At 39.0% G+C, this 144,179-nt stretch overlaps 1 protein-coding gene across 1 annotated transcript; it reads right to left on the minus strand.

Moving 5' to 3' along the window:
• Window positions 1-43,426: 43,426 nt before the first annotated feature.
• RAB38 (RAB38, member RAS oncogene family) lies at window positions 43,427-106,677 on the minus strand. Its single transcript, XM_081238874.1, has 3 exons — window positions 106,323-106,677; window positions 82,846-83,126; window positions 43,427-44,303 (listed from the first exon to the last, which is right to left on the minus strand). The coding sequence occupies exons 1-3, from the start codon at window positions 106,522-106,524 to the stop codon at window positions 44,151-44,153; spliced, it is 636 nt and encodes a 211-aa protein (XP_081095000.1). The 5' UTR covers window positions 106,525-106,677; the 3' UTR covers window positions 43,427-44,150.
• Window positions 106,678-144,179: the final 37,502 nt, after the last annotated feature.

A 144,179-nucleotide genomic window follows, 5' to 3' on the forward strand; every position in this document is an offset into this window, starting at 1 on the left:
GGAAAAAAAAGAAAAAACAAGCAGGACAATGAAAAAGTCTAATATTTGTGTCATCAGAGTCCCAGAGAGTGATGAGAAAAGTTTGGTGCTGAAAAAAATATTTGATGAAATAATAGCTAAAAACTTGCAAGTTTTTGCTACACAGTTTGATAAATTTTAATAGATTTTAATGAATCATATAAATTGATAAATTTATATGATTTAAAAATCATAAAATCATATATTTAAAATATATTTAAAATCATATAAAATCACAAATTTTAATAGATTTTAATGAATCATATAACCACTGCTGCAAACTGGATTTCAAACCTAGGTCTTCTTTACTCAAAAGCTTATTCGGATCCATTCCTGCGCTTCGTGAGGTCTGCATTTGGACTTTCCAAACAGATATGCTCTTTTTAAAAATATCCAGGGAAGGGTATTAGTATTTGGCCCTCACAATTTCCTCCATTCTCAGAAGTTCCTGACACTGATCTATCAATACTGCATTAACAACTATGCTCAGACAATTTCCCTCAAAGCCAGTTTTTTTGATAGATGAAAATATCCAGTGGCCTAAAAGAAATTGAGGCCACCCCTCTGAAAATCAGCATGGCATGCCTTCAGTGTGTGGGGTCTCTTTACTTGCTGGTCCTTTAGCTGACAAAAGAAAAAGGGAGGGGGAGGTTAATGTAAATATTATATGCTTCCCACCACTACCTCTGAGAAATCCATCACACAAACAAACATGAAAGTCACCAGACAGTGGTGTCCAGTGAGAAAAGTGGAGTTTCACTCACAATGGTAAAGAAAAGAAAAGTTAAAACCAAATGAGATCAAGAGGTTGGGGCCATGAGACCAAGCCTGAGAATTTAAATGAGTTTTGTCAAAAGCTTTAATTACACAGAGGTTTGCCAAGGACAAATAGCCAATTTAGTTTTCAACCAGGTGCACTGTTAGAGAATGCTTGACAAAGCCACTGCTTAGGAGAAACAAATCTGAATGAATGACTAAATGAGAAAAGCATTCTTATTTATGTCATTGCTTCTCATAGAGCAAGTATCCTATACCATGTGGTATAGTATAAAGTGCACCCATTTTGAAATCAGAACTCTTCATAAATCTCATATCTCCCATTGTATGTGGGCAGGTCATTATACCTCTTTCTTGACCTCGCTTTCATAAACTGTGGAGAATGAAGATATAATAGGGCCTCACATGACTGTTGAAAGAATTACTGCATGTAAAGTATCTTGCACATACCAGGCCGCATCTCTGAGAGCTTGGGTATTTGGAAGGAAGCACTTTCCTTGCATTTGGAGTGGCAGTAACATTCATTTGAAAGGCCTTCCAACTTCATCATGTTCTGTAAGGCTTGAAGAACCAGGCCAGGATAAAACCAGATCTCTTTGAGTTAACTATATCACTGGATAATTTTCTGCATTCCAACAGCCTCAAGCTTTATATATTAGATGGAGAAATAAAATACATAATACTTCAACTTCCTGGCTTTGAAACACCTCAGTGAAGCAAGTAGGTCACCTAGAATATCAGTATGAATTTTAGAAAAAAGCAAAAGTGTAATAAATATCATCTGAGAATGCCTCAAACACAGTTTGAAAGCTAAAAACCCTATTGATAGTTCAGCTCAAATAGGATTCACTGAGCACCTACTGGATATGACATGTTCTCTGCCCTCTAGCTGCTAAAGCATATCTGGGTGGACACAAATTTCACTGGACATTCTCGTGGGATAAATCTGGTAATGGAAAGATATACAAGGAACAGAATGAACATGAAGGAGGCCACTAACTTTGTTCAGGAAGACAGGTATGCTTCACAGAGAATGTGGTACCTGAACGCAAAGATAGATAGGGCTTTTTTTAATTGAAGTATAGTGAATTTATAATGTTGTGCTAGTTTCAAGTGTACAGCAAAGTGATTCAGTTATACATACATACATATATACATATATGTATGTATATATATATATATATATATTCTTTTTCAGATTGTTTCCATTATAGATTATTGCAAGATACTGAGTATAGTTGAGTATAGTTCCCTGTGCTATACAGTATGACCTTTCGTATACCTATTTTATATATAGTAGTGTGTATATATTAACCCCAAACTCCTAATTTATCTCCCCGCCCCGCCCCCATCACTAGACCCTTTGGTAACCATAAGTTTGTTTTCTATGTCTGTGAGTCTATTTCTGTTTTGCAAATAAGTTCATTTCTATCATTTTTTTTAGATTCCACATATAAGTGATATCATATGATATTTGTCTGTGTCTGACTTACTTCACTTAGTATGATAATCTCTAGGTCCGTCCACGTTACTGCAAAAGGCATTATTTCACTCTTTTTTTATGGCTGGGTAATATTCCACTGTATATATGTACCACACCTTCTATATTCATTCATCTGTTGATGAACATTTAGGTTACTTCCATGTCCTGGCTATTGTAAACAGTACTGCTATGAACATTGGGGTACAGGTATCTCTTCAAATTAGAGTGGGATTTCAGGATCATATGGCAACTTTATTTTTAGTTTTTTAAGGAACCTCCATACTGTTCTCTGTAGCGGCTGTATCAATTTACATTCCCACCAACAGTGCAAGAGGGTTCCCTTTTCTCCACACCCTCTCCAGGATTTATTGTTTGTAGACTTTTTAATAATGGCCCTTCTGACTGGTGTGATGCGATACCTCATTGTAGTTTTGATTTGCATTTCTCTAATAATTAGCAATATTGAGCATCTTTTCATGTGCCTGTTGGCTATCTTTATGTCTTCTTTGGAGAAATGTCTATTTAGGTCTTCTGCCCACTTTTTGATTGGGTTGCTTGTTTTTTTTATATTAAGTTATATGAGTTGTTTAATTAATCCCTAGTCAGTAGCATTGTTTGCAAATATTTTCTCCCAGTCTGTAGGATTTTTAGGTTGGACCTGGGAACAGACTTTCCAGGCAGGAGGAAGAGCTTGTACAAAGGCACAGAACCAAGTGATTTCAGGGAGTTATCAGGTTTATCATGCTCTTGGAACAAAACAGTTGGAATGAGAAACTTTTTCCCTGAATCAGGATTGTCTGATTCTAAATTTCACCCAAGTGATATAATGCAGGGAATAATATGTAGCAAAAGACTTAGGCTGGCCATTTGATCTTGGACAAACGACTCTGAGCACTGGTTTCTTCATCTATGAAATGGGTTAAAGATCACTGCTACTTCATATGACTGTGATGATTTGCTAATATGAAAGCATTCTTTAAACTGTAAATCTCTATAGATGTTTATTACTATGGATATTACTTTAGATGTGATCATTTATAAATCACCCATATTATAATAATTTTAAATAGCTATATTTATAAAGCAACAGATACACAGTGCTCCAAATAATATTAATATATAGGATATGATTACCACTAAAATGTTCTAGGAATTGAGATAGGTATGAAAAGACATTTTTGAATCACTTTCAAAATGATTAGTGACTAGGATGAGAAATATCTTAGTATACAGAATATATGTAGAATTTCTATATAGAAATTCTCTATAGAATTTCTATAACTTGAATGCAATTTTATAAAAATTAAATTTGCATATTTTCCTCTTAAGCTACGAACTGCTTGAGGGTAGGGAATATGTCTTCTGCATAGCCCCCATCCTAGTTCGGTGCTTGGAACCCTTTAACTACTCTCTGCCTTCACCATCTGCATGACGTTTACCATGACTCTTCTCATTAACAGGAGATGGAAACAATAGGAGGTCAGGGAATACCTTGGAGCATCCTCTCAAATGGAAAATATTACTTGGCAAATCTCTGCTCAGCCAGATGTTTTTACCTGCAGTGCAAGGTCCTATGAATTTCCAGGTGAGTGGCCATATATTTTTGCAGCCAAAACAAAGAAGGAAATGTGAATATTTACATGATTCAATGTGCAAAAGAGGAAGGCAAACTGAAGGTATAAGGAAGGCAAACTGAAGGCATTAGGAAAAGCACAATCATCTCTGATATTAAAACCAGAGACTCATTTCTCTGCGGCCTCAGAGGACACTGTGTAATTAACAATGCTCACAAGAGCATCCTTGCTGTAAATACAGCATGCTACAAAAAGGCCATAACCATGAAATCTAGGGACATTCCAGTTGGTCATTTGCAATCTAGAAATAGATTTTACAGTACCTAGAGGAACAAATGGACAGTATAATCTTTAGATAGTCCTGCATAAACATTGTTTTCTCAGAGCCAATTTGATAAGCACAGAGCATCTGTGACTTTGAGAACGAGCTCACTGAACAGTACAGCTGCAGCACTGCCATTGCATGGCGGTTAAGAGTCCAGGTTCTAGACTCATACTTACCCAACTGCTTACTATTAATTCTGCGACCTTGGGCAAATCACTTACCTTCCCTGAACCTCGATTTTCTCATCTATAGAGTGGGGATAACAATAACATCCATATCATAGGGTTGTTGTGAGCACAAAATAAAATGCGGGAGAAGCACTTAGCTCAATGTGTGGGACATGGTAGGCATTTAATAAATATTAGTTATTAACACATGCTATGAAGGGAAAAATCATTAACTCTCCTAACTTGTCACTTCCTTCAGTTGAGTCTGGCTACATTTCACTCTGGCTTATAATTTCTATTCATTTCTAATAGAGGTTTCCTTGCAGTGCCTCTGCTAACGTGAGGAAAGGAATCCACTTGATTTTGCAGTTACCTCTTTTATGTGAAAACTTAAGCCTCACTTCTTTGAAAGAGGTATTATCTTTCAGGAATGTTCCTAAAATGGTTATGAATCATGCAGCTCAAAGGCCTCCACACAGGCCACATACCCTCAAGGGAAGAGGCTGCCTCCATCTCTGCCCAGTGTTCCCCTCAGAGTTCAGAGTCAAATGTTACTAGACTCACTCAAGAGTGTTCTGTTTCAGGGCTTCTGTGGAGCCATTCAGTAATGGTTTATTAAGCACCTACTATGTGCCATGTTTGCTCCAGAGTTTATTATAGTGAACAGATGGCATCTGTGCTCACACAGCCCCTGGATAGGCTCCTTGGCTCCTATTCCCCACATACTTCAAAGTTTTCTAAAATACAATCTATTTTAAAAGAGCTTTTTTATCTTACCTTAAAAATGGAAACCCTCCTTCCTCTTTGAAACCTCAAACGAATGGTAAGTGGTCCGGTGGTCCCTCCAACATCTCATATGCCTGGGTTGGTCTCATTCCACTGAAGACTCCTCATCAGGGCCCTTCTGTGTAGAAAACGTGTTCCACCCACAGAACTGCCCCACGGCTTGCCCAGGTGCCACGGGTGTCAATGCATCCCTGAAGTCATGTCGTTTTTGTCAGCAAGTCTGGACACAGCTGGACACAAACTGGACACACAGACCGGACACATGGTTGATGTATCTCCAAGAGCCTGGCCTGGCTCACTGCCAGCCAGCATTGGGCCTGAGCTTGAAAACTGGCCAGTGAATTACAGTGGGTGCACATGTGCTACTCGCCCCTCCCCCCAAGGCTGTGCCCTGATTCTCTGGATGCTCAAGGTCTCCTTGGAGGCTCTAGCCTAACTATGATAATCTTTGTAAAAGTAAGCCTTTGTGATTCTATGCAGTCAATTAGGCAAACATTGAATTGTGTGGTTACTCACTGAGCTCAGCAAATGAACAGAATCGACATCCTCTCTGTTAGTGCTTTGGCATGCTTCAGCTTCTGTTGAAGTGGTCTGCCTTTGGAAGGCAAAATTGCAAAGGTTATTCAGAGGGGTTACAAAAGGGAGAAAGCAGAATATTCATTTTCCTTCTCTTTCTGTAAACACACTTTGATCAGGACCGCCCTACTTTCTGTCTCCAAAGAATAGCCAGATCCCTGAGTCTTATTAAGATCCAAAGATCTCTGGGTCTGACAGAGAAAGACAGATATCATATGATATCATTTATATGTGGAATCTAAAAAAAGGGTACAAATGAACTTACCTACAAAATAGAAATAGAGTTACAGATGTAGAAAACACACTTATGGTTAACAGGGGATAAAGAGGGAGGGATAAATTGGGAGATTGGGATTGACACATACACACTACTAGATATAAAATAGATAACTAATAAGGACCTACTGTAGAGCACAGGGAACTCTACTCATACACTGTAATGACTTATATGGGAAAAGCATCTAAAAACGAGTGGATATATGTATATGTACAACTGATTCACTTTGTGTACACCTGAAACTAACACAACATTGTAAATCAAATATACTCTAATAAAAATTTTTTAAAAACACAAAGATCTCTGGGTCTTACTAAAATAAGAATTTCTCTCCCATCTAACTTTCTGGATCTAGATTCTTACAACACTTTACATTAGACAGAACTTTGGGAGTGCAAAGAAGTCAAGCAAATTGTCCAAGTCCACAAAGCAAGAGAACAACTGAGTTGGGACTGGAACTTAACTCTGACTCCAAAGCCATATTTTCTGTTATATCAGGGTTTTTCAACCTTGGCACTATCAACACTTGGGGGCCAGATAGTTCTTTGTCGTTTGCATGTCTTACATATTTTAGGATGTTTAGCAGCATCCTGGACCTATACCAACCAGCTGCTGGTAGCACTCCCCATTTGTGGCAGCCAAAAATTTCTCTAGACATTGCCAAATGTCCCTGCATTAAAAGCCACTGCCTTGCAATAGACTAAGGGAAACCATTTATCCAACCTAAGTGGTCCTTCCTCCTGACAAATTATTGAAAGATCAAATTACATAAGGCACTATGTTAGGGACTATGGCACTGCAAAGAAGCATGAAGCATTTACGTTTTAGGAGCTTAATAAAAAGCCTGTAGAATCAAGGAAAAGAAGTTGGGATTGCTTGTGGGGACAATAATTTGCTTTATCAGGGGAGGGAGCTATTAAAGAATGGTTGTTTATTCACTGATCTGTCCAACATTATCAATACCCTATAATGAGTTGATGATAACATGGATAGTAATAATCACAGTTATAACAACAAACTTGTGATATTGATATTGCGAACAAGGAAACTGAAACAGAGAAATAAAGTAGCCTACCTCAGATCAGCCAGCTGTGAAGAGGAAATGCCAGGATGGGCATTCATTTCTGTCTGGTTCAGACCGGCATTCATGCGATCACCAAGGGCGGACAGTCACAGATGCTGTGAAAGACCCAAGTGCAAGCAGTTGGCAGAAGCTTCAGAAGTAAAGTGAAAATAGCAAATTAAGCATGAGTTGCAGTGCTGAGTAAAATGAGAACAGTAATCATACACATTTGGAAAAGACATCCCAGATGTCTAGAGACATTAGCCTGTTTGTGTATCATAAATGAAGTCATTGCTTTGTTTAATAATAATTTAAGAATCAAATTGCAATATGTGTTTGCCTTAAAAAGAGAGCTGCTTCTAACTGGTAACATATTTAACTACGGCAAATTAGGAACATTGGGACAATGGAAAGACACTCTTTTTTTTTTTTTTAAACATAACCCTAGGGGCTTCCCTGGTGGCGCAGTGGTTGGGAGTTCACCTGCCGATGCAGGGGACACGGGTTCGTGCCCCAGTCCGGGAAGATTTCACATGCTGCGGAGCGGCTGGGCCCGTGAGCCATGGCTGCTGGGCCTGCACGTCCGGAGCCTGTGCTCCGCAGCAGGAGAGGCCACAACGGTGAGAGGCCCGCGTACCACAAAAAAACAAACAAACAAACAAAAAACCATAACCCTAATTGCCCACAGGAGAAGAAACTCAAATGATATAATATTTTATCCTAGCTTATTCATAGACTGAACCCACTCTGGAGATTTTTCTGCCCTTTGTGCCTATGAGACATTTCTGCAGGCTCTAGAGAACTCCTCTGAATGGTTCAGCACAGGTGTGAGGCCTGATTTCCTCTCCTGTGATTATAACAGCACATGAGGAAGACCTGCCAAGTCACTCCACTGGGAGCCCATCTGGCGTCATGCAGAGCTGTCACAGTGAGAGCGAACGATCAGGCTCACTCTGTTGCCATCTTCATATGGCTGCAAGTCTTCATTTCAGTGACTGCAGGATGACTTGATTCAGTCCACTCTGCAACAGTCTTTTTTTTCTTTTTGGAAAATTCTTATAGTTCCAGTGAGGGGAAGATCTTTTTTTATCATTTAAATAGATGTCATAAAAAGTGTTTAATGTACTGGGGAAAATGACATGAAAGTATATAAAATATTTGAGAAATATTTCTAATACTTATGACAGAAAAGGACCTAAGGTTTTTCAAATATAAAGAACTTTCATGAGTCAAGAAGACAAAGATGATTAACTCAATAGAAACTAGACAAAATATACAAGAAGGCATTTCACGTAAAGAAATGCAATTGGCCAATAAATATAAGGAAAACATGTTCACCATCACAAATTTTAAAAATTAAAATGAGATACATTTTCTACTTATTATCTTGCTATAATTATATATATTTACATACTTACATGCATATATACATGCATATACGTGCATATATATATATATATGCAACAAAACAGGGTCTTTGTTCTGTTTAAATGCCCTCTTCAATCTTGCTGTTCTAGAATTTTTTTTCATTTCAAATTCCCACCTCCTTGCAATTGTCAGATAAATATATCCTCATATATTTCCATTACTAAATATAATTTTAAAGAGGGAAAAAGTTCAATAACCAAAGAAAAGTATAGTAAAAATATTTAAATAAATAGATTTTGCAATTAAATACTAACTTTGCAGTGCTTCAATCGAATCTATTTTGTAATTATTTCTGTTCTGTAAATCTCATCTCTCGAGAAGCATCTTTAAGCTCCTTACGGAAGGTAAGGATGTTTTCCCTAAAAAGTAGCTGTTTAATTTAATTGCTCTTAATTAACCCGAGTGAGATAAAAGTGCTGTGCAGAAAAAGAACTGGACTAAGAATTCAGAAACTTTGGCTTCTAGGGCCAAGTTTCACACTAAATATGTTGGTGATCTTCAGCAAGTTACTGAGCTCCTCTGGATTGCATTTGCCTCACCTGTTAAATGACTGTTAGACAAATTAAAGTTAAAATTCTACAATTCCACACATAATCGATTTCCCCTAAGTCAACAGTAACAGAAGGACTATGGAGTCACAGAAGTTGGTCAAATCTTAGACTTTATTTAAACTTGTTTAACTTCAATTCCCTCAGCAGTTACATGCTGAGAATAATAGTACTTAACTCAAAGGGTTGCCATGTGACTTAAAGACTGTCACATACAACATGCTCAATAAATGTCAGCTAGTAGCATCAGTAATAGTGATAGTGCTATTAAAAAGATTTTAATATAAGTGGCAACCTTGACCTCTATCACTTTTTAACATTTTCCCTCCTCCCTAATTATGGGATCATATGAGGAAAGATGATTTCAGTGCAAAAGTAAGGAGGAATTACCATTTCCATGTATATGATTCCTGACAAATGTGTGGAAAAGTGCCAATACTGGCACTCCAGCAGCATCTTTGTATCAGATAACTTTCTTATGAAGAGGACTCCAAATACTTTTTTGCTTTCAGATATTTGGGTCCAGCAAGAAAATAATTAAGTATACATTTATGAAACACCTACTATATATTTACCACTGTTCTAGGAACTAAGACATGATGATGAAAACAGAGAGATGTGGTTTCTGACCTATGTTGCAAATATTGAGGAGATAGAGAACAAAAATAAATAATGGAATTATAATTGTTTTGCCATGAAGAGAAAAAAGGTCTGAAATATAGAGCCTCAAGGAGAACCCACTGAAATGATAAGTCCATTTGGTGATAATCCAATATGTTCAAAATACTATGCATTTTAAACGTTTAGAACAGATGTCTATGGAATTTTGACAGGTGTTGCCTGAAAAAGAAAAGTTTGTATTCAAGCAAGTTAGAGAAACTGTGGTTAAGCATTAAACAGATCCTTTTACTGCAGTACTTACCAGAGCTATTATTTACTGATGTACTATGTTAGTTTTCATAGGAAAACTATAGGGTGCACTGACTTCTAATCTTACTTAACTACAGAATCATGTTTTCATAAATCATCTTTAGTAGAACAAGTGACTTGTGCACATGTTTTGTGAATTGTAGCTTTAGAAAGATCACATAAAGTTGAAGAAAATTAAGAAGTTATATTAAATGATGTTCTAAAATGTTTTTGAAAAATTTTATACTATAATATATACACTTGCGGCTAAGAATATTTCAATCTAGTATTTTTATCTAGTTAATCTTGAATATCACATACTTTATGCCTCTAGAGAATCTGAACACATTTATTTTCTCAGTCTTATTGGATAGTTTGCAAACTAGTTGACCTGGGTCAATGCAGCCTCAGAAACAGGTATAGACAATAGATAAACAAGTTTTTCTAATTTAAGTGAGGACAGGATAGAATATTTGGTAGTGGGAGAAAATGAGTAGCTAAAAAGGCCTGAATGGGGAGGTGGGGATAAATTAGGAGTTTTGGATTAGCAGATACAAACTACTATATGTAAAGTAGATAAACAACATGGTCCTACTGTATAACACAGGGAACGATATTTAATATCTTTTAATAAAGGAAAAGAATGTGAAAAATAATATATATGTATGTATAACTGAATCACATGTCCCTTTGATTTGATCAATTGTCCTTTTGAAAATTTACATTTCAGATTCAGTTTTCTGTATCTTTTTATAGGCATTTTAATGGAAAGTCGGTAGGAGAAGTATCAAGCAAGGTGATTGTAAATTTAGAAGTTGCTGCCTCATTTAAGGAAGAAAATAACCCTGAAGTGACTTAAGCCCTGCACAGTCATGGAGACTGCTTTGTTTTGTAATCACCGAAGCAGCCAGGGACCTTTGCTGACATTTCTGACTTGGAAATTTAAACATATGCTTTCTAACAGACGGTGAGATAACACGTTTACTTGATTGCTAAAGCTCGGTCTCTGAGATACTCCTGACTCCTTGCTGGCTCACTGCACAGCAGACCTGGGCAGAATATGCTGCCTGAGGTTATCGCAACCAAATTAGTACTCTCAAAATGCTTGGAAATGCATGCTGATGAGGGAGAGAAACTGATTCCACTGGATGTATCCTGGGTCTCACCACCCTACATAAACATTTGGAACAGGTATGTTTTCTTTCTAGAGTTTTGTGTAACACATATCCCTATAAGAAGTCAGGATATTTTTAAGAATCTTGCTCTGTCTTAGTCTGTGTCATACGGTTACTAAGAATAAAATAATACAGTTTGAATTGCAAAACATGGCAGGTTGTGCCAGTCTCCCTGGAGGAAGTGGAGGCTGTTGGTTAAGTTTCTGGGCTGTGCACTTAAACATACCTGGATTTGACTTCAGTACAGCCACCGGTAAATGTGAACTTAAAGAAATTACCTGAACATTCAGGTCCTCGGTTTTTTCATCTGAAAAAGTAGATATAAAATTTTCTATTCCTTAGGATGTTTTTAAGAAGATTACTTTTTCCTCTCAATTTTTCATTGCAGTGTAATTTGTCTTCTATGAAATAGCCATATTTAATGTGTACAGTTGATGAGTTTTTCAAATGCATATAATCTTCCATCAAGATACAGCACATTTTTATTACCTCAGAAAGTTCCTTTAAAAAAAAAGAAGAAAGTTCCTTTGGGTTCCTTTTCAGTTAATTCCTGCCTTCCTCACCCCAGAGGCAAACACCATACTGATTTCTTTTATTATAAGTTAAGTTTTCCTTTAGGAGGGCTAAATTTGAAATAAAATAATGTATATAAAGTGCTTAAAATATTTTTGGGTATCTAATAAGTATTCAAAAAGTTGAACCAATTATTATTATTAATATTTCTACACAAAGTTATGGTTGGGCTGACATCACAGAAGATGCTAGAAGAGAAAGGTCCAAATTGACAGGGGATGAATTGTATCTAAAAATTAAGAAAAGGGAAGGAGAAAATTTGGAATAAATATCTAAAAGCAGGGCATTCTTTAACATTCATTGAATGCTTTCTATATACTGTGCCAAGACTTTGTCATTTAATCTTCACAGTACTCTGAGATAGACAGTATTCCTCCTTACGCCCCCTTAATAAATGGGGAAATAGAGGCTCAGGGAAGTTAGGTAGCTTCCTAATATCACAAAGCACTACTAAGTAACAGGGCTGGAATTCGAGCCTCTGTCCAACTCTAGAGCTATACTTGTTCTCACCACTGTGATCCCTATACTAAAGACAGGTAAATGGAAAGGAAAATAACATCAAGTCTTAAAATGGCCACATATTAACCTCCATGCTTTTCACATGTTATCTCATCTAATCCTCAGAGAGGTTATTTCCACCCCCTTCCCAACTTTACTTTTGAGGAAGCAGAGTTAAAATTTTAGTCTAACTTCAAATGGCAGTATCTTCCCACTGTTTATCAAAAGAAAGAAGACTTGGGCTAAAACAGGTCCCAAAACACTCAACAAAAGGGCCAACTGAAATCTCAGTATTTAGATTGGAGGTTAAAGAATGTGACCCAAGACTAAAGTTGAAAAATATGGTATGATGCCAGATCTAGACAGATATACCGTTACTTATTGTATACACATTTTAAGCCATGCGTGGGTGTGCATAAAATATCTAGGTGTTGCTAACTGAGTCATATTTACTTTGGATAATATATCATCTATACTCTGAGTGTTTTGTAACTGTTTTTAAAATTCTGTTATTTCTTTAATATATAAAGGCATTGTCTGATATTGTGACCTAGAAATAAAGCAATCAATAACTTAACAACATATAACCTTAAGGAACCTCATCTTAAAACAGTAAATTTTAAGGCTAGGATGCAAACTAGGATTGAAACAGAATATTAGGGATTTCCAGACCCGATGAGATGTCATTATATTTAAGCTTTAAGTTTATTCCTTTTCATTCAACTAATATATGAACAAAACCAAATAGAGTGACACTTTTTATATTAAAAATCAAAAAATTTGTAAAGCTATTACAGAAGTACATTGACCCAAATCAGCACTTTATATTACTATAAGCTTCCCCTAAAATGGCAAGTCAACCTTTTTAATCAGGCTGGCTAAACAAAATATTGCTGTTTATATCAAGGAATTATAAAATCAATAAATTGGGGGGACCAATTGAAATCAAACACCTTTAACTCTGGCACAAATTCATTTTAAATTTGATGAAAATAAATATATTGAGACAATTCAGTTCAGTTCATATAAGGATCTCTTGAGTAGGGCACTAAGAAGCAACATGAACCTGACCCATTTAAAAAACTTCTCCAGAAATTAAAAGTATGAATGCCCTCTATATGACAGGCAATGTTTTCCTAATTTTTAATATCACCTGAGAAAAAGAGATAGAAAGAGGGAGAGAATTTTAAAAAAACACTGAAGATTAAGATAAAAAATGACATAGTAGTCATCTCTGGTTACCAGACATCAGGATATCAAGATGAGTACAATGGACAAAAATTCCTCTTTCACTCTGGGTGGAGAAAGCTGAAAAAGAATGTTCCCCCCACCCAAACAACCAGAAAAAAACAAGCAATATACAAAATTATAACTTTTCTCAAGCCCATCAGATAGCTGAGGTTCCGAGACCGTAAGACCTGGATTGAATTTCGAAGAGTGAGAAGCTCCTTCAAGGAGAGACAGGACACAGGAACTATGTCCTGTTTATAGAATACGGGAGGAAGAAGTGGCTGCCATAAAACGGGTAAGAAACTTCAGCTAAATTTTAAATGAATTTTTCAAGGCCAAACGTGGGCTAGCATGAAAGTTTAAAATACCTCGGAGCCCAAAAGACTCAAGAAGAATTCACAAGTACACACTTAAAAGCTCTTTCTCATGGGCCTTGACTAGATGCTCAAAAGAAAGAAGGAAGTAGGGCAAGAGAGTGGAAACAGTCCTGCTAGGTGGTGCAGGCATGCAAGTCACGATCGCTGCCCCTGAAAGATAAGCACAAAATCTTTCGTCTTCCAGGACACGTCCCCCATAGAAGGCAAAAGCTTTAAGTCATTGAGAGAGGAGTAGAAAAAATATTTTCATAAATATGCACATACATATACACACAGCCCACCTGGGCTCAGGCAGAGATATACTACTCCGTAGAGAGGGATATAATCAAAATCATCTGCCCGTGGTGGAGGGATGGAAAACCCTCAGGTGCACAAGGCCTGGCAAGACTTGCTGCTTCTGGAATGTGGCAGAAGAAAAAAACATCTAACCTTGGGAAAGGGGCAGGGGATTCTCTAGGGTTTAGGATCCTGCACCAATACAAAGCAGATTTCTGCTACCCTTGCAGGAACAGCAGGAAACCCTTTGCATCTAAGACAAACCACAAATTAATGAGTCTTAGGAAGTTTACGATGTCATTAGGAAAGTAATTGTGAATCACACAACACGCAGTTCATTGTCAAAATGGTTCACATGTGAGGTAGTTTGACTTAGTGGTTGGGAGAAGATTCAGTCTCAAATCTCTGCTTTTTCTCTCAATAGCTGTGTGACCTTTCCATGTCTCAATAACAGTATTTGTAAAATGGGAATAGTTATCCCACAACATGGTATTGATAGAGGATTAAAGAGATTATGTATATAAAGTTCTTGGAATGCTTCCAGGTGTGCAATAAATGTCAGCAAAAATGGTAAATATTATTGCTAATACAGATGTAAACAAAATGTTGATTTGTAAAAAAAAAAAGAAAAGTCACTGTATTAATCTTCTAAATCCTTAATCCCAGAGTCAGTTTTCTGCAAATTTCTTTAAAGTGCTTTAATTATAGACATTTTACCTGTTGAATTTTACTTCAATGCGTTAGACTTGCATTTTGAGGTGCAGTGAACTAGCTAATGGTGGGGCAGGGCTCTGGACAAGAGAAACTAAAAAAAATAAAACACACAGTAAAATATAGCAAATGTCTGTTAGAAAGCTTCTGATGCAACTAGAACTAAAGGGATGGAAATTCTGGAATGAAAAAGCCTCATTCACATGGACTCACCCTCTTTTACTTCCTTTACCCTGGGGGACATTTGTTGATTCTGGGCACAGACAGGAGGCTCACAATTCAGCCTTTGAAACTGTGGAGGGCGCAGAAAAACTGGCAAAGTATTTGGAGGAGACTTGAAGGGCTTCAAACTCACTTCCAACTTTCTCCCTGAGACTTGTGCTGAATACCAGGCTACGTGGGGCAGGGGCTAAGACCCACGTGGAAAGTGTCTGAAAAGCTGAGCAGGGGATTTCGGTAGTCTCAAAAACAGAAATGAGATTTCTGTACTCACAAGAAGGAGGAGTAAAAAATATGTCTGGTGCCCAGTTGAAGATCCTAGGGGAATAGGGAGAACCGGGATAAATTATTAACCCCTAATAGCGCTGCAACCTAGCCTTTCCTTAGAACTGCTCGTGATTGGATTAAGAACCCCCCCCAACTGCCTAGAAAGAAAAAGGTGAAAGATAACACCATCTGGAGTCCCTGTATTTTTTAATAGGCAATCAGAATTCTTTAAAAATTAATAAGACCAACAAAGTACAGTCTGCATGACTAAAAACAATAGAATAATTAAATCAGAGAGCAGAACCAGACCCACAAGTTATTCAGCTGCTGGAGTGAGGTAATGGGAACTTCACTCTGATTAACACAACTAAGGAAGAGAAAAGGAATGACAAAAAGATTTTTAAAATTAGCTAAAATTTGATCTTATAAAAGGCAATCAAATGACAATTCTAGAATTGACCCATATAATATCTGAAATTAAATTGATTGGATTAAATCAAAATTTAAAAAATAGAACTGATAAGACACCTTCCTTGGCATTTGTATGCAGTGAAATTGTGATATTGGATGTATAATGAATGATGATGAACTAACCTTTCCCCCTTTTAGTGTCCTTCCTCTCAGCCTTGTCTCAGGCTTTGATATTAATTCAAAAGTAAATACAACACTCTGTGCCATATACAAAAGGCCCAGGCTGGGTGACTGCAGGTGGAAAGAGAGTTCAAGAGAAAAGATTGATAAGGTGTAGTTTGTATCCTCAGAGGAGACCACTATATAATGAAAAACCCCAGAATACACATTAGAAATTCAGGAGAGTGGTTTCTAGTCCAAGCTTCTTATTAACTAGCTGTGAGACCTTAAGAAAGACTTTTTTCTCTAGATTTCAATTTCATTTTGTGTAAAACAAGAGAGTGACCCAAATATCTATGTCTAAGATCCCTTCCAATTCTGAGATTTAAAGCAAACTAAGCCAATAAGACAACATTCAGAAATCTCCAATTTAATTGTAGGAGAATCTACTCATGGTTTTCTGAAAGATGTTATAAAATCAGGTTTCTTGAGGGATAACTTACATAAAACACATTTCATCCATTTTAAGTGTACAGTTTCATACGTCTTGACAAATATACATATAGTTATGTAACTGCTACTGCAATCAACATATAGAACATCTGCAACAGCCCCAGAAGTCCCCATGTCTCTTTGTAGTCAATCTCAGCCTCTAGTAACCACTGATCTGATTCATGTCAATATGGTTTTGCATTTTCTAAAATGCTGTATAAATAGAATAATTACAGTATGAGGTCTTTTGCATCTGGCTCTCTTCATTTAACATAATGATTTTCTAATCTATTCATGTTGATGCATTTATCAACAGTTCATTCATTTTGTATATTGCTGAGTAGTATTTCATCCTATAGATAAGCTATGCTTTGTCTATCAATTCATCAGTAGGTGGATAATTGGGTTCCCAATTCCCAATGGGGCTATCATGCATAAAGCTGCTATGAACATCAGCATACATTTTTTTGCCTAGATATGTTTTATTCAGTTGGGGTAAATACTCTGATATGAGATACTGGTTCATGTAACAGCTGTATGTTTAACTTTATGAAAAACCTAGCAAACTGTCTTCCAAAGTGGCTGTACCATTTTGCATCTCAAACAGCAATACATGAGAATTCCTGTTGCTCCATATCCTCTCCAACACATTCATGTGGTTTTAATTAGCATGTTCTTAATAACTAGTGATGTTACTATCTTTTCATGTACTTATATGTCATATGTATATCTTTGGTGAGATAATGGTTGTTAAAATCCCTAGCTCAATTTTCTCATTTTTAATTGAAATTTGTACTGAGATAATTATATAGTGATCTCTTGTAAAATTTGCTCAGTTTCTGATAACAGTAGCAGCTTGCAAAGTTATAGTTAATATCACAACCAGCATATTGACATTGATATATCCACCAATCTTATTCAGATTTCCCCTGTTTGTGTGTGTGTGAAATTCTGTACAGTTATATCACTGGTGTAGGTTCGTGTATCCATCACTCCTTTGCCCTTTTATAATCACTCCTGCCTCTCCCACCTCCACCTTTCCCATGTCTGACCCTAACCCTTGGCAACCACTAATTTGTCCTTCATTTCTAAAATAACTTTCTAAAAGTTATGTAATTGGGGAATTCCCTGGCAGTCCACTGGTTAGGACTCTGCACTTTAACTGCCAAGGGCCCGGGTTCAATCCCTGGTCAGGACACAAAGATCCCACAGCCAAAAATAAAATAAATAAAATAAAAGATATAAAAGTTATATAATTGTAATCATACCCTATGTAACCTTTGTGATTGACTTTTTCACTCAGCATGTTCCCTGAAAATTCATCCAAGTTGTTCTATGTTTCAGTTGTTTCCTTTTTATTGCTGAATAGTATTCCATGGTATGGCTAAACCACAGATTGGTTAAACACTTACCTAAAGGACATCCGGGTTGATTCCAGATTTTTGCTATTGCATATAAGGCTGCTATGAACATCTGTGTATATTAGGGGCACTGGTAGAGGAACTCCACTGCATTACTTTCCCACAAGAGACACCAGCTGACCTGGCCTGATGAAACCCCTTTCAGCTCCTCAGGCAAAAACAGCAGGGTTTCTATCATCTATGTACAGGACTACATCTTATAGAATGTTTTCTTTTGATTGTCTATTGTAGCAAAGACTTTTTGTCACAAACTTGCTTTTCTTCCTCTCCACTCTTGCCTCACACCCTTGGCAAAAATTATCTTGAAATAGATCATGGCCTAAAAATATAAGCTAAAACTCATAGTAAACATAGAAAAACAAATTTTTATGAAATTGGGCTATGCAAACATTTCTTTGGTTATAAAACATAGAAGAAAAAAATATAAATTGATCTTCAAGTAAATTGGAAACTTTTACTCTTCCAAAAACACTAAAAATAATATGAAAAAGCAAGCCACATATTAGGAGAAAATATTTGCAATTCATAAAATTGATAAAGGACTTGTGTTCAGAGTATTTCAAGCACTCTTACAACTCCGAAGTCAGAATTCAAACAATTAAAAATTGGGACAAATAAGGGCCGGCAAGAGGAACAAGAAAAAGAAACAGTAATAACAAGGACCCAGTCCAGGAGGTCTCTTTTACCCCATTGGTTCAAGACTATCCTCTCCTACTTAGAGAAAACTTCTCCATCTCAGAAGGGATAGGAGATCATTGGAGCTTGAATTTGCTCCACTAGCTCCACTGATGTGTCCAAGTGTTATATGGTCACCTTGGTGTCCATTTTCTCCCATATTCATCTATCTCCTGGGCTAGTGCTCTCTGCAACCCCCTAACCCAGAGGGAGGGGGGAAATATGGAGAGGGTTACTTCTGAAGTGCTTCCTTTTCTGTTCCATTAACCCAGTGGTCTCCAACCTTTCTGGCACCAGGGACCAGTTTCATGTAAGACAATTTTTCCACAGACTGGCAGAGGGATGGTTTTGGGACGATTCAAGCACACTACATTTATTGTGCACTTTATTTCTGTTATTATTACCTTGTAATATGTAATGAAGTAATTATACAACTTACCATAATGCTGACAGGAGGCAGAGCTCAGGTGGTAACATGAGCAATAGGGAGCGGCTGTAAATACAGATGAAGTTTTGCTCACTCGCCCACCACTCACCTCCTGCTGTGCAGCCCAGTTCCTAACAGGCCACAGACCGGTACCGGTCCATGGCCCAGGGGTCACGACCCCTGTATTAACCCCTTTCTTCTTTCTTCCAACATTTCCTTGCAACAGCATCCCCTTAAGCCACCAGAGGCGGGTGGCCTCTGAGGGCATGGAGGCTGGTTATGCAATGAGTCCCAGCTCTAGGGGTCACCCTCCGTGGAGGCTTAGTCTCTCAGGCAAAATCAAGTGCTGGCATAGTCTTTTCAACAATAGATGCTTGGACAACTGGACATCCACATGCAAAAGAATGAAGCTGGATGCCTTCCTCATATCATACTCAAAAATTAACTAAAAATATATGATAGATCTAGACATAAGAACTAAAAGTATAAATACTCTTAGGAAAAAAAGAATAGGAATAACTCTTCAGGACCCTGAGTTAGGCAAGATCTTCTTAGATATGAGATCAACCACACAAGAGAGAAAAGAAACAATAAACAAATCAGATGTCATCAAAATAAAAAAACTTTTATGCTTCAGAGGATGCCATCAAGAAAATAAATGGAGAACCCATAGAATAAGAGAAAATGTTTACAAATCATATATCCAATAAGGGATTTTTATATAGAATTATATAAAGAACTCTTTTACAATTAAATAATAAAGAGAAAAGGGGCCCAATTTATTTTTTTTTCATTTTTTTTTAAATTTTTTGCTTTATAACAAATTTAATCAGTTATACATATACATATGTTCCCATATCCCCTCCCTTTTGCGTCTCCCTCCCACCCTCCCTGTCCCACCCCTCCAGGCGGTCACAAAGCACCGAGCTGATCTCCCTGTGCTATGCGGCTGCTTCCCACTAGCTATCTACCTTACGGTTGGTAGTGTATATATGTCCATGCCCCTCTTTCACTTTGTCACAGCTTACCCTTCCCCCTCCCCATATCCTCAAGTCCATTCTCTAGTAGGTCTGTGTCTTTATTCCTGTCTTACCCTATGTTCTTCATGACATTTTTTTTTCTTAAATTCCATATATATGTGTCAGCATACAGTATTTGTCTTTCTCTTTATGACTTACTTCACTCTGTATGACAGACTCTAGGTCCATCCACCTCATTACAAATAGCTCAATTTCATTTCTTTTTATGGCTGAGTAATATTCCATTGTATATATGTGCCACATCTTCTTTACCCATTCATCTGATGATGGACACTTAGGTTGTTTCCATCTCCGGGCTATTGTAAATAGGGCTGCTATGAACATTTTGGTACATGTCTCTTTTTGAATTATGTTTTTCTCAGGGTATATGCCCAGTAGTGGGATTGCTGGGTCATATGGTAGCTCTATTTGTAGTTTTTTAAGGAACCTCCATACCGTTCTCCATAGTGGCTGTGCCAATTCACATTCCCACCAGCAGTGCAAGAGTGTTCCTTTTTTTCCACACCCTCTCCAGCATTTATTGTTTCTAGATTTTTTGATGATGGCCATTCTGACTGGTGTGAGATGATATCTCATTGTAGTTTTGATTTGCATTTCTCTAATGAGCAAAGATGTTGAGCATCCTTTCATGTGTTTGTTGGCAGTCTGTATATCTTCTGTGGAGAAATGTCTATTTAGGTCTTCTGCCCATTTTTGGATTGGGTTGTTTGTTTTTTTGTTATTGAGCTGCATGAGCTGCTTATAAATTTTGGAGATTAATCCTTTGTCAGTTGCTTCATTTACAAATATTTTCTCCCATTCTGAGGGTTGTCTTTTGGTCTTGTTTATGGTTTCCTTTGCTGTGCAAAAGCTTTGAAGTTTCATTAGATCCCATGTGTTTATTTTTGTCTTTATTTCCATTTCTCTAGGAGGTGGGTCAAAAAGGATCTTGCTGTGATTTATGTCATAGAGTGTTCTGCCTATGTTTTCCTCTAAGAGTTTGATAGTGTCTGGCCTTACATTTAGGTCTTTAATCCATTTTGAGCTTATTTTTGTGTATGGTGTTAGGGAGTGATCTAATCTCATACTTTTACATGTCCCTGTCCAGTTTTCCCAGCACCACTTATTGAAGAGACTGTCTTTTCTCCACTGTACATTCCTGCCTCCTTTATCAAAGATAAGGTGGCCATATGTCCGTGGGTTTATCTCTGGGCTTTCTATCCTGTTCCATTGATCTATCTTTCTGTTTTTGTGCCAGTACCATACTGTCCTGATTACTGTAGCTTTGTAGTATAGTCTGAAGTCAGGGAGCCTGATTCCTCCAGCTCCGTTTTTCGTTCTCAAGATTGCTTTGGCTATTCGGGGTCTTTTGTGTTTCCATACAAATTTTAAAGATTTTTGTTCTAATTCTGTGAAAAATGCCAGTGGTAGTTTGATAGGGATTGCATTGGATCTGTAGATTGCTTTGGGTAGTAGAGTCAATTTCACAATGTTGATTCTTCCAATCCAAGAACATGGTACATCTCTCCATCTATTTGTATCATCTTTAATTTCTTTCATCAGTGTCTTATAATTTTCTGCATACAGGTCTTTTGTCTCCTTAGGTAGGTTTATTCCTAGATATTTTATTCTTTTTGTTGCAATGGTAAATGGGAGTGTTTTCTTAATTTCACTTTCAGATTTTTCATCATTAGTATATAGGAATGCCAGAGATTTCTGTGCATTAATTTTGTATCCTGCTACTTTACCAAATTCATTGATTCGCTCTAGTAGTTTTCTGGTAGCATCTTTAGGATTCTCTAGGTATAGTATCATGTCATCTGCAAACAGTGACAGCTTTACTTCTTCTTTTCCAATTTGGATTCCTTTTATTTCCTTTTCTTCTCTGATTGCTGTGGCTAAAACTTCCAAAACTATGTTGAATAAGAGTGGTGAGAGTGGGCAACCTTGTCTTGTTCCTGATCTTAGTGGAAATGGTTTCAGTTTTTCACCATTGAGGACGATGCTGGCTGTGGGTTTGTCATATATGGCCTTTATTATGTTGAGGAAAGTTCCCTCTATGCCTACTTTCTGCAGGGTTTTTATCATAAATGGGTGTTGAATTTTGTCGAAAGCTTTCTCTGCATCTATTGAGATGATCATATGGTTTTCCTCCTTCAATTTGTTAATATGGTGTATCACGTTGATTGATTTGCATATATTGAAGAATCCTTGCATTCCTGGAATAAACCCCACTTGATCATGGTGTATGATCCTTTTAATGTGCTGTTGGATTCTGTTTGCTAGTATTTTGTTGAGGATTTTTGCATCTATGTTCATCAGTGATATTGGCCTGTAGTTTTCTTTCTTTGTGACATCCTTGTCTGGTTTTGGTATCAAGGTGATGGTGGCCTCGTAGAATGAGTTTGGGAGTGTTCCTCCCTCTGCTATATTTTGGAAGAGTTTGAGAAGGATAGGTGTTAGCTCTTCTCTAAATGCTTGATAGAATTCACCTGTGAAGCCATCTGGTCCTGGGCTTTTGTTTGTTGGAAGATTTTTTATCACAGTTTCAATTTCAGTGCTTGTGATTGGTCTGTTCATATTTTCTGTTTCTTCCTGATTCAGTCTTGGCAGGTTGTGCATTTCTAAGAATTTGTCCATTTCTTCCAGGTTGTCCATTTTATTGGCATAGAGTTGCTTGTAGTAATCTCTCATGATCTTTTGTATTTCTGCAGTGTCAGTTGTTACTTCTCCTTTTTCATTTCTAATTCTATTGATTTGAGTCTTCTCCCTTTTTTTCTTGATGAGTCTGGCTAATGGTTTATCAATTTTGTTTATCTTCTCAAAGAACCAGCTTTTAGTTTTATTGATCTTTGCTATCGTTTCCTTCATTTCTTTTTCATTAATTTCTGATCTGATTTTTATGATTTCTTTCCTTCTGCTAACTTTGGGATGTTTTTGTTCTTCTTTCTCTAATTGCTTTAGGTTCAAGGTTAGGTTGTTTATTCGAGATGTTTCCTGTTTCTTAAGGTAGGATTGTATTGCTATAATCTCCCCTCTTAGAAATGCTTTTGCTGCATCCCATAGGTTTTGGGTCGTCGTGTCTCCATTGTCATTTGTTTCTAGGTATTTTTTAATTTCCCCTTTGATTTCTTCAGTGATCACTTTGTTATTAAGTAGTGTATTGTTTAGCCTCCATGTGTTTGTATTTTTTACAGCTCTTTTCCTGTAATTGATATCTAGTCTCAAAGCATTGTGGTTGGAAAAGATACTTGATACAATTTCAATTTTCTTAAATTTACCAAGGCTTGATTTGTGACCCAAGATATGATCTATCCTGGAGAATGTTCCATGAGCACTTGAGAAAAATGTGTATTCTGCTGTTTTTGGATGGGATGTCCTATAAATATCAATTAAGTCCATCTTGTTTAATGTATCATTTAAAGCTTGTGTTTCCTTATTTATTTTCATTTTGGATGATCTGTCCATTGGTGAAAGTGGGGTGTTAAAGTCCCCTACTATGAGTGTGTTACTGTCGATTTCTCCTTTTATGGCTGTTAGTATTTGCCTTATGTATTGAGGTGCTCCTATGTTTGGTGCATAAATATTTACAATTGTTATATCTTCTTCTTGGATCGATCCCGTGATCATTATGTAGTGTCCTTCTTTGTCTCTTCTAGTAGTCTTTATTTTAAAGTCTATTTTGTCTGATATGAGAATTGCTACTCCAGCTTTCTTTTGGTTTCCATTTGCATGGAATATCTTTTTCCATCCCCTTACTTTCAGTCTGTATGTGTCTCTAGGTCTGAAGTGGGTCTCTTGTAGACAGCATATATATGGGTCTTGTTTTTGTATCCATTCAGCCAATCTGTGTCTTTTGGTGGGAGCATTTAGTCCATTTACATTTAAGGTAATTATCGATATGTATGTTCCTATTCCCATTTTCTTAATTGTTTTGTGTTTGTTATTGTAGGTCTTTCCCTTCTGTTGTGTTTCTTGCCTAGAGAAGTTCCTTTAGCATTTGTTGTAAAGCTGGTTTGTTGGTGCTGAACTCTCTCAGCTTTTGCTTGTCTGTAAACGTTTTAATTTCTCCATCAAATCTGAATGAGATCCTTGCTGGGTAAAGTAATCTTGGTTGCAGGTTTTTCTCCTTCATCACTTTAATTATGTCCTGCCACTCCCTTCTGGCTTGTAGAGTTTCTGCTGAGAGATCAGCTGTTATCCTGATGGGGATTCCCTTGTGTGTTATTTGTTGTTTTTGCCTTGCTGCTTTTAATATGATTTCTTTGTGTTTACTTTTTGACAGTTTGATTAATATGTGTCTTGGCGTATTTCTCCTTGGATTTATTCTGTATGGGACTCTCTGTGCCTCCTGGACTTGATTAACTAGTTCCTTTCCCATATTAGGGAAGTTTTCAACTATAATCTCTTCAAATATTTTCTCAGTCCCTTTCTTTTTCTCTTCTTCTTCTGGAACCCCTATAATTCGAATGTTGGTGCGTTTAATGTTGTCCCAGAGGTCTCTGAGACTGTCTTCTGTTCTTTTCATTCTTTTTTCTTTATTTTGCTCTGCAACAGTTATTTCCACTATTTTATCTTCCACCTCACTTATCCGTTCTTCTGCCTCAGTTATTCTGCTATTGATCCCATCTAGAGCATTTTTTATTTCATTTATTGTGTTTTTAATCGATGCTTGATTCATCTTTAGTTCTTCTAGGTCCTTGTTAACTGTTTCTTGCATTTTGTCTATTCTATTTCCAAGATTTTGGATCTGGGAAATAGAATCTTGGATCATCTTTACCATCATTATTCTGAATTCTTTTTCAGGTAGACTGCCTATTACCTCTTCATTTGTTAGGTCTGGTGGGTTTTTATCTTGCTCCTTCTCCTGCTGTGTGTTTTTCTGTCTTCTCATTTTGATTATGTTACTGTGTTTGGGGTCTCCTTTTTGCAGGCTGCAGGTTTGTAGTTCCCATTGTTTTTGGTGTCTGTCCCCAGTGGCTAAGGTTGCTTTAGTGGGTTGTGTAGGCTTCCTGGTGGAGGGGACTAGTGCCTGTGTTGTGGTGGGTGAGGCTGGATCTTGTCCTTCTGGTGGGCAGGTCCACGTCTGGTGGTGTGTTTTGGGGTGTCTGCGGACTTTTTATGATTTTAGGCCACCTCTCTGCTAATGGGTGGCGTTGTGTTCCTGTGTTGCTAGTTGTTTGGCATAGGGTGTCCAGCACTGTAGCTTGCTGGTCGTTGAGTGAAACTGGGTGCTGATGTTGAGATGGAGATCTCTGGAAGATTTTCGCCGTTTGATATTATGTGGAGCTGGGAGGTCTCTTGTGGACCAGTGTCCTGAAGTTGGCTCTCCCACCTCAGAGGCACAGCACTGACTCCGGGCTCCTCAATTTGGGATGATTTGTTGTCCATTCATGTATTCCACAGATGCAGGGTACATCAAGTTGATTGTGGAGCTTTAATCCGCTGCTTCTGAGGCTGCTGGGAGAGGTTTCCCTTTCTCTTCTTTGTTCTCACAGCTCCCGGGTCTCAGCTTTGGATTTGGCCCCGCCTCTGTTTGTAAGTCGCCGGAGGGCATCTGTTCTTCGCTCAGACAGGACAGGGTTAAAGGAGCAGCCTCTTCGGGGACTCTGGTTCACTCAGGCCGGGCGGAGGGAGGGGCACGGAGTGCGGGGCGAGCCTGCAGCGGCAGAGGTCGGCGTGACGTTGCACCAGCCCGAGGCGCGCCGTGCATTCTCCCAGGGAAGCCGCCCCTGGATCCCGGGACCCCGGCAGTGGCGGGCTGCACAGGCTCCCGGAAGGGCGGTGTGGACAGTGACCTGCGCTCGCACACAGGCTTCTTGGCGGCGGCAGCAGCAGCCCCAGCGTCCCACACCCGTCACTGGGCTCCGCGCTTTCAGTCGTCGGGGCCCAATTTAAAATGGTGAAATGATCTGAATAGATATTTCTTCAAGGAAGATATACAAATGGCCAATAAACACATGAAAAGATACTTAATATCCTTAGAAATCAGTTAAATGCAAACCAAAACCACAATGAGTTACCACTTCACATCCACTAGGGGAGCTATAGTCAAAAAGAGAGACTAAGAATTGTTGATGAGGATGTTGAGAAATTGGAAGCCTCATACATTGCTGGTGGGAATGTGAAATGGTACAGCCATGTTGGAAAAGAATTTGGCAGTACCTCAAAAAGTTAAACATAAAGTTACTGTACAAGCCAAAAATTCCACTCCTAGGGTACATATCCAAGAGAATTGAAAACATATGTGCAGAAAAAAACTTGCACATGAATGCTAAGTGAAGAAGGCAGTCACAAAAGACCACATATTGTATGTTTCCATTTATAAAAAATGTGCAAAATAGACAAATCTACAGAGATAGAAAGTAGATTAGTGATTGCTAGGGAATGGGGAGGGGGGTAGCAATTGGGGGTGACTGCTAATGGTTATGGGGTTTCTCTCAGGGGTAATGACAGAGTTCTAAAGCTGATTGTAGTCATCGTCAGACAACTTTGTGGATATACTGAAAAACATTTAATGATACACTTCAAAAAAATATCTGCTGCAACTTTATACACTCACAGCCATTATTCTTGCTGACTGAGACCCTTACCAATTCTTACTTGGATTATTATAATAACATCCTAATTTGTCTTCCATCTCCAGTGTTGCTTTCAATCCATCTTCCATACGACAGGCAGAGCTTTCTAAAATCTAGACCTGGTGGTCACTCCTTTGTTTAAAACCGATGGTGACTCCAACTGCTTATAACATAAGACATCCTTACCATGGTTTGGACTCGTTTCAGACCCAGCTTGACAGCTTCTATACTACTTACACAGTAAGTAACCTGCCAATTAACTCTCCCCTCACATTTCACTTCATTTTCATACACTTTCTGTCTCTGCCAGATGTCCTAACCTCTTTATCTGTCTTGAAGGATACACTTATCCTTCAAAGGGCTCCTTGCTACCTCACCTGAGAAGGTTTTTCCAACTCCAACTCCGCCAACTCTTTCGTTATTGTTTTCATGACTAGTGATTACATGTTCATGATCACATAGAACACAGCTGGCCATCATTCTATATCTTAGCTAGTTGCGTGACCTCACATATGTCACTGAACCTCCTTGAACTTCAATTTCATCTGTAAAATGAGTGGCTTGGGTAAAAACCTAAAGACATTTTCACTCAAAGTTTTTAAAGCAGCCTCGTTTTGGGGGACGACGTATAAAGAAGGTTGGAGTTTCTATTTTTACTAATGTCTTACAAAAGCACCTCTGGGCTGCAACAAGAAAATCAAACCCAAGGCCAGGGCCATTAGTGTACTTTTTTTTTTTTTTTCCATTAGTGTACTTTTTAGCTGACCTCAGTAGGCTGTTCCTGCTAAAATTCTGACTTAGCAGTTAATGACTCAGGGCATCATATGCATTGTATTTATTCCTAGCATCTCCATCATGTCCTAGAGAACAGAACAGACCCCTACATTCTTTAAAAATAGTCCATCTTCAATTTGTGTCTTCTTAACAGGCATGATACTAAAAAAAAAAAAATTTTTTTTTTTGTAAGAAAATAGATTCTTTGGAGAAGCTAAGTCTCTCCTACATCTTTTTGTGGTGGTTGTTTTTAATTGAGCATAGATTGGAACAATAGAAATGAAAATGCTTCCCTAAGTGTTTGTTTTGTTTCAAATAAAGCTCTTTAATAATTTCTATTTGTTTTAATGATTATTAAAAACCAAATAGATCTAAAAAAATCAAATGCAATCTCAATAGAATAAGAAATTTGTCTATGCAATTTTCTCTTATGCAAACTGACAATGTGTAATATATAAAAGTGCAATAACATGATGAAAAACAGACTCTGGGATTAAAATGAAGGCTGGTTTATTATTAAATATTCAGTGACTTTTATGCTCTAGAGTTCAAGGAAATCCTTTTCCTTGTTATATTATTTTGTTTTTCAATTTTCACAGAATTCATTACCTCTTCTTGAGTCTCTCAAGTTTTCTGTGTGTGTGACATCCCAGAAATCACATGAAGGGAGGGAGAAAGAGACCTTCAAATGGACACAGGTGGAAATTCTGCTTAAATCACATTAACATTCCATTGCTATCAATTAGAATCTCCTAAGGCGAGCAAACTAATCCAAAGTGTAAGCATAGCTGAATTAAAACACAATACAGTGGCACACGTGCAGGTACACATACCCATACACACACATACACCTCACAAACACAGAGCTCCCATCTAGGGCGCTTAATGAATGGAGTCATACATTAAGATATGCCAGATGAGCCTCCTCCATACTTGTAGTGCTTGACATTCTCTTAGAACAAGAGTGATGGGGTCTGATCTCTCTAAATCTAAATATATGGTTGCCACAGAACAGACCCTTGACACATAGGGTCAAGGTATGACTTTTGCCTTGTGATAATTTCAATTTTAATTCATATCAGAATATAATAGTTAACATTCCCTTAGTTCAAGATTTCAGGGACTCTACTTCAAATAGATTCTCTCATTCAATCCATTCAGCAACTCCATGATTAGGAATTTTATTCTTACTGTTTTATTAGAAAGTATTTAAGGTAAAAAACCCACCCCATCCTCTAACCCAAATCCCCAAGAATGAGGATAGCACAGTATTGACAAATGTCCTAAACTCTGATTCAAGGTCAAAGTAAATTAAAAAGCAGTTATAGAATGCCTCTTTTATGGGAGTCTAGTGTTCTTCAGAGGGAACAAAAGAAATGAAAGGGGGGAATGAGGTGGCATGTAACCTTAAAAAATAAGAAAATAGTATAAGAAAGTACTTTAAAATGGCATGTTAAAATTATAATCCATAGCACAATAGTCCTTGATATTTCATATTTTATGTTCAACGAATACAATATATCAAAGAACCTGGCTCCCTTTTTAATTAAAATAGAAGACTGAGCATTTCGGGGGAGGAAACTGTCATGTCTGTATTTATTCTGTTATTAGAATTCTAGTTTTTGCAAAGTTAAGTTATGAACAACCTCAGTAGTTTTTGGAAGTACCTTTTATGGCCATGGATTTAAAACAAACTAAGATAATTCAGTAGTCAAAATTGTAATGGCACTTCTGGTAGCATAGATGTACTATAACACTAACTATAAATCACAAAGACGACTTATTTATTTTAGTAATACTGATATTATGGGCAAGCAGGTTTTGCAAGAGTCCCCAGGTTTTATCTTTCAAGTAGACAAAACAGTTCTTAGGAAACCCTGTTTTCTCTTAAATTTATTTTTATTTGCTGCCATAACACTTTTCTTCGACTATTATAGAGCAAACTGATCTTTCTCAAGCGTATTGCAGAAGAGGGGGAGAGAAGAGACTCACATTTGAATTTAATCTGATCTCCTCCAATTGAAAGTGACATTGCTGTAATCTGACATCATGTGTTTTGTGTCTGCAAAGCTTTCTCTTCTTTTCATATATTTACCACCCTTCCCCCAAATATGTTGGAAGACCTTCTGCAGGGGATCTGCGATGCTTGTGAGTTTAAATAGGAGATATGATCATATCTTATTGTGCCCTTTGGGTATTTCAAAACATCACTGATGAGAGTAGAAATTGGTACATGCTTTCCAAAAGTAATTTTAAGATCACCTTAAAATTTTACTTAACTTTTGATTCAGCAATTTCACTCCTAGGAATTTATTCTAAGGAACTGATCATGGGTGTGCATAAAAATTTATCTTTGTAGCACTATTTAAAGGCAAAGCTACTGAAATAACTTAAATGTCCATCATTAATGGTTTGGTTAAAAAAACACATGATATATAGTAATACAACAGAATATTTATTCATCCTCAAAATTTATGCTGTATAGAATATTTAATGAACTTAAAAGTATTTACTACCAATTATTAAGAGATGAAATTTGGGACAAAAAACATCATATTCAAAACAATTCCATGTAGGCAGAGAAAAAGCCTAGTTACTGTGGGTAATGGAATCATTCATGACATTTATATTAGTTTTACTTATTTTCTATAATACATATGTTTAATTTCATTATGACAGACAATATGTTATAAAGAGATTGCTATCTTTCATACAGCAAAAAATGTTTTGACTCCCATGGACACAAGCTTGTTAATGTTTTATCAGCTGGTTATCAGGTAACCAATAAGGAAATTTAAGAATATATATAATTCTGTTCTTTAAATTATATGATTTATAGTCATATATATATATATATATATATATATATATATATATATATATATTTTTTTTTTTTCAGTACGTGGGCCTCTCACTGTTGTGGCCTCTCCCGTTGCAGAGCACAGACTCTGGACGTGCAGGCTCAGCGGCCATGGCTCACGGGCCCAGCTGCTCCGTGGCATGTGGGATCTTCCCGGACCGGGGCACAAACCCGTGTCCCCTCCATCGGCAGGCAGACTCTCAACCACTGCACCACGAGGGAAGCCCTATAGTCATATTTTTAATTAAGTTATTTATTTATATAACTATTTCTATTTCTGCCCATATAGAAATAATTGGACACTGACAATTATAATTCCCCATGAGATTCAGAGAAAATAGAATGAAATATAAATTGCAGTGGTTAACCTGGGGATCACAGAGAAAGTAAGAAAACAACAATAGCAAACATCTGCACTTACTATGTGCCAGACGTTTTTCTACAAGTAGAGCACTCAGAACTGTACCTGGCACAGAGTGTCATGTAAACATCTGACATAGCTATTGTTGCTGTCGTTGAATCTTTACAAGAAAGAACAGTCAAGTATGGTACTATTATCATCATCTCAATTTTAAAGATTAGAAAAAGCAGAGGATTATAAGAATATATGGTAGAGTTTACCAGACACCTTGAATAGTCTCAACAGAATAGAATTTTTCCCTTTGTTCTAACAATACTCAGGTAGGTGGTTCACGATTCTTAGGGCAAGTCAACATTACCTGGGACCCAGAATCCTTCTATCTTTTTACTCTTCTCTTCTCCATATGAGGCTTCCATTTTGGAGCTCAAGGTGACTGCTCTAGCTCCCCACTTCATGTCTACATTCCAGAGATGAAGGGAAAAACACATTCTTTTCTTTGAAAGACAACACTCAGAAGTTACCTACATAATTTCTGTTGATTTTATATGGGCCAAATTTTTATCACATGGCCATGCCCACCTACAAGGATGGCTGGAAAATGTATTTATCTGAGTGTCCAAATGCCCAGCAAAAATATATATTCTCATGGAAGAAGGAGAGAGAGTTATTAGGCAGTGTCTTAGTCTATTTGCACTGCTATAACAAAAATATCGTAAAATGGGTGGCTTGTAAACAATAAACATTTATTTCTCACAGTTTTGGAGATTAGGAAGTCCAAGATCATGGCGTCATCCAAAACGGCATCTGGTGAGAGCCCACTTCCTCACTGATGGTCCACTTCTAACTGCAACCTCACAAGGCAGAAAGGGCAAGGGCAGGAAGTGGGGAGGCTCTGACAAATGTTTTCTTTCTTCAGATGCTCTTCCTCAGCCACAGAAGTGGTGGCTTTAACCTGCACCTGCTACTCCTGTATTCTTTAAGGTTATTTTTAACTTTAATTAATCCCTTTTTGCTAGCTAATAATTCTTTGTATTAAATGTTACTTGTTTACTGTATGATGACTATCTCTCTACTGAACCTTAACTGATACATACACAAAATAAATATACAATCTTAAAAATTGGTGCCATCTAAACTATGGTCACATAGAATCATGGTGAAACAAAGTCTTTTAAGTCAGCCCGTCTTGAGTTTGAGTGCTGGCTCTGTCATTTGCCAGCTGTGTGACCTGGGAAGAGTCTCTAAATATCTCTGACCTCTAAAATTGGGTTGACTCTCTACACCATGTTAACAAAATGAAGAATAAAAACTATATGATCATCTCAATAGAGGCAGAAAAAGCTTCTGACTAAATTCAAAACCCATTTATGATAAAAACTCTCCAGAAAGCAGGAATAGAGGGAACCTACCTCAACATAATAAAGGTCATATATGACAAATCCACAGCAAACATCATTTTCAATGGCGAAAAACTGAAAGCATTTCCTCAAGAGCAGGAACAAGACAAGGATGTCCACTCTTACCACTATTATTCAACATAGTTTTGGAAGTCCTAGCCACAACAGAGAAGAAAAATAAATAAAAGGAATCCAAATTGGAAAACAAGAGGTAAAACTGTCACTGTTTGCAGATGACATGATACTATACCTAGAAAATCCTAAGGATGCTACTAGAAAACTCCTAGAGCTCATCAATGAATTTGGTAAAGTTGCAGGATACACAATTAATACACAGAAATCTCTTGCATTCCTATGTACTAACAATGAAAAATCAGAAAGAGAAATTAAGGAAACAATCCCATTTACCATCACAACAAAAAGAATAAAACACTTAGGAATAAACCTACCTAAGGTGGCAAAAGACCTGTACTCAGAAAACTATAAGACATTGATGAAAGAAATCAAAGGTTAAAGAAACAGATGGTGGGCTTCCCTGGTGGCGCAGTGGTTGGGAGTCTGCCTGCCAATGCAGGGGACACGGGTTCGAGCCCTGGTCTGGGAGGATCCCACATGCCGCGGAGCGACTGGGCCCGTGAGCCGCAACTGCTGAGCCTGCGCGTCTGGAGCCTGTGCTCCACAACAAGAAACGCCGAGATGGTGAGAGGCCCGCGCATCGCGATGAGGAGTGGCCCCCGCTCGCCGCAACTGGAGAGAGCCCTCGCACAGAGACGAAGACCCAACACAGCCAAAAATAAATAAATAAATAAATTAAAAAAAAAAAAAAAAAGAAACAGATGGAGAGATGTACCATGTTCTTGGATTAGAAAAATTAATATTGTGAAAATGACTATACTACCCAAAGCAATCTACAGATTCAATGCAATCCCTATCAAATTACCAATGGCATTTTTTTCACAGAATTAGAACAAAAATTTTACAATTTGTATGGAAACATGAAAGACCCTGAATAGCCAAAATAATCTTAAGAAAGAAAAACGGAGCTGGAGGAATCAGGCTCCCTAACTTCAGATACTACAAAGCTACAGTAATCAAAACAGTATGGAACTGGCACAAAAACAGAAATATAGATCAGCTGAACAGGATAGAAAGCCCAGAGATAAACCCACCCAACTATGATCACCTAATCTATGACAAAGGAGGCAAGAATATACAATGGAGAAAAGACGGTCTCTTCAATAAGTGGTTCTGGGAAAACTGGAGAGCTATTTGTAAAAGAATGAAATTAGAACACTTCCTAACACCATACACAAAAATAAACTCAAAATGGGTTAAAGACCTAAATATAAAACCAGACACTCTAAAACTCCTAGAGGAAAACATGGGCAGAACACTCTTTGACATAAACCACAGCAAGATCTTTTTTGATCAACCTCCTAGAGTAATGAAAGTAAAAACAAAAATAAACAAATGGGATCTAATTAAACTTAAAAGCATTTGCACATCAAAGGAAACCATAAATAAAACAAAAAAACCCACAGAATGGGAGAAAATATTTGCAAATGAAGTGACAAACAAGGGATTAATCTCCAAAGTATACAAACCACTCATGCAGCTGAATAAAAAAAATAAAATAAAAATTTAAAAAACCAATCAAAAAATGGATGGAAGACCTAAATAAACATTTCTCCAAAGAAGATACACAGATGGCCAAAAATCACATAAAAAGATGCTCAACATCTGTATTAGAGAGATGCAAATCAAAACTACAATGAGGTATCACCTCACGTCGGTCAGAATGGCCATCATCAAAAAATCTAGAAACAATAAATGCTGGAGAGGGTGTGGAAAAAAGGGGACCCTTCTGCAGTGTTGGTGGGAATGTAAATTGGTACAGCCACTATGGAGAACAGTATGGAGGTTCCTTAAAAAACTAAAAATGACCCAGTGATCCCACTGCAGGGCATATAATTGGAGAAAACCATAATTTGAAAAGACACATGTACCCCAGTGTTCATTGCAGCACTATTTTCAATAGCCAGGACAGGGAAACAACCTAAATGTCCATCAACAAATGAATGGATAGAGGAGATGTGGTACATGTATACAATGGAATATTACTCAGCCATAAAAAAGAACAAAATAAAGCCATTTGCAGCAACATGGATGGACCTAGAGATTGTCATACTGAATGAAGTAAGTCAGACCAAGAAAGGCAAATATCTTATGATATCACTTATATGGGGAATCAAAAAAAAGAGTACAAATGAACTTATTTACAAAACAGAAGTAGAGTCACAGATGTAGAAAACAAATTTATAGTTACCAGGGGATAAGGGGGGGAGGGATAAATTGGGAGATTGGGATTGTCATATACACACTACCAAATATAAAATAGATAATTAATAAGAACCTGCTGTATAGCACAGGGAACTCTACTCAGTACTCTGTAATGGCCTATATAGGAAAACAAAACAAAACAAAAAAGAGTGGATATATGCATATGTATAACAGATTCACTTTGCTGCATACCTGAAACTAACACAACATTGTAAATCAACTATACTCCAATAAAAATTTTAAAAATAAAATTGGGTTGACTCTCATCTGTAAAATTGGGTTAACGATGATGATCTTATGGTGTTGCTATGAAGATTAAGTAGCATATGTACAGCAGTTGGTACAAAGTAAGTAGTAAATAAATAATATTTTAAATCACTATTTTTTCAGTACCTATGATTTAGCATTATTTCATTTACTTGTTTTATTCAAGTGATTGTGTTCCCCCATATCCTCTCTGTGGTTCATTGTGCACTATGTTCAAACAAAGCATTTCTGAATGTAGCTTAACCTTGGTCCTCTAATTTTGTTTCCTTTGCCAAAGGGATTGCTGAATACCACTTTTCTTAAAATTAACCGGGATTTAAGTCATTTATCAAATTCCTTCTGATGCTTCTTTTGGGAGATTCCATGATCCCACACTGTTTTGCACTTTCACAAAATTTTTATTTTCCATCTTTTTTGGATCCTTATCAGTATTTTCTCTCTCTCTCTCTCTCTCTCTCTCTCACTAAAGTAGAGAGTCCCACAACTTTATGGAATTTTAGGAATAACTATCTCCTGATTCTTGATTGAAAACACCATCTGGTTAAAGCACTTTTTAAATTTTAATTTTTTATTGAAGTATAGTTGATTTACAATGTTTCAGGTATAGAGCAAAGTGATTCAGTTTTATATATGCATGTGTATATATATATATGTATATATATATTCTTTTTTAGATGCTTTTCCATTATAGGTTATTATAAGGTATTGAATAGAGTTCCCTGTGCTATACAGTAGGTCCTTGTTGTTTATCTATTTTACATATAGTAGTGTGTATCTGTTAATCCCAAATCCCTAATTTAAATTAGAAACTTAAAAAAGAGCATTTTAGTATTAATTTTTAAACATTAATTAAATACTACGTGTGGTATGATATGCCTATTAGAACTTCCTCTACAGTAACTTCACAATGTCATCGATTACCAAAAAGCATTTGTAAGCTTTATTTTTATTCTCTAAGCCTCTTGTCACTATTTACCTATTTATTTTGGAGTTACTGACTGTTTAGTTACTATTAGCATAAAACATCATTCTTCTATCAGTCATGTCTTTACAAATTTCCCTACTAATAGAATATTTGAGAATATTTGAAGTAAAGCCTCCAATGCTTATAAAAATCTCCTATTTAAGTGGGAGTTATTATTGTAAATACACTTTACAGACCTGGAGGAGCTCTCATATACTCTCGGTGGGAATGTAAATTGGTGCAGTTACTATGAAAACACTATGGATTTGCCTCAAAAAATTAAGAATAGGGACTTCCCTGGTGGTCCAGTGGTTAAGAATTCACCTTCCAATGCAGGGAACGCAGGTTCAATCACTGGTCAGGGAATTAAGATCCCACATGCTGCAGGTCAACTAGGTCTGCACACCACAATTACTGAGTCTGCATGCTCTAGAACCCACATGCCACAACTAGAGAAGCCCTCACGCCACAACAAAGAGCCCACGTGCTGCAATGAAAGATCCCACGTGCCATAACTAAGACCCGATGCAGCCAAATAAATAAATAAATAAATATTTAAATTAAGAATAAGACTACCATATGATTCAACTATTCCACTTCTGGGTATTTATCCAAAGAATATGAGAACACTAATTTGAAAAGATATCTGTACCCCTATGTTCATCATAGCAGTATTTACTACTAGATACTACAAGATATAGAAACAACCTAAGTGCCCATCAATGGATGAATCAATAAAGATGTGTCAGACACAGTATAATACTATGTACACAATGTAATACTAATCAGCCATTTAAAAAAGATGAAATCTTGCCATTTGCAACAGCATGGATGGACCTTGAGGGTATTATGCTAAGTGAAATAAACCAGGAGATGGGGAAGTACAAATACAGCATGATTTCACTCATAGGTGAAATCTAAAAATAATTATAAATAAATGGACAAAACAAACACATATATATAGAGAACAGAACAGTAGTTATCAGAGAAGGGGGTGGGGGGAGGGCATGGGTAATGAGGGTCAACTGTATGATAATAAATGGAAACTAAACTTTTGGTGATGAGCACACTGTAGTGTATACAGAAATAAAAATATAATACTGTATACATAAAACTTATATGTTATAACCCAATAAAAAATGGTTAAAAAAAACGTGGACCTTGAGGATCATGTACAGAGATACATGGGTACAAATCTAAGTCCACTTTTAATTGTGTGGCTGTATTAGTCAGTAGAGTCTGAATTTCAAGTGGCAGAAAAGCAACTCAATATGCCTTAAACAGATGAACAAAGAAACCAAAGAGGAATTTATTGCTTCATGTAAACTAGCAAGTTAAAGTTAAATCAGGAATCACATAGAGCTGGACCAAGTCCCATCTAAGTCACATGGGTTGTTTTTTTTTTCACTTCTCCCTGCCCTTCTCTCTCTCAAGTTTGCCTCTTCATCTCTCTATGTATTGATGTGTGTCCATCTAACTGTCACATGTCACATGGGGTAAGAAAATAATGGCCATTTCCTATGACCCCTTTCCTAAAGTGTTGGTGGGGAAAGGGGGAAGGCACAGGAGAGGACTCTGCATGGTTCAGTTGGATCACAAGCTCATGTCTAGATCTGTCACTTTAGCCGGGAAGAATGAGGGTCTTTGATTAGGAGACCAAAAAGGCAGATACACTGACTAGGAATCCTGCCAGAATCACATAATACATGTGGATATTGTTTTTTATCACTCTGTTTTCTTATCCATAAAATGGGAAATCACTCTCCCTTCAATAGGGTGGTAGTGATGATGAAATGACATTATGTTTGGAAAAGATATAATATAGAACTGAGCAATAAATGATAACTATTAACATTTATTATAATAGTAAAATAAAAATGAAAACTGCTATGTAGTAGAAACAGAAACAACCTTCTTTTCTTGATCTAGACAGGTATCTTTTGCTTGTCTTGTTAACCCACCTCCCTCTCCCCAAGGAAAGAGCAAATTTAAAGAGCAGAGACTCATGACTTTTAGTCCTCATGTTTCCATGACAACAACTAACACAGAGAAAGGAAAGAAACTAACATATATTAAGCATTATGCATTTTAGTAGAGACCTTGACAAGTGATCTACTTAAATGCGCCAAACACAGCAACTTGCTCAGAGCAGTCATTTGATAGCTATTTGTTCAATAAGTGCAAATTGATTGATGTTATACATCTGGCATAAGGTAACTTCTTAAAAGTTCAAGACGAAGCAGAACACGTATTGTATTACAAGTAGTAGCAACTCTTTGATATTTCACATTAAAAAAAGAACTTTCATCAGGTTTCTCTAAATTCTTTTGAAAGGAAATTTTGTCCTAATAGAAAGCATAATCTGGGCCACCTGGAAATTTGAATTCCAGAGTCTTATGTCTACCATTACAGTTTCAGTGAGGACACTGCACTTAGGACTATACTAAGGCTTGTGCCTGGGGATTAATATTCTGAAAAAGCAATCAAATCGAACAATCAAATTCAATAATGATTTGTTGAAATGGGAAATTTCAGACTCATCAATGCAGTGAAATAATGTACATATGCTTCTCAGAGTTATTTGCCCTCATCTTTGAGAGTTGCTTTGGCTTAGTCCATCAGCACTTCTGACCTGTTTATTGGGATTTCTCATGCTTTTTTCTCTTATAATATTGGGGAGTTTGTGGTGCTTGGAGATCCCAGAAAGGCAAGAATATTTTCGGACAGAAAAAGCTGAGATGCAGCTGAATTTAAACACATGTATAATGCTAGTTCCAACATCTGAGTGCAAGTCATGAATGGAGAAGTGATGACTAAATAGGTAGATGAAAGTAGTGATATAAATGTACCTCCTAGGATTCCTCCTCTGGAATAAAACCAGGACTGTACTCCATAGTGGGGTTAACATATTGCAATGGAGGAAACAAGAACCTCATACTGCTTTCTCCTATGGCCCTACTTTTTCCTTGTCATAGCTTTATTCCTATTTATTTGCACACTAGACATGTCACCCATTTAAAGAATTAAGCTGCTGGGTTGGAATCCTTGCTTTGCCGGTTGGTTTCTGCATGAGCTTTGCCAAGTTGCTCAATATCTCTGTACTTCAGTTTCTTCATATATAAATTGAGGAGATGAGTATTTTCGTGGAGGGTCGTTGAAGGAATTGAATGACATACAAAAGGTAAAGTTATAGATCAGTGATTGTCCCATAGTATGTGTTCTATAAATAACAGTTGATATATCACTATAATGCAGCGTGTGTTTGACGATTGAATCAATCAAGAGCTGTGCAAATTGGAAAAAATTGGTATTACCTACAAAGATCAACAAGGCTGTGCCATGGTGCTGATCCTTAAAGAATGGGTGGGTTTCCAGGCAAAGAAAAGAAAAGAATATCACAAATAGTAGGAAGAGGTAGCTGAACAAAGTAGTCCAAAATGGCTAGATCCCAGTGTTCCAGGAAGAAGATGGTAGGAACATATATTCTATTTCCTTAAATACAATTGGAGCTGCAGTCCCCACATTTAGAAACAAATCACGTTTTCAGAAGAGATATCTTGGTTTGAACATTCGACTTCTCTCTTGACACATGGTAAATTGTTTACGTGTTTGAGTCTCCTACCTGATTATAACACCTTAAGCTCTGAGACCATGACTTAGTCATTTGTATCTCCACAACAGTGCCTAGCCAAGTGCTGGGAATACAGTCATTGTTCAATAAATATTTGTTGAGGGAGTTAAGGAATCACTGACTCAATGAGTATTCATTTTGAAGACTGTATACATAACAGTTTTCTGTGATAGGTGAGGGTTAGAAGATACTTAGTTCTGATCTTATCATACATATCTTAGACATCACATTTCAGTATATGTTTAGAAAGAAAAGCCAATATCATTGACTAGAGATTCCATGGTAATGAGAGCTATTGTCCGGATGCTCAGATGTTTTAAAAGCGACCAGTAATTGTAACTCAATCAAAAATGAAAATCTCGTGCTTCCCTGGTGGCGCAGTGGTTGAGAGTCCGCCTGCCAATGCAGGGGACACGGGTTCGTGCCCCGGTCTGGGAAGATCCCACATGCCGTGGAGCGGCTGGGCCCGTGAGCCATGGCTGCTGAGCCTGCGCGTCCAGAGCCTGTGCTCCGCAACGGGAGAGGCCACAACAGTGAGAGGCCCGCGTAACGCAAAAAAGAAAAAAAAAAGAAAAAAAAAGAAAATCTGTGAATTGGGAGGTGATCTTTGGAAGCACTGGTCGAGGAGTAGAGAAGTGAGACAGGGAAGGAAAGGAAACCAAAAAGGGTGTGATAATGAGCAGGTTACCACTGTGTGAAACTTGGCCTTAATCCCACCCGCTGGGGATCTCTGAGTGAATAGAGCAAGGCTCAGATTCACCCTACCTGAGGGGTGAGGAACGTGGAGTATTTATCTACCAGTTTATGTCAGTCTCAGATGAGGCTGCTCCTGGAGGTGTCAACTCTGTAGCACTCCCGCCTGTCCAGCATACAAGACAAATATGCTTCATGCACGCAGAGGACATTTTAAGGCAAAGCTGCGGGGATTTCAGGGGATTGCAATGGAGGCCATACGCTGAGGGTGTATGGACACTTCCTTTGCTATGACCTATCATAGCCCATACTTTGCACTACCCAGATTCACTCATGCTGCAGGTTAAGTTCATTCTGTCCTTTCACTGATTATTTTAGGAGGTCACTTGTCACAATTCCACAAGAGAGAGAAAGAAAGAAAGAGAGAACTTACAAGAGGAGGCCTATAGTCTCAGCTGTTGTAGTTAATCTTGAAACCATAATCGATATTTGTCGTTTCCCTCCTTTATTACCTCCATGCGCTCAACCAAACTGCTTCTCGTCTAGGTTCATCTTGTGGTGCAATAACTCAGCCTTTTATCCCTGAGAGAATGAGTCCCTGGTTACTTGTCCTCATTAAGATATTGTTGCTGCCATTGCCCTTTTGTTTCTCACCAGGGACGCATCAACAGACAGGCCAGAGAGTTGCATGATTTCCAGACATATTCCTCCTTGCTCCATTATTTAGCAGCAACCCTTATGTCCTCCTCATAATCAGGATGAATTACCCCTGTCTGTATAGTAACTGCCTTCTCTGACTGCTGGCCTGTGGGCATAAGAGTCAAGAAGAATCAGGCAGCAGCTGAAGCTGTAGATTTACTGTGTGCCCTGGTAGACATATCAAGGCTTCTAACTCTACAGAACTGGAAGTTGTAAAAAGGGGAAGGCCACTTTCTTTTTCTTTTTAATTTATTTTATTGAAGTATAGTTGATTTATAATGTTGTGTTGATTTCTGCTGTATAGCAAAGTGATTCCATTATATATATATATAATACATACACATTCTTTTTCATATTCTTTTCCATTATGGTTTATCATAGGATATTGAATATAGTTCCCTGGGCTATACAGTAGGACAGGAAGCCCATTTGCTTAAGTGGATTATTTAAAGAGCTAGTGGGAGGCTTCATTCCTACTTCCACTTTTTGATTCTAGCTATTCAGGACTCAGCACTACATATACTAACATCATTTAATAGTACAACCACATCTTGAACCTTAACCATGTAGGGTGTCATTCCCAGCAAAACACAACAACATATTTACAATCTCAAACCTGGTCTACAGAGAACAGTCACCACTGAGCTTCTCACTGAAGCTGCCATACCTCTCTGGGGACATTCCTTATTGCTTTAGTGAAAGGAGTGTCTTCTGGACCCTCCTGGGAAACATAATCAACCTGTAGTTTCTCTGACATTACAGAATAAATGCGTTATAACATGCCCACCTCTCTGAGATGTTGGTATTCCTCTCCAGTGCTTTGCCAAGGTAGTTCTGGCAACTTCACATCATTTATTTTAGGCCAACATCCTTTCCAAGCTTCAAGGAGCTATTCCAGTAGCACATTGGGATCAGCTCCAGGTATACTTGCCAGAATGTTAAAAATTAACTCATGAAAGAGTGCTCTCACAGAAATAACGATCTGGTCTCACATTCTGTCCTCCTTGATCTAGCATCTCAAGACCAATTCTTCTGAATGTTTTCCAGACTCCTACTAGCATTTATTGGCCAGGTTCTGTAGTTCACTTGATTAATCATCCATTTCATCCTACAACAGAGATCGTACTTTTCCACTCAAGTCATAGTAGTTGTTCAAGTGAGACTTGATCCTAATTATTTGTCCAGCAGCAATGAGGGGAGGTGGGAGCAGAGCTTGAGAAGGGAAATATCACTATATAAAACATCCTACTGAGGTGAGGCTTTAACAGGGTAATTGACTGTTCTCCAACTGGAAAGGGTAAGGGGCTCTTTTTCTGGAGCAGAGTTTCAGAAGATTCTCTGGGTTCAAGACTCTTAAGAACATCTACCCAAATATCTCCTCCGATGTATCAGTGTCTGACTCTTTCCTTATAAAGATCCTGATTATAGTGGAGAAGACTTGCTAGCTCTATGATTTCGGCCTCCTTTATAACTCTACTTTTCCTAAAATTAAATCTTAGGCCCGATTTTCAGCATGGTCTATCCTGTAGCTGAAGGAAATGAAGGTCATTTTGATTGTTGCTTGGAGGTCTTTAAACTTTCACACCAAATCTTGAGTTGAGTGTTGGCTGACCCAAGTCTGTAATTTTTTTCCCTATGGAGTTTTATGGAAGTTAACTCTGCGATCTCATGTCTTTCAAATACAAGAGCAATAGGATTTTACTTCTGTCTGTATTCTATCCCAATCCACCTCATGAGAGTCTTAGTAATTATGGTGCTATAGCCTGCCAGGGATTAGCTCCCCTACATTATAAACCAGCAAGGGGGTCCCTGCTACCACCTGGTAGTGAATCATTCAGTTCACACGCTGGTATTGAGGATCTGCTTCCTAAACCACCTCTGTCCCAACTAACTTAGGTGAGGTTTGGCTTCCCATATAAGACCCTGAAACAGAATTTGAGTGAAAGTAGTTTATTTGGAAAGTGACCTAGGAAGCACCAGTAGAGGAGTGGGGAAGTGAGGAAAGAAGGAAATGAAGCCAATAAAGGATGCAGCAGGTGGGAAGGTTTCCCCTGTGGGAACCAAGGACTATTAGTACCACTGGGGTTGTCTAAGAGGCTGCAAAGAGCATGCCTCAGAACTGGTCTTCCCAAGAGACAAAGAACCTAAGGTATTCATCCCCCAGTCCCTGATATCATTGGTTTTGGGCTGCTCTGGAGACATTAACTCACTGGCCTGCCTGCCTCATGTGCTCCAGAGGCCAGAGAATGCCCTTAGGGAAAGGGTAACAAAGACAAATAATGGGAAGTTGTGTGGTTGGTACTTATGGAAACAATGACTGCCAAGATAATATGGAGAGGACACCCAAAAACATCAGTTACAAAGCTCCTGTGAGTGCATTATGAATATTAATGAAAAATAGTGCCTTTAAACAGTAGTAGCTACCTGCAGCATACCTGCACCACAGCCATTGTGCAAAGCAAGATATCACCATGCATAGTTTAGTTGTTTCTCTATATGTTGATTAGCTTGGCACTTTTCCTGACCAGACTATATGAGGATATATTCCTCTGCTTAACCAAAAATGTGTATATGTACTGCTTGCTTTCCTGACCTAAATGCCAATGTGAACTTTAGATATAGATGCTTTGGATTCATCTCTGTTTTTTTTTTTTTTTTCGGTACGCGGCCCTCTCACTGTTGTGGCCTCTCCCGTTGCGGAGCACAGGCTCCGGACGCGCATGTTCAGTGGCCATGGCTCACGGGCCCAGCTGCTCCGTGGCATGTGGGATCTTCCCAGACCGGGGCACGAACCAGTGTCCCCTGCATCGGCAGGTGGACTCTCAACCACTGCGCCACCAGGGAAGCCCTCATCTCTGTTTTAATAGTACCATTCCTTTGAGTGCATATTTCACATCACTTTTTTGAAATTAAATTTTAGAAATAGGTCTTGAGAACTATGGACACACAGTCAACAAAAAAGTTTAGAATACTAAGAAACTTAAAGCACTGGCAGAAATAAGGAAACAGCATCTTTTAATGTTTTATTTTCACTTGTGAAAATATATATAATATGTATTACACGCACAGAAGAGTCCCACAGCTTGAGTCAGAGAAAGCTAAAAGAAAGGCACATACCAGGGGCAGCCTTTTCATAAAGTTTTCAGTTAAACCAACATGCAGGGCATGGCAAGGGACAATAAAAGCAACAAAAGCACAGGAGGCCTGTGTACATGACTCTGAAGAGCTAAATCAGAGACAACTTTAGGTCTGTTGAGAATGGAGGTCATCTCTGGAGAAAATACTGTTTCTACTTAGTAGGCCTGTCAGACCAGCAGAGGATGTACTGAAATCTGAATAAAGACACCAGGGGGCAAAGTGAAAGCCAATGCTTAACTTGACAGCTAGCCTGTTCTTCTCCCCCTTCTCTTTCAGACCTGAGGCCTTGGTTGACTCAAAGAAGCAAATAACCGGGCCGACTCTGGCCCTGCACAATTATGGTCAGCTACAAGACAGAATTTTGTAACACACTAAATATTTTAGAAGCTTGTAAACACTGTGCTGATGCTGAGAAAAACATGAAAAGAACATTTGCTATTTCTCTTAGAGGAAAGATACAGGCATAGATCTTTGGCTTGCCCCAGGTGTATCCCTATCCTGATATTTGCCCAAAATGGTAGGAACTGAGACACAATTCATGAGATGATTGGATCACTTTCATCATATGCCAGCACAGGAGCCGACTAAGATTTAGCACAGCTGGAGCAGCTGACAACCCTGGGAGATGTGAGATGGGGCTTCACGATGTCAGGCTGAATGGATTCCATCAGGTCACACTCGTTCGCAAGTATATGTTTCACCAGGCATCTGGAAGCTTCATCAATGTTGATATTTTCCTAAGGGGAGAAAACAGCTCTTATTCAATATTCTACAATGATGCTATGGCAGAGATGTATATGAGACAAAAGGGCAGTATTTAAATATCTCTTCCTAAACCCTTTCCATGCATCCTCTTTCTATTCCCTTCACTCTCATTTATTACCTCTAAGAACTTTACTCTTTAGTCCTTCACAAAAGTAAAATATGTATTTGTTTTGTCACTTAGGAGGAATAGTGTTTGGTGGGTTCACTTAATAGACTGAATTTAAATTAGAGGGCAATTTTCTTATTTTTATGTACTCTTACATTATAGCATAATATTGTAGAAGACACAGTAAGTCTTCAATCTAAATTAGGTTCATAATTGCACTCTGCCACATACTACCTTTGTGACCTTGATATGAAATAGGAATAATAAGACACCTCTTGAAGCAGTCATTAGTGGTTTCACAAGTACTTCTGGCTCTCTGCCTTCCAGTCAAATGGTAGGAGTGCCCTGCTCTGACCTCTTTGAAGTTAGGCATGGACACGTGACTTTCATGGGACAATGAAACGGGAGGATAAATGATGTGTCTCACTTTCACTTTCGTGTAGAAGCAATAAGAGACAATGCTCAGTTCACCATGTTCTTTTCTCTCTGCTTCTGCAATCATGGAAAGCACAGAGATGGAAATTCTCTTGGCCTAAGTCTATGAATGAGGTTCAAAAAGAACCAAGTATCCTATGGTGATTCATGAAGGATGAATGAGAATTATGACTTTAAGCCACTGAGATTTGGGGTTGTTCATTACGGTGACATTACTTAGACAATCCAGGTGGACATAACTCTTCAAAGAAAAATATGAAATCAGACATATCAATCTAGTTTCAAGAATGAAATAAACTTCAACTTGGAGAAAATATGGAGCAAACCTTTGAATCTAAAATATATTGTTTCATTCTTGGGAATCCATTCCATGGCAATAAAAGCATTTGTGCCTCAGGAAAGATGTACAAGAATGTTTATTGTAGAAATTTTCATAACCAATAAAAAAGAAAAAAGAAGAGAAAGAAAAGAGAAAAACTGGAAAACCTGAGGACACTTATGAACAGGAATGGAATACACACAACATGGAATATTATGCAATAGCAGAACATGGATGAACCTTGAAAACATCATGCTAAGTGAAAGAAGCCAGTCACGAAGGACCACATATTGTACGATTCATTTACATGAAATGTCCAAAATAGGCAAATCCAAGGAGACAGAAAACAGATTGTTGGTGGTTGGCTAGGGCCGGGTGGGGAGAGTGATTGTAGAGAATTGGAATGATTGCTAGTGGATGCAGGGTGGGTGGCGTTTCTTTTTGGAGTGATGAAAATGTTCTAAAATTGGTTGTGGTGATGCTTGCACAACTCTGGATATACTAAAAACCACTGGAATTTACACCTTAAAGGGGTGAATTATACGGCATGTGAATTACATCTCAATAGCGTTATAGGAAAAGAATGAGATTACTGGGTCAAATATATATATATATATACCTATATATATATTATATATATATATATATATAATATATATAGTTTATTCAGTAACTATAGGTTAAGTTGCCTTTTCTCTGCTAGTCAGAAAACAGAAATACAGAATATTTGCTACTAATATACTAAACAAAAAACCTTGATCTCTTGTAAATTCAGATTTGACTGTCTTTATCACAATTTGTAGAATTTCTCTGATGTGTCTCCTTATATTCAATGGAAAGAGAGAAGGACATTTTTGTCAAATTGTTTTGCTCCAAGGCCTTGTTGTCCAATCTGAAGTATAACTACTTATACCTAATTTTTGTATGTATGTCAGCGTTGCTGATATATTTTGAGATCATTGCATGAAGTCATATTACATGGAAAATGTATTGCATGAAATCATATTACATGGAAAATGTAAGAGGTAGTGATGTTTTCCAAATGGTATCTATGGCTAATGCAATTAGGTGTAAATATTCATTAGCACATTTCAGATCATTCAAGCCCAACCCTGAGCTCACTTGCTACGAAAGCTTAAGGTAACTTTTCAAGTTCCAGAAACAACAAACCTCTCCCATTTACAGAGCCTTAATAAAGATTCCTCTGAGGGTTTCTAAATCTAAAACAAGGTGAAGTTCTGGTTGCTTTTTTGTTTGTTTGTGATGTTGTTGTTACTCGTTTTTATACCAGACCAGAATTCACATCTCTGAGCTTCCCTTTCCTGATCTATATGACGTTCTCGATGAGAATAGTTATCTAATAAAAAATTGCTTTTCTTTATGGGATGCAGGGGTTATTGGTGCTTTCACAGTGCTGGGCACTTCATATACATAATCTTATTTAAACCCATTTAAAGCCCTATAAGACAAGGATTAGTTTTTTGTTCTTATTTATTCTGTTGTTATTGTTGGGGTAGAGGTGAGCGTGACCTCTCTCCCTTCAGCTGAAGTATCTGCCTTATGCCATGGAAACCAGTCCATAGAGAGCAGCCATCCTTCTGCCCTCTTCCCATTGCTCATGCTCACCATGCCTTCTGTCACTCTTCTTCTTCCTAGTATCAGGCCCAGGGGTCACATTTAAACTACCTGCTCCCAGGAAGTAATCTGACGTAGGCAGAGTCTGGATCTTTGGGACAGACCCAGGTCAATGCTTGGCTCTCGGGTCCAGCCACTTGTTTACGTGATCCGTTAGAAGCCTGGCCCATGGTCCTCCACTGCCTCTTATTCAAGGAAAGTGGGGAAGTGTAGCCTCACTTAGCCTCCCAGGCCTTGGCCTCTAGGGCCAGCACATCTCACTAAAGAAGCTCTACATTTGGGTGGTCTGAAGGTGCTTTCCTAGCCATTAATAAACATATACTTTGATTCTCTTTTGGCTATTGCTTGTGTGTTGGGGAACGAGCAACAATATCCCACCCCAAATACCAAACACAGGATATCATCGTAGCTGTTTACAGGTAAGAAAACTTAAGTTTAGAGAGATTAAGAGACTTCCGCCACAAAAGCATGCAGCAGATGGGTTTGAGGGCCAGAACTCACACCCAGGTGTTTCTGACATCAAAGCCTGGCTCTTACCAAGCTATATTCCTTTTCAAGACTGTTTTGAAAATCAAGTGCAATAACAAATAAAAGTTCTTACTACAGGGTTAGGCCCAGTGGGTGCAAAATCAATCTTAGTCCCCTTTTCTTTCATAAAGCAAGTTTTAAGCATCAAAAAGGGCCTTCCTTCACATACCAGTTAGATTTGACAGTAGTATATTTAATACCTCCACTCAAATATTAACATCATAGTTAAATAGGGTTTTCTTTCATTAATGTACAAATTGGCAAAATCTACTAACAAAGAGGGTGAAGTGTGGACAAATGAATGAAAATCCATTATCATTATGAGAAAAACAACGAAAACCTAAGCCCAATTAGTGGCAGCCTAGCAGGAACATTTTAGTAAAAGATAAGATGATGCTGGTGAAATTGTGACCTTAAACCCACTGCGTAAAGGCTGGCTGGTGTTAGGACTAAGGCAGGAGATTATGCAGGATGCGGTTCTGGACCAAGGAAACCATCAGAACCAAAGAGTGGCTGTACCTGCTTTTAGATTTTATATAGGAACAGGGTAGCAGTCCATGATGACTGAGTCACAGTCATTCAATTAATATTATTTAGAGTCCCACTAAGTATGAGGCATACAAAGATAAAGAGGTTAAAATAAGCTCTGTCCTTGACTGAGCTTATACTAGCAAGGTAAACAGCAGAGGTATAAGGTTGGAAAGGGCACCTGGAGCCAGGTTACTGTAGAGCCTTCAATGCTAAGTTGGCCAGATAGAGTCACTGAGGCTTTTTTGCAACTGAAGTGTCAATAAACACAATCTGATACTAGACAAAACTATATGGACCCTTAGCACTCTTTTTAATTACTTAATCTTTCAGTGAGCACTTAGGAAATACCTATCATGTGCACCGTGGTGCTGGTTGCCATGGTATACCTATTTCAGATTGGAACCTTCAAGAGGAAGGCAGGAAGAGGAGCAAGTACTTATACTGATCACATGCTTTCCACAAAAGGGTACAATGTATAGTGTCTAGAGGACAGGTCTGAAGCCAAACTCTAATCTCAGCTCCCACTTTCTGCTTGTGTGACCTTGGGAAAACTGTTTCAACCACTCCACTCCACACCTTAATTTCCTCCTCTGTAAAAAGGGAATCAAGAGATCTACTTTATAGGCCATTTAAAGTTAATACATGTTAATATTTAGAACATGTGAGACACTTAGAACAGTGAAGGGGATAGGGCATACATTCAATAAATGTTATCCACATATTCTCCTCATTTAATTGTCAGGAGAGCATGATAATGTGTGTATTCTATTCCTTCACTTTGCAGCTGAAGAAACATATTGAGTAGGCATAAGTGGCTGGTCCCAAGACACACACTGGTAAGTGGCAGGGCGAGGTGTGAGGCCAGGGAGAACAGTAAACACTAATATTTGCTGTGACCTTTACTATATACTCACTACAAAAAGGCAAGATGTATAGTGTTTAGGGCACATGCTTGGAGCCCCTTATCTCAAGTCCCCCTAAATATTTCCCCCAAATAAATAAAGGAACACAGCATGGGCAGGGTGTGTGTGTTTCCAGAATTAAAAGGGTAAGAAAGGGCTTCCCTGGTGGCGCAGTGGTTGAGAGTCCGCCTGCAATGCGGGGGACACGGGTTCGTGCCCCGGTCCGGGAAGATCCCACATACTGCGGAGCGGCTGGGCCCGTGAGCCATGGCCGCTGAGCCTGCACGTCCGGAGCCTGTGCTCCGCAACAGGAGAGGCCACAACAGTGAGAGGCCCACGTACCGCAAAAAAAAAAAAAAAAAAAAAAAAGGGTAAGAAGTTGCAGTCAGGGCCTCAGGCAAGGCTACTGTGCATTGCTGGCCCTTCTGTCTTTCCGTACACCGCTGAAGTCACAGCCAAGACTTAGGCTAGGAGAAGGAATAGCAATAACTATTAATAACAGAACTAACGTCCCTCTCCCCTTCTGTGCAAAGTGAGCATGAATAATCAAACCCTGCCTGATAAAACTATAGGTTTGGACCTTTTGGGCAATTAGATTCCAATATAATTGATTGTCCTACTTGGCAGCCAAGCAGACACAGCCAAGCCCATATTTTCTAGGTGACTGTTAAGAAGCAGAGCTGCTGGTACAAGTGCAAAATACGACCTGGGTATTTTTATTGATGTTTATTCTAGAGAGCTATAACAACACCTCCAGGAGCATCTTTTGCTGTAAAGGTAAATCATACATCCTATGGCTTTCAAGACACGTACACTTAGACTGATCTGACTGTGATTTATTTACATATTTGCAATATGACAAGATGGTCTATTGTGCTGACTACTTTAGGTTGATGTGTGCTCATCTTTATGTCTCTGCTCTGAATCTTTTAATTTATATCAGTAAGCATGCCTGAGAAATAAGCTTAAAATGCCTAACAAAGCATTTTAGTAAAAACAAATGGTAGTAACTACCAGAGTATTATTGTGCCTACTCCCAGCTGGGCATATAGCAGGTGCTTTACTTATGAGATATTGTTCACATCCAATCCTCACGAAAATCTATTTAAGAACTAACAGCTATATTTTAAAGGTAAGGAAACTTTAACCTTTAACAAGGTTGAGTAACTTAACCAGAGCGGAACAAGATCTTGGTCAATCTGTCATTCCAACCAAGAGCGCCCTAACTGCACTTTCTATTCTGCTCCCATACCTTACATGACCATACCTCCAAGGATCAAAACAGATATTAAAATAGTTTTATTTCTAAATCAGTAGTTCTCAGTCCTGGCTGCATATTCAAGTCACTTGGAGAGTTCAAAAAAATCTACTACCAGGACCCTCATCCCAGACATTGGTCTTGGATGAGGCCCAGCATAAGCATTTTTTAAAAGATCTTCCACTTCTTTAAAACGTACATCCAATAAAAAGAATGAAATAATGCCATTTGCAGCAACATGGATGGACCTAGAGATTGTCATACTGAGTGAAGCAAGTCAGACAGAGAAAGACAAATATCATATGATATCACCTATATGTGGAATCTAAAAAAATGGTACAAATGAACTTATTTACAAAACAGGAATAGAGTCACAGATGTAGAAAACAATCTTATGGTTACCAGGGGGGAAAGGGGTGCCGAGGGATAAATTGGGAGATTGGGATTGACATATACACACTACTGTATATAACATAGATAGCTATTAAGGACCTACTGTATAGCACAGGGAACTCTACTCAATACTATGACCTATATGGAAAATGTCTAAAGAAGAGTGAGTATGTGTATATGTATAACTGATTCACCGTGCTGTACAGCAGAAACTAACAGAACATTTTAAATCAACTATACTCCAATAAAATTTTTTTAAAATGTGCATCCAGATTTGAGACACACTCATATAATTAAGAATGCCTTGAAAGATGCTCCTTTTTGTTTCAATTGTGAACTCTCCGGAAATAACATTTAATACAGTGATTTTAAGCTGTGGTGATTCTGATCTTCCCAGAGAAGAAGGCATATAAATCTATCTGAGGTCTTGTGTACGTGTCAGTTTTTTAATTAGCTCTTCAGGACATCTGTCTGGTGGCAAATTATTTAATCTCTGACCCCTGGTGCCAGACAGCAAAAACATCCTAGCAGAAAACCTTCACATCTGCCTAGTTAGAAGCTGGCAGAGCATTCATCCTCCTGTAATCTTTCCAAAGACATCAACCTCCAACATAACACCAAGTGTACCAGAAGCTCTGAGGTTAGGGCACTAAATTCTTCAGCGCTGTGAAATTTTAATTAGAGAAGGTGGCCCACTAGATAATAACACCGGTGTAAGAAGTCTCACACAGAACAGGTGTTTTGAAAATACTTTCTCTAAGAAGATTCAGCACTCGTTTATGGAGCACATAAGTGCCAAACCTTTTGCTAGCTCTCATTTACTGTAGTTCAAGTCTAATGTGGGGCAAGCACAGTGAACACCTTTATTTTTGTCTGTATGGTACTTTTTTTCCTCCCGTATCCCCCATATCACTCCTCCTTTCCTTTGGGTAACTGCTTCCTCCCATTGGCAATCATGAGCTTCTACTGGGGCTCCTCCAAACTGAGTCCTATATCTCAGACATTGTTCTCAGAAGTTGGCACTTCATTTAATCTTCAAAATAAAGCCAAGGTGGGAGGTACTGCCCTTATTTGACAGAACAGGAAAGTGAGGTTCAGAGAAGCTAATGACAGACTCAAGGTCTCAGCGAGAGTCAGGGGAAAAATAGGGCTCCCAATCCAATCCTCAAAGGTTCTATATTTTCTCTTCTTCTTCTCCTTGCTGATGTCTTAGAGTCTCTGGCCAACAGTTGGTAAGTGCCCAAGCGAAGGTCTACCTAAATCCAGAGCCCATGGCTTTGCACTTTGTCACACTTCTCCATGAAAGGAAGACAGACATGGAGAGTGTGATTCAGACAAACCAGGTCCTAATCCTGTCCTATTATCTGAAAGCTACCAGACTTCAGTCTATCTAATGGGCACTAGGAAGGACAGATGGAGCCATATTGTCTCTGATTTCAATGCAGGATAGAGTCCCATTGTCAGCATGGAGATATGGGAAGGAAGAGGAAAGTTCACAAAATCAACTCCAAAGACTGTGTCGCTCTGACAATGCCTCCCCCATCCCCACCATCGCCCTAGCTCAGCCCCTGTCCTTTACACACTAGATGTCAAAGTCCATCTCACACCCTCTTTTCCCCCTCTTCTCTACAGTCCCAGGGCCACCTACCTTAAACCTCTCTTCCCTTATCTCCTCCTCACCACTCTAGCAGCATCTGGAACCCCACTTCAGCCGTAGAGCTTCTCCAAACTTAGAGAGAACCACCCAATATTAAAGAGCGAGGGAAATTAGACATTACTAATTCAACCTGCTATCTTTGATGCATCAGGAAATTAAGGCAACAGAGAAGGAAAGTGACTTGCCTAGCATCACATAGGCTACCTCTTAGTTCTTGCTGCTTGCACGATGCTTTGCTTCTAGAAACATTATCTCTTCTGAGTAGCCATCTCTCAGCACTTGGAAATGTATCTTCAGTGCTCCCTGGCACTTTGTACCCACCTGGCACTTACCATTGACTCATAACTGCCTGTTGTCATTATGTTGGTGTTCCTGGTTCCCAGTACAGAGCCTAGTGTAATAAGAGAACTCTAAACAATGTTACCAAAATTAGCTGATACCTGTTGATAACTTTTTATAGGCCAGGTACCTTTTAAGTACTTTAACTGTATTAACTAAGTCAATCCTCATGAAAACTCAGGTGAAGAAACTGAGGTATAGAAAGGTTAAAATTTTTTCCCAGGGCTACACAGCCAGCAAGTCAAACTTTTGGAACCTGATTCTCTAGCCCATGCTCAGCCACTACTATGACCCCGGAAAGTTCCAGAACTCTTAAATGACAAAGCAAGACTCAAGCCCAGAGCCCCTGGTCTTATCCTACTGTGTCATACTCCTCTCTATAAATGTTTGCTGAAGAAATGAAGACTGAAGTCTCATCTCAAAAAGAGAGTTAAGAATAAACATAAGCATAAAAACTATCATTTAGCCTGATTTAATAAACCCTATTAATAAAGACAAAAGCCTTCAGTCAAAATACTTTCTCACTCATCAGTTTGAGAAGATAAATGGCCCACTAGACACAAAATGTTAATAGTAATAATTGCTGACATTTACTGTACACTTACCATGGAAATTTCACTCAGGTCCTATGCATGTACACTTCATATATAAATAATCTCATTAACCTTAGTACACCATGGGAGGTGGGTATACTATTAACCTATTTTACAGATGAGAAAACTGAAACACATATAGGATAAGTTACTTAGCCACAGTAATGGCTGGACTTAATTCAAAGTCATATTTATAGAATGCTAACTATGAGAAGAAGTATGCTTTACAATTCATTTCTACTGTGATAAATGTTTTCATTCTGACACCTCTACGTGCCAAATCCAAGAACTGAGACTAGAACATTGCTGTCCCAGGAAGTAATGGAAAGAGAATGAGCTTTGGAGTCAAGCTTTGAAACTCGGTTGCCACTTACTGCAGGACCAAGGGCAAGTCCAAATCCTGAGACTTAACCTGCTTAATCTGTAAAATGAGGTTAATGACAACTACACTTCACAGGGTATGTGTTAGAATTAAATGTTACACACAGATGAAGCACCTAGACATTACATATACATCCTCAGATGAATACATGCTCCCTTCTTGTGTCTGCTTCTCTTCACCTTCTCCCTTTATGTCATTCTTCAGTGATCACCTCCATAAGAAGTTGCCTCTAACTCCCCCAGACTGCGACAAAAGCACCACTCTATTCGGGAATCTATCACTGGTCAATATGTAACAGCTTGTTTGTCTGTATCTTCACAGCACAGGGGGCTACTGGGGGTCTTACTGCTGTGGCCTAGTGTCTAGCGCAGTGCCTGCATGCAGTAGGCACCTGGAATATACTGGGTAAATGAATGAACAAATGAACAAATGAATGAATGAATGGATGGATGAACCAATCAATGAGGCCCTCAGAAGAGTAACAAGTTCAGGTTTCAACCTAAAAATAATTTCAGGGCTTCCCTGGTGGTGCAGTGGCTGGGAGTCCGCCTGCCGATGCAGGGGACACGGGTTTGTGCCCCGGTCCGGGAGGATCCCACATGCCGCGGAGCAGCTGGGCCCGTGAGCCATGGCCGCTGGGCTTGCACGTCTGGAGCCTGTGCTCCACAACGGGAGAGGCCACAACAGTGAGAGGCCTGCGTACTGCAAAAAAAAAAAAAAATAATAATAATAATAATAATGATAATAATAATAATTTCAGATGTGGGTGATTTCTGTAGGGAGTGAAATGGAAAACATATTCACAACAGAATTTACTTCACAAGTCAAACTGCCTGTTCTTATCTTGTTTTCTAGCTATGATTTGACACCATTCTTTTTAGGTAAAACGAAGGAAGACTGACTGAACCAGTTTATAAAAATTGAGCTGAACTGCTAAAGGCTTTGCAATTGAGTGGACCTATGTTGGAGTATTGATTTCACTCTTTTAAAAATAATTCTTCATATCTTGTTGCTTCAAAAATGATTTTAGGTGACCTGTGCTTTTTAATAATTAGATGAACTTAGACAAATGCTTAATTTTTCTGGGCCTCACCTACAATTTAGGGAGAATAACACCCACTTGACAGAATTACCAAGATTAGAAATATCTCATTTGGGGCAAAAGTAGAAGCTGAGTAACATTATGTATTTTTATGATTATATTATACATAATTATTTTAATATCATCTTTTCCTCTTAAGAACTTTATGAAACTGAATGAAAGGTCAATTCTAGCTTAACGACTTCGTTGGTTTTTTTTCTTTATATATGATCCTTTTTCCAAGCCCTCAACTAACTTTTTAGTAGAGAGTTTGAAATCATTGCTTTTCCAGATAGTACTGTTGACCAAAAAGTTGAGAATTATGTTGTATTTGTGGACAAAACTTAAGCCTGGGACACAGCCTCTTGGATAGCTCAGAGGCACTGTTCTGAAGAGGTAAAGGAGGAGCCTGGATACATGGGAATTTTTGCAACAAAGATCAAGTAGTCAGACCATCAAAAGATTACTGTTAGTTAAAGAAAACCAGATATCTCAAGGTAAGGAGTTCAGCATTTTTCTATGTATGGGAAGATGCAAGGGTCTGGGCTCACTGAAATCATTCCTTTGATATGCATCTCAGCTATCTGGGGCCAGTATCCTGTGCTTTCTCATCCTGAGTCTCCTCAGGGTGGACAGTCAGGGGCGGCTGCAGTGTCTGACTGCTAGATGGGGGGTGTCCTTTTTCTATCCTGAAGTCCCTCAGGGCTCACCGTCCGGGCAGCTGTAATGTGATGGTTTGATGGCTGCAACATCCTTTGTTTACTGATATGGTAGGCAACATTCTGCCACCATTATAATGATATCTTGGGTGCAAACATACAGAAACAAGAACTATGAGTAAAATTGAATGTGTTGATAAAACTAAACAAATTCATCTTTTAATCACCTTTTTGTATTTAGAATGTCATGATGCTAGCTAGCTACCAGAACTCTGGCCCCAACCCTAGAATCTATGTCTTCTCCTCCCTACTAACACCTGTTGTCTAACTCTTAAATTCCACAGTCACATATCAAGTCATTCTTAGCCTGGGCAACCTCCCTGAAGCAGTAGTTAGCACGTGGTAAATAATTTTCTTCTCCCTGATATGGAATAACACTATACTTTTCTTCATTCTACAAACTTGTAATAGGAAAAAAAAGAGGAGATACATCAATCTGAAGTTCCTATCATGTAATATTGAAATATCATGTAACTAAATGAAATAATTCATTATTCAGCAAATAATCATTGAGCACTTTCCCTGGACCAGGCACTTTTCATCAAAGTCTTTACACTCTGTGTTTTCATACACTGTGGAGTCAGCCATGCTGTGATTATCTTATTAGCTCAGACCTTTTCCACCTCTGCTTCAAGATGATGATGGTGATATCCTCCTTTCTCACAATCACTCTGACATTTCACCTTGAGTCAGGCCCTGTGTGATCTCTTCTCTGATCACATGCTTCCATTTTCTTCCCATGGCAATAGTCCTCCATATTCCTGCCAAACTGTCTCTTGACTACTCTCATTAAAGTGTAGTGATGGCCATACCTCATCCCCACTCCCAGCTCAAAAAACTTTGCTGCCTCACCTTGCCTACTCAGAATCAATGCAGACCACTACACTGAGGGCCAACCAGCACGGCCACAACTTAACTCTCCTCCCTCATCTCCATTGGCTGTCCTTACTTGGCTAGGTTCCAGCCGAACTAAGCCTCAGGCCATCCCCTCAATGTGCGTTGCTTGGGGTATTCTTACTCCATCTCTATCTCAGGCCTTCTGCCCATCCAGAGCAAACACATCTCACTTGGAGGTATTCAGCTGCTGACATCTACCTGATTCACTGGGATTTCATTTGAATCCTGCTTTGAATTTTTGGATGAAACTCAGGTTCATTCCCCAGTTTTAGAATCTGTTAGTCAATATGAAATTTTACTGTTTGTATATTTCTTTATTGAAGAGGAAAGGTGCAATAGAAAGACTCAGAACTATCCTAGCTCTGCCAGTCCTAACTGGGTAACCTCAGGGAAGTCACCATAACCTCTCTCTGAGCCTCAGTTTCTTTACCTATAATCTGTGATAAAAATAATGCCAACTTCACAAGGTTGTTGTGAATGTGTATAAAATGAGATGAGATATTTAAAAGCACTCAGCAATAGTGTAGGCATACGATAGGCCCTGAAAAGAAAATACAACACTCAGGAAATAAAACAACATTGCATATTATTAAAATTTTATATGGGAATGTTTGGAGGGACAAACATCCTTCTTTGTTAGAGTACGATATCTCATAGCAGGTTCTGAAGTTTCATAAGGTAGTACAGGAAAAAAAGAAAAGCTTCTATGGTTAAATAATTTTAGGAATGTTAAGTTAAAAATAATTCAAAATGTTTCTTTATCACAGTTAAAAATAATTCAAAATGTTTCTTGAATTAAAAATAATTCAAGATGTTTCTTTATCAAAACGTTTCTTTATCTCAGAATCCTAGACAGTCGCAGAATGCGGTACGTGATGGAACTTCTTGCATTAAATGGAGAGGAACTTTAGCATCATGGGGGTTGGACATGAGGGAAACCAAAGCAACAGGGCAGAACTGGGAGCAGAAGAGAAAGACCTGCAACAGTAACACGTGAGTCAAGAAAAGGCAGGTTCATGTTGGGTGGGGAGGCTTGGCGAGAAGCAAGCTCTTCCCCTTTCCCCCTCCCATCTCCAAGCAGAGAATGAGTGTGCAGTGTTTCATAAACTTATCTGATCACAGAACACTGATCTCATGCTCTTTCTCACAGGGCTGGTGTTCCTCTTTGCACAGTTTGGCAACTTTTGATCGGAGCAGTGGTAGGATAAATGGGAGTGGTGTGGATGGCAGTTGTGGGGGTGGGTGGAGAGAGACACTTATTAACTGATTTAGTCTCATACTTGTGGATTTCTTTACTCCTTACCTAGGTACTGCTACCTCCATTTTTGCCTTTTTCCATTTTTCTGAGCCTCGCCTGAAATGAAGTACATGTGTTTTTTTTGTTTTGTTTTCTTTTGTTTTTTAACATGACTTTAACAGAGCAGAGTGAGATCATGCTCATAACCAAGTTGTAACCAAAGAGCCTGGTTGGTAATGACAAGGTCCTGAGATTATCCCCTCAGGCGAGTCTTCTCCGACCAATGCTCCACCCCAACCTGAGCTGGGTAGGGTTGGGAAGCTCTCTTAGGTGCTTCCATAGCCATTTCCTATAGTAACTTTAATCATGCATGATGGCAATGATTTCTAGAAATTTACCTTCTCACCAGACAGTAAAATTCTTGAAATCAGCAGTGGCACTTTTATGCACTTGGAATATTACCAGCTGTTGATACAGGGCCTGTTGGCATGTACGTGCTCAACAAGTAACTTATGAATGAACTGGCTGGTAAAAGGGAAAGAAAAATGGACTAATACCAATTAAAAATCACAAAACACACATTGTAAGCTGCTCTATTATAGGGAAATCTATTATAGGGCAGTTCCCTTAAACTCAGGACAGCTTTACACAGAGAATTAAGGGACCTGAGTCCTAGCCTTGATGTTGCTACAAATTAGCTCAGTCATTATAAACAGATCAAGTCTTCTCTCTGACTCAGTTTCATCAGGAGCAGAAGGATAGAATTTATACTCTGCCTTTTTCCAAACAGGACTGAAGGTGACTCTTGAGACTATCTCCAGCTCTTGACTAATGTAGTTAAACTCATGAGAGTCCTGAGAATAATGCTCTTTTAATAAGAAAGGTTTCTCACATTGAAAGTTTAAATATGAGGCATTTATTTAACTAGTCATTTACTAGAACGAGTATGCTCCATCTACATGATTAGCCATAAGTTTTTGATTGCAAAAATCAGAAACTCATTGAATTGCCTAGGTCCTCTGAAGGGTAGCTCCCAGTAGTAACAGAATTGCTAAAAGATTAAGGCCACACCAAGAACCTAGGAAATGAAATTAGACTCTGAAGCACCATCAGGTCAGGTTCATTTTCTCTATCTGCCCAGCAGCTTTCTGTATATAAAAAGGGAGATAGCTGCCAGCAGCCTCTGGGCTTACATCCTCACAGCTTTGCCACCCAAGAGAAATGGCCTCCTACCGTCAAACTCAGTTGGAGGAATCCTGGGGAAGAACGCTAATAAGTTTGGCTTCAGTCACGTGTTCAAGCTTGAGACTAAAGCAACTCTTGAGTCCAGGAGAGAAGCAATACTAGAAGGGACCCCATTTAGGTCATGTAGACACTATTGGCCAATTTCTGTGATTTCAGAGACAGAATACGTAGGAGATGGAAACTTACATTCGGACAACCTTTAGGGAGAGCTGAAGGGGAATGGTGGGAGTAAGAGCAGAAAACTGGCCAGGGCGGAATCATTGCAAAAATCAGGAAACCCTCAGTGGTATTTACTATTATCGTTTTATGGACATTTGCAATCATCTACAACAATGCAGATATATGCATTAACATTTTAGACAGGTACAAGCAATGATTTATAAAAGGAATAGAAAAATATTTTTCCACAAAGTTGTGCATTATCAAACAGATATATATCTAGTGGCATCTGATAACTTCAACATATGCAGAATAAGTGGACAATTGAGGCTCTTATATTGGACATACAAAAAGAGAAATGCAAAGTTGAACCATAAATGACCTAACAAGAAGTACCTCTTCAGAAAGGCATAAAGTAGTTGCTTAATAATTTTTTCTGGAAATAAAAGGGAACAAAAGAGGCTTCTCAGAGCTTAAAACTTAACCTCAGTTCTGATTTTCTATTTTTTTAATAGAATTCTACTGAATTAAATAGATTCAAAAGGACAATAACTTTTCCAGATATAGGATGTTTCTGGTTCAAATGTAAACTTTAAAAATATTGACTTTGTTCCTGAGAACTACTTAAGATGTATTACATGCTTTCTTGCATCATAAAATATTATTCTGAAGACAATTTAGCTCTTTTTGCTGACCTGAGTACCTTTTATTTTTTTTTCTTCCTCCTCCCACTGGCATTATGTATATGTAGCTATAGGTCTGTAGCTAATAAGCCAATTCTATGGGTTGACACTTTAAGGATAAATATGGCTTAAAAGGAATAGGATGGAATTCTTTTTAATATGTACACATTTCTGATTAGAAAGGAAACAGACAAAATGCTAAAAAGTGAAATCAATTGGTGGTTTGATTACAGATCATTTTAATCTTCTATTTTATAATTCTGGTTAAAGTTCTTCATAAGGAGTATGTATTTTTTTAATATTCACATTCAAAGGTGCAGAACAAAGAAAATGAGAGTGATTAATTTTGAACCATGAATAGTGTAGGAAGTCCTAATATCTTTATTTTACCCATACAACAGGAAGGAAAGAGAACATCTATAAATACTTCATGAACTGTAAAATAGAAATATATAAGAAGGAATGGAAAGTTATGTAGGTTTTCCTCACAGATGAAAAACTATCCATAAGATTGAATCTAGAAAAAAAGGACAGGAAGCTCAAAAACAGAAATTCTAACTATACAATCATGAGTAACCCAATGAAAAAGAAATAGGAAAGAGAGCTTAAGAAAACAGTTTGACTACAGGAATATCTCAGGTAAGATCAGGTTTAAAAATAACATGTCTAAAAGCTAGAAGGAGAAGGGAAGTGAACTCAGAACAGATTCAAGGGTGGTCTGAACTCACCCAAATTGGGTCAGGAAGCTCAAACCAAGTCTAAGGGCATGCCTGCAGAACGTGCTAAAGGCAGAAGAAGACAGTATTGGGGTTTATTCAGAGCAAAGTATTATCACAAAGGGAAAGACTAATGCTTGAATGATGTGGTGTGAGGCAAACAGATGACCTAGAGAAGGCAGAGCTAACACAGCAAACTAACTTCGTTTTTTCCTGTAAGAAAGATTTCAGATTGAATGATCAGAACACTGCCTTTCGCATCTTAGGTTTAGTATAATGCCCCCATAATGTCCTGTGGACAAGGTGGCTATATGTTGGCTCCAAAGTAAAATGGGTAAATTTAATTGTCTCACATGGTGCCTGAGGACTACTAATTATTTAATTACATTAAACAAGAATAGTTTCTAAGGTACTGGCACATAGCTCAAACCTCTGACCTCATGAAGAAGTAACCTCATTTTTTTATCAGAAGTTTGGAGGAAGTCAAAAAAGGCATACTTAGCAAAATTTTCTTTGATATAAAGATAAGAAACAGACTGACACGATGATGAAATTGGGATTTTAGAGTGTTTTCATAGAAACACTTCTATTCATTGTTGGCAAGTATAAGTTAGCTCATCGTTTTGGAAAGAAGATAGGAAGTTATGTATGTAGTAAGAACCATAAAAATGTCCATTCCCTTTGATCCAGTAATTCTACTAAGAATAAAGCCTAATAAAATAATCTTAAATGTATAAACTATTTTATGTAAAAGTATGTATCATGACATTATTTATAATAGTGAAAGTTTAAAGCTACCCAAAGATAGGGTTAATTACTGGGGATTAATTATAAGAGTTATTATGGTATATTCTTAAGATGGAATATTATTCAGTTATTAAATTATATTTACAAAGAATTTACCATGAAAAAGTTCTCATGATAAATTTAAAAGTTGCATATAATATGATGTGGTTAAGAAATATGATAATGTTAACAGTGATTAATCCTGTGTGGGAGGTTTTTTGTGATTTTTTTCATTAACTTCCATTTCTCCTAATCTAGACAAGATTTGTTTTCTCCATTTGGCATTTCCATTCCTGCCCTGGCTATTCTATTTACATAATATGCAACATTTCCTCTTCCTTTCTAACAGAATCCTGATTGTCTGTAGGTAACCAAAATTTGATTTTCCTGGCTTCCTTGTGCTAAGGGTAGTTGTGGCTAATGAAATATAAGCGGAAGTCAACTGGGTGGGGCTTCTAGTAAAACTTATTTTCTGAACTTCAAAAAACAGGGGGAGGGCAGACACAGTTGTTACGTGCCTTTTGCTCTCAGTCTTTCCAGAAAACTTATTACTGCCTAGGAACCATTAGAACAGGCAGAAGTCTAAGCTGTCCCCGAGATTTCTACCTCCTGGGGTACATGACCACTGAGTGTAGATGGGACCTGAAACATGTTAGAATCATCACTCCCTTGATTACGTTACCTTATATAAGGCTCCACCGTAGCCAACTGTAGAGAGATTCTCCTGCCATGCTGTGAAAAGGCCACGTGGCTAGGAACTGAGGTCAGCCTCTAGAACCTAAAAGCAACCCCCAGCCAACAGCCAGCTGTCATTGTTCTTAGAGTCCCTTTCAAATTTAGATGGACATAACCCTTCCTGAAATTCATACTTTACTTTGATAAGCAAAATAATAGATTAAAAGTGAAACTGGAATCATAGATTGAAGCCTCAGAATAAAATTTAATAGACATTCATATAAAATCCTACACTTGGGTTCAAATTATCAATAGCTTAAATGCTTAAGACCCTATCTGACAGTCTATTATTTGCAAGAAAAGGGGGGACTTTTAGATGTCCATGAGTGCATCATGTGTCAACAGTTTGATCCAGCTGTTCAAAGAAATTAGTACAGTACAATACTATCTAAAATAGAAATGTGACTTAGGCAAGGTAAGTTAAAGCCTTATTATACCATGCTTCTATGTCTGGTATGTTGTCAACAGATCTGGACACTACATTAAAAAAATGCATATGGACAGATTACAGAATATCCAGGTAGAAGAACCAGATGGTAAGTATTCTTAAAGCCATTTCACATGAACACCAGGCAGGAGCTCTTAACAAAGAGAAGGCTTACAAAAGAGTGAAAAATCATTCTGTGCTGGGCATTTGCAAAAGCCAAATAAGTAGATGCTGGAAACATTCTAAATTTGAAAGTGCTCTACAAATGTTAAATATTATCATTTTGAACATTCTTGGCAAATAACAACAGCAGAGTTTCCATCTACATGATGAATTTAATTTACAAGGTTGCTAAATATTCTGGCCCTTTCATAGACCTGAAACTTAAATTTAGATTTAGTTAGATTTGAATAACTCCAACCAGTCTAAAACCTAGTGAAATCCATGCTCCAATCATATCTTAGATACCTGAAAGGAAGTGTACTGTTGACAGCATAGAGGGAGACAATCACTTAGTCATCTTACTTGCCTACTTTGAGTTTCAGACCAACTAACTAGCAGAAACACAGTGAATAAATCTAATTTTTGATGATATATGTACAGAGAGCGCACCATTGCTGTGCAATCTGTTTTTTGGTTGTTGTTTTTTTTCCTTGTCCAACATCTTCCCACTGTACTAACTCAGAAGAGTAGCACAGGAAAAGAAGATGAAAACTCAGGCTAATTAAATGTAATCTTATTAGGATTGTACTACACTGAGAAGACTCCACTCTCTTTTTTGAAGTATGTATTCTCTCTACACCTTCCTCTCTCTGTGGCTTTATTTTCTTGTCTAAATGTTGGGAGTGCCCAGAGATCAGTCGTTTGTCCTCTTACCTGCAGCCTGGACTTTTCTATTAAACTCCAGAATCATATACAACTATCTACTTGACATCTGCTTTTAGATGTCTTCCAGATTTTAACATACACAAAACTGAGTCTTGATCTCTCTCCCCATGGACCCATCCACATCTCAGGACCCCTAGCTCAGAAAGTGGCAACTCAACTTATCCAGTTGCTCAGGACAAAAACTGTGGAGCCATCCCCAAATCTTCTCTTTCTCTCATAACCTTCATCCAAATTGTCAGTTAACCCTGTCTGCTGTATGTTCAAAAATACATGTAGGGTTAGACTACTTCCCACGATTTTTCTTCTCTAGATATGCAATAGAGTCCTAGCTAATCTCCTGCTTCCAACCTTTCCCACCATAATCCAAGCTCAATATAGGCACCAGAATGACTGTTTAAATCACATCATATCTCTGATCACACCCAACATCTTCCCTTCTCATTCAGAGCAAAACCCAAAGTTGTTACAATGTTCTAAAGACTGAACAGGACCCCATCACCTCTTACCTCATCTCTGTCATCCTAGTAAAGCACAGCCACAGTGCCTCTACCTGTGCTATACCCTCTTCCTGGACCACTCCCTTCCCAGGAATCTATATGACTCAATACTGTCCCTCTTTCTAATCTTTAATTTTAAAAATACCTGAGTGAAACCTTCCCTGGTCACCTGTCTAAAATTGCTCTCCTCTCTGTGAATTCCTCCCTACAATCTGATGCATTTATGCCACTTAAGCTCTAGACTCCTTCCCTGCATTAATGATCTCCCTAGCACTGAGCTCCACCAGACAAACTATACATTGCACTTACTTATCTTTCTATTACTTGTGTCCACCACTACAACGCAGGCTCCAAGAAGGCAGGGATTTTATCTTTTTTGTCTAGGTAGAGCCCTTCTGCCTAACACAGTGTCTGTCACATGGAGGAGAGTTACTCAGTGATTCTTTAAAGAATGAATAAATGAAACAATAAAATACGGAGTTACACAAGATGATTTGGAAGTACTCTCCAAATCTAATTTTCCTGTGTTTCCATGCAATGTAGAAGACATAATGACACGATAATTGGGGAATTGAGTATGGGTTTCTATGACAGTGGTAACACAAGACCTCTTCAGAGTTTGCTAATTTGAATTTACTGCTTGTGTATGTCCTTCTTTACAAAAATCTGAAACATAAGAACTACACTTATAACCAGATAAAACAGATAGTGATAATTCTCTTTCCAAAGGAACTCTTCCTCTTCAAAGGGACTCACCCAGGGAGAGCTGCCATAATGAGCCCCTTGAGGTTGCATTTCAAAACAGGATTTACACACAATATTTCAGAAACACACTGTATAGGTAATGCTAGGCATCCACTGCTGACACCCACCTTCTCTTTCATTTTGGAAACCCTAAAGAACATGAAAGCTAAATGACTTGCCTTATGATTCACAAAGATTGTGCCTACACTAGAAAATTCAAAGTGACCCAAGAATTAGAAAAGTTCTCAACAGAACTTCCTTCCCCTGAAGCAACCTGTGACAGGCAAATTTATTCTCAAAAATGATTCCACTTCATTTAGTTCAAGGACATGGATTTAAAGCTCTTGATTTTTCTGTCAGTGGCTTTGCTACATTGTTCCTAGAACAATCTAATCACTTCAGAATACCCCTGGACACGTCAAGCTAACCTTATCTTTGACCAGCACCCCAGTACGTTAGGTCAGTGAGCAGAGTGCTGAGGAGCGGCTGCTGTTACTTTCCACTTATGTCTAATGGGCTATTGATTCCCACCCGCCAATCCCATCAAGTTCTCCCAAGAAATCAATACCTCACTAGTCAGTGAAGCAGACAAAGGTGAAACAAGGCCTTGGAAAGGCAGGGCTGCTGCCCACAAATCTAAGGGTGCTTCAGAGATGGCACACAAGAGACATCAAAGTAGGTGAAGGACCACAAAACAAGGACAAACAAAATCAACACTGAAGAAAATGAAGAAGCACAAGAAGGGAGAAAGCAAACATGTCTCATTAACAAAACCCCTCCTGAAACAAGGAAGCAACCCCTTCCAGAAGGTTCTGACAATGGTTTTGAGAGAGGAGACAGAGCCTTTGCCATGGTTTTTCTTTTAGAAGGAGAAAGCTGGGATAGAAAGCACCAGCTAGATCCAGAATCAATCAGACCTGAGTTTAAATCCTAGCTCTGGTACTCCTTTGGGTAAGTGACTTAAATCCTGATGTACTTCAGTTTCCACATTTAAAATTAAGATAAAATAACCTTAATTTTAAAAGAAACTGTCATGAATTAAATTATATAATGACTGAGATTGAGTCAGAAATAAACAATTAGCAAAAGGTCAAAGACCATGGGCACCTTCCAGTTAAAGACAGCAGACTGAGGGAATATATTTATTTACTTTCTTTACAAAAATTCTGAAACAATGAGTTCAAAGAAGCAAAATATTTCAAATAGAATCCCAGGAATTAAAAGAATGAGGAAATGTGCACCAGCATTCAAGAGATTTCAACACATTTTTAGAAATCTGAAAGTAATGGAGAGTAATAGATTTACTAGGATGTACATAGCATGGTCTATAAGGTATGTAGAGGGAGATATGAACAATCAGAGAGTTCAATAATTCCCACAGAATCCAAAAGAGTCCCAAGACTCAAATATTGGGAGTGGTTGAAATCAGGAGGACTAGTTGAAGGTCAGAATGGGAAATGTCAACCACATCCCTTCCCCATACTTCCATGTAGAATACCAGCAGCTAGTCATCGACACCCCAATTCAAATACTGGTTTAACTTCTGAATAAACCAAAGAGAAAAGACTTGAGACTAAAGACATACCAACTAATTTCCCCATGTGGGTGGTATGGGATTGAAAAAGGAATTAATTAAAAGTCTGTCAATATGGCAGCTGGGCTATTACTTTTCCCCTCACAGAACTCTTGCATCTTCACCCTTAGCAGAGAAAAGAGTTCTGTTGAGAAAAAACCTCTGAGAGCTGACATCTAGGAGTCCCCAGTGACTACTAACCTAAAGTGAAACCGACTAGTCAGTAATCAACGTAGCCTCTAATCAACAAGCCTACTTATACACACAGAGCTTGGTATCTGCTTTTGATGGTCTTGTTTCTAAACATGAATGCTCTTCCAAGAATCAGCAGATGTTTAAGGGGAACAATCAACATAAAAGAGAAGAACAAAATGGGCTGAAAAATAACTAATGAAATAGGTAATATGAGAAACAAACCAAAAAATAGTTAAGAAACTAATTGGTATCTTCACAAATACAGGAAGCTATTACATCCTTAACTAAGAATAGGATGCTACAAAAAAGAACAATCAGCAAATAGGAAATCTCTTCCAAATTAAAACTATGATTGCTGAAATAAAAAATTATAATAAAATAATATGAATTAAGTCAAAATATATAAAGAATAAAATAAAAACTGCTGAAAATATGAGAAAAAAAAGTGCAGTAGGTTCACAGACTCAATTCAAAAAGTTACACCAAACTAGGAGTTCCATAAAGAAAGAACAACAACAACAAACAAACAAACAAAAAATAGGAAGGGGGGAAAACTACCAAAGAAATAACCAGAGGTAAAGAGATAATCCCCAAAACTGCCATAAAAAATAAAATAGCATACATACAAAGCTTTAAGAACCAGAATGGTCTGAAGCGTCTAAAGCACAATGCTAAATGCTATACTACAATGGAGCAATGTCTTCAAGGCATAGGGGAAATCATTTTCAACCTAGAATTCTATACCCATATAAACCGTTAAAATTGTGTGAGGGTTAAATACACATTCTTGAAGATATCAAGGACTCAGAAATGCCCATTCAGCTCTTCCTAAGCAGCTGCAGGAAGTTATGTTCCAGTAAAACAAGAATATAAAACTGGGACCCAGGCAGCAAGCTATCCTACTCAGGAGAATGACAAAGAAAAGTCCCAGGATTACAGCTGGGTTGGGGCTCCAGGGCAGTCAAATTGGATGAAGAAAATAGAGGACTCTGGAATGGAGGCCACCAGGACAAAAGTAGTCTCGATAGAATAAATAATATGGTGGACATTTTTCCAAAAACCCTAAGGAAGAAAGATGGCAAATTATGGGAGTGAATAATGTTTTCCTATCTCATGATACATACTATGATTTTCGTTATGATTCAACTACAAGCAGTGATAGAAATCTACTGGTAAAATGGGATGAGAGTTAGCAGTCAAGTAAGAAAGGTAAATCCTCATTTAGTATAGTGGGTTATCAGTGGGTATATCTAAATGTACCACATCAAGGAATAGCAATATTAGACTATTATGTAGACATATGGAAGTGAAAAAATAACAGGAACTTCAAACAGAGGGACCTGGGTTCTAATTCTGGCTCTGCCACTTGCTAACCATATGATCTTGCATAAATCATTTAACTTCTCTAAGCCTCAGCTCCTTAATTTGTAAAATGGACATAATAACAGCACCTAGTTCACGATGGTTTGGGGGAAGTAAGTGAAATGCTTCAATAAAGCACTTAAAACAAGGCCTGGTAAGAAGAGTAAGAATGTATTTCATAAATATACATTTTTACTATTATTCTTAATAGTAAGTCTCTGTGGTCTTGTATTGACAATTTTCTGATGACTAATAAAGCTAGGTAACTGCAAGAGTGACATGTTCTTACTTAGATATCTTAGGATAAAGATGATATTTGTTTTTCTCTGTCTGGCTCACTTCACTTAGTATGATCATCTTTAGGTCCATCCATGTTGCTGCAAATGGCATTATTTCATTCTTTTTATGGCTGAGTGATATTCCATTGCATATATATACCACATCTTCTTTATCCATTCATCCCTTGATGGACACTTAGGTTGCTTCCATGCCTTGGCTATTGTAAATAGTACAACACTGTAAATCAACTATATTTCAATAAAAAAAGTAAAAGTAAAGAGTTCAGGCTTTGAAAGCCATCGGGCCTCTGTCGCAACTACTCAACTCTGAGTAGTTGCAACTACTCAGCTCATTGGGCTTCCCTGGTGGCGCAGTGGTTGAGAATCTGCCTGCCAATGCAGGGGACACGGGTTCGAGCACTGGTCTGGGAGGATCCCACATGCCGCGGAGCAACTGGGCCCATGAGCCACAACTACTGAGCCTGCGCGTTTGGAGTCTGCACAGAAACGAAGACCCAACACAGCAAAAATAAATAAATTAATTAATAAACTCTACCTTAAAAAAAAAGTTTTAAAAAGATGAAAAGCCTCGTCCTTGCATTTTAAGACACCCACAGATTCCTGAAGGTGGCTTCCATATGCACCTCTGCACAAACCTGTTAAAAAGGAGCTCCTCCCAGTGGTCCCCTTGGATCTTCCTCTGGGGATTCTCTTAGCCTGGGTGACTCAGATCAAATATCAAGGAAGTTGCCTCATTCTCAGGTAGAGGTAACACCTTCTCCTTCAAGTGCTCTCACAGCTCTTATAGAATCCACCAGTTTTGTTTTTTTTAACATCTTTATTGCAGTATAATTGCTTTACATTGCTGTGTTAGTTGCTGTTGTATAACAAAGTGAATCAGCTGTACATATACATACATCCCCATATCCCCTCCCTCTTGCACCTCCCTCCCACCCTCCCTAACCCACCCCTCTAGGGGGCCACAAAGCACCAAGCTGATCTCCCTGTGCTATGCGGGTGCTTCCCATTAGCTAGCTATTTTACATTTGGTAGTGTATATAAGTCCATGCCACTCTCTCACTTTCGTCTCAGCTTACCCTTCCCCCTCCCCGTGTCCTCAAGTCCATTGTCTGTGACTTTATTTCTGTCCTGCCCCTAGGTTCTTCAGTACCATTATTTTTCTTTTTTAGATTCCATATACATGTGTTAGCATACGGTATTTGTTTTTCTCTTTCTGACTTACTTCACTCTGTATGACAGACTCTAAGTCCATCCAACTCACTACAAATAACTCAGTTTTGTTTCTTTTTACGGCTGAATAATATTCCATTGTATATATGTGCCACATCTTCTTTATCCATTCATCTGTTGACGGACACTTAGGTTGCTTCCATGTCCTGGCTATTGTAAATAGTGCTGCAATGAACATTGTGGTACATGACTCTTTTTGAATTATGGTTTTCTCAGGGTATATGCCCAGTAGTGGGATTGCTGGGTCATATAGCGAATCCACCAGTTTTAATGGAACTTCCTACTGTATTGTAATTATTTGTTTTTATGGGTTTTATTCCAGGAGACTGAGAACTTCTTAATGAGAAGAAACTGTGCCCTTTATCACCAGTGCCTCAGTGCTTAGCAAAGTGCCTACCTGAATACACAGTAGGTATTCAAGGAATACACCAGGAATGAATAAATGAATGAATGAGTGAGTGAGTGAACAAAGTCTAACACAACGCATCTTAACCAGTGTGTACATCAAAATCACCAAAGGACTGTTTTGCAAAAACATACAATCTATGCCCCTCCAGACATCTCCAAGAGTAGGGCCGAGGCATCTGAAATGGATTTAACAAGCTCCTCAGGTGTTCCTGATGTACAGCTCTGTTGAAGAATCCCATCATTGTACAGAGTTCTAGACTAGATCTGAAGTCTAGGCCTCATTTCTGCAATGAAAATCATTGAAAAGCCTCTCTGGAACTCTGTTTATTAGTTTAAAAAAAGGACAAATATGATATTGTGTACAGCTCAAATGACAGTAGTTGAAACAAGAGGTACATGTAAAACAAGATTATGAGAATTTCAATGAGGAGGAAACCACTAAATTCTGGTCCTCGGGTGTGAAGGAGGAATAAGCTGGCTAATAAAATCTACAGGCTGATGGCAGATTCTTGCAGCATGCTATGTGGAATCACCACGCAAAGAATCCTGCAGTTCCCAGTTTGGGCCCAAGGCACTAAGGGGGACTGATTCCTTCATCTTCATTTTTCTTTTCTACTTCCCGCTTCACACTGTGGGGCACTGTAATCTCCCTGCTGTGCAAAGTGTCTAGAGAGCTTTCTGGATAAAAGAAGTTACATAATGTGGAGTCCTCCTGGGAAATACAGCAGTAAATTAATTTTTCTGCTTCTGCACAGTTCTCTAAGGACAGAAATAACTCACAAGGGGCAGGGAAAAGTATAATACGGTAAAGGAATCTTCTGAATAAGTGCTTGAAAAGCAGTGCTGCAAACCATTCTGTTCCATCCAATAAACACTGACCATGTGATCACCCACCATGTACAAGCCAACGTGCTGGTGGGTAACCAGGAGGATTTCACAGTGCAGCGCAGGGACCAGGTCCATAAAGAAAGAAGTTTAACATATGTGGCAAGAGATAGGAGAGACTACCTGAGAGCCAGTAACAGATGATGCTTGAGCCTAGTTCTGAAGGAAGAGTGAAAGACAGGGGAAGAGTGAAAGACAGGTGAATAAGTGTAGGAAGCATGTTCCAGGAAGGGGGAATTCTGAGATGTGAACTTGATGCAGTGTGGTATCACTAGGGCATGAACGGAAGGATGAAGTAGCCAGGGATAGACCTGGAGAGGCAGAGAAGAGCCTCACTATGGGGGTTTCTCTGCTCAGGAACTTGGGGTTTCTGAAGGATAAGTAACCTGTTTCTATGGGTATATGCCTTGGATGTCTGGGTGGATGTAAGTTCTCCTAACCAGATGATCTGATTTGCAGAAGAGCTAATAAATTCAGTTTCCAACATATTGGATTTGAAGAGCTGTCTAGGTGAGATCCAGAGGGACATGGAAGTCTGAAGTTTGGGAAAGAAGTCACGGCTGCAGGTAGAGATCCAGGAAGAAATCTGACTCCAGAAGCAGAGTCTGATTGTATTTAATCATTCCCTGAGTCTGGGAATGGGAACCGTGGTCTAGTAGTGAAGACCAGAGACCATATTCCATCATGATCTGCACTCCACTGCACCCAGGCAATATTTTCATTCCCAAAGGCACCAGGATTCTACTAGCTTTTTCCATCCTCCTTCACCTACACTTTTCCATACAGCTCACCTCTGCTGCAGATTAAGCTCAAGATAGGATAGAACCTCAGAAGCATCCTCCCGTCTTTGAAATTCTGAAAGATAGGCCTTTTTTACTTAAAAGATTTTTACAGAAATAATTATGATGGGGAGATAGAACAGGATTTTTTAAAAATGCAAACATGGGGGCTTCCCTGGTGGCGCAGTCATTGAGAATCTGCCTGCCAATGCAGGGGACACGGGTTCGAGCCCTGGTCTGGGAAGATCCCACATGCCGTGGAGCAACTAGGCCCGTGAGCCACAACTACTGAGCCTGCGCATCTGGAGCCTGTGCTCTGCAGCAAGAGAGGCCGCGATAGTGAGAGGCCTGCGCACTGCGATGAAGAGTGGCCCCCGCTCGCCGCAACTAGAGAAAGCCCTCGCACAGAAACGAAGCCCCAACACGGCCAAAAATAAAAAATAAAAAATAAAGTGCAAACATGGAAATCTTACAAAGATTTCAGACTCTCCTGCCTCTAATTTTGGCTCCCTTTCTTATAGGCACCAGGAAACTCATCAAGTCCTTCTGAACTCTTCTTCTGTCCTTTAGAATAGAGCTTATACCTCCCTCCCTTCAGTCTCCAATTTCCTCTAACTAAGCTCATCATTTTTCCTGCTTTTGGTTCCTGTTTCCAGACCATGCAGAAGAGCAACACATTCCCAGGGGCAACATCTCTCATCACACACAGTGATCCTCAAAGGGGATTGGTGGACAGCCAGTGTACCATTGACAGAGACATTTTGCAAAAATCTGAGGAGAAAAGGCTCCCTGGTCCCTTCATCCTGGTTCTGACACTCTACCCCAACAAAGAATTCCTGCTCTACCTGAATAGAACTTTTTCTCCAGGAATCCCCTAATTCTAACACATTTTTCTAAAGATACCATTAGAGAGGAATTAAGCAATTGAAGGCACATGGGCTGGCTCTAGAACAGGGTCCATACTTCAGTGGGCAGGATTGTCTGGGAAGCCCCTGAAACTGAGAGCAATTTTTGCATGCACGTGTATTTTCTTTAGAAAGACCAGTCATTTATTGCATACTAATCTTCCAGGTATTTCACGCTTATTAGCACTGATTCTTATAACAACCCCATAAAGTATTATCTCCATTTTTGATATGAGAAATGGAAGCTCAGCATGATTAAGGGTTTGGCCCAAAGCCACATAGCTTTGGGTCTGAGGCAAAAGCCTGACCCCTATCTACATGGCATCCAAGCCCACACTCTCCATACTCTGCCAAAGTGCCCCTCCATGCCTCTCAGGGCCTTTCTCAGGTTCAGAAGTCCATGGTGATGCTAGAGCCTGGGTCCAGCCGAGGACAGGGTTGTTTTTCTGGAACCAGAAAGACACAAGCACTCAGAGCGACTCACACCCTGCCTCATCTCTCTAAGCAATGCCCATCTATCAGAAGAGAGGGCTGAGCCACAACATGTAAGCTGGCCCAACAGTTAGCTATCTAACTGGTGCCCCAGACATGTAGGTGGGAGAGAGGAAGTCCCTTAAGGAAATCTGCAGAGGCTATATGGTGTGGGTAGGAAGAGAACAAAGATGTGGAAAATCTGGAATTTCCTAAGGCGAAGACCATAGAAGGATCAAGGCAGAAGGAACTGCATGTGAAAAGGCATGGAGATGAGTACTGGAAATGCTAAAATTCAGAGATTAAAGTATTAGGTGGGTGGGGAACAGAGAAGGCAAAACTCTGCCTTGTGTCAGACCATGTCCCTTAGCATCAAATCCTCGGGCAGAGAATCCTTAATAGACTAGAGTAGCCTGAACCCAAAGACTCAACAGTTTCTTTTTTAATATTTGTCTATGTCTTTATTTATAATTTTATCTCTGTCATTGTAAAGGCAATATAATCACATGTTTTTAAAAATAGAAACCAGAAACATGAAAATAAAATCACCCACAATCCCACAATCTAACAGCAGTCATCATTTGGCAAGAATTAACTCCTAACTTTTTTCATACAATTGCATACTTGGTAAACATACAAAACTCAAAAGACCACCCTACTTGATTTTTCTTAAAACTGCCAACTAACTAACAGGAACTTTTATTCAGTTAGTGCCTTTTCCTTAGAGGATTTAGAAAATTCTAACATAAAGCATGACATCTAGGGTTTCGCAGCCTCAGTACTATTGACGTCTTGGGCCAAATCATTCTTTGCAGGGGTGGGAGTTGGGAGGCTGTGTACTGTGCACTGTAGGATGTTTAGCAGCATCCCTGGCCTCTACCCACTTGATGTGAGTAGCACCCTCCTCTCCCCGATCAGTTAGGACAACCAAAAATAGTTCTAGTCATTGACAAGATCACCCCTGTTAAGAATCACAATTAAATAATACTAAAAACAATCATTTAACAAAAATATGCCTGTGCCTTATTGGGCCTGGTCTTTTCTGGAGGAGGGATGAGCTCTGTCTTGATCCTGCCTGAAAACAAAGATTCCTTGTAGGCTTGTTCTCATGAATCTCTGTGAGGTAGAAGATATTTGGAAAGTAAAGTGTCTTATCTTTGAGCCCACCGATGATTAATTACTAAAGACTCCCTATTGTTAAATCCAGGGGTGTTTCTCCCCTTCCTGTCTCACACCCAGAGCTGGATGTGTTTGGACAAAACAATATGAACAAAGAATGGCAACTGCCTCTGCCTTGTACAGTCCATACAAAGGGAATATCAGGACAAAAGCGCAGAGATGAGGGAAAGGCAAGTGACTGGCAATGTACATGTGAGAAAAGGCCCCTTCATTATTCAGTCCCTTCAATAATTCCAGGTGAATTGCTCTACTTTGTTACATTTCCTGGAAGACCTATTTACATGTCTCTGTATGTGTCATTAGACTTTAAACTTTCAGAGACCAGGCTACATTTTACCTTAACTATCTATCTATCTATCCCAATCCCTGGTCAACCGTGTATCAGTTCCTCCATAAATAGTTATTGTATAATTAGACCAGATTGGAAAAGGCTATACGATAGTGCAGTGTGGTGGCTGGGTGTACTATGAGCACATCTAGCTTGAAATCCCAACTTTACTACCTACCAATTATGAGATCTTTAGCTAGTCATTTATGTTCTCCAATTTAAACTTTAATCCCCTCATCTGTAAAACAGGACTAATAAAAGTACTTACAAGACTGTTTCAAGGATGAGCTATTGCATGTAAAGCCACAAGCACAAAAGAGAAGCTAAATGCTATTGTAAGACATCAGTGGCAAACTTTAATGAGTAGATGGCCAGATCAGATGGTAAAGAGTTCAGGCTTTGAAAGCCATCGGGCCTCTGTTGCAACTACTCAACTCTGCAGATGTAATGGAAAAGCACCCAAAGATAACATGTGCACCAATGAGCATGGCTGTGTTCTGACAACACTTTATTTATGAAATAAGGGCAGGCCACATTTGGTCCACAGGTAATAGCTTGCTAACTCCTGTTTTCAGATGTCTAAATTTGTTTTCTTTTTTAACATCTCTATTGGAGTATAATTGCTTTACAATGGTGCATTAGTTTCTGCTGTATAACAAAGTGAATCAGCTATACGTATACATATATCTCCATATCCCCTCCCTCTTGTGTCTCCCTCCCACCCTCCCTATCCCACCCCTCTAGGTGGTCACAAAGCACTGAGCTGATCTCCCGTGCTATGCGGCTACTTCCCACTAGGTATCTATTTTACAATTCGTAGTGTATATATGTCAATGCTACTCTCTCACTTTGTCCCAGCTTACCCTTCCCCCTCCCTGTGTCCTCAAGTCCATTCTCTACATCTGCGTCTTTATTCCTGTCCTACCCCTAGGTTCATCAGTACCAGTTTTTTTTTTTTAGATTCCATATGTGTCACCATACGGTATTTGTTTTTCTCTTTCTGACTTGCTTCATTCTGTATAACAGATTCTAGGTCCATCCACCTCACTACAAATAGTTCAATTTCATTTCTATGGCTGAGTAATATTCCATTGTATATATGTGCCACATCTTCTTTATCCATTCATCTGTTGATGGACACTTCGGTTGCTTCCATGTCCTGGCTACTGTAAATAGAGCTGCAATGAACATTGTGGTACATGTCTCCTTTTGAATTATGGTTTTCTCTGGGTATATGCCCAGTAGTGGGATTGTTGGGTAATATGGTAGTTCTGTTTTTAGTTTTTTAAGGAACCTCCATACTGTTCTCCATAGTGGCTGTATCCATTTACATTCTTATGTGTCTAAATCTGAATCAAGAAGTAGAGCTTACAGAAGATTCTTGAACTAGACTGTGATGAAATCAAAGTGATTCCTTGGATAGGTTGAGTTTTTAGCACCATGCTGTACAGACTACCATGAACGAGGTCTGGAGACTATTTAAAGTTGTCTAAGCATGAAACAGGAAGGACCTGGGCTGTAGGTAATGAAAATGTGAACCATGCAGGAGAGGATGACAAATGCAACTCCTACCTCCTGCACACCAAGCTGTGGTTATAGCCTCTGAGCGTCTGTTTCTATTTTCCTACAATGTCTTAGTCATAATTGGATCTCATATTATCTAGCAAATTATTAGCATAGACCTAGAAGACCTCTGGAGAACCAATTAGCTAAAGATAAAAATTAAAATGTTATTCTTAATTTATACTGATTCCTAAGCAGGTAAGTTGCTTGAATTTGAGACTCTTGTACCTAAGCTACTCTCAATTTCAAGAAATGATTCCATTTTTCATGCAGGGCATTAAGAATCTGTCAAAAACGATGATTCAAACAGCTGTACTACACACTAGTGGTCATTATATGAAATGCTCATGACTATTAACCATTGCCATCATTTCCTTTAATGATACCTTCTAACTCTGCTCTGGTTTTGCATTTTTAGATTGGGCCCTTCCTTTTATGTTCCTAAGTACAACTAGCTCTACGCAGATCGGCTAAAAAAATAAGGTTAAATGTGCTGTGTCCCAGTTAAGTCAGGGGAGGCACATCCTACAACCCCATCTAAAGTCTTTGGAGATGGATGCCTAAAACGTGGCCTATCTACTTCCCTTAGGGAATTCTGGCATTTTAAGAGGAACAGGCACCTAATAGTATTCTCTGAATCCAGAAAAGGCTTAATACACATTGTTCACAGCACAGACCTGAATAGTCATTCAGTACAAATTGTGTTGAATCAGTGAATGCACCAGTGACTATCAAGAATTTTTTCATGGATTGACATTTAAAAATTGGGAATAACAAGAAATGACCTACTACCCAAATTAAAAATAAAAAGATTTTAAAAAAATGATTAAAAAAGGACTTAGAATAACTGTCTACCCATACTCAAGTGCAATTATCTATGCATTTCCAGTTTGTATAAATGCATTATATATTTTTTCTAAAAGCCTATAAGAAGAAATGATGTGTGATCCTACCATTCAAGCAGCTTCTAGAAAACTAGCTACTTAACTGTTGCATATTTTAGCTTTCATAGCAATTTAATAATAATAATAATAATGGAAAAAGCTCACTAAACAATGGAAGACAGAAGACTTTCCCTTTAAAAGATAATTCTAGGCCAGTATTTCCTAAGCGTGTTCTATTAGTTTGTTAAGTGTTCTATGTGGCCAAAAACATTTACAAACTGCTGCATGGTATAGTCCCCTTTTGGAGGAGATAGTGAAAAAAACTATTATATGTATGACACACCATCATTTTAGAGATACACACTGACTAGAGGACATACCTTGATTCTGAAATGTTAACATAGGAAGGAACAAAAGGCATAAGTTAGAATCAAAGAAATAAGGTAGTAACTCTATGGTTTTAGGGAAATCACCTAAGTCTCAACTTTTTTTAAAAATGGTAACAATAATAATAACCTATTCTATAGGATCACGCTAAGGACTGAATGAGTTCATACACGTAAAAATCTGTACATAAAGTTAACGTACAGCAAACAGAAAGAAACATAGCCATTTTTATTACTGGAGATTCAGTATGCACATAGGATATCAAAGGCCTGAGAAGTCCTACAGCGAGGGGGACAGTGAAGCTGGATTTCTTAAATGCATTTGACCATGTATATTAATCCAGATTCTCAGTCGCAAGATTCAGAAGCTGATGCTGGCTAAACATGAAGTCATTTATTCAAGGGATGTTGGGTAGCTTGCAGAATTACTCAGTAGGCTACAGAAACAGTAGTCTAGAGAAACCGGATGGAGCCTAAGCTTCCAGAAACTCAGATCCTACATAGAACAGGCGTGATGAGGACACTGCTGCCAGCTACCACTGAGCACTAGGTCCTGTAATCTGCAAAGCTCCAAGGAATTCAACTTGAATGCAACTGTTCCTGGGGCCAGCAGTGATCCTGTTTCTGTGTCAAGCATAGGACTCAGCAAACTCTGCTATCTCCCAAGGATGGAGGTCTTTTCTGCCACCAACCTCCCCAGAAAAAAAATGGGTTCTGCATTGCACCCTCTTCCTCTAGTTGCTCACTTCTGAATCAGTATGATCTGTGGAATCTAGGTCATATGCCTGTGCCCTAGCTGCAAATAAAGCAGAGGAAAAAAGTTTTATGGACTCTTCCTGGGGAGGTGAGCCTCCCATGGCTAGAAGTTCCCCAAAGATAGCAAATGTGTTTAACAGTTACTGGAAACCCAAAACACATGAGAAATGTCCACTACACTGTGAAACACCTACTCCTCCCTCTAAAAAACTATAACTTCTTACAGAGAACACTAGTGGGTATATTCCTTCCCTTAGCAGGACACACATCAACATCTTTCTTTTTAGCTCCAGGGAAGAGACTAAACTTCAAAGGAGTTTAATGTTAGAAAGTGTCTTCTAGGGCACCCATTGATCTTAGAACATTCTGAGATGGGCCTAAAAGTCACTATAAATAGGGTAGAAACAGACAAGGAAATCTGCCTGGAGTAAGGCATGAGGTGGATGCTGCATGACTAGAGGGCACTGCAGTTCTCTCTGTGATTGTTGTTCTCATCACTGCTTGGGTAGATCCTACTTGCCCCATTACTTCCCATCTACACTGGCATTTTCCTGGTGTCCTGTTTCTGAACACAACCACATGGGAACCACCACAGCATAAGAACAAGATGGAGCAGCCTGGGAAGGGCTGAGATATAGAAACAGACCCTTCCTCTGAGTGCATGTATTGTGTGCACCAGAGCCAGGTACAGATGGGGACACCCAGACTGGCAGATGGGCTGTGGGGACAGGTGACAGAGATAATGTGGTATGTGTGTATGGTGGGATCAGATATAACACATCAGAGACCCCACGTACATTCTGTCACTTAATCTCACAACAACTCTAAAAGGTAGTTGGATGTGGCCATAGAGTGAATCCGAAGGAAGTAGCTGGTGGAGATTCAGGCAATGGGCACCAAGAGAGCAGCAGGTAAATGGGCCAGAAGGTCTCAGGGCCCCATCAGCCACTGAGATGGACCCGAAAGACAGGATTCTCAATCTTGGGAATGCACCAACAAGAGCAGACCAGGGCCCTCATTCTAAATAGACAAATCTGCCAAGACATATTATAAAGACTAAGCTTGGGCACAGGAATGCATAAAAGAGCTATTATTAGAGTTAAATATGATGAGGACAGTGAGATAGACGTATCAGAGATCCTGATCTATAGGCTGACCGTGTAAATTAAATTACGGACCAGAAATGGGGGGGGTTATTAATAATTATGCTAGGACCACAGGCATAAACAAGGAATGCTCCATAAAATGGGACACATGATCACCCCAGTTATATATTTCCTGGCCCTAGTGAATCCCCAGGCAGAATTCAACTAAACACGGCTAAGAAAAGGAAAGAATGCACAGGTTGAAAACTAAAGAAAATCTGACTTAAGAGAGACTCTTTTTCTTTTCTTTCCTTTGGTTTTTAATATTTGAAGAGATGATGTGAAAAATCAGAGATGCTAGCATACATTTATTTTTTATTTTTTCTCTCTTAATTCACAGCCAGAGGCTACCACGATTATTCCAGCAACAGCACAGGCAGGAAAATTCTTGTGGAAAGTTTCTTTAGAAGATTGAAGAGCAAGAGGGTAAATTTCCCTTGGCAGTGGGGTCAGCAGCAAGAAGGAGGCTGGTCTCAGTGACAAACTCCTTCAACACCCTGCTAGTTTCAGCTTCAGGTATGGCTGAGGTGATATACCCACAGGATTTCTCCAGGATGTGGCCATGAGGACAAAGCCAGACGTTGTGGACTTTGGCTCATGAGAAGTTTTGGAAACGTAAAAAAAAGGAAATCAGATGTTTATCACCAGACTGACTATGATGTCACTCAAGAGGACTTTCGTTGTTAGGAGATTCACTTTCTAAGAGAAAGATCTTTATGGGAAATGTTCCCTGATCCCAAAGGTAATCAACAAATGAATTGGTAGCTGTCTCCAAATGCTGCCATCTTAGCTTCAGACAGACGGTTTGATCTGGGCCTCTGTTTTGTACATGCTGAAATACTATCCTCAGAAAGTAAGTAGAGCTTTATCAGAGATCTTTTTTCAAAAAAAGACTTTTTGAACCATTTGACACTCCAGCTTGTCAACGCTGCAGTATTGTTCCTGCGTGTCTAGGTGTCAACTTTGAATACTAACTTGGCACCGGGAAGCCATTTTCATTATTAAGACATTCAGAAGGACAATGTCAACAGCAGTATGTTTGGAGGAAAGAGAAATGTGGGTTCTACCTTTCACAATGAGGCCTTGTACCCTCTTGGTCGTATTAGCAGTTCAGTGCCTTGTGGAATTCCCTCCACCCTCTCTCCATACAAAGCTTCTCTTCAAAGTTTACACTTGCAGGGATTTAGAGGATTAGAAATCCAGTATCTAAGTACATGGCGGGTCAGCCAGGCCTTAAGTTAATGAACATCATGCCCTTAAGCAGAGTTTGACACTGTAATTGTTGTGCAAGGAATGTCAGAGTGAGGTGAAAGAAAAAGTCCAGAATGTCCTTTGTCCCACAAGCAATTTCAACCCTCCCCACAAATGTATAGGTGTCTTCCTTCCTTTTATTTTCCTGTTAGCACATACTGGCTATCCATCAGCCCACCCCTGCCCACCCACCCCCCCAATTTTACTTATGTTTTGTTGTTACTGTTATACATGAAGTCAGGATTCTGTCTGTTTTGTAAGTTTCTCTATTCCCAGTGCCTGGTACATAACACGTGTTCCATAACATTTGTTGAATGAATGAATGAATGAACGAATGATGGAAGACTCCCCTCCTCATATAAATATGAGTCATTCAATGGATGGACCTAGAGATTGTCATACTGAGTGAAGTCAGACAGAGAAAGACAAATGTCATACAATATTGGTTATATGCAGACTCTAAAAAAAATGGTACAAATGAACCTATTTACAAAGCAGAAATAGAATCACAGATGTAGAAAACAAACTTATGGTTACCAAGGGGGAAGGGAGGGGATAAACTGGGAGATTGGGATTGACATATACACACTATATATACTATTTATATACTATATATAAAATAGATAACTAATAAGAACCTACTATATAGCACAGAGAATTCTACTCAGTACTCAGTAATGACCTATATAGGAATAGAACCTAACAAAGAGTGGATATATGTATATGTATAACTGATTCACTTTGCGGTACAGCAGAAACTAATACAACATTGTAAATCAACGAAACTCCAAGAAAAAATAAAAAATAAATGTCATTCAATATAGACTGCCCTCCAGATGTAAGATAACCAATTAAGAAAAGGAGTTCTCCAAAATTCTACTCTTTTACTCCTGTGCCTGGAGGCTTCAAAGTATGGAGCTAAGGAATAGGTGAATGGATGAATTCACCCACATTTTGGAATTTTTTAAAAAGCCGGACTAACATCCAAGAATCAGTCTCTTAAAAATGGAATATTTCTTAAATTTCTATAACTGAATCATATCTGCGAATGTTGCTTGACCAATCTCTCTTTACAACAATAAATTCTTCAAACAAACAAACCAAAAAGTTCAATGTCAGCCAAGAAGTAGAAAATGACAGATACTGTGTTCTGAATCAAAGGAAAAAAAATCCTAAAAAAAGAGGGGAAACAAAGGATTTTAAAAGGAAAGAAGGGGAAAAACATACAAGCACACTGGGGCCTCAAGAAGGAAAACAAGGAACGGAGAAGTAAAAATATCTAAACATAAGGCCAATTTAGAGACAGCACTGAGAGAAGGCAAGGCACTGAGACTCTCCATGAAACACCTGAAACAAAGGAACATCCCAACTATGACAAAATAAAGAGGCACCACCACCTTTTCCTCCTTCTCCATCACCTCCCACCCCAAGTGGCTGCTTACTCCTGCTGGTGTTTACACTTTAGTGATATTCTCATATCAGGTTTTTCTTTGTAATCTCTAAAGCCATTACCTTAATTCAAGGCTTTGTCATTTTCCTGTAGGAATACAATAACTACCATGTGGCTCTGTCTCCAGGTTTACTTGCCTCCAATCTACCTTTCCATAGTCCCCAGGGCAAATCTGACCATTCTACCCTCTGTAAAACCAGTCAGAGCCTCCTCCCCAGCCTATTTGAATGATGTCCATTCAAGCTATATTTTCCAGCCATTCTCTAGTGATGTGCACAAATGTTCACAACAAGGCCTAAGTGTGAACTTCCATAAGTGCAGAGACAATGCCTATCTTATTCACAGCTGAATCCCAGACAACTAGCACAGTGCCTGTGCTCCACAAGTATTCAATATGTGTGTTCCACAAATAAATAAAAATGGAAAAATAGTGATATAAAGCTATGCAGAATGCAATCTTAATAATGTAAAATGTGCATATATATTTATATGCGCACAGAAAAATGTAGTAAACCATTTACTTTTTTTTTTTTTTTTTTTTTTTTTGCGGTATGCGGGCCTCTCACTGTTGTGGCCTCTCCCGTTGCGGAGCACAGGCTCCGGATGCGCAGGCTCAGCGGCCATGGCTCACGGGCCCAGCCGCTCCGCGGCATATGGGATCCTCCCGGACCGGGGCACGAACCCGTATCCCCTGCATCGGCAGGCGGACTCTCAACCACTGCGCCACCAGGGAGGCCCAACCATTTACTTTTAATTCATGCTTTTTAAAAAGTTTTTCAACATTCATGATGATACTATTTTTCTCTCTGATACTGAGATACAAAAATATAAACAGAGACAAAACGGAGTAGAGAAAAAATTGTGCCCCCAACACGTCAGATCACAGCACAGGGCCTAATGGGAAGTGTAAAACCCCTCACCGTGCCGCACTGGATTCTGCATCTTCCAGCCCTGACGCTGCCCCACTTCCTGCTACTCCTCTACCACCCAGGAGAGTGAGCAGTACCAAGCCACACTATGTTCTTCACATTGGAATTTGCCATTTACTCTCTCACCCCACTCTTCTGGCATTCCCAATGTGCTAGTTCTGTGTTCTTGCTGTCTTTTCATTTCTAGGGCCAAGCACAATCCCCAGCATACAGAAGAACATAATAAGTGTTGCTCGGGTAAACTAATTCATACTTGAATGAAGCAGTGACACTGAATGTGAGGCCCATTTCTTTCATTGACTCTAAAACCACACTCACCTAACAGGGTTGCTGTGAGGACCAAATGAGAAAATGCACAAAAAGCATGCCTGACACAAATTAAGCCCTCAACAAATGAACACGGTTATTAAACATTAGCAATGTGATCAGGCATAAGTTGCTTTGCTGCCTTAGCCACTGTCATCTTAAATTGTGGATAATAGTTCCACTCATCCCCTTGAAATGAGAAAGAGCTTAAAGCAGTTTGGGAACTATAAATCACTAAACGAACACATACTATTAACATGATGATAATGACGATGATTATATGCCATTTTCTTTGTGAATCATGCCTACAATAAGTTTATCCTTTAAGGTCACATTACCTTTGCTGATGTTTCAAACCATCCTACGAAACCATGCTCCTTGCAGAACTGGTCCATCTTGAGGCCATTGTTCATGAGCACATCTTTCCCCTGGTCACATTTGTTGGCCAACAAAACCACTGACACTGGTTTGCCATTAGGGAGACTTAACTTTGAGTCCAAATCATTTTTCCACTTTGTCACTGCTTCAAATGTAGCTGGCCTGGTGACATCGAAGACAATAAATGCACCCATAGCTTCTCGGTAATAGACCCTCGTCATGTTTCCAAATCTTTCTTGACCTATCACCAAAAAGAAATAGAAATCAAAAACACATTACAGTTGTAAACTGAATCATACATGGGAACCCAATAAGACCTCATATGAGCAGACCACTCAGTAAAGTGCTTCATTGCTTATCTTTAAAGAATGCACTAAATATGCCGTCAGGCAGCTCTGTTTTTGATCTTTGAGTCCTGAGGGGATTCATTCATTTAATAAGTATTTATTGAAATGTCTGTGTACCATGTAACATTCCAGAACTGTGCTAATACAGTATCCCACTAGCCACATGTGGCTACTTCAGTTTAAATTAATTAAAACTAAATAAAATTAAAAATTCAGTTCCTCAGTCACACTAGCTAGCTACATTTCAAGTGTTCAATAACCACATGTGGTTAGTGGCTACAGTATTAGACACTCCAAGATAGAACATTTCCATTATCATAGAATGTTCTATTGGACAACATTGTTCTAAATACTTGGGATACAATGATTAAAACATGAAAATCCCTACCATTGTGGAGCTTACATTTTAGTGGGACGATAGATTAGTATGTTACAAAGGCATCCACAGTCAACGTCAATCAAGAATAACAGTAATAGCTAGCATTTATTGTATGTTCACTAACCATCAGTGATGTGATTCCCATAAATTATCATTAAGGTACAATTATTAGGCCCATTTTAAAGTGACAAATTTGAGAACAATATGGCTAAGTAACTTGTTCAAACTATACAGATGGTAAGCTTAAGAAGTTACAATTCAAATCTGAGCTTTTTGAATCCAGAGCCCATAGTCATTTACCAATATTGAATACACTTAACCACTGAGCCATAGTCTTATACTATCTATCCCCCAGGTTTATATACCAGGAGTGTCCCATTCAACTCAACTGAACAGATAACAGATATTTATGCATCAATGCCAGTCTCTGAGCTACATGCTAGGATTACAACAGTGAACTTGAGGGCCTTTACCCTTAACTAGTCTACAGTCTATGGGATAAGGAAAGTACCCTGACATAGAAATAAACAAACAAAGAAATAAATAAATGGATTAGTCTTAGACCAATCAGCTAGAATCAGTTTTGCCCTGATTCTTAATTTTCTAAATGAATGCTGGCAAATTTCTTAAACACACTAAGTTTAGCTTTCCTCATCTGCAAAATGGCAGTAATAATATGCACCTCACAGGGTTGTTATGTGGATGAACTAAATTAACACATGTGAAACATCCAGCACAGTCCCTTACTACTCGTTGGTACTTGAGTTTTCCCTCCCTTTCTTCAGCATATTAAAAATTATGAAAGACAATATGACAAAGGTAGTGAAATCAGAGTTCTAGACCAGAGTTTATGAAAGAAAATTACAGGAATTTGAGCTGATCAACCAAAACGAACAAAATCCTATTGCTTATAAGTCTATCCGCTAGTAGTTGCTGAAGACAGGAGCTGTTGAAGACTGGGTTTATATTTTCTGAACCCAAAACTCCCGAAGTGTATGACCAAAGTTTTTAAATTCTGATTTGGGAATTTCTTTGTGTTCAGAGTCTTATGAAGTTTTAGAAATTAAAACAAAGTTAAATGTGTATTGAATAAGCCAACTTATCTTAAAAAAATAAAATGCTGAAACTGGCATGTATCTAAGAACATATAGGTCAACAAACATTTAAGAACGCTTTACACTTAAGTTTGTGTTCAAGGTTTTGTGACAGTGAGTTTTAATTCAAGTTATCAAATTCTTTTGTAGGTCATATTCACACTGGCATTAGCATTGTGGATTGTAAGAGAAACTGATCCGTAAGCACTTCATGAAAATGCATGAAGGTCAAGGCTTCCTATCCTAGTGAGTGAGCCTGTGTGCTCAAGCATGTATCACTGGAAAGAAGAACACTTTGTCAGGGCCAGCTCATGTCCATCCGAAAATATTTCTTACATGGGTTATACCAGCATTTTAAAAAATTTCCCACAGTCATCTAGTCAATGAAAGAAAGTGGTATAATACTCCTCATATGACAAAAAACCCACAGATGAACTTTCATTTTTTCCAATGAGTTCTTAATTTCATTTTTTTTTTGAGTTCCTTATGCATACAGTGATTTCCTTTGATACTGATCAGGGTGGCCATGACATTTCAGGAAGATAGGGGAAAAAGGCCCTCTGTTATCATTCAGAACTCTGAAGGCCTCTAGGCTTTTTAAGGATGTCTTATGATCCCTTTCAGGGAACTAATCAGATGAAGGGCAAAGTCATGGGTTATTCAATAATCTGCTTGTCCAGTAGTAGAGTAAGGCAGCCCTCAAGAAGAAAGATTTTACATTTCCAATATATGGCAAAAGGTCATTTTTAAGACTATGCAAAAAAGCACACTATAGGCTTATACCTTCATAGGGATTGTGTGTGTGTGTTTGAGTTTGTGAGGGTATGTGTGTCAGATCAGAAACAGGAAGAAAAAAGCTTGTTTCTAGAAAGAAAAGACCTTTGTATATTGAGGTCACTGGGCCAGGAGACTTGGAAAGTTTGTATTTTTGGCATTCTAGCAAGAGGTCACATTCAGCCCAGGGCCTTTCCAGCACTCATTTTATCCTGCCTTTGTCAGCTGACAGCCCTGTCTGCTGTTTCTTAAGAAAAGAATGAGAACCATGTGACTCTTCGTGAGTGCCTACATATGGACAAAGTACAGACCTGATGAAACTATCATAGGTGATTTACTTAAAAAAAAAAAAAGACTGTAGTTCAAAAAAATGCCATTGGAGTTAAATCACTGATTCGACACACATTCCCTGAATAATATGATCCAGGTTTTGTGCTTTGTGCTGCAGATACAGAATTTTTGTCCTTGAGGAACTTCTAAACTAAGAAGTGTTATACTGGATGCATGGACCAAAAATGATCCAGGTCACCATGTAAGTCCCCATTTCTTATAGTCTCTAAGCACACACTCCATAGCCATGTAGATGTGGCTAGTGATTCAGTTCTCAGCCTCAAGGGATATTAAACGACGGAGCAATCAACTGCCTCACAAACGTTAGCACAAAGCTTGTGGTAATAATTTGGATAACCTCCCACAGAAGGCACTAAATTGATGGGTCAGAAGACAGGGCATCTTCATTTTAATGCCTCGTTACCAGTGCAGTCTTAGACAACTATATTTCTCTCCCCAAGACTCAGTTTTCTCATCTGTAAAATGAAGTTATTCTGGCCGATCCCTACAGCCCCTTTCTGTTTTCATGCCTTCTACCCCTATGATACCACCATTAAATCAACATCTGGTCCTCTGTTCCAACTGCATGAAGTGGCCCATTTGGTGTCATGGACTCAGCTAAAAGCATACACCAGCAACATAGCCATAGTGTGTATTTAATATTTTTCACTTGATAATTAGTATTATCCAGATGCTCTCAGCGGGCATAACCAAGCAGTGTACCTTCTAGATGGCATAAAAACAACAAGAGGGTTTTCTATTAACCAACTAGCTCTGTGACCTCAGATTAGCCACTTCACCATTCTGAGCCTCGTTTCCTCATTGGTAAAAATAAGGAACTGGAATGGATACATAAACTAAATTCATTATTACCTCTGACAACCCCCTTTGATCAACCTCCCCAGTATGCAGGCATCCAGCTCTCTACCTCCCATTCCTCCTGTGTTCCCCACGCTGGTTCACAGCATCACCATCCACACAGCCACCCAGAGTGGTACCTTCAAGTCATCTTCCAACTCCCTCCTCATCCCCATATCCAAAGGGTCTCCAACATCCTATCGACACTTCCATTTCAAAAGGGGTTCTTGACTTTGCCCCCTCCTCTCCATCAGCACTGCCACTGATCCACTTCAGGCCCTCATTGCTCCTCATCTGGACCGCTGAAAGCTCCTAATTGGGGCTCTCAGCATCTCAATTTTTGTCACTCCCTTTCCCTTAAAATAAATGTAAATATAACACAGGTTTTTAGACAGTTGCCATTCAGGCAGCATAAGAAATCACCTGCTGGGTATATATAAAGGAACTGAAATCACTGCCTTGAAGAGATATCTGCACACCTATGTTCTTTGCAGCATTAGTGACAATAGCCAAGACATAGAAACAACCTAAATGTCCATCGACAGATGAATGGGTAAAGAAAATGTGTTGTGGTCATCTCTCAGTATCCACAGGGGATTGGTTCCAGGACCCACTAAAGATACGAAAATCCTAGGGTGCTAAAGTCCCTCATAAAATGACCTAGTACACCCACCCTCTGTATCTGCAGATGTGGAATCTGCAGATACGGAGGACCAACTATATACATGTACAAAAGAATGTTATTCAGTCATAAAAAAGAAGGAAATCCTGCCTTTTGCAACAACATGGGCAAATGCTATGAGAGCATTATGTTAAGGAAATAAGTCAGAGGAAGAAAAATACTGTACAAGCTCACTTATGTGAGGAATCTAAAAAAGCCGTAAACAGTCAAAATTCATTAAAACAGAGAGTAGAACAGTGGTTGCCAGAGGCTAGGGGATGGGAGAAATGTGGAGATGTTGGTCAAAGGGTATAAACTTCCAGATGTAAGATGAATAAATTCTGGGGATCTGATGTACAGCATGGTGACTATAGTCAACAATACTGTATTACATAATAGAAAGTTGCTGAAAGACTAAGTCTTATATGTTCTCACCAAACACACATACAAAAAGGTAATTAGGTAATTAGGTGATAAAGGTGTTAACTAACCTCACTGTGGTAATGATTTCACAATATAGACATATATCAAGTCATCATGTTGTACACCTTAAACTTACACAAAGTTATATGTCAATTATATCTCAACAGAGCTTGGGGGGGAAAAGAAATCATCTGAGCTATTTACAGACCACCCATTCCCAGGGCATCCTCCTCAGAGATTCTTATTGTACTGGTTTTGTGTGGGACCCAGGAAACTGTTTTTTATTTTTATTTTTTTGCGGTACACGGGCCTCTCACTGTCGTGGCCCCTCCCATCGTGGGGCACGGGCTCCGGACGTGCAGGCCCAGCGGCCATGGCTCACAGGCCCAGCCGCTCCGCGGCACGTGGGATCCTCCCGGACCGGGGCACGAACCCGCGCCCCCTGCATCGGCAGGCGGACTCCCAACCACTGCGCCACCAGGGAAGCCCCAGGAAACTGTTTTTTAAAGCCCTCCCTACGTGAAGTCTTAAGACTTCTATTTCTATCAGAATCCACTTTCAAAATATAAATATTACTATGATGCTCTGCCCTTTTAGCCCTCCAATGATGCTTACATTACATTTCTATGAAGACTACACATTTGGAGCCTGTGGCTCCAACCACCCTTCCAAACTCCTCTCCTGTCCCTTCCTTCAGAGTGTTCCACAGGCAAGCCACACTGGACTACGTGTCCTTCCGGAAACACATCCTGCATTACTCCCTGGCTTTTCTTGCCTTTTTGCAGCTCTGTTCCCAAAGCCTGAATTGCCTCCCCATCTCCCCTCTCACCTTCAATCAAATCCTATGCAGCCTATCATTGTGCCCTGAAACCTCACACATCCTGCCAGCTGGAACCATGGCTCCCTTTTTCACAATCCCATAGCATTTTCTTTATCCTATTCCATTCACTCTTATCATGCTGTGTCTTCAGGCTTCTCTCTCCAACTTGGCATTGGAAAAACCTGGAAAACAGGTTGGTCACATTTTAAGGTTGTAAATCTGCGGCCTATGTCTCCACTTTTTGGATATGGTATAGCTCACGACACTATAGAAGAAATAAACTGAAATTAAGATTCCTCCTTCCTCTAAAATACAGCGTTGTCTTGTATTCATGAGCCAGTGCCACATACTGATGCACTTTATATTCTGCTCTTGTTTTCAGCAAATAATCAATAGATGTTCACTGATGGAGAAAATTAACATTATTCTAACAAGGGTATGTGCATATCTGTTGCAATGAGTTTCAGACTAGAATGTTATGTTTTTGTAATCATTCTCATCCTCTTAAGAAATAATCTCTTGGAATCAGCTTATTCTAAACATATATTTCTGGGGTCATGGCACAATCAGTAGAGCTAAAAGTACCACCAAGGCATGCTCTTTCTTTCTAGACAGTAATGGTCTGAAAAGCAGGAAAATAAAATCAAAAGTAAATATGAGTTTTGAACAAGGATCTGAAGGAAAAAAAACTATCCAATTGCTATGATGATCAAATGGCCACTGAACTTATAGGGGCATAAGCTGGTTTTGAAGGCTCAGGGAAACCCACAAACTAGGATCAGAGTCAGGCCGACAACCTGGTCAGAAAAGTTTTCTCCATTTTTTAAGTGCCCATCTGACCCTCTGGCAGTGGTTCTGAAACTTTTTCATCTTCTCTCCTCACTTCTTTGCTCCACCAAACCAGCAACAGAAAAGTGTCAATCGATCACCATTTTTCCAAGTCATCTAGGCTTCTATTTTAGAATTAACCTTGTGTAATCTTCCCCTACAAAACTGCCAACCTCTCTCCCTAGCCAGACCAAGTTTCTGCAGCCCCATGACAAACACTGCCCTGTGTGCCCAGTAAGTGTTCAGTAAGACCTCTTTGCTGAGTGAAGAAATAATCCCTAATTCTTTACTCCCTCCCAATGATTACTGGCAGGCTTAACAAGTCTTTAAGAGTCATCCTCTGCTATGTCACTAGCAATCATCACTTTCCACTCCCAGTGAAATCACTTTAAGTTTGTCTCATCTCACCTCATTTCTTTCATTCATCTAACAAAAAATTTTGAACTCCAATTAATTTCCAGACACTAGAAACATGCAACTAGAAAAAATCAGCAACTAAGAAAAAACAATTAAAAATCGTTGCCCTCATGAAGCTTACATTCTAGTAAAAAGAGATCAACAGTAAACAAAAAAGTAAGATACATATAATACTACATTATCTGGTAAAAAGTACTATGGAGAGGGCTTCCCTAGTGGTGCAGTGGTTGAGACTCTGCCTGCCAATGCAGGGGACACAGGTTCGTGCCCTGGTCCGAGAAGATCCCACATGCTGCGGAGCGACTGGGCCCATGAGCCATGGCCGCTGAGCCTGTGTGTCCAGAGCCTGTGCTCCGCAACGGGAGAGGCCACAACAGTGAGAGGCCCACGTACCGCACAAAAAAAAAAAAAAAAAAAGTACTACGGAGAAAAATAAAGCAGCAAAGGAGAAACGGGTATGCTGGAGGCAAGGGTAAAGTTAAGCAGGATGGATGGAACTCACTAAGAAGGTATCATTTGAGTAAAGACTAAAAAGAGGTAAAGGAACAAGTCATATGGATGTTTAGGAGAAGAGGGCTTTAGACAAAGGGAACGGCAAGCAGAGGCACAGACGTGTCTGGCCAGCATGTGGAGAACAGCAAGGAGACTGTTGGCTGGAGAGGGCTGAGCAAGGGGAAGAGTAGCCTGTGATGAGGCAGGCAGATCACAGGATCCAGACTGTAGATGGTTTCAGGCTATTATACTGATGCTGCCTTTTATTCTGGATGAAAGAAGAAAGCACTGAACGATTGTGAGCAGATGAGAAACATGAACTGACAGAATCAAGTGGATAACTGTGGCTGCTGCATTGAGGAATGACTCAGTCAAGGTCGGAAGTAGGGAAACCATAATCCAGGCAAGAGATAATGATGCGGAGCAAAGTGGTAGTGGTGAAGATGGTCTAGATTGGTTGTTTTCTAGATATATTTGGAGATAGAGAAGAGAGGTGGGCTATAAATTATGAGATGATTCAAGCATGACCCACAAGCTTTTGACCTGAATTTTTGAAAGTATGGAGTTGCCATTAGCTGAGATGGAGTAGGCTTTTGGAGACACAGGTTTTGTGGAAGTAGATTGGGACTTTGACATGTTAGGTTTGAGATGTCTGTTACATAGATACATCGAATAGGCAGCTGGATATAGGAGTCTGAAGTTCCAGGGCGGGGGGTCAGGACTGGAGATTTACTTTGTATTTTAATTTCTGTACACCTCTGCCAGATTCACCATCCAAAGCCCTCTTTTTACCCTATCATTTGCCTACTTAAACTCACTACTGCCTAAAATAGATGCCAAAATTTGGAGGTTAGGCGGCTAACATGTTATGTGACCCACACAAGATTTAAAGCAATTTGAGCTATTTCCCAACAGTTATAAATTGGAGGATAAATACAAATATTGGAATGTCTTAAAAACTCAGAATATTCAGAAATCCAGGGTCTGCATTATATGAATAATGTTGTCAAGTTCATTTGTGCTGATTAATACCAAACACTCAATGTTAAAGAAAAAAAGCTGGCTGAGATACTATTCCTTTGACATTGTTAGATACCACAAAAAACTGCTCTAAATTTAAATTTATGTATCTATATCCATTTTATTAAAATAATTCTAACAAAATATTTAGAATTTGGGCTTCCCTGGTGGCGCAGTGGTTGAGAGTCCGCCTGCCGAGGCAGGGGACACAGGTTCATGACCCCGTCTGGGAAGATCCCACATGACGCAGAGCGGCTGGGCCCATGAGCCATGGCCGCTGGGCCTGCGCGTCCGGAGCCTGTGCTCCGCAACGGGAGAGGCCACAACAGTGAGAGGCCCACGTACCGCAAAAAAAAAAAAAAAAAAAAAAATTTATAATTCAACGAAATTTATATAGTTTTATTTTAAAATAAATCATTGCTATTGATCCATTTTTCTTATGCTAAGTCTCTTATAGATGGTTACGTAGGATCCCATGATTGTTTCTTTGCATCAAAATACTCTTTAACACACTTGGCCTCACTCCTAATACATCCCTCTAGCTGGATGTGATCTTTTGTGGAAAAACAAAACGGGAGCCAGGATTAAGGGGAAGTTTTGTGCCCATTTCCTAGGGAAACAGGGAGCAGTAGCTTGTGTGGTCCAGAAGTGAGAACAGATTTTTCAGAGAGGACCTTGAAAGATAAACAAATGTTGGCCAGGTAGAGAAAAGAGTTCATTTATTTTACCCTCTGGGCTCCTATGGGATTTTTAACGTTGCACACACCTCGATTTACAAGTTAAAGGCTAATCCTCAGACTGAGGTCAGGGTCCTGCCCCAAACTATGCCTTGCTAGTCTCTGCTAAGTTCTGCCTCTTGCTTTCATTCCCACTCATTCCATGGCACTCCCATCCTCACTGGAACATACCCTACCTCTGATTCTCTGCCTAACTAAATCCTACCTATTCTTCAAGGTTGTACAAAACCCTACCTTCTTGTAGCGTTTTCTGACTACTTGGCCCCAGGCTCAATTCTTTCCTCCCCTATACTCACACAGTGCTGACTGAATGTATCACTTGCTCACCCATTCAATCAGGCCCTGCCTCGTACTGCTTTTTACGTTCTGCAAACCTCCGCAGACCATGTCCCCGGTTACACTGTAGACTCCTTGAGCCCACTGTTGAATTCCTCCAAAACTGTCCCCTATCTCTCCCTAGCACGTGCACTCTGAGAGCTTCTTTGTCGGTGCTCACAATGGTCTTGCGAAATAAAATGGAACTGGTAATACCAGTACTCTTTACATAATAAAGTAGCAATTAACATTAATTTCTTATTTGTGAGAGGGAGCCCCAGCAGGGAGAGGAGTGGACTGAATAAAGCAAGATCTCTAATCCAGCTCATTTACTTTCCATGCCTACTAAACTCCTGCTCATTCTTAAAATCCCCTCTGAAAAATATCTGTCCCCAGTTCAGAACCGCCTCTCCACAATTTCTTTAGTTCCCCTATAAACAGTGTCTCTCTTTTCATCTTACTACTGGTTGTCACGTCTTATAGGCAAGTCTTGTCTCTATTTAACAAGAAGGTAAAGCCAGATGCAGTGTATTGAATTTAGCTAGAGTGTGCAAGAGAATAGGATGGCATAAAAAGTAACGATTGGTTTCTTAGGGTCCATAAGCAATAGCATTATAGATAGCAAGGGTGGCTGGGTTATAGTGATCTATTTTTAAATTAAACTTTGAAAATATTCTCATTAAATTCTAAATTTATATTTAAATGTAAAGCTCTGTGTGTGTGCGTGTGTGCGTGTGTGTGTGAAAATGAGTATCCCAGTACCTCAGATTTTTTTTCAGAATTATTTTTGACTAGGGTCTGACACTACTCAGTTTAAATGAAATAACTCACTTGGATAAAGAAGAAACAAGATCATGTAGTAATGCAGTGTGCAATATTGGATGGAGGGAGGGAATGAAACCACGTCACAGAAGAGACATTGGCAAGAATCAAGATAGAAGGATCAGCATCTCATGTTTTTAATTAAACCAATTACAACTTAAACAAACACCTAGCAAACAACCTAAAAATACATCCACTGAATTACAAGCTCAAATGTATTAAATAAAAAGCTATCTTTGAATTACTTACCATTTGAGACATCACCTCTAAGTAACCTTTAAAGATACTTTTATAAATAACTCACAAGGGACCCTGGACTCTAAGGGTTTCACTCTTAAAGAATTTCCTGATTCCTTCAGAGGTAAAATTCCCCAAATGTGTGCCCAGGTGCTTTGGGGGTGCCTCAGTGAACTCACAGGGTTGCAACAAGATGATTTTAAATTTTAAGGCAAGCACAGTGGTGCTCAAGATCAATCAGACACCTCAGGAACTACTAGCTAGAGGCAGTTCACAATTTTAACATCAGATTGTACTACAGTCCCTTTGATGTGATCATATCTTTTTGAAGCTGGGATTTTTTCAGTTTGTGGGATAAAAAGCAAGAGTCATGTGAAAATCAATGAGAAACAGGAAATGAGGGTGGTGGTGTCCACTCTGACTCAAAGCTTTGAGATACTATTCCATGGTCCAAAGCAATGCATATGCCAATAATAAATATAGTTATTAAAAGTGAAATAAAAATCATTTTCTTTTAATTTATGTCTTCTATTTTTTCCAAAGGCTATTAAGTTATTAAACTATAATACTTATTAAATTGTTTGGTGCTAACTATTTAATAAACAGAGCTTTTAAGTATTTCTGTTGTCTTAGAGGCACCATGAAAAATTACTTTGACGCCAAAGGATGTGTGAACTGTGGAAATTTGAGAACCTCTCCCAAGTCTAGTCTGGAGGATTGTTTTCTTTAAGTTTAAAACACACACACACACACACACACCCCTCTACCACCGTACAAGACTTAATTTTTATTCCAATAACATCAAGCATCATAGCCATTCTTATCTTTAATTCTCAAACTAGAGACTGTGTCCCTTAGGCACTGTGGTTTTCCTGTCTCAAGTAGTATATTAGTATGGTTCTTATTAAGCCACACCAACGACATAGTCTAAGCAAGGATGTGTGCAAAGAACTCAGCTCATCCAATTCTTAGCCCTGTCCAAAGTAGAAAGGTTAAAAATAATAATAAATATTCCTTTAAAATAAATAATGTGCATCTTCAAAATGCAACTTAATCCATGATATGCGAAAACTATTGCATTGTTATATTACACAGTAGGAAATAGTAGAGTGGAGTGATTACAAAATAGAATTTGTAACTAGACAAATCTCAGTTCATATCCTAGCACCATCTCTTACCTTCTGTGTGACTTTTGAAAAGTTTTGAGCGTTTATCTGTTTTCTAGCCTGTATAAGCATAGCTCTCTCCTCTTTATGATAGGGTTAGTAACAGTACCTACAGATCAGTTCCTTGTGAGCAGTAAATAAAATGATACATAAAAATGCACGGCACCATGTCTAACAAACACCCAATAAATGGTGGCTATTAATAACACGTTATATTGCAGGGGGAAAACAGTCCTCCCAACAAGTAATTTAAATCAATTTGTTTTTGACTTCACCCTACAAATTAGATTGAAATGTCTTTGAATCCCTCACACCGTAGATAATTTCTTGGTTTCCAATAGGCTAAGGAGTACACAAGAAGCTAAGTTTTCCATTGTTCTTCCTGAGAGAGCAGATGTATGTAAGGCTGATGAGGAAGAAAGGTTAAATCATGTATCAGGATAACAAAAAACAGACTACAAAAAATAGCGACGTGGGGCAAAAAGTAATAATTCTGATTTCTCCCAGACATTTGAAATGATTGACTATCCTCTTCCTGAACTCTCCTCCCTTTGCATCCAAAACCTGCTTTTGCTTCGTTCTCCTCCTCCATAGTACTTTCTCCTTTTCTACTTCTTTGCTAACTCCACAGTCATTTCATTAAATTGTGTAACAGGTAATTGTGTCAAGCTCTGCTAAAAATTGGAAAGGATATCTGGAGAAGTACAACATAACTCTAATGAATTGCTAAAGGGAGACGTGTCAGAAGGGAGTAAAGTTGTGTCGGATTCAAGGGAGGAAGAGGTTACCACTGGAAGGAGAGAATTCAGGAAATCTTTGTAGAGGAGTTGCCCTTTCAGGTGGGTCTTAGACATCAAGTAGGTTTGGGATATGTTGAAATAAAGGGAAGGGCATGTGAACTAGCAAGAAGGGCAGGAGCAAAGGCACAGAGGCAACAAACACGGGGTGTGAGTAAGGAAGAGCAAGGAGTCCAAATGGCCACATTGGAAGACTCATAAGGGAGGACTGGGGGAAATTATATTAGGCATGTCATTTGAAGCCAAACTGTGGGTGACTTTGGTTCACCCCAATTCCATACCACCATCCTCTCTTCTTTATGGCATGAACTCCCATAGCTGGATGAATGCTAAGTTCATTTTTTTTGTGCCCCAGTACTTGAGACAACAGCAAGACATCTGGTGAAGTTTTTAATTCTTCATATCCCATCATTAATAAACCAGAGAAGCCTGTATTCTGGTTCTAGTTCTACCACTAACTAGTTCTCTGAGCCTGAGAAACTAATACGAGCCCCCTTTCAGAGCATAGCTTCCTCATCTGTAAAATGAAGGATTTGGTTTGATGAACCCTCAAGGTTTTAACTCTGTGAAAATTACCTATATTACTTCATCTAATCTATCCAAAAATCATAAAGAAGAAGTTTTGTCATTTGACCTCCAAATGAATGACATTTTACTCCGTATTATGAAGATTTTGTTAAATGAAGAAGCACAGTTTTAAAGAATGGTCTTTAAGGTCACTCTCCAGTTTTTATGGTGAAAAATAAAATGCATGCCAACTTAAGAAAAGTGATCACCATATTTATCGATTCTAAAATGTATGCATTTTTCATATGTAAATGTTCATAAAATTACAAAGTCTTTCAAGCATGAAAAAACTTTAATTTTGTTCATAAACAAACAGTTTCTTTTGTTTATTAAAGAAATTTTTAGAGCAATGATGAAATAGTTGATGGAAAATTTTTATTGAACAAATACTCATTAAGCACCCTCTAGTACCAAGTACTAGGGTTACAGCTGGAAGGAAAAAGCATTCCAATGCAGTAGTAGAGGACTTCTAATCTGAAGTAAGCATGGTATATTATGAGAGCAGATGAACAGTATCTCCCTCAGTCACAGGGACTCAAAAGACACTTCCTGAAGGAGATGAGATTGGTAAGTGACAGAGGACCCATAGAAGCTATCTAAGTAAAGAAGAGGGAAAGTGTAGTTAGCCAGAGGCAACTGTATGAGCCACAGTATAACGGGAAAGGTAGTTGAACTGAAGGCACTATACGATATCCAGAATGGTCAAGAATCATACATATGAGAGATGAGACTGGAATGGGTGACAGAGGCTGGATCATGAAAGGCCATGAATTTCATGCTAAAATGTTTAGTCTTTCATTCCGAAAGTGATGAGGATCCACTGAAGGATGCCAAACTGGAGAACACCTAACTGGAGAATGATGCCATGATAAGAAGCCTCACCTCTGTAGATTACAAGCTGATGGGTGGGAAAGCCTGAGGAAGGGATGAGCATCAGGATGATGCTACAGTAGTTCAGATAAGTTGTGAAGAAGACGTGGCTACTGAAAGGAGGGATAAGATAGAGTTATTTGTCAAGGTAGAAAAGACAGGATTTGATTAATATGTGAGAATAGAAAACTAAAGGGAGTGGGGAATGGTGAAATTTAAAACCTGAGTTATTTTCAATGAATAGTTTAAGATAACATAACTTCTCAACGAAGCTCTTGAACAGCTGAAAAAAAATAGTGGAACTCAATAATTTGTAACCCCAGGCTAGAGTCTCAGACTTGACTTTGCCAAGTTTATGGAGACTACTCTAGTACACCCATCTAGAAGATGAGGATCTTCCCTTGATAGAATAAACCCGAATTCCACCCCAGGAGCCACCATACCCATCTGGGAATATCCATCCCAGAATCAAAAAGAGTAAAAAAATAAAAAGGGTTCTCAATGGTTTGAAAGCAGGGCTTCCCAAAGCGAATTCTCAGAAGAGGGAGCAATCGGGCCCTAAACCTACCACAAGACAACTCTCTTCAAAATGTTTTCAGGTGAGCAATGACTCTAATGTCCAACCCCACTGGCTATTTAACACCAAACCACTTTTACTGAGCAACTATAATGTACCAGGCACCATGTTCTACTTACCCTTGGCCCAGTTTCCTCACCTATAAAACTGGAAATAATATGACCCATTTGGCAGAATCATTGTGCTGTTTAAATTGCAAAGTTTACTTTGATAAATTGATAAATGTAAGGAACTATCACTCTTAACCATTGGCTTAGCAAATACATCCTCTCCTAATTTGACTGCTGTTTCCTCTCACCACCTCTCTCCTTAACATTGTAATCTCCGGCAGTGCCGGACTACCCACAGCCCTCACCACGTCTCCTCACCTCCATACCGTGGCTATGGCAGATGCCATGTTTTGACCTTCTTTAGCACCTGACATTTCTCCTTCAGGGCACTTATCAAAACAGTCAATAATTATCTCCATGATTATCTTTAAATATCTTTATGCTCCACCAGAATATCAGATTCCATACCAATGTCCATTTCATTCCCCCTAAAACCCTGTGCTTATCAAGTGAATGAATAAATTTTCCCAGGCAAGATCTTACAACTCTCAAATCCTGAGGTTTTAAAATGACTTTTAGACAACCTAAGAAGGGCAGAAAATATTTGCAAACGAACCAACTAACAAAGGATTAATCTCAAAATTATACAAGCAGCTCATACAGCTCAATATCAAAAAAAACAAACAACCCAATCCAAAAATGGGCAGAAGACCTAAATAAACATTTCTCCAAAGAAGATATACAGATTGCCAACAAACACATGAAAGGATGCTCAGCATCACTAATCATTAGAGAAATGCAAATCAAAACTACAATGAGGTATCACCTCACACCAGTCAGAATGGCCATCATCAAAAAATCTACAGGGCTTCCCTGGTGGCGCAGTGGTTGAGAGTCCGCCTGCCAATGCAGGGGACACGGGTTCGTGCCCCGGTCTGGGAAGATCCCACATGCCATGGAGTGGCTGGGCCCGTGAGCCATGGCCGCTGAGCCTGCACGTCTGGAGCCTGTGCTCCTCAACGGGAGAGGCCACAACAGTGAGAGGCCCACGTACCGCAAAAAAACCAACCAACCAAACAAACAAACAAAAATCTACAAACAATAAATGCTGGAGAGGGTGTGGAGAAAAGGGAACCCTCTTGCACTGTTGGTGGGAATGTAAATTGATACAGCCACTTTGGAAAACAGTATGGAGCTTCCTTAAAAAACTAAAAATAGAATTACCATATGACCCAGCAATCCCACTACTGGGCATATACCCTGAGAAAAGCATAATTCAAAAAGAGTCATGTACCACAGTGTTCATTGCAGCACTATTTACAATAGCCAGGACATGGAAGCAACCTAAGTGTCCATCGACAGATGAATGGATAAAGAACATGAAGCACATATATACAATGGAATATTATTCAGCCATAAAAAGAAACAAAATTGAGTTATTTGTAGCGAGGTGGGTGGCCCTAGAGACTGTCATACAGAGTGAAGTAAGTCAGAAAGAGAAAAACAAATACCATATGCTAACACATATATATGGAATCTAAAAAAAAAAAAAAAGGTTCTGAAGAACTTAGGGGCAGGACAGGAATAAAGATGTAAGACGTAGAGAATGGACTTGAGGACACGGGGAGGGGGAAGGGTAAGCTGGGACAAAGTGAGAGAGTGGCATGGACATATATATACTACCAAATGTAAAATAGATAGCTAGTGGGAAGCAGCTTCATCTCACAGGAAGGTCAGTTTGGTGTTTTGTGGCCACCTAGAGGGGTGGGAGGGACACGCAAGAGGGAGGGGATATGGGGACATATGTATACATATAGCTGATTCACTTTGTTATAAAGCAGAAACTAACACAGCATTGTAAAGCAATTATACTCCAATAAAGATGTTAAAAAAATTAAAATAAATAAAAAATAAAAATAATTTTAAATGAAATGCAGTAAAATAGAACAAAATATTTAAGTACCATTTTGACCCTCAGTGAGAGTACCTGTGTTCTGACAAAGCCAGAATGAAACAGATCCTGGGTTTCCTTTTGACCTGGGCAGGCCTCAAGGATTCCACTTACTTCTTCTTTCTAGGAGCCCATGAACTCCTCCCTCTATAGCTCTATAACTTAGAATCTGTCTTCCTTCTAGTCATCATCCCTCCAGTCACCTCATCCCAACCACTTTAATTCTTTTCACCATGATGTTTATAATCTATTGGCAATAGGGAGCCACCAAAGTGATGTTCTGGGAAGATAAACTTGACCTTAGCACACATAAGAACTGGAGGAGGAAGAGACTAGAACTAGCCAGGTGGCTATGACAGCAAGACAGGTATATAATAATAGTGCCGTCCCTGGTCTAAGGCCGTGACAGGAGAGGCATAATCAGCAACTGACATGGAGATTGATAGCATGTGTGGCTCAAAAGAGAAGGAGAAAAGATGGCAGAGGTTTCATGTCTTAGTGACTGGGTAAAACATAGTATAGTTCACATAAACTAGGAAGACCAGTATGTGGAGAGATATGTCTAGTTGAGGTTTACAAATAGCATCATTTACTACTTTCACTAAAAGGGGTGATGGTGTGATGGTAGATATTCTCTGCTTGTATTCCTTTGTTGTTTTCTTTTGCACTTTCCATTTTTGCTACATTGAGCATATATTACTTTATTAAGAGAAAAAGCCAACAATCTTGTTTTTTTAATGCAACTTGGCTATGACATATTGATCTTGCAATATATATGAGATATCATAAAGGCAATGACCAGCAGGAAGACGAAAGTGTAGGTCTGAAGCTTGTGAGAAGGCAAGGTCATAAGCACAATTTTGTAGTTATAAGCATAGAGTTTAAAGCCTCGGGTATGCATGAGCTCCCCAGGAGAAGGAGACAGAATTAAAAAGGGCCAGAGGATGAACTTCTGTCTCAAGTCGTGTGGCCCTGAAGTCCCTCACAGGGAGTAACTGGTGCTAGGTAAGAACACAGGAAATATCACACTAGCTAGAGGCTTTGTTCAGCCTGCTCAGAGAATGGATGGATGTGGTGTGGACAGGACCCCGTCTGCATCACCAGAGTATTTTGGAGTGACCTATATCAATACACCTTACTCACCGTTACAATGATTTGCTTTTGTGCTGTCATGCCCACTAAACCGTGAACTTTTTGAGGTCAGGAATCAAGTCTTGTTCAGTTCTTTAGCCTTCTTTGTTTTCCCCTCACCTAGCACAGCACCTAACACATACCAGGCATTTAATATACACGTCTGCTCAAGAAACCAACCACACACATAGGAGGTGCTCCCTGCATTCCCTCCTTCTCTCAAATGACTTAGCTTTCCTTGGTCAGGCTGCTATGTGCCCTCTTGTCTAGAGGAACTAGTCCTCTAAAGCCTAGATGAGGGGACTTGTCCCTCAGGCCTAATGCCCAAGTGTCTGTGACACGTGGAGATTCTAATGACCTCCCTGCAAGAAGCCCTGAGGTATGTTGCCCACCCATCATTCACCTCACTTTGAAAGTTCACTGTTCTGTTCAGTGTACATACTATTTACTTGTAAGCACATAGCATGTTAATCCACATGGTATTTAGAAAATCTATAATTAGCCAGGCTAGAAACAAGGCAATAAAGTGCCCACCAGAAAGTGGCCCAGACTTGCCATGCATTTTTACTTTTCGGCCTGACATAGTGGTTGCCAAATTTAGCTCTTTCTACATTTTTAGATCTAATTACGTGGATATTTAAAACCCTTCTTCTAAAACTTCCTGGAGAGTTAGTCTTTTAGAAAGAGATATTGAAGAGAGGCTCAAGTCCAAACCCTTCCCTCAGTTGAATTTCACAATGTGGAAGCACTTTACAAACACTAAAACAACACACCAGTGTGACCCAGATGAATCCCACAGCCACTGGTGTGGGCAGTCAGCGTCTCCTGACTCTAGACCCGGGCTACCCACCGCTGTCACTCTGCCTGTTGGATAATTAATGTCCTCCAGTGCTTCTTTGTCACACAGCTTAGGTCGGGAAAGTTAGTATAGATGTACCCTGCAGGGAAATATTTTTCTGGATCTTGTTTTAGCTATATAGGGGAATTTGTTATTTAGGAGAGTCTTGCAGTGAAACTTTCATATGGGGAAGAAGCATTCTCTAAATTACATGCCAACTTAATTTATTTTCTACTGTATTTGTTAAGCCTAGAATTGGGTTATCTGATGACCAAGCAGACCTGGTCATTTCTCTCATATATATGCATAAAAGATGAAGTTAAACAGACCTGCTGTTCCTATTCTCCTCCGCCACGTGCGTGCTCTTGTGACCCTGGGTCTCTGATTCTTGATCTCATATAAAATAGGCTTAACACTACCTGCTCTGTCAATATCCTTAGCAACGTTGGGAAGACCAAGCAGAAAAATGTATGTGAAAGTAGTTTGTAATAACGATTAAAACAACAAGAGTAATAGCTAAAATTCTGAATGTGTCGGGCACAGCTTTATATGAATTAACTCATTTCATTCTTGTAACGCTAAGATACAGGTTCTGCTGTTGTCTCCAGTTTTTTGACAGGAAACCAAGGAATAGAAGTTAAGTAACTTGCACAAGTCACAAAGCTAGTAAGTAAAGAAGTTGGAATAAGCTGCCACATACAACTGGGCACAGGATTAAAGCTGATAGAGACTGCAAGAGATAACACAGCATGAATATGTGATATCACAGGAAAATGAAACAATTGCCATTTTAAAGATGGAGCAACTCAGATCCAGCAAGGTTTCATGATTTGCCCAATGTCAAGTATTACAGTTTTAGAATATCCACAATTTATGGATAGAATAAATAATAATATATTTATTAGTATTCTAAAATATTCTATTTTTAAATTGTGGGAAGTAGAGCAAAGCTGTTAGGAACCTGGGTGCTGGATTCAATGGCCAAGTTTTAAATTCTAGTACTACCACTTAACCAACTATTTTACTGGAAAATTAAAAATTAAATATGCACGGACAATTGTAAGAATAAATGCCTAAAAGATGTTAGCTACTATTACTATCACTGTCCTAATTCCTGTAGCCAGTTCCCAAAGCACATGAAGAGTTCTAGACAAAATTGTGTAGCTCTCTTTGAAAGTGCTATTGGAGTAATCATAGCATCAGGATTTGGAGAGGAGTAGGAAGGGAGAGTCTCAAGTGTGAACTTTTCTTTTCTTTTTTTTTTTTTTTTGATAATTCTATAAAGAGAAAAAACCCTATAACCAAGAATCAAATTTTCAGAAATAGATTTTCATTCCAGTTCCTTCCACTCTCTGCACAGTGGTACTGATTAACATCCAAAAACATGTTAGAAATAGGAGAGAGAAGGCAAGGATAATCTATCTACTAAAGAAGCAGTGCCATTAAAAAGGAAGAAAGCATCACCCCAGTGGGCCACCTCTGCACCAGGCGCTCACAGGCCTTTGGTTATAAAGAGCATGGCTTGATTCCAAATCAGACAGACCTGCTTCAAAGCCAGCTCTTCCGCTTATTAGCTGGGTGGCCTTGGGCAAAGTGACTTAACTTCTCTGACTCTATCAAGAGTTTCTGAACCCAAAGCTAACTCAGCTGCTCCTCTACGGTAGAATCACTGGGATACAGGGCAACTGCTGTCCCCTACGGGGTTTGTGGGATTCATCCCGCTGGTTTAAAGGTCTACTTCACAAGTCCTTGGGGAGGGGGAAGGGTAAACTTGGACGAAGTGAGAGAGTGGCATGGGCTTATATATACTACCGAATGTAAAACAGATAGCTAGTGGGAAGCTGCCGCATAGCACAGGGAGATCAGTTCAGTGCTTTGTGACCACCTAGAGGGGTGGGATAGGGATGGTGGGAGGGAGATGCAAGAGGGAGGGGATATGGGGATATATGTATATGTATAGCTGATTCACTTTGTTATAAAGCAGAAACTAACACACCATTGTAAAGCAGTTATACTCCAATAAAGATGTTAAAAAAAAAAAAAGGTCTACTTCACAAGCCCTGAAAGGTACTTTTTGGAGATTTTTCAAGAGCAGACTGGCCCGCCTAAGTGGCCACAAGACACACATCATGGGAATTAGCTGAACAAATAGGACCCTACGTGGCATTTAACCAAATGGATATTAAAAGTCTAATTGAGCAAAACTTCCCTCTCTAGCAGATGGATGTGATACCCTATCAAGACAGGGCATGTCCCCTCTACCTCATCCACACCCCCGGCAATCTCAAAGCGAGTCCCCCAGCTTTCACGACCTGTTCTTTTCAGACACATGCCAGAAATGAGCACAAAGGAGACAGAGAAGCATTCCCCAAGGTTGGACAGACCGGCTGATCTGAAGATGCTATAAGATACACTTAGCTGACTGAAGTCTGGCTGGGAAGTTGAGGCTGGATTCCATATGAACTCACTCCTCACAGGACCAGCTATGCAGCTTGAAACATGTCAGTACTGCGCTCCAGTCACCCTTTCCCACAAGGGCCCAACTTTCCCCCAACCAGCTTTGCCTGCTGCCCAACTTCTAACTCAGCCCACAGGGCCTTTGAGCTGGAGGCTGCCAAAGACAGGTTAGCACTGAACATCAGAGCTCCGGGAAAACGAAGCTTCCCTACAGAGATGGTGTACACCACTGTATCTATAGGACCAACTTTCCAAGGCTCCTCAGATTTCTTACTTATACAGACTTCTGCGACTATAGCCTCCGTGGCAACTTCAGAACTGACTCATGGCTCAGGAGGTATTTCTAAGCTTGGGAATGAAATTGCTCAAGACAGCATGTTGTAATATGGATAAAGCTGAAAATTAGTGCTGGATGTTTGGAATAGATTATATGTGCTCATAATTTACTAGGAATTATCATTTAATAAGGTTTAATTAGCATATTTATATCATGTCCTTCTTGCCTAGCATTTATACATGTTCCAAAAAATTGGTAGCTAGTGTAACAACAATCCATGCAGCTCTCCTAAGTAGTAAGTACAAATGGGTTTAGCTAGCATTTGCTGGTTGTTCATCTCTTGTTTGCTCCTTTGTTGAGAGAAAGCATTCTATCTATTTACAGACAAGGAAACTGAGACCAGGAAGTTAGGGAACTTGTCGAATATCGCCCAGGACATATGGGGTAAAACAGGGATCCAGACAGAAGCAGTTCGACTCTGGAATTTAGGCTCTTCATCTCTACACCTACTATTGTCCCTGTTAGGTGAGGACACTGAGACCCACAAACATTATGTAACATGTCTGAGGTCACATCATTATTTGCTTTTCACATAAAAATACATACATCCCCTTCAAACAGTAAGCTAATTCTAAACCTGGGTCCTAGAGACTTTGATGCAGCCGGAAGAGTTGTCAGACACTGAAACAAGTAGCAACAAAGTGCACAGACGCATACAGGATTTTCTAGGTATAAAGCCCAATCAGATAGTGGCCAATGACATCTTCTGGTCTCTGATAACCCCTGTGCTACTAGAGCTGCTAAAAATGACACCAAAGGCATGAATCTGTTCAGATGCCAAGAGTTTTATCATAAGACCTGGCAGCTCATGATTAAAGAGGCACTGGAGTCCCCAGCACGAGAAACACCCTTTCGAAAATTTTCCACATTTGTTCTCGCTTCAGGCCATGAAAAAGAGTTTCCAGTCAAATGCACCAGCTAAAATGAACCTGTTTTCTGCAAGAGAAGTGGCCAGTTTGGGTCCAGCACTTATAAAGGTTCCTAGTGCCACAGACTATGAAATAGGCAGAAGTGAAGTGGATTATTTGAAGGGGTTCACAGGGAATCTCAGAGGACCTTAAAACTTCTGAGCAGGACGGGTCCTGAGCTGTCATTGTCCAACCACTCTCCAACTTAACAGGGATGCAGCTGAGCTGAAGGGACTTCTCTGGAGCCACTGAGCAGGTTAAGTGAGTGGCAGGGCCAGTAACTGTAATGAAGGGTTGGACATGCCCAGGATGCCAACAGCCTCCATCCAAGGACTCACTCTTTATACCCCAAGCTTAGACTGAAGGCCTAACTTCTGGTACAAACCCTAGGAATCAAATTCTGATTTCAAACATTGTAAAGATGCTTCTCATTTTCCAGACTTCTCAGCGAAAACTTTAGGGACAAATCAAGAAATCTGTGGCTAATGTCATAGACCCTTAAACAAAAATGGCCCTAAAATATATACTCAGTCTCCTTTTCATAGACGACAGAGAGCCAGAGAGAGAGAGAGGGACAGACAGACAGACACAGAGACGGAGAGACAGAGAGAGACAGAAAGAGAGAGAGAAATAATACGTTACCCCCAGTACATACACAGAAAGTTCCTCGGCTTTCTCAAAGCAGAGAACCTCCAACTTGCTTGATTGAACGGTAGAAAAGGGGGGTAGCAAAAGTTGGAATGCAGTGAGCGACTGGAAACAGGAACTGGGAGACTCCTCTAGCCTGGAACTCTCCTGGTTCCCGCTGTGAACCGGTCTAGGGGCTTCCCGTCGAGGCCTGAGCACAGAAGAGCGGGCAGGACACTCTGGGCCGCGTCACCGGAGGGACTGCCCGTGCCCGGAAAATGAGCTGGAGACCAAGAATTGAATGCAACTCCCGGTATTCTCCCTCTGGGTCCCCCGGGAGGCCCGCGCTGGGGCGAGAGATCCCAGGGGAGGCTGTGGGAGGGAGATAAAGCAACAGCCCCAAAGCTCCAGTGAATGCACTTGAAATTTCTGCGCGCGAGAGAGAAACTGTTTTCTTTGACACCAAGTTTCCAGCCCACCGGGAAAAGTCTCTTGCGGCGCAGCGCCCAGGAGATCTGGGTCTCCCACTTGGCCGCAAGCCGCTGCCCCCTTAATGGAGACCCTCTGCGAAGCGCTCCCGCCCCCGATCCCCTCCCCCGCTGCTCACCTGCGATGTCCCAGAGCTGCAGGCGAACCACGGTCTCCGGGTCCCAGTGGAGCACCTTGAGCGCGAAGTCCACGCCGATGGTGGCCCGGTAGTGCGAGGAGAAGTTCTGGTGCACATAGCGCTTGATGATGCTGGTCTTGCCCACGCCCAGGTCGCCGATCACCAGCAGCTTGTACAGGTGCTCCTTGTGCGGGACCTGCATCCTGGCGGCCCGCCAGCCGCGCCTTGCTTTGCAGTGCGGGCCGTGGAAGCGCAGCCGGGCCTTGGGCGGGAGAGACTAGAGGAGCGCGAGTGCGGGCGAGAGAGAGCGGAGGCGGCGGGGCGGGACTGGACGGGGTGAGGGGCGGAACTCCTCCGCGGCCGCCTGGAGAAACGCCCAGACTGGAGCCCAGGGGTTAATCCTCCTTCCTACTCCGCGCTGTGCGGCCTTGGAGAGGGGTGGAGACCCGAGCGACTCCCGGGCCCGATAAGTTAGGGGGCCTCAAGGCAAATGCCTTTTTCAGAGGTTATTCATACAGCACTTTACAGTTTCCGAAGTGCTTTTCTTGCCTGTGACCTTGGCCACAAAGCTTGGAGGTGTGGTTTTTATTTTCCAAGTTTTGCAAGCGAGAGCGTCAAAAAAATTAAGTGAATTGCCGAGACTGTAGTAAAAAGCCTGGCTGAACACAGGGATCTTGAGGTCATGGGCCCCGCCACCATCCCATATGGCAGAGAGAGCGTGGAGGCAAGGCAGCAGATAATACAATTTCAAGAGGCATAAGAGCTGGATTTGGGTCCGGCACGTCCTGGTTTTCGAGGTGAGTGACCTTGTGCAAGTCATTTGAGCTGCCCCAGCCTCCTTTCTTCCTTGGCAATCTGGTAATGGTAATCCTGACCTATCAGCAGCCTGGGAGTGTGAACACTGAGCACCTTCACACCTATTCAACTAGTAATCGTCTAACCAGGAGGATAATTGGGCTGTAAATGCTGAAGGCATCCATGCTTTTAGCCTCCACCTCTCCTATCCTAAAAGCTCTGAGCAGCGTTGAAAGACAATTTAAACAACTAGTCAGATTATTCTACATGGTAATAATACTAGCAAGCATCTATCCAGCACTTGCTATGTGCCAGGTTTTATACATATGTCACCTAATCGACCCAGCAGTCTTAGAAATAGATACCGTTACTCTTCCCATTTTACAAATGAGGAAACCAAGGCCTAGACATTTTAAGTAACGTACCTAGGGTCAAACAGCTAGTGAGGAGAAAGCCAGATTCAGACTTAAATCTTTCAGTATGAAAGAGTTTTGTTTTGGTTTTTTTCCCATTTACTCTTTTAACAGATATATATTTGTGCTTGGGATGATAAGGAATAACACAGACAGAGATTCCTAGTCTCAAAAGCTTTACCTTCTTGTGAGTAGGGACAGACAAGACAACTGAAAAATAAACACAATTTGTAATATATTAGTTGATTTCTACCCACACAGGGACACACCAGGCAGGTTATATCTAATAAGTGGACCACGTAGTCTGCCTACTTAAAGCATTGGCCAACACCGAGGCTTCACGAATGGGGGCGGGTGGGCGGATCAGGAACCTGAGGTGCCTAAGCCATTTTGAGAGCCTGCAAAAAATTAGGGGTGATGGCAAAATAAGACCCCACCAGATCTAAAATCCTGGTTCTGTAGATCTGAAAGACAAGTTTGGTCTGGACAAGAAGCTAGTATTTTTAACAGTAGAATAAAATAAAAAATAAAGATGAGAGTACAAAACAATGGCATTAAAAGCAAATAAAAAAAGAAAATCATCAAAGCCAAAAGGTGGTTCCTTGTAAAAAAACAACAAATTGACAAACACCTAGTACTACTGATCAAGAACTAATTTGAGAAAACACTAATTGTCAGTATCAGTTCTTATAGACATAAAAAAATAATGAAAATATATTATGAACAGCTTTCTGTGAATAAATTTGGAAATTTAAGCAACATGGGCAATTCCTTGAAAAACACAACTAACAAAATTGACCCCCCAAAATGGAAAAACTAGGTCATTCATTGTACGTTGATTAGAGATTGGGTCTGTATTTAAAAATTAATTTAAAACAGTAAAGCTTTCACAAGTTAACAAAAAAAAGAAGAAAGAAGAAAGAAAGAAAGAAAGAAAGAAAGAAAGAAAGAAAGAAAGAAAGAAAGAAAGAAAGAAAGAAAAAAAGAAAGAAAGAAAAGCAAAGAAGCTAATGGTGATCGAAGCAAGGAGGGGGTGGAAGTTGGAGACATCATGTGAGCCAGCTCTCAACACTGTGCCTGATCCAACTTCTTCACAGGCCTCAGCATGTTTTCCCAGCCAGTCCAGCTGAGTCATTCTCACTCACCTGGTCTCGTCTTCTGATCAGGAGCCTGTTGGAGCGTCATATGTTTAGATTTACTGTGTGGGGCAGGCAGACCAACATTCAGATTTTCTGGGACCTGAAGCTTATACACTTGAGGGGAGGGGACTCTTTAAGCAAAAGAATGCAAAATTAAGGACCAGGTCCTAAAGTTTCAGCTTTCCTTCACTGCCTCTCTGGGGACAGTCACCAAGCATGGTGAGTGAGCTCCCTGGCTAGGCAGGAAATACTGCAGTTCGTTTCCAGAGTCACTCATTTAGGTCTCATGACAGTGCTTCACAGTGGGAAGAAATGACTCTCGGTTTATAATTCTTAAATATTGTAGACTAAAGCAGCTTAATGAGCACCCCAGGCTAGCAGTTCAGTAAAATCCTGAAAGACCCTAAGTAAAATGAGGGAGTTGGGTTGCAAGATCTCTGGGGAGTACTTCTGACTCTAAAATTTCAGAATTCTGGGTCTTCTAGACATCTTCCGGCAAGAGTGATACCCCAGCCTTCTAACTACCTCCACCATGGCACCATTACCCGAGAGGTGGAGTTTTCTATCCTGCACTCCATCCCCCCAGCAGCCCCACTTAAGGAGATTTGGGAGAAAGGCTGTGGAAGGGCCATTTCAAAGCAAACATTATACCATAGTTCCTTTCTGTTTTCATGGCTCTCTTCTCTCCTCAGCTGCTGTATATTTTCCCTCCAAGATAAGGGCTCTCCAAGCTCATGTTTTTGGAGGGCAAAACTTTCTGTGCTCCCTTGCTTTGCTTTGAACTTATTTCCTTTACTCAGAACTAGGTTGCAAACAGGAAGGCAGGTAAGTGGGAATAGAATATAAACTAGATTCAGGCTAGAGCTTCTTTAGATGAAAAGGGCATTAGCTAACAGGTAGACCATCCTTGTCTTCCTATCCTCCCTGTACTCCCAGATTATGAGGCTTCATAAGAACCCATTTGTCTCAGCCTGCGACTCCATCTGCCTCAGACTGTCCTCAAGGATGCCCAGCTTTATCCTGACAAGGCGGGCCTCCTTCTCTCCAGAGAAAGGACCTGGGATTGTGCCATGTGGCTACTCCTCCCAGCAGCCGCCCTGCACCATGGAAACCTGCTTTCCGCAGTAACTCTAAAAGCATCTCCAGGGATGTTTTGACAATCTTGCTACCCTCAGATTGCTAAACCACAGCACACCCTCTCCTGAAGAACAGGAAGGCAGGTGACCCAAGTCTCTAAAGGGGGAATGAGACCACAAAGGCTCACAATTCAAGGATGAATGGTATTCCAGACAGCACAGAGTTGGATTTCTCTAAGACTCCATTTCCTTTTTGTCCAGTGTGGGGACATATACTCACACATATTAAGTGGAAAAACTAATTTAAATCATTGGAAATGGCTTTGCAAACATAAACTTGAAATCCTCATGTTTCCCTCCCAGACCAGCTGTGTAAGGTGAGCCCCTAGGAAGTTACCTTATTTGCTTTCAGCAATGAGAGCCGTAAGGAGTTATTCATTAGCTTATGTAGTTCTTAATTATTGTTCTGAAGAATTACTTACATGACTGTAAGACAGAGTGCCAAATACTCTGTTGTAGGACAGGTAAGGTAATTTTTCTTAGATTAATGCAGTCTTCAAAAAGATGGCCTTTACTCTGAAAAGGCCTGTGAGAGGAGACCGTAAATTTTTATCATCCAAACCAAGATTCTTGAAAGTGAAAGGGGGCACTATTAATAATTACACCAAACCACAGGAACAAGCCAGGGCTGTCCTAAAGAATGTTCATACCTGAAGCAGAGGGTTAGACTTCTCAAATGAGATCTACAACTAAGAGTGGCATTTGAAAAATCTCCTAAGTCACTATTTTAATAAATAATTCTGCCAAGTTAAGGCTGAGGCTCATTTCTCTGTTATCTTCAAAGAGTTCCCCTTTCATCTAGTAGGCTTGTCTAAAGCCCGTGCTAACTTGCCATGGGAGTTACATCCAGTATTGATTCAGAGGTGCAGCTGTTGTCTGGAAGTACACAACACTTTTTAGATTATTTGGAAAGAGGCCAAATTGGATTCTGTACGGGAAGTGCTTGAAATGAGTACATTTCAGTCTACAAGAATTTTGATGTTGGACTTTTTCACCAGAAAGAAAAGCTGTAATAGGATATTTATTGATTATCATCAGAAAATGGTTGCAAGTGAGTTTCTGAACCCTCCATTAGTCTAAACCAAGAAAACCAGACTATGCCCTAAATCATTTCCAGCAATAGATTTATCAACAACTAAATTTATGTACCGTAGCTGCACACATTATATTTGCATTGGACAGACATGGTGAGTTAGGACTCATTTTCCTCCTAACCCACCTAACATGAATGAGTGGAAATGAGCTATGGAATGGGCAAAAGGCAAGCATTTGAGAAGAACATGGAGCAAAATGATTCCGTATGAACTCAGAGTTTCAATTTCCTTGTATTGGGTGCCGAGCCACTTATCTTGGCTAATTTATTTAAACCTCACAATCACTCTGTTAGTATAAATCCCCACTTTATAATAAAGGAAATGGGGCTCAACGAGTTTAACTAATTTGCCCAAAAGTGACAGAATGAAAATTATAACTCCTAATTCCTAAATCTATGCTTTTCCTACTCTAACACATTCCTTTTGCATGTGATAAAATCCAGGCCCAGACTTCTGCTCCAGCTTTGTTTCTGCTAAAAATATTCAGGCTGTAAGGAAAAGGGGTTACCTGTATATTTTACAAAGTCCTAAGTATGTAGGGAAATATCTAATAAAGGAGGAAAAGAAAAATGTATGATTCAAAGTTACAAGGATATATCTCACACTCATTCAACAACTCAGGCAAAAGGGCAGCACAAGTAAAAAGTGGCATGCTATTCATTAGTGGGAGTGACCTTACCCAGCATGTGTAGAGGGTATAAACCTAGGAGTCTACCCCTGTTACTCTCGGAGAAGTCAATAGCTTAATAATACTGAGATTCTCCTGTGAATGAGCCCCTCATTCATAACAAGTGGGGACACAGCGACTAGTACGATCTCTCGCTCAGAGGATAACTCAGGAAAGTTACTGACACACCATCAGGGTCCAATCAAGAAATATTTTCGGCATAAAGCAATATGACAGATTTTTTGAGGGTCAGGGTCAGGAGTGGGGTCTCATTTATCTACAGGAATACATAAAATATAAGCCCCTGTCATCAAACTGTGGGCATTCTGGTTAGAGTGTCAGTCAGCATGTGCGCACCTGGCCCTCCATCTCTCCATCTCCTTCTCAGATCCCTTCACTGGCTTCTCCCCTTCCTTGCTGCCCACCACTCCAGAGGGCAATTCTCCACCCTTGGGACTCCGACTTTGCCTGCTTGAGTTCATCCACTCCTGTGACAGGAGAGAAAACCGGGCTAGAGATTAAACTCAGCAATCAGACCATCTTATTTGATTTCACATTTGAGGCCCACCACTAACCAGGTGTAATACCTTAGTCAAGTAATCTAACTTCTGTAAGCCTGTCCCCTCATGTATAAAATGAGGATAATAATTTCTACCTCCTAAAATTGTCAGAAGCCTAAAGGAAGTAATGCAGTGAAGTGCCCCGCATAGTGTTTGGCCCAGGATATGCACTGAAAAGAAAATGCTGTTCAACTATCAAGTGTCTGCTGATGATTTCTATATTTGTACTTAAGACCCCAGCCTCACTCATGCATTTCACACCCTTGTTCCAGCTGCCTTTTGGGCATTTCTACCAGGCTTTCTGGAGGACATCTCAAATGTAACATGTGCAAAGCTGAAGTCATTATCTACCCTAACAGACTTGTTCCTTTTCCTGTATTCCTGGTTTTAGTCATTGGTCCCACCCTCTCCAAAGTCTACCAAGCCTGGAAACTCAGTCATACTTGACTCCTGCTTCCTTATTGCCACACATCCCAGCAGACTGTGTCTTCTGATTCTATCTCAGATCCCTTAGTGCATTTCTTCTACTCCCTAAAAGTACTATTAGAAGATAGAGGTGAATATCCATTCAATATTATTGCGGGCAAAGGATTTTTAAGCATTATGCAAAAGGAAGAAATCATAAAAAGGAAAAGCATTTTAGATACACACACACACACACACACACACACACACATATAAAATCACCAGAAGCAAGACAAATAGCAAATGCAAAATGGGGAAGATTTTTGTCTGCTTAAATGTCTGACATTTAAGACAGGCAAAAAGGGTATACACTATATATATATAAAAAAAAGCTCTTGTAAAATATTTTAAAATATCCAAATAGATAAAGGAACAGGCTACAAATAAACAAATGACCACACAAAAAGCCAATAATAACGTAAACAATATTTTTCACAGGAACAGAGTAGAAGAGTTAAACAATAATGAGATATTTTTCACTTTTCAAACTGACAAATATGTTTTAATACTAAAAATATCCAATATCGATGAGGATGCAAAGAAATGGACACTATCATGATCCTGGTGGGATTATAATTGAACAAAAAGCTGTTAGAGAGAAATTTGGTTATATGTATCAAAAACCTTAAAAATGTATGTGCCCCTTGACCTAAAAATTCTATCTGTAGGAATTTATGATAATCAATCATTACAGAGAGAGAGATTTATAAAAATTTAACTTCATGAATGCATATTACAATGTTGGTTATCATTGGAAAAAAACAGGCACTTTCTAAATATGTATCAGGTTAAATATTACAAGTTTTAAATATGTGATGGCATATTATACAACCTTTATAAATGATGTTTAAGAAAAATATTGAGTTACCTGGGAAGATATTCACAATGTTTTTTCACAGTATTTTAAAATTGGAAAAAATATTACAAAATATATACCCAGTTTGGCATAAAATACATAATTTCCATTATATAAACATACACACACACACATACACACATAAAGATATAGAAAATCATACACCAATATGTTGTCAGAGATGATCTCTGGATGATAAAATTACTGCATTGTTTTATTATATATTTTCCTACCTTTCTATATTTCTCATTTTATTTTTACAGGTAACATTATTGTTTTCAAAAGAAGAAAACAAAACTTAAAAAAAAAAAAAAAAGAATGTGCACTGAATGGGTCTTAGAGGAGGATTCCCAGCAATCATCATAACGATTTTTTTCTAGGTCTCTCCAGTTGATACAGAGTATCAGTGTTTTAGGTTTCGGTAATTTTCCAGCCAACATTTTCTCATCCTGATTCCACTTATCTTATCAGTGCTGAGAGGTGTGCCTTCCCGAGAGAACCAAAGCACCATTTCACGGGCGGCATAATCAGGCTGACACTCCAGAACCTCACACAAGGTCCCTACACTGTCCTGGAGTGACTGCCACAGCAACCCAGGCTTAGCTCTCAAGAAACTGATCAAAGCCTTCCCCACAAGGTCCATATGCCTGAAAGGAAACTTATCTTCCCCCAAAGTGGCCCTCCCAAACCTTGATGTCATTTTTTCCCCTTCCTGCTTGTGCCCTACTTTTCCACTCAGACACCAATTCTCTGATTCTTCCCTCCAGAATCTCTTGCATTCATCCTGTCCTGTTCATTTCAGTCCTTCCTGACATCTCATCAAGTAGCTGTTTCCTAAGGATATCTCCCTCACTCTATTTTCCCTATTTGGACCTGTCACCATTCCCAGCTCAATCGTCATTAAAAATAAAGTACTTCAGTGGGGCACTCCTCCACTCACAACCTCTGAACTTATTTTATGTGTGAGAGGAATACATTCTATCTTATTTAACCCTTTGTTTCTTTCTTTTACTATTTTTATTGGCGTATACTTGATTTACGCTGTTATGTTACTTTCTGCTGTACAGCAAAGTGAAACAGTTACACATATACATACATCCACTCTTTTTTAGATTATTTTCTTATATAGGCCATTACAGAGTATTGAGTAGAGTTCCCTGTGCTATACAGTAGGTCCTTATTAGTTATCTATTTTATATATATAGTAGTGTGTATATCTCCCATTTCATCCCACTCCCCCTTTCCCCCCCAGTAACCATAAGATTGTTTTCTACATCTGTAACTCTATTTCTTTTTGTAAATAAGTTCATTTGTACCATTTTTTAAGATTCCACATATAAGCGATATCATATGATATTTGTCCTTTTCTGTCAGACTTACTTCAATTAGTATGATAATCTCTAGGTCCATCCATGTTGCTGCAAATGGCATTATTTCATTCTTTTTTATGGCTGAGTAATATTGCATCATATATATGTACCACATCTTCTTTATCCATTCCTCTGTCGATGGACATTTAAGTTGCTTCCTTGTCCTGGCTATTGTAAATAGTGTTGCAATGCACATTGGGGTGCATGTATATTTTCGAATTATGGTTTTCTCAGGGTATATGCCCAGGAGTGGGATTCCTGGACCACATGGTAGTTCTATTTTTAGTTTTTTAAGGAACCTCCATACTCTTCTCCATAGCTGCTGTATCAATTTACATTCCCACCAACACTGTAGGAGGGTTCCCTTTTCTCCATACCCTCTTCAGCATTTATTGTTTGCAGATTTTTTGATGATGGCCATTCTGAATATGGTACTGGCACAAAAGCAGAAATAGATCAATGGAACAGGATAGAAAGCCCAGAGATAAACCCACACCTATGGTCAACTAATCTATGACAAGGAGGCAAGAATATGCAATGGGGAAAAGACAGTTTCTTCAATAAGTGGTACTGGGAAAACTGGACAGCTACATGTAAAAGAATGAAATTAGAAAACTCCCTAACACCATACCCAAAAATAAACTCAAAGTGGATTAAAGACCCACATGTAAGTCTGGATATAAAACTCGTAGAGGAAAACATAAGCAGAACACTCTCTGACATAAATCGCAGCAATATCTTTTTCGACCCACCTCCTAGAGTAATGAAAATAAAAACAAAAATAAACAAATGGGACCTAATTAAACTCAAAAGCTTTTGCACAGAAAAGGAAACCACAAACAAACGAAAAGACAACCAACAGAATGGGAGAAAATATTTACAAACAAAGTGACCGACAAGGGATTAATCTCCAAAATACACAAACAGCCCATGCAGCTCAATATCCAAAAAACAACAACCCAATCAAAAAATGGGCAGAAGACCTAAATAGACATTTCTCCAAAGAAGACAGACAGATGGCCAAAAAGCACATGAAAAAATGCTCAACATCACTAATTATTAGAGAAATGCAAATCAAAACTACAATGAGGTATAACCCTTTGGTGAGTTGCGCTTTCTGTTCTATGCAGTGAAAGCAAATCCTAAATGATAAATCTCCTTGAGTTAGACAGGAAGAGGTCATCTCCGTCCCAAGTAATAGCAGTTTATATATATGCCCTCTCACTGTAATAGCAGTTTATGTATATGCCCTCTCACTGTCTATGTCCTGTATGCACTTTTTTTGTAGATTTCTTCCCAGTCTATATCCTGTCAATTCGATTCCTTACCAGCACCTGGCACAACCCCTGCCATGCCCTACCTGTGGGCTCAAGACACATTCTGTCATTCAGGCTAGGCTGCATTAAATGTCCTTGAAACAGAGCAGGACCCTATGGTCCTTCCCCCCCACCCCAAGTCCTCAGCCTGCTTTTGTGGAAAAACTTTAACCAAAGAATAAGTTTAATCAGAGAAGTGAGAAAATGAAGAAACGAAGGAAAACAGCCAAAGGAGACCAAATAAAAATACTTCAGTCATTAAGCAAAGTCAAGGACCTTTAGTTCCTCCTTAACTGCTATAGGTAATATTCTGAGCCATATCCTGTGAGCTGTCTTACAGACACGGAAACCCCCAGAAGGTGGAAGAAGTTAACTGCATGATTACCAGGCTGTAGCCATGACATAAGCTGCCACAATTCCGAGAATTGCTCTCAGAGAAATGGAAACAAACCGACCCTGGAACTGAATATTAACTGTACCTAAAACAATCAAGATGACGCTGGTCAGACCACTGATGACCAGGTTCAAGATGACTGTCAGAGCTGACTGTATTGTTTCTGCATGTAGCCCCCTCCCTCTGTCTATAAAAGCTCTTGCCCCCTGATTGTCAATGGCGGGGGGAGTTGGCCTTTGAACAGGCGTCCACCCTCCCTGCCGGTTGCTGGCATCCAAAGTAAGGCAAACTAGGTAGTCACAAAGCACCCAGCTGATCTCCCTGTGCTATGCGGCTGCTTCCCACTAGCTATCTATTTTACATTTGGTAGTGTATATATGTCCATGCCACTCTCTCACTTCGTCCCAGCTTACCCTTCCCCCTCCCCGTGTCCTCAAGTCCATTTTCTACATCTGCGTCTTTATTCCTGTCCTGCCCCTAGGTTCTTCAGAACTTTTTAATTTTTTTTTTAGATTCCATATATATGTGTTAGCATATGGTATTTGTTTTTCTCTTTCTGACTTACTTCACTCTGTATGACAGACTCTAGGTCCATAGACCTCACTACAAAAAACTCAGTTTCGTTTCTTTTAATGGCTGAGTAATAATCCATTGTATGTATGTGCCACATCTTCTTTATCCATTCATCTGTCGATGGACACTTAGGTTGCTTCCATGTCCTGGCTATTGTAAATAGTGCTGCAATGAACATTGTGGTACATGACTCTTTTTGAATTATGCTTTTCTCAGGGTATCTGCCCAGTAGTGGGATTGCTGGGTCGTATGGTAGTTCTATTTTTAGTTTTTTAAGGAAACTCCACAGTGTTCTCCATAGTGGCTGTATCAATTTACATTCCCACCAACAGTGCAAGACGGTTCCCTTTTCTCCACACCCTCTCCAGCATTTATTGTTTGTAGATATTTTGATGATGGCCTTTCTGACCAGTGTCAGGTGATACCTCATTGTAGTTTTAATTTGCATTGCTCAAATGGTTAGTGATATTAAGCATCCATTCATGTGTTTGTTAGCAATCTGTATATCTTCTTTGGAGAAATGTTTATTTAGGTCTTCTGACCATTTTTGGATTTTTTTTTTGTTTTTTGATATTGAGCTGCATGACCTGCTTATAAATTTTGGAGATTAATCCTGTGTCAGTAGCTTTATTTGCAAATATTTTCTCCCATTCTGAGGGTTGTATTTTCATCCCATTTATGGTTTCCTTTGCTGTGCAAAAGTTTTAAGTTTCATTAGGTCCCATTTCTTTTTTTTATATATATATTCATTTCTCTAGGAGGTGGGTCAAAAAGGATCTTGCTGTGATTTATGTCATAGAGTGTTCTGCCTATGTTTTCCTCTAAGAGTTTTATAGTGACTGGCCTTAAATTTAGGTCTCTAATCCATTTTGAGTTTATTTTTGTGTATGGTGTTAGGGAGGGTTCTAATTTCATTCTTTTACATGTAGCTGTCCAGTTTTCCCAGCACCACTTATTGAAGAGGATGTCTTTTTGCCATTGTATATTCTTGCCCCCTTTATCAAAAATAAGGTGACCATATGTGCATGGGTTTATCTCTGGGCTTTCTATCCTGTTCCATTGATCTATATTTCTCTTTTTGTGCCAGTACCATACTGTCTTGATTACTATAGCTTTGTAGTATAGTGTGAAGTCAGGGAGCCTGATTCCTCCAGCTCCATTTTTCTTTCTCATGATTGCTTTGGCAATTCGGGGTAGCTTGTGTTTTCATACAAACTGTCAATTTTTTTGTTCTAGTTCTGTGAAAGATGCCATTGGTAGTTTGATAGGGATTGCATTGAATCTGTAGATTGCTTTGGGTAGTAGAGTCATTTTCACAATGTTGATTTTCCAATCCAAGAACATGGTATATCTCTCCATCTGTTGGTATCATCTTTAATTTCTTTCATCAGTGTCTTATAGTTTTGTGCATAGAGGTCTTTTGATCCTTACGTAGGTTTATTCCTAGGTATTTTATTCTTTTTGTTGCAATGGTAAATGGGAATGTTTCCTTAATTTCTCTTTCAGATTTTTCATCATTGGTGTATAGGAATGCAAGAGATTTCTATGCATTAATTTTTTATCCTGCTACTTTACCAAATTCATTGATTAGCGCTAGTAGTCTTCTGGTAGCATCTTTAGGATTCTCCATGTATAGTATCATGTCATCTGCAAACAGTGACAGTTTTACTTCTTCTTTTACGATTTGGATTCCTTTTATTTCTTTTTCTTCTCTGACTGCTATAGCTAAAACTTCCAAAACTATGTTAAATAATAGTGGTGAGAGTGGGCAACCTTGTCTTGTTCCTGATCTTAGAGGAAATGGTTTCAGTTTTTCACCATTGAGAATGATGTTTGCTGTGGGTTTGTCATATATGGCCTTTATTATGTTGAGGTAAGTTCCCTCTATGCCTACTTTCTGGAGGGTTTTTATCATAAATGTGTTGAATTTTGACAAAAGCGTTTTCTGCATCTATTGAGATGATCATATGGTTTTTATCCTTGAATTTGTTAATATGGTGTATCACATTGATTGATTTCCATATATTGAAAAATCCTTGCATTACTGGAATAAATCCCACTTGATCATGGTGTATGATCCTTTTAATGTGCTGTTGGATTCTGTTTGCTAGTATTTTGTTGAGGATTTTTGCATCTATGTTCATTGGTGATATTGGCCTGTAGTTTTCTTTCTTTGTGACATCTTTGTCTGGTTTTGGTATCAGGGTGATGGTGGCCTCATAGAATGAGTTTGGGAGTGTTCCTACCTCTGCTATATTTTGGAAGAGTTTGAGAAGGATAGGTGTTAGCTCTTCTCTAAATGTTTAATAGAATTCGCCTGTGAAGCCATCTGGTACATGGTTTTTGTTTGTTGGAAGATGTTTAATCACAGTCTGAATTTCAGTGCTTGTGATTGGTCTGTTTATATTTTCTATTTCTTTCTGGTTCCGTCTCAGAAGGTTGTGCTTTTCTAAGAAATGTGTCCATTTCCTCCAGGTTGTCCATTTTATTGGCATATAGTTGGTTGTAGTAATCTCTCATGATCCTTTGTATTTCTGCAGTGTCAGTTGTTACTTCTTCTCTTTCATTTCTAATTCTGTTGATTTGAATCTTTTCCCTTTTCTCGTGATTAGTCTAGCAAATGGTTTATCAATTTTGTTTATCTTCTCAAAGAACCACTTTCAGTTGTATTGATCTTTGATATTGTGTCCCTCATTTCTTTTTCATTTATTTCTGAACTGATTTTTATGATTTCTTTCCTTCTGCTGATTTCGGGGTTTTTTGTTCTTCTTTCTCTAATTGCTTTAGGTGTAAGGTTAGGTTGTTTATTTGAGATGTTTCTTGTTTCTTGAGGTAGGATTGTATGGCTATAATCTTCCCTCTTAGGACTGCTTTTGCTGCATCCCATAGGTTTATCCCATAGGGTCATTGTGTTTTCAATGTCATTTGTTTCTAGGTATTTTTTGATTATCTCTTTGAATTCTTCAGTGATCTCTTGGTTATTTAGTAGTGTATTGTTTAGCCTCCATGTTTTTTTATTTTTTACAGATTTTTCCTGTAATTGATATCTAGTCTAATAGCATTGTGGTAAGAAAAGATACTTGATATGATTTCAATTTTCTTAAATTTACCAAGGGTTGATTTGTGACCCAAGATATGGTCTATCCTGGAGAATGTTCCATGACCGCTTGAGAAGAAAGTGTATTCTGTTGTTTTTGGATGGAGTGTCCTATAAATGTCAATTAAGTCCATCTGGTCTAATGTGTCATTTAAAGCTTGTGTTTCCTTATTTATTTACATTTTGGATGTTCTGTCCATTGGTGAAAATGGGGTGTTAAAGTCCCCTACTGTTATTGTGTTACTGTCAATTTCCCCTTTTATGGCTGTTAGCATTTGCCTTATGTATTGGGGTGCTCCTATGTTGGGTGCATAAATATTTACAATTGTTATATCTTTTTCTTGGATTGATCCCTTGCTCATTATGTAGTGTCCCTCTTTGTCTCTTGTAATGGTCTTTCTTTTAAAGTCCACTTGGTCTGATATGAGAATTGCTACTCCAGCTTTCTTTTGATTTCCATTTGCATGGAATATCTTTTTCCATCCCCTCACTTTCACTCTGCATGTGTCTCTAGGTCTGAAGTGGGTCTCTTGTAGACAGCATATGTATGGGTGCTATTTTTGTATCCATTCAGCTGGTCTATGTCTTTTGGTTGGAGCATTTAATCCATTTACAGTTAAGGTAATTATCGATATGTATGTTCCTATTACCATTTTCTTAATTGTTTTGGGTTTGTTATTGTAAGTCTTTTCCTTCTCTTGTGTTTCCTGCCTTAGGAAGTTCCTTTAGCATTTGTTGTAAAGCTGGTTTGGTGGTGCTGAATTCTCTTAGCTTTTGCTTATCTGTAAAGGTTTTAATTTCTCCATTGAATCTGAATGAGATCCTTGATGGGTAGAGTAATCTTGGTTATAGGTTTTTCCCTTTCATCACTTTAAATATGTCCTGCCACTCCCTTCTGGCTTGCAGAGTTTCTGCTGAAAGATCAGCTGTTAACCTTATGGGGATTCCCTTGTATGCTATTTGTTGCTTTTCCCTTGCTGATTTTAATATTTTTTCTTTGTATTTAATTTTTGATAGTTTGATTAATATGTGTCTTGGCAAGTTTCTCCTTGGATTTATCCTATATGGGACTCTCTGTGCTTCCTGGACTTGATTGACTATTTCCTTTCTCATATAAGGGAAGTTTTCAACTGTAATCTCTTCAAATATTTTCTCAGTCCCTTTCTTTCTCTCTTCTTCTTCTGGGACCCCTATAATTCAAATGTTGGTGCATTTAATGTTGTCCCAGATGTCTCTGAGACTGCTGTCAATTGTTTTCATTCTTTTCTCTTTATCCTGCTCTGCAGTAGTTATTTCCACTATTTTATCTTTAAGGTCACTTATCTTTTCTTCTGCCTCAGTTATTCTGCTATTGATTCCTTCTAGAGAATTTTAAATTTCATTTATTGTGTTGTTCATTATTGTTTATTTGCTCTTAGTTCTTCTAGGTCTTTGTTAAACGTTTCTTGTATTTTCTCCATTCTATTTCCAAGATTTTGGATCATCTTTACTATCATTACTCTGAATTCTTTTTCAGGTAGACTGCTTATTTCCACTTCATTTGTTTCATCTGGTGGGTTTTTTACTTTGCTCCTTCATCTGCTGTGGATTTCTCTATCTTCTCATTTTGCTTAACTTTCTGTTTGGGGTCTCCTTTTCTTGGGCTGCAGGTTCACAGTTCCCGTTGTTTTTGGTGTCTCTCCCCAGTGGCTAAGATTGGTTCAGTGGGTTTTGCAGGCTTCCTGGTGGAGGGGACTAGTGCCTGTGTTCTGGTGGATAAGACTGGATCTTGTCTTTCTGGTGGGCAGGACCACGTCTGGTGGTGTGTTTGGGGTGTTGTGAACTTATTATGATTTTAGGCAGCCTCTCTGCTAATGGGTGGGGTTGTGTTCCTGTCTTGCTAGTTGTTTGGCATAGGGCATACAGCACTGGAGCTTGCTCATTGTTAAGTGGAGCTCGGTCTTACCATTGAGATGGAGATCTCTGGACGAGCTCTCATTGATTGATATTACGTGGAGCTGGGAGGTCTCTGGTGGTGAAATGTCCTTAACTCAGCCCTCCCACCTCAGAAGCTCAGGCCTGACACCCGGCCAGAGCACCAAAAGCCTGTCAACCACACGGCTCAGAAGAAAAGGGAGGGAGAAAAAAAAGGAATAAAACAAAATAGTTATTAAAATAAAAAAATAAAGTAACTAAAAAAAAAAGAAGAGAGCAACCAAACCAATAATCAAATCCACCAATGATAACAAGTGCTAAAAACTATACTAAGAGAAACATAAAAATCAGAAACTAGTCTGTTGCATTCAGCAAACCCCAAGTCTACAGTTGCTCCGAAAGTCCACAGCCTGAATTTTGGGATGATCCGTTGTGTATTCACGTATTCCACTGATGCAGGGTACCTCAAGTTGATTGTGGAGATTTAATCAGTTGCTCCTTAGGCTGCACGGAGAAATTTGTCTTTCTCTCTTCTTTGTTCGCACAGCTGCCGGGGTTCAGCTTTGGATTTGGCCCCGCCTCTGCATGTAGGTCGCCCTCTGGTGTCTGTTCTTAGCCCAGACAGAAGGGGGTTAAAAGAGCAGCTTATTAGGGGGCTCTGGCTCACTCAGGCTGGGGGGAGGGTGGGGTACGGAATGCAGGGTGAACCTGTGGCAGCAGAGGCTGGCATGACGTTGCAACAGCCTGAGGCTCACCATGTGTTCTCCTGGGGAAGTCATCCCTGGATCACGGGACCCTGGCAGTGGCGGGCTGCACAGGATCCTGGGACAGCAGGTGTGGATAGTGACCAGTGCTTGCACACAGGATTCTTGGTGGCTGCAGGAGCATCCTTAGCGTTTCATGCCCGTTTCTGGTGTCCGCACTGATAACCATGGCTCGCACCCCATCTCTGAAACTCATTTAGGCGGTGTTCTGTATCTCCTCTCCTCATGCACCCGAAACACTTGTCTCTTGCCTCTTAGGCAGTTCCAGAGTTTTTCCTGGACTCCCTCCCGGCTAGCTGTGGCGCACTAGCCCCCTTCAGGCTGTGTTCACACAGCCAATCCCAGTCCTCTCTGTGAGATCTGACCTCCAAAGCCCCAGCCTCAGCTCCCTGTCCCACGTGCCCTGGTGGGTGAGCAGACAAGCCTCTTGGGCTGGTGAGTGCTGGTCGGCACTGATCCTCTGTGCGGGAATCTCTCTGCTTTGCCCTCTGCACCCCTGTTGCTGAGCTCTCCTCCATGGCTTGAAGCTTCCCGCCCCCCACTCTGCCAGTGAAGAGGCTTCTTAGTGTGTGGAAACTTTTCCTCCTTCACAGCTCCCTCCCAGAGATGCAGGTCCCATCATTATTCTTTTGTCTCTGTTTCTTCTTTTTTCGTTTGCCTCCCCAGGTACGTGGGGGAGTTTCTTGTCTTTTGGGAAGTTTGAGGTCTTCTGCCAGCATTCAGTAGGTGTTCTGTAGGAGTTGTTCCACATGTAGATGTATTTCTGATGTATCTGTGGGGAGGAAGGTGATCGCCACGTCTTACTCCTCCACCATCTTGAAGGTCCTCGTCAGGAGTCAACCAACCTGGCCTCTTTATTGGCTTTTGAGCGGCAAGCAGCCAGAACTCACTTTCATTTACAACCTGACTGGCACAGACTCTCAGTAAATGTTTTAATGAGAATGGAAAATAGGAACGACGTGAAACCATGTCATATTACTGCCAAACACTCTGAGTCCTGGGTGCTATATGCTGCCTGTCTTTTTCTACAAGGAACTTGAGCATTGCTGTCAGCTTCTACAGAAAGCAATGGGAAGGGGGCAGGGGTCCAAAGTCTGCTGGACTGGAAGTTTTAAGGACTGTGTTCCATTTGTGACTCTGCTACTAACTCCCAAGTCAACCTGGTCACTTCACCGCACACCCCTGCAACCCCCTTTGAATATCTCCTCTAAATTGTTCAGACCTTCTCAAAGATAACCTGGCCATATGCATTGAATCCTAAATATAGGCATAATTATCCAACGAATAGTTAATGCCATTTAAACAGTTACTCTGCTTGTAAGAATCCATCCTAAAGAAATAATCAGTCTTTCAAAGATTTATGCACTAGCTATTTAAAGCAGCACTATTTTTAGCAGCAATCTGAGTACCAATGAATAGAAAATTGGTTAAAAGACAATGTCATATCCATAAAATTTAATATTTACACCCATTAAATGTCATGTTTATGAAGAATATTTAGAGCCATGTAATGTTTAGAATATAACATTATTTTGGAAAAAGCAAAGTATAAAATTACATATGAAACAAATATATATATATATATATACATATATATATTCATCCTTATTTTGCAAACATATGTGCATGATTATACATATAGCTGGAAGGAAACTTAATGAAATATGAATGATAGACTTATTGGTGATTTTTGTTCTTTATGCTTTTCTAAATTCTCTACAATATACATATACTGACTTAAAAATTGGTGAAAATTAATGTACAATTATTTTGGAAATCTTTTAGGATTTACTACTTATTTTAATTTACTTTTGGCATTTTGAAATTTTACATAATATACTTTGTTTAAGTCACTAAGTAATTTCTGACACCTAGATACTCATGCACGTGATTTTCCAGAAGCATTGTTACATTATTTCTTAGACAATTTTTCTGCCTTTTTCTAACTAATCTAACTCTAGACCAGCATTATTAAGACTTTTTACAATTACTGTTTTGTTCTTTTTGTCTCATTCTACTTTCTGGAAGATTTCCTCAGCTTGCTTTTCCAAGTCTTCCACTGAGAGTATTTTATTAGTCGATTTCCAAGAGATGTTTAGATCTATTTATCTACTTTTTAAAGGAATGTTACAGCTTCCTAAAACATAAATATACAGCTTGATCAATTAAGTTGTTTTCTCATAACAATCTCATGTCAGCTTCCTAAGAATTATTGGAAAATTTACTATCCAGCACTTCCCACCCACCAGTGCACCACAATGGAAGTGTTTAAACAGCACTGGAATTGTAGGTTGCATATAGACGCACAAGCCCTAACATGCCCAGGCCTCAGCAATAACCTAGGTGTTTTGTGAAACAGGTAATAGATGGCCTGTGGGGAGCAGGAATTCTTAAATTGTATTATTGTTGGAAGACCCTTTCGTTGAAGTAAACTTAACTTGGGGAAAGCTGGGAGGCAGGAAAAAGTGACTTGTTTCTGCTGTTCCCCAATAATCCCTTGCCCCCCCCCCCCACCGCATCAAATGACCATCTTTATTTCAGAAAGTTGGGTTAGGAAGAACTCAAAGGAAATACAGATAATGTGACAATGAGGAAAGGTGGGAGTTTGTTTTTGTTGTTCTTACCAAACAACAACAACAACAACAACAACAAACTCTTAGCTTTGGTTTGTTTAGACTAAGTCTAACCAGTAAAGTTGTTTGGAAATATCTTTCTGTTGATCAGCGTCTAGATTCCAGATCTTTGTCAGCAGCAGGTTTCCTGAGTCAGAAGTCATACTGACTGGTGGCAGCCTCCTTCAGCCAGTGAGCCTTGGAGAAGAGATGCTTATCTAGACAGCTGGGATCATCTTCACCAGGTAAGGCATACTGTTTCACAAATTGGCTTATGCTCTAGGGAACACAAGGAGGATCAGAGGCCCCCCAGACTTGCCTGTTAGATTTCTTGAAGCTGATAATTCCATGATAAATTCCAAAAATAAAATGGCACGAGGACCTCCAGAAGTCTCAGGAAGATCAGGGCCATATATATCTAAAACTCCAGGCCCCATAGGACAAGTGTTAGGTTTTTTTGCTGCGGCTTCCTCCATTTGATGAAACAGTACTTCAGCCAAGCCTTTACCACTGACTCATTAAAGCTGAGTTCCTCCGAGGTAATTCAATCTGGGCATATGGTCTTGCTAAACACATCTTCCAACATTCTCAGCTGTTCTGGGATAGAGTCTGTGCATCTTCAATGAGCACACCTTGGCTTTGCCGACTTGAGATCCTTTGGGAAGGCAGTATTTCAATCAGCTGAATCCCCTGAGCCAGTGCCTCCTTGGTCACTCTTAGCACCTCAGTTTATGTATCATTGTTATTTTAATAAAAGGTTTTACATTTTGTTAATTCTCTTCCATTTAGGAAAATTTTACATTGCCAGGAACTTTTCTTGAGTCATTTTTAAAGGAGCTCCCTTGGAAAATATCCATCAGACAAGCAAGGCCCTGAAGCTTCCCCATCTCCTGCCCTATCGGGGTCATGGCCTCGCTGCTCCATGGCCCAGTCTTCCAAGCTCCTGGTATGCAAGGCTGGCATTCTTTCCTAATAAAACCGACTCCTGAGGCTCAGCCTGGGGGATTAGACAGCCCCTTGCCCTCTAGAGTAATGGGCCAAATAAATAATAATTGAAGATGAAAGGGATTTTCACAGTTTCAACTAAGGCTAAGAAGATTACATGTATTCTAACCCCAATCACAGTGGTAGCTTTATGGCATCTGGGTTCACAGTGAGGTCACAAGTCACTGGCAGTAAATAGGGGCCTTGGAAGAATAAGAGTTATGTATCAATGTGCATTGTCTGCTGTTTGCTAATTAGCTAGTGCTGCCTGGCATTTATTATACAGAGAAGTTAGCAGAACTAGGAAAAACAAGATTTGGAACACTGGGCTGACAAGCATTATTAAAAAGGTTATATTTATGGGTCCCAGCAAGGAAAGTAATGGTCATTTCAGCTGAGAGAAGGAAACATATGTAACAGATCCCTGGGGCATACTAAGTTGGGAGGCCAGCGGTAACTCTCAACTTTGCATTCATGTTTCTTCAAATTCCACTGAAAAAGACAAATTACTGGGTCTAGTCTCAGCTCTATAACTCACTTGGAGTGTGACCTTGAGCTCTCATTGGATCTCTTGGAGCCTCAGATTCTTTAGCAGTAAAATGTGATGAATATTATCATCCTCCCTGGCTGTAAAAATCAAATCAGATAAATGACTAAGCAGTCGTTTAGGAAATTGAAGAGATCTCTATACAAAAATAAGTTATAACTTCTTAGTACTCCTATTGCCCATGCTATAAGAGGAAAAGAACTCTGCTATAAGACTGAATACCAATACTCTACTGTAAAACTAAATATAAGGCTTACGCTATAGGGCTAAAAGAACTCTATAGCTCATACTGTAAACCTAAAAGACAAAAAGAATTCAACTTCCTCTAAGAAAGCATCACTGAACTCTGCCAACTAGAATTGATTTCCCAGCCCCTCTGTAAGTCTAAAACACATGCTGCTTTTGCCTCAAGCAGACCTAAGTTTGAACTGTGGCTCTACCGCTTGCTACCTGTATAATCGTGGGGAAGTCACTTAACAATGTGTCTTGGAGATTTTTTCATGTCTGTATCCAGTATGTAATTCAAGCCCATTCTTTTTTTATGGCTGACTAGTACCATTATTGCCATTTATTTATGAAGAAACCCAGGTTGAGAGGCTAGATCCCTTTTCCAAAAATATAGTACATGTAAATACTTGAACTGGGATTTAAACCCAGAACCATCTAGATCTGAAGTATCCATCCTTTCCATCAAGCAATGATGCAAAATCAAAATTTCAGAGCACAGAACAGACATTTGGTACGTGCAGGCAGAGGATACTGGTTCAGTTTGACCCGGGAGCCAAACCACCTGGGCTCATTCTGCTGCTGCCATTTATTAGCTATGTGACCATGGGCAAGACACTTAACTTCTTTGTGCCTCAGTTTCTTCCCCTGTAAAATGAAGATAAAAATAGTGCTAGTTTATATGGTTGTTCTGAGTACTACTTTAATGCATTAAATTAGTAGGTGCTCAAAAAATATGAACTATTATTGCTTAATAGTAATAATTTTCTGAACTTCTCTTCACAAATCTGTAACATACTATTGTCCACTTTTTGAAGGAACAAAATATAATTACCAAAAAGAAAATTTATTTTTGGAGAGTTACTAGAAAATCATAAATGCTTCTGCTAATACATATATTAAATGTTGAATTTTCATTCACCACTCTCTGAGACAAATAGTAGCTATTTTTCTTTTTCTATTATACATTCATATAGGTGCATTTTTCAGGAAGTTTGGCAAATATAGAAAGTAGAAAAAATAAATCAGCCATAATTTCATCATCTAACACAATCACTGCCAACATTATATTGCATGTTATTTTATTATTAATTTCTATTTTTGGAATGTATATGTAATATGTAGATATATAAATACAGTTATAACAATATTATATATATACCTTGATTTCTTAATTCTACTTGTTTACATAATGGTGATTTCCTTCATTTCAAACTTTATGAAATAAATTTTTTCCAAACAATCAGATCACTGTCCCTTAAAAGTGTATCTAAGATGAAGCTTAGCAAATTATCACTTTTCAACCCAAATAGAGCTTGTTAAATATAACATCACTAGAGTCTTAATGAGTTTTTTTCTTATTTTTAACATATTACGTAGGAAGTGATGTATCACAGGAAATGACATGTTAAGAAAATATCACTTCGTTTTCAAAAGATAATAAAACCTCTGCTTTTTTTTTTCAAAATTAAATAGGGAGTAATAAAAATAGTCTTCTTGAGCTATATAAATTATCTTTCATATATTTTCGGAGTTCATCCAAATGTGAATTTTACAAAAAATCAATGTGGTGTTTGAACATAATTTTTAGCACATGCAAATTTTCTACATCTAATTATACTTAGTACTTAGCACTCTTTATCTTGAATGCATCAAAGCATTTCACACATTTTAATAAAGACTGAAAGGTCTTTTTTAGTTAAAGATTGAATTTGGGGTGATATTCAACAAACAAATTACACAAAAATATCCTTTATAAAATGCTACATGTAATAAATGATAATATATGATATATTCAATTTCTAGAGCACTAAAATGAATACTGTATTTCAAGATGAAAATACAGCAATAGGGCTTCCCTGGTGGCGCAGTGGTTGAGAGTCCGCCTGCCGATGCAGGGGACACGGGTTCATGCCCCGGTCCGGGAAGATCCCACATGCCGCGGAGCGGCTAGGCCTGTGAGCCATGGCCGCTGAGCCTGCGTGTCCGGAGCCTGTGCTCCGCAACGGGAGAGGCCACAACAGTGAGAGGCCCACGTAACGCAAAAAAAAAAAAAAAAAAAAAAAAAAAATACAGCAATAAAATCAAACCTATTTGTTTTCATTATTCACCTATTATAATTATTTGTTAAAATGAAATAGATCCAAATAGTAATTTTTTTATCAAGTATGGTCAATTAGATAAATAAACAGTTTTAGAAACTTTACTAAATCCTCATGCTTTTCTGTCTTCCATTAAAATGTTTTGTGCTGCCATTTTTTTTAGTTTTTAGCCCTTTGTGATTATTATTTTGGATGCCTGTTTGCTCTCTACAGTAACCCTCCCATGATATGCCTGGGAAGTAGCAATAGACATCATCCCATTTGGCCAGTGATGTGTTACTTTTAGAGTCAGAAGAAAAAACTATCCATGCAGTAGTCTAGGAAGGAAAGGAAGTACAGATTTCATAAGGGATATTTCTATTTATAGTCTTGATTAGATATTTAAAGGGCATATAATCCAGAGTATTTGTGCTGAGGAGTATCTGTTGGGATTTCAGTTTAATCTTGGAGGATGGAAATTTAGCCATTAGCATGTTTACCTGCAAAAGGTAGTTAGGAAATTAGGGTGTTGGAAAAGAAGGAAGGAAAACAGAAAATTAGGAAGAGACGGTAAAAGAAAATAGAGGGAAGGTGAGAGAGAAGAAAGAAAAAAAAGAGGAAAAAAGGGAGGGTTCATTATACTCCTACTCTGTGCCAAGCATTTTCACTAAATCTGTACCATTTAGCTGTTAATCTAACCTTGAAATAACGGTATTATCCACATTTTTACAATGAAGAAGCACAGAAAAGGATAGCTTAATTTCATAATTAACACAGTTTGTAAGTAATTAAATTGGAGATTAAACTCAATAGTATCTGACTTCAAAGCCTATATTTTTTTCCCTTAATATCACTGTACCATTCTAGATATTGCCCAAATGCTCTATGAGCTTTTCTCCTTCCTGATTTATGGAAGTTGCTCAGTCTGGCTTTTCTCTACATTGCTGAGTCTGATACACAGTAGCATTCAGTAAACATTTGTCGAATGAATGAATGATTCCCAAAAGCAGAAAAAGGAAATGGGAAAATGAGCTTCTCTTCTTATAAAGGAAACAAAGGGAGGCAGACACCAGAAAGTGAAACTATGCTTAGCTCTATTTTGGCCTTGGAAAGTAGGGTTGTTTGAATTTAGTTTAAGACATGAGTTCAGATTGGGTATTACCAAGAAGTGTGATTAGGACTCAGCTGATCTCTCAGCTGGAAAAAGCAAACAGACAAAAAACTGAAGTCAAGTTTGCACCAGAGACTAATCTGTAGATTTTCTTCTGCTCTAGGGAAGTTCAAAGATGTGGTTATAGATTCTGAGACCCTAGTGGAACATCCTATACCACATTTCTACTACAAGATTAACTCTCAAACCTGGAATTAGCCTGCCCCCAAACTCTTGTCTTATGTATTTTGAAGCCTCATCCCTTGGACCAAACTGAATCTCCCAGGATGCAAGCCTGATACATCAGATACTTTATTGGAAACCCAAGCATTAAATATTCTGACTGTGCTTTACACAAATAGATAACAGGAAGTCATCAGGGGGTGTTTGTTAGATGATGTTAATGGAAAATTCAACTGGCAACTGTGTTAATTACAATATTTGGCACGGCAAGTAGTAGAAAATCCAACTAAAACTCTTCAGCAATAAAAAGAATGTTAGCTAACATCACTGAAAAATCTGGTGATACAGTGACACTTGACTAAGTAGCTCAAGGATATCAAGGATTCCATTCTTCCAATCTTCCTACTCTACCTTCCACAGTATTGGTGTCTGTGCAGAAACTGGTTAGCTGTTCACCAAAGTTTTTAGCTCTTTCTCCTGATGATGCAAGTGGATTGTATGATTTCCTAGCCTTCCTCACAGTTAGGTTTGGCCATGTGACTGAGTTCTGGCCAAGAAGAAGTAGCAAAAATATAATAGCTTGTGAAAGGAGAAAGCATGCAGAATCATGCATGGGCTACACACAGAAGAAGTCATGAACTAATACTAAAGATATCTTGACCACACATGACTCAAACACATACAGGCTCCAAAATTTCAAGAACAGAAAAGAAGTATGAAATCTATGCAACCCCTGAGAAAGGACTGCTCCCAGACTAATTTCAGCTGTCACCATAAAAGGTCAGGGAGGATCATTAATAGGGAAGTACCTCCCAGAAGGAGGACTCAGGGCCTGCAGGAAACAACAGCTGAAAAAGTTCTTTTCAGAAAGCAGAATAAAATCTAGTCAAGGAACCTCCCCCATTTGTTAGGGGCAAGGGGCCTCCTCAAGCCTGCCTGACAGAATGTTCACCATTGCTATGGGCCACTGACTTTAGTAGAATCCCACTCTTTTCTTGGTCTGAACGGAAGTTTGAGCTGTAGCTGGCCCATCTCTGCTCCAATACTTTATATTGGGTGGGCATGGGGGAGCAAATAATTTAATTTGTTGTTTCATATGCTGCAAGATAATTAGAGGTATATTCAGACTCAATGGAGAAGAAAGAGCATCACCCAAAGATCATAAATACCTGGATGGCTATCTCCCTTGACACAGAATGTGTCTTCTATTATGTGGAAGGAAGAGTAAAATAGGTATTTGGTGCCCATAAAAGTGCAATGTGGCAGAAACTGGCTAGCCGTTCACCAAAAACCATTTCCTTTTTCAGTTTGGCCATGTGATCGATGTCTGGCCAGGGACATGAGCAACCCCTTTCAGACATGACTCATAAAAATTACCTGCATGTGATCCTCCGTGCTCTTTCTCTTTCCATGGCTTGATGGAAAAGAGCACAGAGATCTTGCAAGCTTTGTATTGAGAATGGAGGAGCCACGAGATGTAAGGAGCTTGGGCACTTCTGCTTTTAACTGGGATGAAGTTAAGAGACTAGATTTACCCTCCTTCCTGAAACAATCAATAAATTGGACAAAATATTTGAAACAATGGTTTTCAAGGCATTGGTCATAGACATCAGGCAGTGAAGAAGTGATCACTGAGAAACTGTAAATAAGGCAAGCCCCTACAACCATCGAGAGAGAGGTTCTGGGACATGGTTCAGGCAGTGAGACTTCGGGCAGGGCCCATAACACTGTCTGGAGGAGGATGGGAGTCTGGGGGGACCAAGGCAGCTAGAGTTTACAGGATAAAGTACTATAAAGGGCAGAGCTGCCCAAAGAGAAAGACCTTGGGCGATATGCAGAGGGAACCCCTTGAGTGTTCAGCAAAGTACTGAACAGCAAGTGTAAGGAAACTATTTGGGCCTGGAAAAAGAATGTTCTAGAAGGCACAGTACCTGGAACTCACACAGGCTGAAATTAGTGTGTCTTCTCACCAGCTAGGCTGAAAAACCTCATAATTCATGGGGTATTAGGTAGAGTTTTCAGAAGGCTCTTGTATCAGCAGTAGGACTAAATTAGCTCGAAACTAAATGCTCTCTAGTTCTTTCAAACAAATATTAAAAGTAAATCCCAAAAGGATAAAACTATTTCTAACATAACATCATCCCAGAGCAAAGCTCAACAATGTTTATAGGGACACAGAGAACATGTTGGGTGCTGGCAATTTTTGACTGGATGTCAGCAATAAAAACTTAGACTTGATATAAGTTAGGAACACACCTGTATTGTATTTGAGACATTTCTGTGTGTTTGTATGTTGCATACCAATATAGCTTCCTATTGGGGCTGGTCCCAAGATCTTATGGTCATATGACAGTAATCTGCATTAACTAAGGCTATATCTTTCTTATTCATGTCCAATGGGACCGAGTGTCTTTTTTAATAGCTTCCATAGAAGAAAAATAATTGTATTTCCCAAAGCCTCCATTAATGTATCCTTGTATTTTATTAGTCTAAACTGATTCATGTCACAATATCTACGTGAATGATGGTCGAGGCCACCATAGACAATTGTGCATGTTACACCTTGAACAGGGGCACTCAACCAAGGGAAGAAATGGGGGCTCAAAGCCAGCATGTGCCCTGTTTATCAAACAGTGCAATTTGGTACTGGGCTGCATTCACCTGGAGAAGGGGGCACCTTTCTTTTGTTTGAACAAAGCTGCCACACGGCCTTGTGTAGACCCTGATCTTGGTGATCAAGCAGAGACTCTAGTAGGAAACGGGTATAGAACTGAATGCTAGCTAGGGATCAGGGGAACAAGAAAATGACTACTACAACAACCTCAATGATGTGGTTGTTAGTATGGCTATCATTCGTTATATTTCAATATATCTTTTCAGATATCCTAAATGAAAGGAATCTCACTTATCTGAAATCTTATACAATTATATCTTATAAAAATCTCTTAGAGAGAGAATTACCTTTAATTATAATTAATTGCATGCATGTAACAAGTCAGGGATGCAACACAGAGAGAGCCAAGGATTGGAGGACTGTGTGTCGAGACTCTTGTAGGACTAAATGGAGACAGGGAATTCTTTTGGCCAACACAGGAAAAGCCGGTAAAAGGAGTAAGAGTTCCAGCAAGCATTATATTTTGAGTGGAAAGTACTTAGGTGGCAAATGCTACTATGCCATCTTTCCTTTTCTCAAGACAAGAAATAAAGTGATTTCTTCAGCATATAGTGTGTTCATTCCAGCAATGACCAAGAGTGAGAAAATGTCTTGATGGATATAGTACTCAAGCAGGTTTCCTAGACACTTCTAAGATGCAGCAGTGAAGTCTCATTAAATCTGGGAAACCAAACACAGGAGAAAACTGATCATCTAGAGAACCAAATTAAAAATTAATTCTGTGCCCTGGTTTTCTTTTGGATTTATAATCAGTTTGGTGCTGTGACAGCTGAAAATTGTCATAGCATCATGTTAATAGGTCATGTTGAACTCATACTGATCTGTGCCCAAACAGTCAAATCAAGTTGCAAGCAAATATATTGGGCAGATCAGTTGTTTCTACATACCAACTTATACAAGTTCATTGGCACTATGTATAGTAGTAAATATAAAATGAAGAAAAATTTTTAAATGGTGCTTTAATTTTTCCAGTATTACACTTTACAATGCAACACTAATTTAATTGGCCCACTAAAATAATGTTTTGGTAGTTACAAACATGCTTCTATTAAAAATGAAATTAAAATGATAGGGATAGTGAAAAATATCCAAAAATTAGTCTGAGCTGTTCAACAGAATAAAATCAAGTAAACAGAAAGTAAAACATATAGATAAACAATAACCTACTGTACAGCACAGCACAGGGAACTATACTCAATATTTTGTAATAATCTATAAGGGAAAAGAATCTGAAAAATTATATATATATATATATATATATATATATAAACTGAATCAATGTGCTGTACACCTGAAACTAACATGACATTGTAAATCAACTATATTTCAATAATAAAATAAATAGAAAAGAAAACAAACAGAAAGTAAAACATAAAACAAGCAAATGCATATTTGTGCTATTAAATTCAAAATTGGCATTTAAATTTCAAAAATGACATCATCTATCACATTTAATTAATATTTTAATTCTAATAAAATAAGTCCTACATTTATGTATATAATCTATAAATGTGTTTTGGTGTTTTAGTTCTAAAAAAGCTAATGAGTTTATACCTACTCTTATTCTTAAACATATTTTATTAACATTATAATAAAAACAAGTTAAGACAACGCTAGAAATCCATGGAAATATTTTCCTTTTAAGGGCGGTTTATATTTTAGTCAAGTTTGAGAAACAATCTTATATAGAACTTTTTCTTAAGTAAACGAGTAGCTAGAAGGCTTGCTCTACATTTCTGAAATTCTCAAGCCTGATGGGAAAAATACCAGAAGAAATGGAATCTAGGAGAAAGAGGTAGAAGAGAGTTATGAAATGGAAATGTACCACCCAGAAACTCCTCACCCCTCAGACAATTAATAAAAAACCCTCTGTGAATGGAGACACTTCAGAGGTGTCATTATGCCTTTTGTTCTACCCTAGACTTTAAGTGCCTTAAGGAAGTTTTCATATCTGATTCATCACTGTTTTGTATTCTATCTTATTTTAAAAATATGTGTTAACTTAAGAAAATACATTCTAAAATTAGTCAGAATTAAGGAAGTGGCAGATTAGTCCATAAACCAAACATATTTCAATTCAACAAAATTTATTAATTATGTACTGAGAGAAGTCACTATGCTAGGTGTTGTGAAAATGAAATGATATAATATATCCCCATGAATAATCACTAAGAGAAACAGACATAAATAAATTGTAAAACAGTATGATAAAAATTGTAAAATATGTATATATACATATATGTGCCATTACCTGTGTGTGTGTGTATATATATCTATATCTATATCTATATCTATATCTATATCTATATCTATATATCTATATATATATATATATCTCAGGAAATTATTCAGAAGACAGAAAGATTAACTTCGGAATGGTAGCAAGATTCTGTGGGAACAACAGGAACCAGATTAAAATTTCAGAGAAGGGATTGCCCTGGGTAAGTGAGCTGATGATCTCCAGTCATTTTCCCCACTAAGGACACTTGCCCATTCTGACAGCAGGCTGAGGACTGGGTTTGACCCAAGCCTATGGCCTCTTCTGGGGAAAGAGAAATCACAAAGCTTTCAGCAATCATGCAGGGCTGGTGTGAAACAAATTGGAAACTTGAGGGACCTCAAAGGTTGCAGTGATCCTGCTCCCAATTCCCAGGGTTTTGGGAGGGTTTCCCACACCACCACCAATTCTCTGACACCAGCTGGGTGTCCTACAATTCAACTCAATTCTGATTCTATCTACCAGGAGATAGCATCAGATTCCACAGGTTAAGGGCTCAGTCCCTTGACCACCTTAACATCAAACAAACAACCCAACTGAAAATGGTTAGAGGACCTGAAAAGACATTGTCCAAAGAAGATATACAGATAGGCAATAGGCACATGAAAAAGTGCTTACCATCACTAATCATCAGGGACACGCAAATCAAAATCACAATGAGATATCATCTCATACCTATCAGAATGGCTATTATCAAAAAGACAAGAAATAACAAGTGTTGATGATGATTTGGAGAAAAGAGAACCCTCATACACTGTTGGTAGGAATGTAAATAGGTGCAGCCACTATGGAAAACAGTATGGAGTTTCCTCAAATAAACTAAAAATAGAACTACCATATGATCCAGCAATTCTACTTCTGGGTATTTATCTGAAGAAAATGAAACACTATTCTAAAAATATGTATATACCCCTATTCATTGCAGCACTATTTACAATAGCCAAGATATGGAAGCAACCTAAATGTCTATCCATAGAGGAGTGGATAATGAAGATGTGGTATATATATATATATATATATATATATATATATATATATATATATATACATACATATACACACACAACAGAATATTACTCAGACATTAAAAAGAATGAAATCTTGCCATTTGCAACAACATGGATGGACCTGGAGGGTATTGTGCTTAAGTGAACTAAATCAGACAGAGAAAAACTAATAGAGTATGATTTCACTTATATGTGGAATTTAAAAAAACAATACAAACACATAAAACAAAATAGGAACAGACTCCTAGAGAACAAACTGGTGGTTGCCAGAGGGGAGGGAGTTGGGGAGTTGGAAGAAATAGGTGAAGGAGATTAAGAGGTACAAACTTATAGCTATAAAATAAGTAGTCATGGGGATGTAATGTACACATGGGGAATACAGTCAATAATATTGGAAGAATTTTGTATGGTGACAGATGGTAACTGGTCTTATTGCGGTGATCATTTCATAATGTATAAAAACGTTGAACCACTATGCTATACACTGGAAACTAATATAATATTGTATGTTAATTATAAATCAATTTTTAAAAAACAAAGGGAAACATAAGGTTTATTAATAAATCGTACTGGGGAAAAAAATCTCAATATGATGCCCAGTGCACTGTTCTAATTGCTCCTCTTTCTTTCCCAATCAGAATGCAAATGAATGAGATATGTCATTTCGTCAATCCATTCTGATTTATTTTTTAAAAGTAAATCATTCCTTGGAAATTTTACTTATTATTAAGCTAATAGTATGTTAAATTGGTAATTTTCTCACTATTGGTTGAGGACAGAGAAACAAAGCAATATATGACAATACTCACTCCCTCAAAATTTCAAAGGGATTCAAACCACCTATGCAGATTTTCTCAAACAATGTGACTAAAAAGCCACCTCCTGAGTTGAGGTTCAATATTGAGAGAAATACTGAAGGAAAGTAGTTGAGAATGTTATAATATTTTTTTCCTCACCATTTGCTCTTTGATAAAGGAAAAGGTGTGTTTCTCCTTACTTCAGACACACTGAGAAAGGTTTCAAGAAATCACCATTTGAGAAGTCTAAAATGAATAGGCTGTGACTATTGTCCTAGTGCCAGAATGAAAAGCAGTATCTACATTGGGAAACAGCTTAGTTTCCACTGATGTCAGGGAGAGATGTATATTTGTCAAGGACCTAACAAAGATTGTAGAGTAGGGAGCCAGTCTGAAGCATAAACGGTCCAAGAGTCAGCTTCATTATGAAAGTGTTTATTAGATTCATAAAGAAAAGGGTAGAGATCATTAGTAGACAACCAAGGTGAAGACATTGCAGACATCCAGGGTGTGGAAATCAAATGTCCCTAATTGGGAAATCTCCAAAGAACTCACAAATGTACTTCATGAGGGGAAAAAAAAAATCACTGAATATTTACCATGCCCAGAGAGCACTAGCTCCATATTACAACCATACAATGAAAGCCTGATATTTTCTGAATATGATCTCTTTGTTCTTTCCCTATACCTAGCCTAGCCTTGAGAATCACAGCTAGTGAAAAGAAGTCCATCATGCTTCCTATCCCATAACTGGCTTCTCACCATGATGGAGATGCAGGATGGAAAGAGGAAAACTTTAGTTTCAAATGGATTTCATAGTTTTATTTTTTCAGACTGGACATTTCAATTACTAGACTGAGATTGTTCTGGGAACTAAAGTGATGCCTTTATTATCTGGGAGTGACTGGAATAGTCTTAAGACATGATCTAGTTTTCAGGTAGAGCAGGTAAGAAACAGCTTCAGAGGAGTTGTATGAATTGTTATCAGTCAGGGGGAGACTGTTGACTCGTCACAGACAAGCTGGATACTGATCAATTCCATTACCTCTTCCAGGGAACGCAAGAAAAGTAATTCTCAGCTTCTTTTGTAGTTGGGTTGGGGTCATGTGACTGGGATCTCACCAGTAAAATGTGAATGGAGATATACTATTATGTAGCCCTAGCTATAAACCACTCCAATGATTCCCAGTCTAATTTTCTCCTGACCTATGTCTAGAAATGAGGGAGACTATACATGAGGGAAATCATGCTGTGTAATGGGAAATCAATATCCCTGAGTCACTGCTTGGAAGCCAGCACTACCTCAAGATCTCCAGCAAATCACCTGACCCTAGGCAGACTGTAATATGAGCAAAAAATAAACTTTAATTTTTTTTAATCCACTGATTTGAGTTTGTTTTCCTCAGCAGCTAGAATTAATTACCCTGATGAATACACAGCCTAATTCTCTTTCCACAAAATTTTGATAATATCAGCAATTATATGCATCGTATTCACAACTGATTGTGATTAATCAGTGAATGGTAACAGTAAGTAGAGAATGATTTCTGTAGAGAACCAAGTATCCAAGAGTCTCTCTCCCTAAAGCCAGATGCGACTCACAGAAATCTGTCCTTTAGTGGACGGGGTTATAACTATGTCATAAGGCTGTTGTGTGGAGAGAGGAGTAGTGTTTATCAATATGAGGTCCACAGGAATGGTTAAGGCCACCTGAGAATTCAAACCCTATCCAATCCTGATCTCTGGTGTCCTCGGCCTGCAACGGCTTGAAGCAGGGTTTCAGTTCCTGGCCAGTGATTGAGGTCGTGTCGTGACGGTGAGCGCACTGAATCCTAGCCACTAGACCAGTGGTCAGTGACAAGGCCCTGGCCCTATGGCTTTGCAGAAAGAGAATTCCCACAAAGACAGAAAGTAGTGAAACAAGTAAAGTATTTATTAGGGAAAAAAGGGTACAGTATGTGTGGATAGACACACGGGGTGGCTCAGAGAGTCATGCCCTCGTGGCAGTTTAAATCACTTATATGGGGCATTTCTTCCTGGTTTCCTTTGGCCAATCATTTTAATTTGCCTGGCTCAAAGTCCATATTTGGTATATCTCAGGATTTTCCCATATGTGCATGTGCATCTCTTAGCCAAGATGGATTCTACCAAAGAGGCCTATGGGTAGTGAACATCAGTTGGCATCAGTTAGCATCACTCCCCTTTTGACATCTAAGGAGCCTTTCTGCACATGAGTAGTCAGGGAGGTCTCCTGACTTGAGAGTGAGAAATATGTGGTGTCTTATCTTCTATCTGGGCAGTGCCCCGCCTCCTCTCTCAACTATCCTGTTATTCCCCCCTCTCGGAGTATGGGTCCACAAGGAAGGAACTCAAACCATTTGCCCCAGGGGCCCATCTATCCCCTGCCTCAATCCTAAAACAAGATTAACTCCTGGTTTCTCAGTGGGAAGAAGAAATTAAGACTTCTGGTTGGATTAGTCAGAGAAGAATTTGGTTAAGCACCAATTTGAACTTGGCCTGGAGAGGTGGGTAGGATCTGATTAGACAAAGAAAAACAGAGCGGGTATTCTGGAGCGAAGTGCAGCCCCAGAATGGCTGCAGATACAGGATGAGTGTGTTGCTAGGATAGAAAATGGACGAGTCATTCAACATGATAGCTTCCTATATTTGCACCATGGACATTAAGGGGAAAAAAGATGAAAAGGGATACAGGAGAATTTTGAATAAAGGATTAATAAGATAGCATAACTGACTTTTAGATGATTCCAAGGGAAAATATATTGAGAGCTTATCATGTGCCAGTTACTGTACTAGGTTGTTTATATTTCATTTAATTCTTATAATTCAGTGAGGTATGGACTTTTATTAGTTCCATTTTATAGATGAGAAAATTGAGGCAGAGGAAAGTAAAGTAACTTGACTTCAAGTCATAAGCATAGCAAGTATAACATCCAGAATTCAGACTCAAGTAGGTGACTCTAGTAAATACTCTTAACCACTATACTATGTTTTAAGAATAAGACAGTGAATGTTGGAGGTGGTGAGGAGGAGTGGAAAGAGTTTTACCTTTGAAATCATAATAATTGTGGCTTGAATCCTTTCTCTGCTATATGAAGTCTTGGGCATATGAAACTTTCTGAGTCTAAATATTTTTTAATGAAAATAATACCACCTACCTTTATTTATTTTTTAATTCAAAAGATCTCTGGTATAAAGGGTAATGTGTACAGTACATAGAGCACACTAGGTGGCTCAATACACAGTAGCTCTTATAATAGTGCAACATTGTATGGGGTGAAAGAAGACTATGTATTTAAATTTAAGATATTTTTTATTTTGCAGTTAGATGACAGAGATAAGCATGTCTAGAAAGTGCCTAGCAAATACTTGGTATTTAAAGTCAGTTTAATAAACAACAAGGTCCTACTGCATAGCACAGGGAACTATACTCAATAGCCTGTGACTAACCATAATGGAAAAAAATATTATATATATGTATAACTGAGTCACTTTGCTGTACAGCAGAAATTAACACAAAACTGTAAATGAACTATACTTCAATAAAATTTAAAAAATAAAAAATAGAGTCTATTTAATCTGAATCTGATTTGGGGGTTGTCATGGGGCATTCAAATGGCACTGCCTGATGAATTTACAGATGTATGACTGGAGCTTGCGATAAAGGTGAGCATTGAAACAACAGGCACCTATATAATGTGCTAATTGAGTTCATAACAGTGGATGAGATTTGTGAGAAAGAGGTGTAAAGTGGGAACACTAGTGGCTGTTATGTTGTGGGGCATGAAATGAATCCAGGAAGGAATGATCAGAGAAATAGTAACTGTTACCTTCAAATAAAAAAAGAGTTTGCACTTTCTAGAGAGAAATGGGCTCTGATAGGAATTGTCTCTTACCTGGAATACCTAGTGTGATGAATAAAAAGATTGCTGAAGATGAAGTATTTGTCACAGACAATCCACAATGTGGGTTCACATGTGCGTAATATTTTTTAATTGTATTTTTAAATAAAAAGTTGCCTTTCTCTCTCCTTGAAAATAACTGGTGAATTAGAAATGTTGTTATTCATTCCTACTTGTTATCATGCAAACACTTTAAACAGCTTCTTGCGTTTCTATTGGACTTTTTTTTTTTTTTCAGAATAGCAAAAAGAAAAATAGTCCTTTCCCATGGAGAGTTTAAGCCTACCTTCTCTTTTCAGTTTCTAATTTCTATTGCATTTTTTTCAAAGTAATTTTTCTGCTATTTATTCAACAACCAAACATTTGTCAAGCACCTGCTAGATGGAAGGCACTCTGGTAGGCTCTCTGGGGATTACAAAACTAAATTTAAAAACAATCACTGTCTTTAAGGCCTGTGTATCTCAGTGAGGAAGGAAGATATTTATACAGAAACTATGCATACAAATGACCACATAACAGGCCTTATGTGAAAAAAATCTTCAAGTGGGCTAAGGATGCAGCACTGAGCCATGCAGATATTTAAGATCCGTACAGGTAGAAATGAGAAGTGAGGAGGAGGAAACATTGCCTGAAAATTTGAGTAGTTATAAAGAGTTAAATTTCAAGATTTTATTGTTTTTGTTTGCACAAAGCTAATGTATAATTTTGATGTGTTGCATTAACTAAATATCAAAGAACGTAGATGGCCCCTCTTCCTTTTGATTTTTTATTTAATCATATTAAGCAGTCTAGCTTATATAAAAATTTTAAGACAAGTAGTTGTAACTTTCCATAATCATCCTACTGTTTGAAATATACCTACTCAGGCGTAATTCTAAAGTTCACACGAGTATGTTCAGGGAATTTTATCTTGGATCTTTCTAATCTGTCACTTACTCAAAAGGCAGAAAGAGATTCCTTTATTGCAAATCCATTGGCCACAAGAATCTAACCCATTCAAGATGGAAGAACTAATTTAGTTACTAGCAGTTTATTTATGGCATTTTCAGGATTGCTATCTATGAAATAAATTAAGGTTTTATCCGATGACTAATATACCACAGGGATAGACCAGTCCTCAGAGTTCTGGAGCAAACCTTTTTTCTCTTTGAAGAGTGTACAGGATTTTAAGGGTTTGTTACCAAGGGAATATAGTAGAGGGAAAATAGCCCACTGTACAGATTTTGTTAAATCCTAGCTTCCTTCACTTACTATCATAACTGTCACTTCTTGAGAGAAAAGCTTAGAGAGATCTATCTCTAACATGTTTTGCATTATCATTCCTATAGTTTTCCATAATGTGTGCTGCCAAGAAGAAGCAATCATTGATTGGATAGAGATTCAGGCTCTAACTCATTAAGAAAAAAAAGAGGGGCTCCTTATGAGACTTAGTCATATTTTAATAACAATAATAATAATAATAGAACTCATTGAATACTAATGATGTATCAGATACTGGGCTAAACAGTTTATCACACATCAAGTTTGCAGGTATCATGGTATAAAGAAAAGAGCTCATGTTTTAGGGTCGGGTAAGTTTGAGTTCAAAACTGACTTGTGACTCTTAACTATCTGGGTGCCTTGAACAAGTTGCATATCCTCTTTGAGTCTCATTCCCTTACCTTTAAGAAAGGTATCAAAATATCTAACAGCTATTGTATGTGTAAAACCTCTTCTAAAGCACTTGACACATAGTATGTGCTCAATAAATCTACAAGCCTAACAGTAGGTACAAAAAATTTATCCATGCTTTGAATACCATTGTCCTAATATTTCTCACCATGTGGCCTTAGTGTCACCAGTTAGAGGACAGACTATAAATGACTTTTACAAAAAAAGCTAGACTGGGGTACACATTAATCTTGAATCAAAAGACAGAAATTATTGTTAATATTTACAATGCCTTGTTTAAGGCTGAAAAACTAAGTTGGTTGCATCTGAAAAATTAAGTCAGGTGACTTGCTGCTTGCCTTTGGATTCTCATGGTAGCTTTACATACATAAAAATTAATTTATTCCACCAGCCCACTCCATTTTCTTCACCCTCCCTCAGCTGCAGTTTGAAGATCACTAGTAACATTACTTTCTTTAGCTCCTCTGATGTTCCAGACACTCATAAGACATACCACAACCTTTCCTGCCAGACATGAACAAAGCTTTGAAATCAATGACAGTTTTCACAGAACTTTTTTTAAAACCATCCTATGATGAGCAATTAATAGGTTGTCTCCTAATGGGGGCTTGCGTGCAATTAGTGCTAACATTTTATGGGCAAACTTGAATGTTTTTGTTTTTGATCTGGATCCAGCCAAGTACGTTTAAAATCTCTCAGTAATGTTTCATAGTGTTCTGTGTAGAGGGAGACCTTGTGCATCATTCATTAGCTATGTAGTTAAAAATTTTTTTTCTAATCACTTTTGCTGGCATATAAAATGCAAATTCATATTTGTATGCTGAATTTACTAAATTCACTTGCTAATTCTTATAGATTATCTGGAGATCCTTTCGGATTTTCCACATCTATAATCATGTTGTCCACAAATAATGAGTTATTTCTTCCTTTCCAATAGTCACACCATTTGTTCTAACTGGATCTCCAGTATATTGTTAAACAAAAAAGGTGATAGTGGGCATCTTAACCTTGTTCCTGATCTCATGGTGCAAACTTCAAAGATTTTACCATTAATTGTGAAGTATACAGTGAAGGTTTGGTCGATGTTCTTTAACATATTAAAGAAGTTTCTTTCTATTTCTAGACTGCTACAAGTTTATAACATGAATGGATATTGAGAGGTATCCATGCTTTTG

The sequence above is a fragment of the Mesoplodon bidens genome, assembly GCF_964165515.1.
Source record: "Mesoplodon bidens genome assembly, chromosome: 7".
NCBI lineage: Eukaryota > Metazoa > Chordata > Mammalia > Artiodactyla > Ziphiidae > Mesoplodon > Mesoplodon bidens.

Coding starts and splice junctions, on each gene's coding strand:
- RAB38 (XM_081238874.1), bottom strand. CDS start 106,524: ATGCAGGTCCCGCACAAGGAGCACCTGTACAAGCTGCTGGTGATCGGC. Junction 83,127..106,322: donor GCAGCTCTGGGACATCGCAG/GTGAGCAGCGGG, acceptor TTTTGGTGATAG/GTCAAGAAAGATTTGGAAAC. Junction 44,304..82,845: donor GGTTTGAAACATCAGCAAAG/GTAATGTGACCT, acceptor TTCTCCCCTTAG/GAAAATATCAACATTGATGA.